General features: G+C 39.6%; 8 protein-coding genes across 9 annotated transcripts; 2 read left to right on the plus strand and 6 right to left on the minus strand.

Moving 5' to 3' along the window:
* Positions 1-6719: 6719 nt before the first annotated feature.
* ints15 (integrator complex subunit 15) lies at positions 6720-9338 on the minus strand. The gene is made up of 8 exons (XM_033981848.2): positions 9218-9338; positions 8594-8794; positions 8300-8521; positions 8061-8226; positions 7704-7981; positions 7380-7617; positions 7171-7210; positions 6720-7088 (listed from the first exon to the last, which is right to left on the minus strand). Exons 2-8 carry the CDS (start codon positions 8786-8788, stop codon positions 6863-6865), a joined length of 1365 nt encoding a protein of 454 aa, XP_033837739.1. The 5' UTR covers positions 8789-8794; positions 9218-9338; the 3' UTR covers positions 6720-6862.
* A 393-nt stretch (positions 9339-9731) lies between these two features.
* Positions 9732-15679, plus strand: rgs11 (regulator of G protein signaling 11). The gene is made up of 17 exons (XM_033982638.2): positions 9732-9796; positions 9947-10043; positions 10205-10255; positions 10707-10813; positions 10993-11044; positions 11196-11254; positions 11879-11955; positions 12030-12111; positions 12622-12690; positions 13220-13243; positions 13342-13403; positions 13811-13924; positions 13999-14114; positions 14775-14862; positions 14950-15088; positions 15179-15261; positions 15345-15679. The coding sequence occupies exons 1-17, from the start codon at positions 9734-9736 to the stop codon at positions 15454-15456; spliced, it is 1395 nt and encodes a 464-aa protein (XP_033838529.1). The 5' UTR covers positions 9732-9733; the 3' UTR covers positions 15457-15679.
* Positions 15680-16071: 392 nt separating this feature from the next.
* pgap6 (post-glycosylphosphatidylinositol attachment to proteins 6) lies at positions 16072-24227 on the minus strand. The gene is made up of 13 exons (XM_033982747.2): positions 24062-24227; positions 23516-23699; positions 23200-23407; positions 21090-21217; positions 20759-21021; positions 20340-20674; positions 20176-20272; positions 19941-20055; positions 19718-19860; positions 19146-19324; positions 18916-19062; positions 18730-18846; positions 16072-18020 (listed from the first exon to the last, which is right to left on the minus strand). Exons 1-13 carry the CDS (start codon positions 24123-24125, stop codon positions 17697-17699), a joined length of 2304 nt encoding a protein of 767 aa, XP_033838638.1. The 5' UTR covers positions 24126-24227; the 3' UTR covers positions 16072-17696.
* A 119-nt stretch (positions 24228-24346) lies between these two features.
* Positions 24347-26639, minus strand: LOC117384796 (uncharacterized). The gene is made up of 3 exons (XM_033981947.2): positions 26239-26639; positions 25564-25748; positions 24347-24994 (listed from the first exon to the last, which is right to left on the minus strand). Exons 1-3 carry the CDS (start codon positions 26443-26445, stop codon positions 24538-24540), a joined length of 849 nt encoding a protein of 282 aa, XP_033837838.1. The 5' UTR covers positions 26446-26639; the 3' UTR covers positions 24347-24537.
* A 9602-nt stretch (positions 26640-36241) lies between these two features.
* Positions 36242-49179, minus strand: LOC117385720 (phospholipid phosphatase 3-like). Of its 2 annotated transcripts, none has more exons than XM_033983036.2 (6): positions 48862-49179; positions 42441-42598; positions 38924-39204; positions 38781-38838; positions 38180-38356; positions 36242-37804 (listed from the first exon to the last, which is right to left on the minus strand). In XM_033983036.2, the coding sequence occupies exons 1-6, from the start codon at positions 48995-48997 to the stop codon at positions 37676-37678; spliced, it is 939 nt and encodes a 312-aa protein (XP_033838927.1). In that variant the 5' UTR covers positions 48998-49179; the 3' UTR covers positions 36242-37675. The 2 variants fall into 2 exon arrangements, with proteins under 2 accessions (XP_033838927.1, XP_033838928.1); XM_033983037.2 differs by lacking the exon at positions 42441-42598 and adding an exon at positions 43919-44073.
* A 1150-nt stretch (positions 49180-50329) lies between these two features.
* Positions 50330-57027, minus strand: si:ch211-188c16.1 (uncharacterized protein LOC562677 homolog). The gene is made up of 19 exons (XM_055228289.1): positions 56858-57027; positions 55577-56504; positions 55296-55484; positions 54290-54758; positions 53809-53921; positions 53702-53727; positions 53573-53613; positions 53445-53486; positions 53242-53374; positions 53011-53170; positions 52823-52940; positions 52695-52732; positions 52195-52258; positions 51978-52015; positions 51692-51755; positions 51259-51348; positions 51165-51178; positions 50906-50936; positions 50330-50632 (listed from the first exon to the last, which is right to left on the minus strand). The coding sequence occupies exons 1-19, from the start codon at positions 56885-56887 to the stop codon at positions 50563-50565; spliced, it is 2658 nt and encodes an 885-aa protein (XP_055084264.1). The 5' UTR covers positions 56888-57027; the 3' UTR covers positions 50330-50562.
* Positions 57028-57159: 132 nt separating this feature from the next.
* On the plus strand, positions 57160-60312 carry c8a (complement component 8, alpha polypeptide). The gene is made up of 11 exons (XM_033983033.2): positions 57160-57426; positions 57569-57674; positions 57762-57909; positions 58002-58149; positions 58311-58500; positions 58575-58757; positions 58932-59172; positions 59255-59386; positions 59468-59625; positions 59738-59963; positions 60096-60312. The coding sequence occupies exons 1-11, from the start codon at positions 57335-57337 to the stop codon at positions 60245-60247; spliced, it is 1776 nt and encodes a 591-aa protein (XP_033838924.1). The 5' UTR covers positions 57160-57334; the 3' UTR covers positions 60248-60312.
* Positions 60313-60464: 152 nt separating this feature from the next.
* On the minus strand, positions 60465-102907 carry LOC117385719 (complement component C8 beta chain). Its single transcript, XM_055228258.1, has 26 exons — positions 102887-102907; positions 85875-86474; positions 77940-78079; positions 75149-75247; positions 72288-72419; positions 72018-72137; positions 71754-71792; positions 70754-70819; positions 69507-69566; positions 68087-68134; positions 67854-67965; positions 67136-67765; positions 66700-66791; positions 66200-66265; positions 64051-64133; positions 63811-63943; positions 63152-63299; positions 62573-62714; positions 62351-62483; positions 61963-62160; positions 61652-61892; positions 61440-61568; positions 61202-61365; positions 60955-61108; positions 60748-60819; positions 60465-60659 (listed from the first exon to the last, which is right to left on the minus strand). Exons 2-26 carry the CDS (start codon positions 85942-85944, stop codon positions 60505-60507), a joined length of 3426 nt encoding a protein of 1141 aa, XP_055084233.1. The 5' UTR covers positions 85945-86474; positions 102887-102907; the 3' UTR covers positions 60465-60504.
* Positions 102908-142905: the final 39998 nt, after the last annotated feature.

The following is a 142905-nucleotide window of genomic DNA, read 5'->3' on the forward strand; positions in this document are numbered from 1 at the left end:
CTTTGCTGTCAGACAAGCCAAACAAAGCATAGCTACAATTCTAAAGAAATACAGGAAGGAAAGACAAGATTTATGTATATTTAAAAACTGTGATTCACAACCAGTGGAAGATGAGCAGTGGAGGTTCTGATCAGCAGGAGGGAGAGGACACATAGGACACCACCACTAGTCTCACTCACGAAGTTAATCAAGCCATAGTTGCATCCAAAAAAAGAGACTGTAATGTGTTCTTAACAAAGCTCCAAAAATAGGTCCAGGTAAGAATGAATGCAACATTTATGCCAATATGTAACCAGATTTAACACACCAAAAACATGAATGCAATGCTGTTACCAGAGTCTAGAGTTTCATTTAAAAATAGACTTAACGATCAAGGCATGTAGCCATCAAGAGAACACAGATCAGCTCACATTATCACAGGACAAAGGGGCAAAGCTGAACAAGTGTTTCGGGACAGGGTTTGAAGTTGGTTTCATATATATTTACCATTTTGATAATATTACCCTAAATAAAGCCAATCAAGTTAAAGAAAAATGTCAGATTTTTAGTCACATCAAGTCAAAAGTGAAGACAATATTCAAAATATTCAATGATGCCAGGCGGGACATCGCGTGTGGAGAGCCACCATGGGCATATGCCAAAGGGGACAGAAAAGCACAGTGAAGCATGCCCTAATTTGTACCTCTTGTAAGTCTGGCATCGCTTAGCTCTCTAAAATATCTCAAATGTAACCCAGAATCAAAGCCAAATTCTGTGCCCGTGTCTGTGGAATAAATGTGGTAAGAGAGCAGGCATATAACTCATGTCACCCAGAGGATGCTATTCCAACTTTATAAATAACAACTTAGGGTATCCAAGTTAGACCTTTGACTTTCACACTGCAGGAGAAATGAATGTTGCAATTGAGTTTAAAAATAGCACTTCATTGAGTCACAACCTTACAAAACTAATCATCAGAAATGGTGTCAATATTTTTGTATAACCAATTGGTCAATAAGGTGGGCAGAGCTCTAGCTATAATCTGACATGCCAGTCATACCAAGCATGGTAAAACTTAATACTTTAAACAGATTAGCTACTGTTAGAGAAGAAGTTTAATTCACCAATCAGTCAATTCAGGATCAAAATAAATAAAAAATCAATAACAGAACATAAAAATAATTACGTTCGGTCAGTGAGTTTAAAAAGGACAAAGACAGTGAACAGACTCCTCGGTCTGCTCCCTTTAGGGAGCGTTATGTTGTGTGGGTGTGTGTGTTGTAGAGATAGGCTAAACTTGAGCCACACCCTGGAGGTACAGACACAGTGTGGCAACCACACATCCACACATGTCACCACAGTCAGGTAGACTAAAAAGCAAAGTCTAATATTTACCCGTTTCAAGAAAAACCCATTTGATGTCAATAGGTCTGTAGTTTATGGATGCATGGATGTTACTACTCTACAATAACAAATGAGTCACCTTAGTGGTTTGTCTTCATACCACACCTGTAACACAGTGACCTAGATAAGAAGTAAAATGCTTCCACAGAACAAAATCAGTTAGTGAGAAAATGGGAAGGATGAGGAACAACGGAGAGGGGTGAGAAGGGTCAGGGGTGCAGAGGAGTCATTGTGCAGAGGCAGAATCATGTGAGAGTCACACTGGAGAAAAGCTTTCAGTAGTGCATGGGAAAAATGAGTTGAGCTGCGGCAGAACAGCAAGCCACAGAAATCCTCCCCTCCTTTTGTGCAACATTCAATTCAAACTTGAGATTACTGTAAACGGTAGGATCCAGTCAAAGTGGGGAGAGTAGCTAGCTTGATTGTACTGCTATGTACAACTGGTTAAGGCAAGATCCATCTTGCCATAAAAAGTAAAATGTACATTTAAAGAAGAAAAAAGAAAACTTAAGCTAACATCTTCACACTGCTTTGTATTTCACTATTTGGGAATGCACTGCTGAAAGGTAGGTAACCACAAGATGCAATGGATAATCTACTCAAATGTTGACTTGTCAAATTCACCTGCTGCAAAATAAACTTAACTGTTTTACATCAACCCATTAAACCACAGCTTTCAGACTCTAAGGAAACCCTTTGTTTTGGTGAAATTTCAACTTTGCCAGAACCATTCCCATAATAAGTCTAAGAGTAGTTATCATTGCAGCTGCTCTTCAGTCAAGGTCAGGAAACAGGGGCAATGTCTCCTGACACAGTAACCCAGAGCAGGGTCACTCTGTCACTGCAGAGAAACATTAGACAGCATGTAGGCTACCAGTGCCACACTGAAGACGGCTGAAATTACTACTAACACTGGGCTCAGGCTCGGGTCTAAAAAGAGCGCATTGAAACCTCGTTTTAAAATGCTTTTTTACAACTCATTTTATTGTTGGGTACACCTCTCAAAAGTATATGCTGTTCAAATTGAAGGAGCTCTAGGTACATAGCAGACCAACACTGCTCCATAATGAGTGTATCTTCTTATTCTAATTCTCTTATACAGAATTATAAGATAAAATACGCACCTGGCTCAGTGACACCTGCAAGACACCGTGGCACACGTGGTCTGCTTCTGCTCGACCGATATCAGTCTCTTCCACCCGGCGAGCGACCTTGGACAGTGAGAAATGAAGCACGCTTTTCTCTCTACGGTGGGTTCAGCAGCCAATGAACAGCCCGAGCGACTTTGACGCCATTTCCGCCATTTAAAGTATCGCGAGAAATTGTTTCAAGGATGGGTACATTTAAGGACACTCTTAAAAAGAACAGGTAATGTGTTATTACATGATAAATGACCTGCCACAGGATCAATTCAGTTATTAAATCAATTCAAATGTGGATTTTAATTGGATTTAAGGGTTCATGACCTCAGGCTACTATTTAATAAAATAATGAACAATATGTAAAACTATGGAGGATACAGGCCTATAGCATGTGATATGCCTAAACAAACCCTTACTTCACTTTCTGTTTTACCAGTTCCTGAAGGCGACAGGAGGAGAATTATGGAAGGTCAGCAGGTTTTGTGAAGGGTCATCCTGCTGCATAGATCCCTGTAGAGACTCAACCAAACAGTTGAGCAGTTTGTTGACTTTTCTGTTAATGACTGGTTATGAACATAGTGCTGTCATATAATTACACTTGTGGATAGGCCTACTCTTAGTTAATTATGTGTTGGTCCCTCACCTGTTGTATTAAGTGGGTGGTCTTTGGTCACTCCAATAATTTCCCCATGCCGTAGTCTAATTATTTTGAACATAACATGCCCAGCAAACATCAAACTAAACAAAATCATGATTTAGCTGTAAATTAAATATATATAGCCTATTTAAATTAAATAACAGCTTTTTTTTTTTAAATGTAATGACTTTAAAGTTCAGCTGTGTTTTTATTGCAAGTCGTTGTCCCAGTTTCAAGCACTAGCAGGATAAAAATGCAGGCTTCACAGAGGAGACTGAAAAAGTGTTTCATTTTCCTTTCTACAGAGTTGTGTCTTGGCGTTTAAAGGTTGTCTTAGTTTGTTGTGTGGTGTAGGTTGGAAAAGAAAAAGACCAGATTTTCAATTTTTCATGAGCTGCCTTGAGGTACTGCACTATGTGTTAAAACCACAGAGGGTATTTTCATATAAAAGTAAGTAAGTAAGTTTTCATATAAAGTAATTTTTGTATATTGTATAAATGAATCAAATATATGTTTTTATGTTTTATGACATTTAAATAGAGGTTAACAACAAGAACTAAATAACTAAAGACAGAGGAGTATCAAAGCTAGCATTAGGTATTTCCCACAATCACAGTGTTTTGAGGGGAAAGTCCATTATGAGATTAGACTTCAGATGTGAACCTAGTTTATTTTCTCTAATCTGACATAAATAATGTTTAACATTGTCAGGAAACAAACTTTGCTAAGTCACACCATAATCAAACTTAACCTCAGTGAGGGGTAAAGAGTAATGATGTGTTTATTATTGAACTTCCTCTGTTCCACTAAGTTAGCTTTGTTATTTATCTACTCAAAACACAGCTGCAAAGACTATAATTCTGAGATTCAGGGCAGACACAGTGACATTTAACAGAAACCTGAGGTGGGGCTTTGGTTGCCTGAAGATCACACATACTAAAGTTTGGCTATAAAAACAACACTTGATTCTTTTTGCTTTTACTTTTTTATATAAATTCTCTGTTGCTCTGTTCTCTTACTTGTTCCCATGTAGATGTTATTGCCTTGAATGTTCCACTGTATGGCATTAAATTTATCTATCTTGCTTTTTAAAGAAGATTATTGTAAAAAACAACAACAACAAAAAACAAAACTATGAGCTGTTGTTTCTTCACATCATATAATTTTGAGTTTAATGCAATACTTTGGAACATTCTTTGGAAAACCAATAACATCTCCATGGAGATAAGCAGAAACGTCCACCAGAAAGTTATTTGTAGTGCACCAAGGAGTCAAGGACATTCTTTGAGAAGACATTATTATTTTGTGTGACAGAGTAGAGATACATTTATAATTATTAGGAAACGTACTAAGAAGTTTGAATTACTGGCAGTAATATTCCTGTAGTTGAGACTTCCTCCATCCTCCTATTTAATAATTTGAAAGAACATATTTTATTTATTTATGGTAAAAATCTAATCTTAAAGACAGTTTGAATTTAGGAATGTTTTTATTTGACCTCTATAACTTGGCGCCTTTTTTTTTTTTTTTTTTTTTTTTACAAGTGTCACCACCCAGGAGCCCAGCAGCACCACAGAGATACTCTTATCTGTGTCGCACCCAAAGCTTTAAGAAGCCCTTTTAACCCACCTCTGTGTCCACTGACCTTCCTCACATCTTATTAACTAATTATTAGTAATAAGCAAATAACCATAATTATACTTTAATAAGATGACACAATTATGTCAGATCTTGGTCAGATCTTGTTACTACTACAAATACATACTCTTACTACTAATATTGTTACTTGTCTTTTACTTACAGCTGACATTACTACCATTCAACTGTTATAAAATGATAGTGTTTTCCATAAAATTCATCAAGCAATGTCACTTATCATTTATAAATGCTTGCACTGTATATAGGTTGTGTGCAGTCCTTATCAATTAGAGCAGGGGCGTCAAACTCATTTTCACCAAGGGCCACATCAGCAAAATGGCTGCCATCAAGGGCCAGATGTAACTGTGCAGCGGTGTAAACATCACTAAATGTAACCAAATGTCATGTAAAATAAATATAAGTACTTTTTAACTTGTTAAATAACGGTTTCTGTGATAAACTGACATTTTTAAAAGTGTGTATCTGGTTGGGACACACTTGCTCACAGACCTTTAGCACTGCTTCAAATATGGCCTTTTACAGCCTTTTAATTATTGGACAATTTGTTGTTTTTCTTGCAGACTAACTTTTGCATACTTAGCTCCATGTTTGGTGTCAAAATGTCAAAGTAGATTGTACCGACCCTGCCTCATAACACAAAAAACATACCGTTTTTTCTCCTCAAAGCACAAACTTGCATTCGCCTTCACCTTTCTTCCTCCAAACTTCCTTCCATGCCAACAATTTTCCCCTTCATGAACATTTTGTGATGATTATTTGCAAATATTTCTTATTTCCACTTGCTGGGAAAATCTCATTAGTTTATTGTCAGTGCAAACATTAAAGCAGTATAGACTTTTTGTAATATGACAGTCATGCCTTTTAATTTACCTTCTCGCGGGCCACATAAAATGACGTGGCGGGCCGCATTTGGCTCCCAGGCCTTGAGTTTGACACATGTGAATTAGAGTATCTAGTATACTACTTAAAGGTGCTCTATGTAACTTTTCAGGTGGAAAGTCCACTATCTGCTTGTCTCCATGGATATTTTATTGCTTTGCATGGATTGTTGTACTTGTTCCACAGTATGGTCTTTCCCTATTACATTTATTCAGTTACACTTTTTATTGCTAAAAAAACATTTAAAAACATGTCCCCTTGGTTGAGAAACACTGTTCTACAAAAAGCAATAACATCTCCAAGCCCTTGGCGGACCCTTCACCAGAAAAGTTACATAGTGCACCTTTAACTGTCATTAAATGAGACCCTTGAGCATTTGGCTAAAAATGCAACATATGATGCAATTCTTATTCCAAATGAAGTCTCAAGAAAGCATCTTTACGTGAGGGTCCTGCACATACGTGATATGATATCTATCTACAAACAGAGCAGAGCCTGTGCTCTGGGCTTGGCTCCTCCACACACTTTGATTACGTATCAACTTCTACTGGCCTGAGAAAAGTGAAACCTGCATAGTTAAAGAACATTAGCATTAATTAGGAGAATATTTTGGAACCTTTTCTTCAAAATCAGTAATGAGTATTTTAATTATATGTTGTAAATTTATATCACCCCTGTGCTGTATTTTGTACCCCTTTGGTAAATACCCTAAAACGCTCTGACCCAGAGTCTCAATTTGATGATATCCTCATTCATTCCTTATTAAATTCTTGAACTAATTCACTTTTTTAAATGTTTCAGTGCTTACTAGTTGTTTTGTTTTTTTCTCTGCTGTGTTCAAATCCATCCTAAGCTCTCATACCAACAAACATAATGTCCTCAGCATCCTTCTAACACTACAACAATCCTACCTAAAACCATTTGAATCTGGTCTCTACCTAACCTTCTGAGCTCAATTGTGAAAATGATCAAGTACAACACTGACAACATGTGGCTGTTTTAAAGAACAACATCAACAGTGAGGTAAAAATATTTAATAGACAAACAGACTCAACCTGTTCAAAATGCATGTAATACAACACAATCAACACAATCAACCAGCTCTCACACAAGTTCACAAATTCATCTCTACATATCTACATATTCACACATATAGTGTCCTTTAGTGACCAGGTCTGTATGGAAACGGCAGTCCAGTCATGAAAGGCTGAGCAGGGTACTGTGGGTGCGGAGATGGGTGCGGGGCCATAGGGGTGTGGGGAGCATGTCCTGGGAGAGTTGGGTGAGAGGCGATGGGGGAGTGTGCTGCGTGGGGACTGAAGGATAAAGGAGGAGTGTGGATGTTGTTATAGTACATGACTGGGCCAGACAAGATGAGCTGCAGCAAACTGAAGGAGGGAACAAAAGAATAGAAATGTTACATGGGACATCATTGATCGAGTAACAGCACAAAAACAGTGTGGTCCTTACTTGTTGTGTGGAAGGCGGGAACAAATTGCTCGTAGGTCCTCTGCATTAAAAAAAAAAAAAAGTAATAATCTGGTATGATCTGGCCATAATCTTATCGAATGTAGCAGAAGTGACAGAGTACCTGCTTTTGTATATGTATTACAGTAGATTTTTTAAGAAAACGGTCAGTACTTCTTTTTGTCTGTACTTAAGGATTCTGGATCCCTTACCTCTGGAGCAAAGAAGTGCTCGGTTGGCCATAGCCACCTGCAGAGCTTGTGCCAGACGATCCAGAGCCAGTTGAGATGCTGCATGTGATTCATCAGAGATTGTGTGAGTGTGTTTGTCTGCTTGATCCAATAATCGGGAGAGGTCTGAGATCAGTGCAGCCACAGACTCAATTTGCAATAATGCAAGACGACCAAATAGTCCTTTTTCAGTTAATATGTTTGGCAAGAGCATAAAGACCTACATTTGAAGAGAACAAACACAGAAATTACTGAATTTTAAGCAAAAATAACGACGGTGTAGCACAATGTGTGTTTAACACAAACCTGTAGAACACTTAAGTGAAGTGCAGAGAACAGAGGCCCTGCCTCTTGTTCATTTTCACCAGTCCCATTGACCATCACAGGTTTCTTGTCTTTCCTATATGCAAGAGGAGCTTTGACACACCACCGGACCAGGCCGCCTAACGGCGTAACATCAAGTGAACTGACAGGTTGGCTGTTAGAGAGAGGAGTGTTCAGAAAAGTGATCAGGACTAGCCGAGGATCCTCCTGGATCCAGGACACAATCATCTTAAGGAGTTCTAAAGGAGGTGTCAACTCTTCTGAAAACAGACACATAATCAAAGTTATACAAACTTCAAAGAAAGAGAAATGTTTTGTTCAGGTTAAACAGCATTACACCTGTGGACAGGTCATACAGTGTGGTCACAGCAGTGATGAACTGGCAGCAGAAGCGTGGACTGGCACTGTGTATGTTCTGCAGCGTGGGAACCGAGCCTGGCACAAGGCTGCAGTAGTCATCTACCAACACCTGAGCCAAGCGTATGCAGTAGACTCTGTGGGTTCTCTGTAACACAGTTACAGAGGGGTTTAACACAGTTCTTGTTTTTGTTTGCACTCAAAGAACTCATGTAGTATACCTGTAACCATGTAGCTGCACACTCTAAAATAGGGATCCTTCCCACTGCTACTGCCATAGACACTAGCTTCCCCAGCAGTGCCATGCGACTCTCATCAGCTTGGTTGCCCTGCAGACTGAAGAGTGCTGAGAACACAAGTTGTCGGACTGTGTCACGGCTCTGCTCCTGGAAACAGCTGCACATGATCTCCAGCAGGTGGAGCTCCTGGAGGGCACTCATCCTCTACAAACAAACCAATGCCCACATTTAGTACACTAGCATCATTTAAAAGGGGCTTTCAGCACTATGCCATACCCTGACTTGAGCATTCCGGTCTTTGGGCACATGTAAAATAAATTCCTCTACCAGGTCCAGGGTTTTAGTGTCCACCTGAGGGGCCTGTCTTCCTGACTGCACCATGTTACAAATGTAAATGTCCAGGTGGTATAGCAGCTCCTTAGCTGCACTCAGAACATCTCGAGGAAGCAAAGACTGGCGGATGTCTCCCATTTCCCACTTCCCGGAGAAAAAACAGAAAAACATATCAAGTAAATAAAGAGTTTTCTGTAGGAATAGGCGCTACAATGACTGGACAAACAGGGCAGAACTATAAGTCAAATACAAAGTACTGCCAAACATCTTGGTTTTACTATCATGTAATCAAAATATTATTTTATACAGGCTATGTATAGTAAATGCTACAGAAATTAAATAAGACGGTCGATATAATACTGTTAACTTTGCAATAGGTCTGAGAAAATTATTTTCTGTGCTTTCTGTAGTTACACATGGAACAGTGAAGCTAGTGTACAAGCTCATTGAAGCTCCTTCTCTATCAGGCTAAGCTAGGCAAGTTAGCTAAGCAAGCGACTTAAATAGGCCAAAAACAGATTTAAAGAGATAGATTTAGACAGATAGTAAAGATAAAGGCGCTCTTACCGTCGCATACAGATGTTTAGTGTGACTATTTATTCACTTGTAGAAAATACAGCCAACAATGAGGATTGTCCACAGACAGCGAAACCTCTTCCTAATACTTGTACGAATGCCCATGAGGGACAAAAGCGCAATTTGTTTTTGCAAATTATGGAAAAATAACGTTCAGTATATTCTACGTTAGTCTGTTCTGCCACTATCTTTTCCATTCATTATTATAATACAGACAAAAGAACTGAAAGTGTAAGAAAATATAGGTGTTGAAATACATGTTTGTTTACATTTAAGTGACTTTCACAAAGTAGCTAGGTCTATAGTAGACTAATTCCACGTCTTTAATTCCTATATTTTCGATTGTGTAATGTGCCAGTATAAAACACAGAAAAAACGTAATAATATTGTTATAACCTTACACGGGCACGCGCACGTATATGCGCCTCCTCTCGCGCGTGCTCCCGAGTGCAGTTTACTCTCGCACTTTTCATCCCGTAGAAACGTCCCGAGCATCCTCCAAGAAAGATGACCATCAACACTCTGGCTAAAGGAGGGTGGCATCGCGAACAAATGACATGCTTTCAAAAGGTATACATTTTTTCACTTTACGGCCACGCTTATTGTACTTATCAAACAGAACTTCAGTGGTTTAGGTATTTGAAATTTGCCTTGCACAGTTGAAGTAACTATGTAGCCCTAAGCCCTCATCATTTACGTCTCTTTGCGCGCCTGATCTAGATGGAGAAAGTGATAGTAGCCATGCAGGATCCTGACATGGGCATGAAGATGAGGAACCAAAGGCTTCTAATCACTGTTATACCACACGCCATGACAGGTGCGTGTTACTTTACGTTTTTTACTGTTTGCAAAGTGCAGTCCTGCTCACTGCAGCGCCATGGCTTGTCCCAGAGGCCATGAATAATGCAATACGAGAATTCTGTTTGTGCATAGAATGGTCTAAGTTTAAAATCCAATATTTTCTTTTTTTTTTTGCAGGCAGAGATATCATTGACTGGTTGATGCAGAAGTACACCATCAATGAAGAAGGTATCTACAACTCTACAACTATTTATTTATTTGTATTTGAGGTTAATACCTCCTAGTTCTTGCCTTGATTGTTTGTTGCTTGGATATGGTAAAGCTGATGTGGTTGTGATGTGCTCCTGTGCTTGCTGTTTCCAGTAAACAGGAATATGGTAAATTCCCTAAGGATTTGAGGTTTGATTAAGTCACCTAGTCTGGTTTTGATTATTATCTCCTTTGGGAGTCCACCTCGGGGGACAGAGTTTCCTAAAATAAATTAGAGGATTTTCAGTGTAATGTCCTTGTAGGACTAACAAACTGATTTGTGTGGCTTGCATAGAGAATAGAGGTAAACAAGTTCACACAAGTAGTTTAAAAGTATAAATATACTTTTGAAAAAAAAAGAAAAAAATACTATTATTATTTATTATTACTAATCAAAGAATAATGTGGTAATTATTATTATTTTTAATAGAATCTTTGCATCTCGGTGGCATGCTTGTCAAATATGGGTATATTTATCCTCTGAAGGAGCCCAGGTGTCTAGTGCTCAGGCCCGATGAGTCACCCTACCGCTTCCAGGTAAGGTTAGGCACCACAATGCCATCTGCTTTCTGCATTTCAGCTGCTGCAATGTCTTTGATTTTCATTTCAGAATACTCTCCTTTCTAATCCTGCATCCATCTGTCACCACTTTCACATGACTTAAATTGAGATTAGTCTCTGAGCTTTGTAAAAAGTGTCTCATCTTTGCCTTTTAGACACCCTATTTCTGGACGAGCACTCGGTGGCCAGCCTCAGAACTGGACTATGGTAGGGCCCTGCTTTAATATAGTGAAAAAATATAATCTACTCATTATTATTACATAACATGTCAAAGAGAGATCCAGGGACAGATTCCTGGGCATTAACAGACATGAAAGTATGTGTCACATACTATATTATCTGACTTTTTCTTCATCAGCTATATTTCTAGCCAAAAAGAACATACGAAAGCAAGGTGAACTTATGGAGTATGAGAAGGTATGTATATGTATATAGGTATGATATTTGCAGTTTATCACTAAGTAAAATGTTTATTTGGGTACTGGTTCCTCTTGAGTAGCATTTGTATACTGATAGAATTAAAGCTGGGATACCCAAATGTATTTCCTATAAAAGAGTGAAATTAAATTTTCTCCCATAATTTGCCATATTATAGTATATGTTTAATGCTGCAAGTCAAAATCAGACATTAGTCTGCAGCTAATTATCAAAGAAAGAGCCTGATATACCAACATTATGACATGTAAACTGGTTATTAACATGTTTTTAAACCTAGCTTGATCACTTAACATGATCACTCAAGTGATTATTTAATATTGTCAATATACCTGAGGCAAATGTCCACATTGTTTTAATGAATTAATGGGCTAAACAAGGTCCAGAGAGAGTCATGCATTGGCCACCACACCTCCCATACTTTGTCTATGACAGCATTTTTACTTCCTTACATGTCCTTAATCAAGATATCTCAAAGATGTGATTAGTGGTGGTCAGTAGGGTCTTAGGCACAGACTGACAGCCACACTTTAACCACACAGTTATTAGTCTGCAAGGAGCAGCAAACAGAGCAGTGAATTTATGCTAATATTATTTTCATTTTAGGAGAGATACAGCATATTGCACAAACGCATTAATCATACCTGGGACTTTGTTGTGATGCAAGCAAGAGAACAACTCAGGTACTAGTACTACACAATATGTTATATTTGTACATCCATGGTACATTAATATGAATATTTGATTTTCATTTCAGGGCTTCCAAACAGCGCCGCAAGGCCGATCGAATTGTTCTTGAATGTCAAGAGCAGGCTTACTGGCTCATTAACAGACCACCGGTATGTCCACTGACACCACAGCCTCAGTGTTTGAGAAAAATATAGACAATAGTTTTGTAAAAATGAGGCATCAAAGTGCTACTACTAAAACACCAGCAGTCGCACTAATGCTCAGCCACAGCCCTCTCCACACCGGCCATAAAATATTCAATTCATCCTGTAAATGCCTGCAGTAGAGAAGAGGACAGAGCAGAGCCAAACCAAATGAGAATGCAATATTTCTGAACACCATTAACCTTATGTATTAGAAAAAATGTGTAGCTTTATATTGTGATATAACCAAGGAGTTAAATATGTGTTATAAGAGAGGACAGGGCAATTCAAGGACATCATGTCATGCCTCTATGAATAAGGGACGAGGCCATGAGTAAAAAGAAAGACAAACTTGGGAATAAAAGTCAGAGGCAGTGAGGTGAAAAGCCCTGAGTAGGCTAAGTGCTCTGTCAAACACACACATATACACACACACAATATGTCAACAAATACATGGCAACATGTCTGTGTTTTCAGCCTGGAGCACCTTATGCACTGGACATGGGCCTGGAGAGACCAAGCAGCTTCAGCACAAGAGTTAAACTGGTTAGTCATGCAGATTCTTTGTGACTGAACAGTGTTTGAGATGTCTTTAACAACATTGTCATATGTTTTCTTGTTTGCTTCTCGGATTGTGAAAAAGTAAGTGTCTCTCACAGCTGTAGTTTTGTTGTTATTGTAGTTGTTGTTGTTTTTTTTTTTTTTAAGTATTTGGCGTTTGCCTTGTTTTTCCAGTATTTATGGTCAATTTACACCATATTTTATGTACATACTATATTGATCAGCCAAACTGACCACATATGACCCATGTGTTTTAAAAGAAAGAAAATATGTTACACACTTAAAATATGTGTATTCATGCTTCCCAAAAGGACAAGTTGACATAGCAATTTAAATCAAAATATTCTATAGCTTTTTAATAATGAAAGGTGGCAAAATTGTTTGACGAGGAAGGAATCATTTGCCTGAAACATGAATAGCGACGTCTTAATTCTTAAAATAAACCCCAAAAAAAAGAGTATTCCCTTCTGTTATTATATATTGAATGCCTCTGCTTTTCTCTTAACAGAACTAGAACAGTGACTACTACAAAAGAGAGGTAAGAATACTGAAAAACATTACATATGCATACTGTAAATGCTATATTACAGGCAGCATAAAGCCTACTAAACATATACATCTATGCTCTGTTTACAGATAGAAAACTGCAGAAGAGCCCTGGGCCGCAACCGTGTCAAGTCCTCCATCTGTCTCGAGGGGTCGGTTTGACACAGGTTTACATGTCTTACAGGGACATCACATTGACCAGGAGGCCAGTCCATAGTTACTACTACCATAATCTTAACTTAAACCCTGACTTTAACCCATTTTATCTTGATTTTTGTCTCCGTGAGGTCATCAAGGATTGATTGTGTATACAGATTTTTAGTCCCCACAATGTGATAAATGCCTGGTCACACACACACATACACACTTTGCTATCACTAATGCACAGGGCCCACTGTCTGTAACGTATACTCAAAAGCAAAGGCTTAGTGCTTCTGCTATAAGAGCCTCTAATGGATGCTTCCTGAGGCAAGTTGGAATTAGTGGCCATTAACTGCTGTGATCTGCTGTAGTAATACAATAATACTTTCTATGTGTGCATGCATGTGTGAAAGTGTAGGTTTGTGAAGTACAGTGAGCAGTACCAAAACCACGATCCCATTATGCAAGGCTGTCTGCCCAGTAACCCCTGGATCTCTGACGACACAGCTCTATGGACCATGAATGCAGAATCGTAAGAACACACATTTGGCATTTGTTGTGAGTGAGTAAAATGTGGTACAAATACATTGTCTTGGTTGTGCCCAGGGTCCCTGTCCCCACACGTCTTCGAGTGGAGCGGTGGAGCTTCAGTTTTATGGAGCTGCTCAATGATCCAATGGGACGGCGAGAGTTCATGACGTACCTGGAGAAGGAGTTTAGTGGTAAGAAAACAGTTGAACAACAGATATTACCCAAATTTGAGAAAAATATTAGGCCAATCAGATCTGGGTGGCTCAAGAAGTCTGGAGGGTTTCATAAAAATATCTGAGTGTAATGTGATCTTGAGAGATTATATGATACGACTAATTCAATTTTAATCAAGATCAAGATTCAGTCATGTCTACTTGGCAATGTTTTTTAATCGAGAGGTCCACAACCAGTCTGCTATCAAGTGAAAGCATGTGGTTTGGAGCAGAGTTCAGGCTTTGGAGGAATAAATGAGGCAATTTTTTGTGTTTATGTCCATGAAATCATAACTTAAAGTGATGGTTATTTTTAAGAAGAAAATGTGAATAATTTTTTGCCATATGGCCCATATAGTTTTAAATCAAATAAGTCAAAAAATTAAACTGGCTTATGACCCCATCTGGCTGCGTACTTTATTTGTGATGATTAATTCATGAACCTATTGGGATCATCAGAAAAACATCTTGTTATACTGATGAACATAAAACCCAGCGGTGACAGATGGAGAGAAACAGGTCAGTGGAAAAAGATTGCAGTCACTTGTTGTGACAAGAGAGAGCAAGTGAACTCATGAATGGAAGAAAGTTTATATGGGTAAACACATAGGCCATGTTTTTTTTTTTTTTTTTTTCCAGCTGAGAACCTGTGTTTCTGGCAAGCTTGTGAGGAAATTAGGCATGGTGAAACCTCCAGGATAGTTGAGAAGGTGGAAGAAGTCTATAAGTAAGTTTATACATATTATTCTTCCACTCTCTGAATAATGCCCCTGTATGCACATTATTAATTCTAATTCATTTATTTGTGCATTAGAAATTTCCTGGCACCTGGAGCATCTCGCTGGGTCAACATCGACAGTAAAACGATGGACAACACTTTAGAAGGAATCAAACACCCACACCGATTTGTCATGGACGACGCACAGATGCACATCTACTTTCTGATGAAGAAGGTTTGAGCTCTGGACAAAAAACATAAAACATGAACATTAATGACTTGTTTTTCAGTAAATGACTAATAGTACACATTTGTGTTACTCTAGGACTCATACCCAAGATATCTCAAATCTGACCTTTATAAAAACATGCTGGCTAAGGCTTTACTGCCTCAGGAGACAAAGAAAAGGTGAACATTTCTGAATGCAGTAAGTTTACACTATTCCCTCTTTGCTGACCTGATTTGATCCCTTGTTACGATTTTGTTTCCAGTGTGTTTCCATTCATGAGGCGTCAGCGACACTCTAGCCCTTCCCCGGCTCAGGCTGCCTCTCACTTTGCAGAAGACAGCCGCTCCAGAGGGGCTACGTCTGCAGGTAACTGAGCACGCAGACCTGGACCAAAAACTCACCACTTTCATCAAGTCGCCAAGCGCTCAGCATCAACTAGTAACATATCACCAAATACAGGGTTTAAGCACAGAACCATTGTAATACAACACATGCTACAGCTCACTTTTATTTATTCATACTCATCTGCATCTTCATCTATAAAGCTAATTTACAGCCATGTTACAAACCCCCAAAGAATTGTACAAATTGTATTTAGTCATGTGCATGCATACCATTGTTATTAAAATTTATATATTTTTTGGGTTGAAGGTATTGCATCTTTTCATTCCAATAAAAAACTCAAATGAGCATTGTTTGTCATCATCTTTTCTTTACATGGAGGTTAAATGCCACCAAGAATTCATCTCACGTCATCACTTTGCTACCCTCTGCTGGAAAAAGGTAGTAACAGTGTTGTTTTGATAGTTAAATTTGATTTACCCTAAACTAATGTTTAGCCAAATTATTTAGAGAATTATTTTTAAGATGTACAATTGATTGATTGATTGATTGATTAAATTGATTACAGGTGTGTTCAATACCATTACTGCCTTTAAAATAGCATTATGTATGTACAATAGTAATAACCTGCTTTGCTTCCCTGTTTATTTTCTTTTATTGTTGACATTTTCCAATGGATGGTACATGATGAGGGCAACATTACACATATTACACACTGTAACATTGTGTTTCATCTGTACAAACAGCACTTTCATATTTCTGGGGATTATCCTAATCCGCTTCCATCCATTTCCCATCCACTTTGAGCTCTATGAAAGAACAAAACAACCTGAGCTACACAAGAGCAGATGACTTTCAATACAGATTTATTTTTGATATCTTAAATGCAGGAATAAATATTGGTATAAATTTAACAGAAAAGTACTTACACATTTAAACTCGTACTACATTTGGATAACTGAGCAAAGACACAGTGGAAGAACAGTTTGAGAGATAAAATTACATCAAATCCACACAAGGATGCATTATGTAAACAAGGCAAAGGGGTGATTGCATTGACAGTGCAAAATCAGATAAATTACACATTCAGATACAGTGCAGGAAACGGCCAATAGAATAAGTATTTGGTCAACTTAACACAGGAGTAGTAGCAAATACACCAAAAGGAGGCACAGATCAAAAGTACAATCAAAAATTGTTATGTACTGCATATGTAAGTAGGGACCCTGTGTATTCTTTAATCAAAGTGCATCCCAAAAAGACATGAGGAAATAAAAATACAAATTGGCTTCAGAGTGTAGGAGTGGTGAATTTTTCACATCTCTGATTGGACACAACATTTAAGAAAATAATTTGACTGTTAAGATATAAATCTGTTATTATATTTTCCCCATATTTTCCCAAACAAATTATTAAAGTAAAGTGCATTTACAAATATTAATAACATTCCTGTTATGTATATCCAAAAGATATCTACACACAATCTGCAACCAGACCATGTCACATGAGGAGGTCTAGTATCAGATGATCCGTTTCAACCAATCATCGTAGAGGTTTCAGCAGGTTTACTTTGAATATTCTTTTGTGTGAGCAACATAAAGTCTGCCTAATTAAGATTACAAGTTATATGTAAAATGTAAAATATTAGTTCAGACATGGAACACAGAGACAAAGGACTTACACCGACTACACTAAATATTAAGACCACTAGCATCCACATTACACGGTTTGTTATGACTTAATAAAAAGTATGCAATGATGGCATTATCATTTTTGATAATGTGCTTGTAAATGACTTTGAAGTTTTTATCTAGTATCACACAAAAACTGATGTAAAAAAACCCCCAATAATTTTAAAGGCAAGGATGAAATGATTTTTAAGTTTTTTTTAGTTATTTTAATACTGAACAACAATTTTGATATACTGTATATTTTTATATACATTTCTCACCTGTGGAGGGATTATTTTGTATATTACGAAGTGCCAGACAAATTACAAAAACTTATATAAATGAGACTTCCTCAGCCAACTACGACCAGGAAAGTGTCTTATACCATTTATATGTCCAACATGTATATCGACTGAACAGATGTTTGGACGTCAGTATCAGATTAGTATTGGTGCCTATATTCGATACTAGTATGGAATCTGTGTATCTCTAATCTTGGATGTCGGTGGTCATAATATCATGCCTTCGTCGGTGCTCCAAGTACAATCCAGAACAATCGTATAAATAAACACACGCAGACATGTTCTCCACAACATGGCTGCTTATGTAACTGTGTACAGTTCGTCTTTGCCACTCTCACAAAGTGTGTACCCACAAACCCTGGGCCTCCAGTTCCAGGTCCAGCTGAAACCTTGAGTCCAGCCAGACGCCTCTCTGTGTTTCTCTTTAGGAGGCAGCAGGAAGACCACACAGCCCGCCACCAGGATGTGCCACAGTGAGTGCGTGTAGTAGTAGTTGTCCTCAGTCTGTGCAAAAACAAAAACACTCACCGCAATGAGGGCACAGAGGGCACCAGGGAGCAGGAAGAACACCCAGCGACGCCAGGAGGGTGGGTAGCAGTGATGGCGCTTCACTCCTCGATATACCTGAGAAGGAAATATATGATCAAAGGTTTATTCTGCATATTCTTGGTCAGCTTAAGACATGTCCATTGTATTGATTATTCAACTAACAATGCAATGTGCCATGGCAAAAGCTATAAAATTTAAAGTACAGTAGATTAAATTGCCCAGTTCCTTCCAAAACTCCAGCTAATGCCATGTTTTCTCCTTTCAACTGTTCAACACTCAATACAAGTTTCGGTAGGGATTTGGTAGAGATCAAGAATACACACTTAAATATTTTTAAAAGTCTGGTCACCGGTGAACTTCTCGGTTTACAGATGGCTGTAACCGACAGGGGAACATGCATCTGCCCGTATCAAAATATAGCTCCTTATGAGGAAAAAGATTTTTTTGGATTTCTATTGAATCAATGAGCTGTTAATCTGAAGTGAGACAAATATCATTATGTTTGTAAATGACCAATTAGGTCCTTCATTTCACATGCATCATTGGACAAATTTGATCTAATTGCAGAATCATGTTTGGTCCAACTCGAAATGCGATGGAGGGTGTGAGAACCAGACTGATATATCCATCTGTATAAAAATACAGAGATATTCTGGATTTAGCAGGAAAAAATTGGCTAGACTGTTTGGCAAAATGTAAGTATACAGAAAATAAAATTTCCGGACTTGTAATAATACAACTCATCTCCTCCACAGGTGTACAAGTCAGGTCTTACAGATCTCACCCAGGCAGCCACAAGGATCAGCAGGGCACAGATAACAGGGCCTAGCATATTCCAAAGGCCTTTGCGGTCCAGCTGCATTGATAAGGCTAACAGCAGTGCTCCAAGCATAAACAGAGCCTGAAAGAAAGAAAAATCAGATATTTGTTATTTGTATGACAGATATTCTTGATCATCTCAACATCTTACATATTTAAAAGTGTCTTTAATCCGAGCCATGCACAGAATAGTAACCCAGATGGAGCAGACTGAACCCAGGAAGTCACAGTACTGCAGAGCATCATAGTCCATTATACACATCACAGCAACACCGGGCTGGTCACAAGCATGGTAGAACTAAGCAGAGACACACAAGATTATTTTGTTCATAATGATAACAAATTGATGACAAACTATTCAAACTACTGAGGATGTGTTACCGTAGAGAAGAACATAGTGTAGAGGTAGACAGAGGCCTCAGTGATGTAGTGGCGTTTAACAGCTACAACAATGGCAGGTATAAAGAAGAGGTTACTGATCGTGAGCATTAGAGCTGCAATAACCTGCCGGCTGATGGACAGAGCTTTGGAGTCATCAGTGCATCCCCAGCCGCTCCAGCCTACACACAAACATGTAATTATTAAACGAGACATATTAGAATCAACTTTTAACTTTGCTATAACAATGTATTTTGTGTGATCCATGCATGTTGGAGTAATCTTGAATTGTACTCAGAAAATTGCAGTTTTCTCCTCTCTCCTATGTCTGCCCACAGCCCAAATTTTCAAAAATAAAAACAACATACACAAAAATACTTGATCAGTTTCACAGTTTAGAATAGAAAGTCAATTAACCAGTTTGTAATAGTAAGGCATTTTAAATCAATATGTGATTTGAAATGAACAAAATGTAAAAAAAGATCTATGTATGTGTAGTTTAGGCTAAATACCAGAAAATAACTAAATTAAATCCAAAAAGTACTTAAGTCATGGCTGTCATTATGTGCTCATACCAGCCTTGCAGCTACACGCAGCGTAGAGGTAGGTGAAGGATCTGATGAGTCGACATTCTCCATAGGTGCCGCAGTCTTCAACACAGGCGCTGACGAACACCTCTGGTACGACTGACACCACTGATGCATTACCACAGTCAGTGCTGGAAGGAAAACCTCACACAATCAATAATCAACTACACTTACACTTTGAACTGAATATATGTGTGAGTGTGAGAGTTACCCGTTACAGGTGAGCTGCAGAGTGAGGTACCAGGTTGCTGACTGAGGATAAGGCAGTCTGACCACAGCTTTGGGCACACTTGTATTCACATGGATGCTGTATCCTTTGAACAGAGCTGCAAATGCAAAGACACAAGGAATCAAGTGTTCAATTGTCTTGATGGTGATATTTTTGTATATACTGCATGTCGTTTGTTTTTTTTGCAAATGCTGAGGTACTGTGAATGTTTGTGTACCTGTGCGACACGACACTGAGTGATTGAGTTCAAGAACTGGTGTCCATGGAGATAGACAGGCCACCACACTGCTTCCATTTCCCAAGGTGGCATTAGTCTACACACAGCAGACCAGAAGTCACACAAAAGACACACACAGAATGTATTACAAAGTATGTACTCACAGAGTTCAGTGCGAGCTGGAAGTTGAGAGTGCCCCCGGTGGTGACTGTGTGCAAAGGGTACCTCAGCAGAGTGGGCTGTGCATTTGTGACACTGATGTTGGCTCCGCTGGTGGGAGTGTATCGGACAGACAGGACGTCCAGCTCCTCACTGAGCACTGGGATATTCCACACACACGCTGACCCCGGGGCAGGGGTCAAGGCGAAGGATGTGTTACTAAACAGGACAGGTTCTGAGCTGTTTTTAGGTGATGTTGAGTTTAAAGAGCTAATGTTGCCTCTGAGTTTTCTGTAATCATCACCAGCAGCAAGGCCTACACTTTTAGGCTTACACCTCACTACATCAAACAAACAAATGCATGATTAAAATAATATTATATATTTAATTGTAAAAAAAAAACAACAACACACGTTTACAATACCTGTGTAGTTTGAGACAATATTGAATGTCACAGTGCGGTTGCTGTTGCTGGTCTCCACGACAACCTGTAACCACATGTCCCATGGAGGATTGGGGAGGGTGGCAGAGCAATAAGTCCCTGAGCAGTTCACAGAAAGTGGCTCCTCCTGCAGAGCTCTGGAGCCCAGCCTAAGGACCACAGAACAGTTCTCACTGTGGGGGTCCTCTGAGGAACAGTTATTCAGCCAGACAGACACAGAGGATGAGAACTCGGGAATATACAACCTGAAAAGGGAAATGGTTTAGTTAAATTACACACTCAAACTTATACATTAAAAACAGGCACTACTTACTTAAGACGTGCAGACCGGTCTGGACCAGCGGTCTGCTGGAGGATGGTGCCCTGCTCTAAAACTGGAGTATCGACTGCTTTTCGGATAGACAGCTGAGGCTGGAAGAAATAGGAGCAGGATGGAAAGCCCTGCAAGAAAAAATATAATATGCAAAATTAACCACTTAGCGTTCCGACGGCCCGCCCGCGTTACACGTTACAACTTTACAGCAATGTACGTGTATTTCTGCGTCACCCACACATAAAAATCTACACATCAAATGAAAGCTACGGCATTCATCTTTCTGAATATGTAAACCATTTACACCTCTAATCACCACAGTGCTGACAGGAAAGCCGTTTTTACAGAGAAGTCAGAAATGTGGATTTGGACTTCACTTACCATTGAGTGCTCTGGTTCTGTCAAACATCAACATATTCACACAAAGTTGGTCTCATTCGTTCCGTAAAGGTCCAGAGAATATAATCCAAGAAATTATGTCCACAAAGGAAGTTAGAGCCTCCATTACCAATCTGCTGCAGGAAAGTGAAATCTGTTCCGTCACTTCTCTGCATTTCTTTTGTCAGTTTCAGGCATAATAAACTTCTGACAGCACCAACTTTGTTCCTCAGCGCAAAACAAACTTGTTAGCTTGTGATTGACACCAAAGTTGGCCAATAAGGTGGGGGCTGTGGTTTACTGGAGCCTCGGACAGTGAATGAGTGCTACAGATGACTGAAAGAGTACGCCCCACTCTCCCCCTTGTAGAATCAAGCTGTTACATTACACACGTTTAGTGATGTTTTCCTCTTAAAGCCCATGGACAGCGGAACACACTGATGTATGACATGCAGTAGTTTACTGTAAACAGACGGAGTTTGCTGCGCGCGTAAAAAGGCGAGACTGGGTATAAAGATCCGCGCGTAAAATTATGCGTGCGTGTTGCGTAACTTTACGCAGCAGTTTTGCGTTTTAAACATGACGAAACTGACAAAACAAAGGAAGTACGCGACCGAGGACACTGTGGATGTTTGTACAAGTTAAACTAGAGGCATCTCGGACCCGGAGCGGTTCGTGGAACCGAGTGAAAATCTCATGGTGGACTCAGGAGCAGAGGACCTTATGTGCTGATGGACTGGATGCTGTTATTGATCGGTAAGCGTGGTTTATTCTGCTATTGACTTAATTGTGGGTCAAATATGTATCATGTGTAATCATTAGCATTAGCTAATGCCAATCTGCACCCCCCGACCACCACCAATCATCACGCACACACCACTTGGGTGAAGTGTCTTGCCTAAGGACACAATGACAGAACTAAGGACACAATGACAGAAATTGGTCCGAGTGGGACTCGATCCTCCAACCTTCGGGTTGCGGGACCGTGTGTTCTTAGTTTCCAGTGTGTGTGTGTTTGTTGATTGTTTGCAGTGTGTGGTTTGTAAATATATATTTATTTTGACCCATAGCACTTGTTTTGACTGTATTTTATATACAAATATACATTTTATATTGTGTTTTGATATGATATATAAATGTACAGTAATAGAGCAGCTGGGTGTGCAGATACAGATTCCTCTGTGTGAGTTTTCAGTAGAGCCCTCGTTGATGTCTGTGGGTTGAAACATTCAAAAGTTATTGCACTTTTTCCAAACGTTCTCCAAATGTCTTCATTCGGATAGGTTTCGAGAGGCCTGGACTAACTCATGATAAAATGATTGTAAAACTCTCATTTTTATAGGTATTGACCTCAAATTTGAAATGTAAGTGGTCAACAATCTTGTCAGTTGAGATATAGTGTATTTTTTGTCCCCAGCTACCTACACCTTCATTTTAACAATTTTCTTTTGGCGAGGATGAGAATTTTTTTTTTTTAATGTGTGTTCCAAAGTGTATAAATGCTCAGCAGACAAACTTACAGTGATTCTGACGCCTGTGGGTAAAACTATAGGGTGTTACCTTTATAAAGACCCCAAACTTGTGCATTTACTACTGAGGGTTCAATAATGATGTTTATTTTAATTTGGAGAGGTCAGAACAAAGGCAATTTCACCAAAATCACCCGGAATGCTAGTGGTTGATTACAAAAATAATTCTGTAATGATCATAAATACCAGAACCTAACACAGACCTTTTGCTCTATACGACCATCATCTTCAGGCAAGTGAGCAGCAATGTACCAGTCACCAGCTGCTGGGGAGGTCAGGTTAAAGGTTGTGGAGCTTTGTAATGTCACTGGCACTGGTAATCTCAAAGAATGAGGATGGCTCCACACAGTGTCTTTGGGAAACACTGTCCCAACTGGGTTTATGACAGGAGGGGCCCCCCATCGTAAATATCTAGTAAAAAATAACAACAAATAAACATATACATATATATCAATAAAGAACATTATCCAATTACACTATTATATGTATATCTTATTTTCACTACAAAAAGCATCTTACATGGAGACGTTATACTGTCGACAGTTAAAGTTGTGGTTCTTGGTCACTGTGAACACCCAGCGGGCGACAGCAGTCTCCTCTGGGACATGGAACCTGTGGAGCCTCACGTTTCCGTACCAGCCATATTTGGACAGTTTTTGGGCAGGTTTGGACGAGAGTTCGGACACAAACGTCACCTGTCCATCTGCAATTAAAACACAACGTTTCATTTTGATTTACGACAGGTAATAATAGGTATAAACAGTTTACACATAAAACAGACACAAAAGACACTGCCTTGATATGGACACTGCTGGTTACAACAAGGTAAATACAATGCAATCATTTATGTATTAAAATTAATTTCAGTTATGATCCGCATAATTTTATTTGCAGGATCAGAACTTTACAAATGAATAGTTTATTTGAAGCAACTAACGGTAGAGAATAAAACTCAAATGTACGGGTGGAAGTGCCAGATTACACACGAGTATTATGACATTCTCTTCCTCACTTTCCGAAGTAGCGTTAAACATATCCCACTTGATTCGTTTCTAGATAGCTTACCGTCTGCTAGGGCTGTGGCTGCAAACAAAAACAAAAGGGAGCAACGCAGGATAGATACTTCCATGTTTTCACATCCAATATTTCAGTCATTACATCGTCTTTGCGAGGCTCAAGTGCTAAAGACATCGAAGAAAAACAACTGCAGGTGTGGGACACTTCCGGGTTTTAATGCAGTTTCGTGACGTCACAAATAAAATCTAGTGGCGCTTTTACGAATGTCGGAAATTTTAGTACTTTTAACATAACGTAAAGTACAACAAAAATAAAATGAAATATGTATCATTCCATTACAGTTGTTTTATTCAATATGATTCAACTGTTCATACATTTGAATGCAGTAAATAAATACAATATTTTAATCTAATGCATATATCAAAACCGAAAAATACCACTTAAGCACACAGACTCATTCAAAGTATTTGGTCACCACTAGGGTGTATTTCATAAATTAATTACCACATTTTCTTTATCAAGATCTATAAAAATGTCACATCATCTTGTGATTCTACCCAGCACCACTGAGCATCATAGCCCAGCAGCATTTTGCTCTCATCCTGTCCAGTCATGCCTTTATTTGTTCTTTTATTCTCAAAGTCTTGAAATTCTATTTCTGCCTGTGGGTCCACATTTTCATCTTTGGACAAATTGTAGCTGTTTTTTTCTTCTCGTCTTGAAATCCTGCTGGATCTGAGCAAAGCACTTCTTACAGGGTTATGATCACCTCTGTCTGAGTGCAGCTGAGAATCTTGTCCAAAATTAGAGAAGGAGTTGACTTCAAACTTATGAGCTGAGAAAACAGAAGAATGTCTTTCTGGGATGTAGTCTTGACTCAGGTAGTTCCTGTTTCCGGAGAAGCCAGTCGTGTGTAGTGGCTCATGATTCAATTCCTCTTCTGTATCTTCTGCCAAATCTTGTGGGCTGGTTAGACTGTCCCTGTTTGAAGATATGCAAAAAAGATTTTTCATTATTTATCCATAGTCTGGTAAAGTAAGCCAATTCCAGGGAAATCAAAATGGCCTATTGGTTGAGGCATGCCAACCAGTTCAAAGATAATTCCACAATACTAAGTAATATTTTTCTTAATTGTGAATTCAATCTGAAATGACTAACTAAAAAGGCATGCTTATATATTTCTGAAATTTTATAATTCTATGTGAGATACAAGAGGTTTTCTGATTCGCTGGATGCTATTTATTTTCCAAAATTTGATTTTAAATAAGATTGCCACAATATTATCATGAATAAATATGGCAAGCTCCTGTCTCTATTATTTTTTCTGTTTCAAATGAAAAAAATCAATCATGAACTATTATTTCATTAATTTCTTCAGCGTCTGTATGGAGCTGTATGGAAATATTTTTAGTCTATATTTTAGTTATATTAGAAAATGTTTTTATGAAGACATCCAAAATTATTTCAGTAAAATCCTTGATTTTAACATCAATTTAATACTGTCCTATTGAATATAATTATGCATAGTACTAAATGAAATCACACATGACCTGTATCGGGCACGGGACAGTCCTGGCTCGTCCACAGTGATGAGGCTACTCAGACTTCCTGTGAGGCTGCTGCTCTGACTGACCGAAGCCCCCCGCTCCTCTGCCAGCCACCGCAGGGCCTCTATCCCCTCATGCACTGCCAGGAGCTGACGCAGTATATGCACATCTGTGGACCGGAGCCATCTCTGGAATCACAAAAATATGTTGGTATGAATGAAACTGATGATACACAGTGCCTTTGGGTTCATGCTTGCACTCATTAACTCCCAACTTCTGCAAAACCAATTTCCCTCTATGGGACAACAATAACTTTGGTAATTTATGTGAAGAACGATTTAATAACAGACCTACACTACAGCTTACCATGTGTTGCCAAACAGGTTATGAGAGCCAGGGGTTACAGGAAGAGTGAATACAAGAATTCAGAGAGTGTAAATTAAAAGGCAGAGGAGAGGAGTGGTTGTAAAGATGTGACAATGTCTGTCATTACACAATCATCATGAGAACCTGTCCATGGGTACAACATTTCATCTTTCCCCTTGCATAACTAAAGAGTGATTGCCAGAAACAAGTTGTACAAGTTATTGAATACCATGTACATGCAAACTGACAGAACAGAGGGTAATATGTTGTAATAATATCCACAATAAAGCAGTTCGTAAACTTAGAAGTTACCATGTCTTGTTTTAAGTTGCCAATTTTCGTTGCCATGTCATCACTGAAGAAGTGGTTGTTGTTATCGACGTCACCACTCCACGTTTGTTTACAGTCTGCAGCATCTTCCTTCATCCACATCAGAAGGCTCTCCGGGGCTTTCCTCCCAACTTTATTCTCCAACTCTTTTAGATCTGGCAGGGAATTGTTTGGAAATTCTTCAGCCATCTTACGAAGTGCTGACACGTTTGTTACCTCAAAAATATATCAAAAAGCTCGTGCGTAATATCCAAATGAATCCATCCGATCTGTGCGCATTGTTGCAGCTCTTGTGCCACTGTCCTCTCTGGGACGATCCCGAAGCGCAGAGCACGTCGTGAAAACGCTGGAAGTGTGAGCGCTTCATGTGCCCTCCTGGCTTCATTCATAGACTACAGGTGAGGTATGACAGGTATGTGGCTCTGAACGTGACGAGGGAAAACAAAGGCGCGCGTTTGTGTAAACCTTTAAAAACAATGCGACAGAACAGAGAACAGAGAGGCACCTGTTCGTGGAAGCCTAGTCTATGGCAATTACGTGCTTTAAAAGGCCTTCGCTTGTCTCTGGATGTTGACAGGACATGCACACAGACTTACAACCCACCAAAATATTATACAGAACAACATATACAGCAGTAAATTGTAAAGTATTCTCCACATTCCTACCACGTTTCTGTCATCTCAGTCAGCCGCAGTGCACGCACCGGGAACTGGTCTACTCTGTGCTTTTTTATGTATTATGTATCTTTTGTGAACACTAGAGGGAGACAAACTCCTCTGTTACGATCTGAAATGGTCACAGTAGAGCCGAGACTTTCACCAAGTAGTCACCAAATACAGAAAACCATTTATAAAGGAGTTTGCAGGTATTTTTATATATATATATATATATATATATATATATATATATATATATATATATATATATATATATATATATATATATATATATATATATATATATATATATATATATATATATATATATATATATATATATATATATATATATATATATATATATATATATATATATATATATATATATATATATATTTATATTTATATTTTTTTTTTTTTTTTTTTTTATGTATATTATTACAGAGTTTTACAGAGATCTTCCAATGCTGTACCCCTGCGGAGCTGGGGTATAGTATTGGATGAACTTCTTTCATATAAATCTAATCAGACAACCAACCATTTTTCAATAAAGAATCAATATTTAACATACATTTTTGTAATATCAAACTACACTTTATTTTTTATGCTTTTTATGTATTATCCGATATCAACGCTAGAGGGAGACAAACTCATGTGTTAGAATCTGAAATAGTCACAGTAAAGGAGACACTTTCACCAATTAGTGACCAAATACAGAAAACTAATTATACCATTTACCGACGATTCAGATGGGTGTTTGCAGTTTTTATATAATTTCTGTTGAGTCTGTTTACATAAACCTCCCAATACCCATTGGAGCCTTGCCTGTTCTATGATGGACTAGCAGCTTCATTCATAATGATTGAATCAATCGACCAACCACTCTCGAATAAAGCATCCACATTTAACATAAATTATAATACTTTAAAATTGTAACAACAATAATAACAATAGTTTATTTTTGAATGCTACACCCCCACACAGCAGAGACCGCAGTACTGTAGATTTCGCCCAAAAAATGGCCAGTAGATGGCAGCATTTACAGGACTAACCATGACTATAATAGTACTTTACAGGACTAACTATGACTATAATGCTGCTTCCATGTGGATAACCATTGGGCTAACGCACGTCTGTTTTCCTTCCAGAATTACCAGTGGGATTCAGGCATTACAGCTACTTTCCTAAATGTATAATGTTTACCCAATGAAACTCTCATTTACACTTGCCATGAAAGTTGAACTTAAGTCAACACTGTGAGGTCATCCCATCTACCTAAGAGTTGTGAAAGATATATGTTTTGGTAAATTTATGTAGGGGACCCCCAAACATTAATTGTCCATAAATTAGCTGGGGGCCTGAGAACATTCTATACAATTACATCAGTGGAAATTGCACAAGTACGCCATGATTTACAAACTTGGAGAAATGAGTAATGCGGAAATGGTGGGGTGATAAACTGAACCCCACATTGTTGATGTGACCATGTTGAACCATGTGTATATGAGTGTAAATGCACATTATTATGAAACAGTGGCCATACACAGCTGGAGGTTTCATGCACCAGGGACTCTCACTTCCAGTTTTGGGGAAATCATAAACTTAAACAAACATAAAAAGGTAAGAATGTGGAAGTCAGTGTCTCCTTAATGAGCAGACAAGACTTCACTGCATCTGAGTAAAAGCAGTAAAACCTGATACACTGAGAACTGGCATCTAATGTGGCCTGTATTATAGCCAACATTTCTAAACATACAAAAGCGACTATGGGCAAAACCTGTACTCTCCAAGTAACGCAAAGACCTTTAGTTGTGTTTTGTGTCTTATGTCAAGGGTCAGGAAAAACAGCATCATAAATGAGGCCATGGGGTCAGGAAATCCTTCAGGTTCACATCGAGTGAGTGGCCTTCACGTGCACTAAACTCCTGAGAACTCTCCCAACTGCCCAAGTTAAGGTCAGAAAAAGTGATTTAAGTTGTTGGGGTTCCTGAAGAAAAATTGTGTTGCTGTTTTCAACAATAGTAGGTACAGTATTTGTAGGTGAGTCAGTTTTAAAAGGTCACTTGTGACGTCTTTCCCCCTTTTGTTCATTTAAAAGGTCTCAGAGGTCCACAAGATTAATGCTGACCACTAGACACTTTTCCTCTTTAAAATTGGAATCTTGAAATCTGTTAAACTTCACCAAGGAGATAATAAAATTCCCCTATAGCTAACGTTTGTCTTTATCCATTTTCATCCAAGTAAAATGGGACAGCTTGAATAAAGAGAGTATTTTGGCAAGAGTTTACATACACAAAAGAAATCTGATCATCAAAAACACATGGTGACATATTTGAATTAATGAGTGGATTTTAGAGTAACTGTTGCATTTGGAAGATAAAAGTGAAACTCAAAATAACGCTTTAACATATTATCTTTCTTTTTGTCCACATTAGTTTGACCTTTGTATAATTCTCAGTAATGTTTGTGTGAATGGGTGAGTGGTTCCTTGATGCAAAATGCTTTGAGCTATATAAAAATGTGACCGTAACCATAATCTGCTGTGTTAGTGTATGAAACAACAACAGAACGAAAGATAAATTGTCTAAATGATGTTTGTCAGTGTATGTTACCCTGCATAACTATCTTCAGTTTATAGAAACATAAAATACAAAATGAATGCCACCTTCCTCTTGTGCGAATCTCCCTTACTTACACGTCATGGCCCATATCTTTTAATAACTGGATAAAACATACTTGGATCGTAATACAAGGCCGTAATATATGTTTTATGGTAGTCATTTGATTAGTGGCCTTACTTCTACCACTGCCATGTGTTTCCAGTTATGGACCTACAGCGAAATGAAGCGACTGTAAAAACGAATAGATCTGGTATGTATGCAGAGGCCCATTTACATCCTGTAATTGTGTTTATTCAGAGCATGACGGAGAACGCACAGAGCATGAGAAGCATTCGAAAAAGCACATGAGTTTATGATGGAATGGCTATAAAGATTTAATATATCATCTACCTGTACAAACAGTGGTTCTGTGCAAAGAAATACATTTATTCAGGCTTGACTCCATGGATTTAGCTATGTGGAAGGCTTTATATTACATAGAGAAGGTTAGCAGGTAGAAGGGCCCATTTTAGCAACATGGGGGCCTATATGCAAAGTTCTGTTTAGGAGGCTCTTTTTGCTTAACTACTTTTAGTCATACTCAAAAACAACATAAAATAGAAGAAGTTCAAATGAGTACGTAGCTTCAATGATCCAAAGGACTCTGAAAAGATAAATAACTGATACACAGCTGTGAGCAAACATGTGCATAAATAAATAAATCTCATAATTATTAAGCTTTGGGGCTCATTGTGGCTATGGGTCCCTCTGTCTATCACTGTGCATAGTGTGTTTACAGCTAGAAAGGCAGCAATAGCAAGCCCAAAAGAGAGGAGACAAAATCAGACAAGTTGTTGTGTAATCAGACGAGTGGCACCGGGCGGCCTCTGATTTCACGTTTGATAGGAACCCCCCTAGGAGCGCATTCACCAGGGTCTGTACACACAAGCACATTAACATCCCAGGATAAACAGCCCCAGGGAGCGGGATTGTGGACATGAAACAGGATTTTCCTCTGAGACCCTGAGTGCATCCAGGCTTGGTTGTGGTATCTTCATCCGTAGCCACAGGTAAAGAAAAGGTTGCCAAAAGTGTCCAGAAACCGTCACACGTCCCTGTATTCCTGAGGGAGAATATAAATCCCTGGAATTTCAAGGGTTGCTGTAATCCCAAGTAGTTCACAATGTAGTGTCTTTAGCAGCGCTTCTCTTAAACTTCTGGGTTTAAGTATGGCAAATTGAAATCTTTTTTTTTTTTTTTTTTATCTTTTAAACCCCTCTAAAACATCTCAAACCAACTAATACTGTTAAATGTGTTCCAGCTAATGCCCAAAGCTAATGAAATAGCACTACTCTCAAGTACTCTATTTTGTTACTCAAGTAAAAGTACAGATACAGAGGTAAAAAGTTATTCAAGTAAAAGTATCACATCAACTTTTTTATCAGTATTTAAGTTCCTGTTTAAAAATGTACCTTAGAACAAGTGCTGCTAATTTGTTAAAGTGTTAAATGTACTGATATTGATTAAAAATTATACACATTTTTGTCAGGATGTTACGACAAAAATGGTAAAAATAACCCCGCAAATCATGTGAAAAGTACTTTTTACTTTGTAGTAGAAAGTAGAGATACCTGCTCTCAAATATAGTAAAGTAAAAATAAAAAGTAACCACTGTAAAATTGACTTAGGTAAAGTACAGATACGTAAAAATTCTACTTAAGTCTGGTACTTAACGACTTGTACTTTGTTATCTTCAACCACTTCAACCAATAAATGAGACAAATTCATATTTTTAAAAATCCAGATGCCACATTAAGGTGTAGGATTTAGTTGGCCACGCATTTACCTCAGAACTAACTACTAATCTGCAAAATGGGCTCTAGTAGTCCTGACCAAGGCTGGCTCAAGGGGGTCAGTCCCTGGACACAACTGTTCCTGAAAAATTGCGTTAAATCATTAGACGATGAGTAAAATGTAGAGGACAATAAACAAACCTAAACTTTGAATGAATAAACTGTAGTACAGGAAAGATAATAAAGAAGACACAGGAAAGTTTTTAAAATACACTACTGGCTGTAACACTTGGCATTTATCAAGGTGTTAGATATGAGCTTAGCCAGTGCTTGAGGAATGCTCGTTCACGTCCCCCCTGCAGTTGAAGTATTTCTACATTTGTCCAGTTTGAAGCACTTTGGAGGAGGCCGGCTTCACTGACCTCTTCCCCTCCTCTGTCTACAGCTGCTCTGGCCTCACACATTCCTCATGCTGCAGGTCAGACACACTGATGAAGGAGTGAAAAATGCCTGGCTGTGATTGGGCTGCATTTCTCTCCGTGCTCCCATGATGCCTTGCTGTAAGCGAGTGTTCTCCTGAGACTTGTATTCACTGGTTTAAATGTCATGAGCCAGGGCCCACAGGCGGACTGGACAAAGGAAAGGTCAAGTGCTGTAGGTTGGAGATGACATTTGATACTGTAACCAAGTGTAACCTGGGCTCACGTGGAGGTAGTCTGGCTTCAGGTTCACCACCTTATTATAGGCTACTTTTTTATACTGGGTCTTGTCAAAGGTTAGATTTACTTTGGTTTTAGCCTGATGAAATAGCCCTAAGTCGATGTGTATAATATGAATGTGATGCCATATGATAGAGATTTTGACTGACGTGAGGATCCTGCATCCTTAAAGGCCTTAAATAGTGAACATAATGTAGTCTTTGTATCTTTTTCTTCTTAAATGCTTGTATGAAAATGTCCTTTTTAATATGCAAGTATATATCCTCCATGTTGTAGAATTTTTACTATTCTGTTTTGCATCTTATTTTCAAGGAACCAAGTAGCTTTTTATGTTCATTTTCAGAAAACGGTGCAAGTTACTTGTCATTTGCACAGTCAGCTGAAGTAAAAAGGCGATTTTCCCTTTTCATCAGTAAAAAAAGTGGAATTGAAAAAACTGCAAACAAGATAAGTTCTAGTCAAGTAGAAGTAGTCAAATGGTACAGTACATTTACCCCTTTACATCCTGCTAAACTAACAACAGAGCCTCGATCTAAGTAGTGGGTGTATTTAGTATAAGACTTTTCCTACTTGGTCCATGTGGTGCCTGCTGTTGCCCGTGAGCCTCGAGTCCACATCTGAGTGTGTGTTTGATGAAGTCAGTGCTGTACCTGTCAGCAGTATATTCTTCTTGGCCTTGTTCCCGAGGGGCCCCTCACTCACATGTGGAAGTCATTTGTAGGAATTCTGTGGAGAGAGAGGGAAGAGGCTAGAGATTTGGGGTTTAGGGGCTGGAATCGTTTTGAGAGGCAGTTTGGGACTCAGGGTGGTGGTAAACATCACAGGGGAGCTGTGAAATATGGAGCAGCACAGGTGGATGGTGGACATTATTTATACCTGTAAAACGTGCAATAAAAATATACGTAATACAGAGTTTTCACTGCTAGCATATGTCTGGTTTTAGTTGAAAATAGTTTCTAATGGACTGTATGTACTTCACTGTCTAGTAAAAGATAGAACTCAGTTATGTTTGTCTGATCGGTGCAAGATCAGGTCAAAGAGACGAGCTCATTTCAGTTTTTATTGCTCGTTGTTACAGTGGCTTCTTTAGCTCTGAGCGTTCAGGCTGCATAGAGAATCCTCTAGAAAGAACATTTTTAGTTTTGCAACTCGTCAAAGTTGAAAATGAGTTTATGGGTCATAGCCTTTAATATCAACATTGAAGCGTCTGAGGCACACTCCTATATCTTACATTCCTTAGAAAAGTCCTCCCTAAATTAAACACGAAAAGACAAAGCAGTTTAGAATTTCCAGAATTTTCCAATATGTTGTCATAGCAGTAGAGTGACTGGGAAAACAACATCTTCAGAGCACATTACTTCTGTGAAAATTGGTTTTGACAATGGCAATGACAATCACTGACAATGGTTATAAATATTTTCTGACTCTTGTATTTGGACTTACTCTTCTTGCACCTCTGGCCCACAGTCCCAGTAAAATTGTGCCAAACACTTGTTGTGTGCCATGAGCCAAAGAGAAGAAAATACCCACTGAGTCCACATAGTTGGCATGAGTCTGGATGTTGATCTCCTGAAGGGCAGCCATGATGATGGAGTAGAAGAAAAACACAGTGTAATGAGGTCACACTTATCAACATTTGGAGGTTAAAGTTTCACTTCCACTTGGCTCCATCCATCTGTCAACATGCGCGCGCACACACACACACACACACACACACACACACACACACACACACACACACACACACCCCCCCACACACACACACACACACACACACACACACATCCACACACACACCCCACACACACACACCCACCCCCACACCCCACACGCACACACACACGCACGCATACATGACTCCAGCCAAAACACTCTGATGTGATGTGGAGTCAAAACACACCCAAAAGGATGTTTGGTTACACTTTTTCTGATTTATGGTGCACAGTTTATTTTGAATAGTTGATTTTCGTTGTTTGTAACCTTTGAACTATAGCCTCCTGTTGTAAGCAGCTTTTTAGAAAACAAGGGTCTTAACTTTCCTCTGGTCGCGTGTTTACCCCCTGTTTTTCTCCATAGAGATGTTATTATGCATAGAATGTTCCACAGTTTGGCATTAAGTATGTGCCAGCAACAGGCTTAACTGTTAAAGGTCAGATCTATATAGAGAGACAATTCCGCTAAAAGTAGGAATGTATTTTTTCCCAGGGCTGACAGAGGTTCAGTGTCAGTAATCCCCCAACCCGAAGGTTGGAGGATCGATTCCTGCTCAGACCAAGTTCTGCCATTGTGTCCTTAAGCAAGACACTTCACCCTCAAGGCCTAGTGTGAAAGTGGTGTGTGTGTGAATGATTTGTGGTTGTTGGAGGGGCTGATTGGCAGTTTCGCTTCCATCAGTCTGTCCCAGGGCAGCTGTGGCTACAGTAACAGTTTACCATCACTGAGTGTGCAGTGAATGAATAATGAATACAGTGTAGGGCTTTGAGAGGCTTTGACAAACCTGTAAAGCTCCTTACAAGTGTGAGGCATTATTATTATAAGGTTTTTTTGATCAGTAAAAACAAGTGTAACTGAAAAAAATGCAAGCAAGATACATTCTATACCTTATGGTGGAAGGAAAAGAAATAACATCTCCATAGAGACAAGCACATAGTCGACCCTCTACAAACAAACAGCTGGAAGGAGTATTGTTCCTGCAAGTAGTCAAATGATAGCACGAAGAAGCAGTGTTCAAGAGATCGTGTGAAGTATTTAAACTCACACTCAGTCCAATTACTTGATGAATGCGTGTGTTAAAATGCGGTGGGAAACACAAGTGTTTTCTATGATGCAAACCACATGAAAAGGATTCCATTATTTGAATGTCAAGTCTCGCTCATCAACAAAGACTCTTTGGAAAATGGGTCCACCTCAAAACATGAACAAGTAACTACTGAGTACAATTTCTCATGAAAACTGAAATGTTGGTTTCACCACATGAAACCAAATGATTTTTAATTAACAAGTCATTTATTTGGACACATCATAATATTTAACACAACTGAGCTGTATAATTTCTCATCTGTAATAGGTCATGAAGTAGCTGTCAAATAGTAGGCTTAGTTACTGAGTTTTCAAGCAACATCTCATAGAAAAATGTTCCAGTTACAAAAATTCACATTTTTATTTGTATTTTTCTTTGTAAAGTGTTATGGGAGTATATCCATGAGTTTCAAAATGATGAAAAGTTGAGACATTTGCCAATATATTGTAGCTTTTTAATGACCAACTGTCCTCAAAATGGCACCATATAACAGCAAGCTGAAACCAACGAATAGGGAAAAATGTCTTTTGCAAAGTTTCAAAGATATACCTCTCCTCAAGCCCAAAGCAGTAAAAGCAGCAGGTAGAAGATATGTGAATGTTCTTCAGACGTGCAGTTATACTTATGTCTTGAGCTGGGGCAAAGGAGAACTGTACTATTTTAGGAGAAAAAATAAACATAGTTTAATGCTCTGTCAAAGGAAATAGGTGTGTACAAAACTAACAGGCCAAACTAAGGTCTGTGTTGCAGGTTCACACGTGTTCTCCATTTATGTTGGTGACTAGACACAAACATATACATGTCTTTCAGTTCATTTTTACTTGAATCCGAAAGCAATTTTATCTTACACAAAATGTACACACTGATTTTTTTTAATTTTTTTATGCATCTTATAAGATACACATAGTTTTGTGCTGAACTTTTCTATTTATGACTTAATGAACTTAAATTAACATTGTAAAGAAAAACTGACTGAATGTGGTTTGCTCTTTTCAAGGACAGGAAATTACAACCTCCCTCAGCCAAACAGTATGTCTTTAGTTACTGCACATTCATACCTTTAAAAATACTATTGTCATTTCAGCACAGCCTTGTCTCCAAATGAAATGATTCCTGTGCACTAACTACAGAACCATTTAAAAGTCTGGGAGCCAACAAAGCAGAGAAATATGTAAGGATAAGAAGTACCACTTTTAGTCCAGTTAAAGTGTTCTCATATGTGAATGGGCTCTACCAGTGTGCTGTGGTCTGTATTATTTCAGAGGGCCGTCAGGGAGAAGGGCTGAAGCCAGGAATGTTCACCATTTCCCCCCAGGAAGCCACGCATGGAAGTACCCCATCGTCCCACGCCCAAATCTCTCCATCACGAGCACTAAATCACAGCCAAAATAACACTTTACTCTCACGGCATCGTTTTTGATACTCATTTATTAAGAACTTCAAACATCATACACCTTTTGTACATTTGACAGTTACAAAAATACAATTTAAAACAATAATGTACCAAAACTGTGTGGCGTTTTATTTCAAAGTATCAATGCCCATTTGAATATCAATAAAGCAGCACGAGGACAAATACACAGGTCTAATCAACATGTATTTACACACAAATATAAAGCACAACAAAACGGTTTGTAGCATCCAGAATGTACATTACTGTTGCTGGTTGGAGCATTGGATATGGGAGATATTAAAAACTGCCTTCAGATGTGACTGTCAATTCAACCTTGGAACTGCTATATTAATAAAAACCCCAAACAAATCCAGTTACGCAAAGTATATAATATGCTTGTCTGTCTAATTTTGGATGGGGGTCAACAATCTGTACCTACTGAATCATTTCCAAAAATGTCATAATCTGATTATCTAAAGTGGGATTATCAGTTTCTATTGTTTTGTTTTTTAATAGATTTATGTGCTTTAGAAATACATAAAAAAAAACAATGTACGAGAAAAAATGATGGGAAGTGGTGTTGCCAACATCCATTTAGCTGCAGGCCACAGCTTCAAAAGTCGACTGAAGTGGGACTAAATCTGGAACTAAATGAGGAACTAAACTAGATCAGGAATAAAGCAGGACTAAAATACTAAAACCAAGACAAGTGACTGTAGCCATGTTTGTGTAGACTATAGGTGAAACAGCGCCTTGATTTATACCAGTAACTGTAGTCCGGCTGGTCAGACTATACACATTGAAATACACAGACATGACATTAACGCACTGGATTCACACAAATATTGTACATCCTTACTGTGGTTTCACACTGGGAATCTGCCTGTAACTTAAAACAGACTGGCATTTCATTAAATGGCTCAGCGGGGGCTCGTCCTAACCAGCAGAAGAGGTCTACCCCAAATGCTCGCTCTCATATCCACTGTAACTTACGCATAATACTGTAAAGTACATGAGACTACATAAACAAGACAAAATAGAACTCAAACTATTATAAAGCTTATCAAAAGCTTCACTTCTGGTCATTCAAGTGGTGACATTATACTGAGGTTTGCTAAAATACATTTGGAAAAGTTTTAAATCCTTCCAGAAATAAAGGAAGTTGTTGTTCATGATTTTGTTGCACAGTAAAAAAAAAAAGTGGCAGAAAATTGTATGCATGTACCAAAACACGCATAGCTTTGTTCACAGCTGCTTTTTCCATGGCCTGACCTCACCAGAGATTCTCCAAAACAGAACCATAGGATGAGTTCACCACCAAGGGCTTGGGTTGTGTAATTATTTGTATAAAAATGTGTCTCTGAGATGTTTCAAGGTTCACGAGTGGGAGCTTTTGTCCACATGGTTTAGTAGTGATTATAAATGGCACACGTCAGGTTGCCTAGAGGGTTCTTTTCATGCCATTATAAGAGGGTTACTTCTTTCTCTGATGTCGGGAGGAGGAACTATATCTTTCTTCACTGGCAAAGGTGACACAGTAGACCGTCTGCCTTTTGGTTTAAACAGGTCTGAAACGTGAAACGCCTACAAGACAGAAGAAAACAGTATTACAAATAACAAATTAGATTAGGGCTGGAGGATATTGTTATAAAAAAAAGTGGAACGTAATCTCATTCCTGTGGCAATATGCTATTATGATACAAAACACCATATCGTGATTTATATGTTTTCCCCTGAATGCAGTTCTATGCTTAAATATAGCATAGAACATACCTGCACCTCTTATCGATCAGCCTCAGCAATGCCCTGAGTGACAGGTGGATCTAATCAATTGCAAGTGTGAAATTTTGCTGTATTGTTATAACTTAAAAATCAAAATCATATCTGGATCGCAGAACACATATATTGCCACTAACTTACTGCCTAACACATATACATTTCCCATGGATCAGTACGTACAATGCAGTATGCCACCAGGGCTCCTTGTATGAATCCAGCCAGGACATCTGTGGGGTGGTGCTTATGGTCAGACACTCGGGACAGGCCTGTGTAGAAGGACATCATGATGAGGGTGAACTGGGTCAGGGGGCGCAGGAGGCGGGCTCCGTGCCAGGTGAAACGGGACTGCAGGTAAAACTGTAAACACATGCAGCTGGGTTATTAACATTAAGATATTTTTCAGACATAGTATATGAAAGGTCTGTGGTGACTAACAACTGCTTACAACCTGTTATCACATTATTTTATATTTCTCAGCATAAGAAATGTATTTTAAAATTTAGAGGATCCTTGACAAACTAGGGAGAAATTTTATCCAGGATTTTCAGTGTGACGAAAAAGTCAGTTTAAAACAACATATTTTATCTCTTGAATGGTCAAAAGTGCTTAAAATGTTGGTAGAAGATTGGGATCTGACACCCATGAACTAACCTAACCCTAACCCATGAAAAGAGCGAGGATTGGGTTCAGCCATGGCCACTAAATCTTCATTGTATATTTATTTTAAAAATCACTGAAATAATTTCATGTGTTTAAACTTATATCCTATGTCAAAACTTACCACCAGATACAGCATGGTATACATAGAGAATGATGCATGTCCAGAAAAGAAAGACTTCCTGCAGACAGAAAACACACTCAGATCTGCCCCTCAGACAGCGGTAGGTAAAAGGCATTATGAAAGTATAGTTTTGCCTTCTGTACCTGGCCTCTTGTACTTTACTCTCCGGGCCCTGGCACTGGTACTGCGTGATGTATCCCAGGGAGCAGTTGATGGTGCTGAAATCTGGTTTGCACACGTCCAGGAAGTGCGGCCTCATGCGCCCCACAGAGACTTTGGCGATGTCGGTGAAGGACTGGCTGATGGCGCAGCCGAAGATGAACACACCCACCTGTTTGTACAACGCTGAGATATACGGGTTTGCCACAAAAGACTTGGAGCCTTCGTGCAGGAAGTAGATCCTGTAGCTCTCCCCAATGATAATCTGTGTGATACAACATACATGTCAGTGACATTTGGGTTGGACAAAACTTTATAAACTGCAACTAATTATTATTCTAGTACTCAATTAACCTGCAATTTTTAGCTAAATAAAATATTGAAATTACTTCTAGACAAATAATATTTATAAAATTCTGAAAATGTATTCTGAAATGTATTCTTTTTTATAACAAAGACAGCTGCATTATTAAATCAAAATGCCTAAAAAGATCTTTTGAGTGTGTGTGTTTTAGGATCTGTGTAGTCCAAATAACTATAACAACTACCAAAATACCTTACTATTATTTTAACAGTGACTTGTCATGATTATTCCAACAATTATCACAACCCTATAATAAACCTTAGTGCAAAGGGAACTAAAGGCTGACGTGTTTTGTAAACTGTTGACCCGTTTTTCTTTATTCAGTTGATCATGGATAATTTGTTTTCCATGTAAAAACAAAATAGAGGTCATTTAACTTTTAGACATTTAAATATATAATACAAAAAACACAAAGTAAGAATAATCATAGTTTTTTCTTGTGAAGTGGGTTCCTTGATGTCTATATTTTCCACATCTTTGTATGAGAGAAAACAGTGAAGCGACGTGGGAGGGAACCCAAACTGTCCAGTCTGTATAGTTGAGTGCAACAGTGTAAATAAACCTCAGACTAAACTCAGCGATTGACATGGTCTACACTCTTCAGAGGGGGAGGTGTCGAGCTATAACTCATAACAGCTGTTCAGGCTCCAAAATGCCCAAACCCAACCCTCAGGCCTCTTGTTGTCCGCACTCACAAATGGCAGTGTGCAAAACAGAGATGGAAAACACTGAAGGAATGTGCAATCCATGTATTTAGTTGTTTATAGCTCAATGTCATGGTTCCCAGTTTAGAGGAGAGAACTGTCATTTGAAAATTGAAGTTGTTTTGACGGTATAATTTAACTTGTATTTGCATTACTAGTGTTTTATGGTCCTTGTAATAACTTTTCTCTTCAATGCTCCTTACACTCACGTATATTTCATTTTTCTGTTTCCAATCTTTTGTCTCCCCCTGTCCCAACTTTGTTTGAGATGTGTTGTGACACTCCATTATTTTTTCATAAAACTCAAACTCAAACACTTTGCAGTAGCACAGTTACACACAGCAGAGCACCAGCTGCGTATAGTGCAGTGGTATCGACATTATTTGCATGGTAAATGTTAGAACAGATGCCTTTCCAGATGCAAGACTTGTCAAGAATTATGAGGTATAAAGGAATGCACTGACACGATTTTATGAAATATTCAAATTATCTCTCTCAAGACTGTAACTGTAATTGAAATAATAAAGAGCATTACAAAATCTGACATGCAAAACGACAGCGGTAGAAGAGTGTAGCTAAACTAAAGGGAGTATGAATTTCTGGTTCTAATCATTAAAAACGCTGAGCTGGTCTCATTCTTGGGGCCAGACTGCAGCAGGCGCACATCAGGGGCACACTGTTTTTCGTGTCTCTTTAACTGCTCCGATTTCACAAGGGATGTCTGGCTGTTTTCAACTCTATCTCGGTTTCATCGGACATTCTTGTGAGGGGCGCAGAAATGATTCTCGGAAACACTTTGCAGAGCGAGGGATAACCCCAGAGGAGGTCGAGTACGCCGATAGTTTTCCACCATCCTGGCCTTGAGAGCCGGCTCGGTGCAGCCGGCTGATTTCATGGGAGAATGAGACATCTGGTTCTCTTTGTGTGTTAAACATTTTAACAGCACACGTTTAATGATAGTGGGTGTAGCATACGGCTGCGCATTAGAAATCTGACAGTGCATGGTTAATATTAATTCAAATAGAGAGGATGATGACATTATCTATGAGTGTATAGGATAAGTAGTCTATAAATATATTGACAGAAGCCTTGCACTTTCTCTGAACATTATTGTAAAACTGTACAAATTACTCTACAGTGAAGATTTCTGCTGAACAGAACCAAATCTATTGATAAGGTTTCCATGTTCACAGATTATAAAGTCATCCAGGATTATAGGGCTGTTGAGTCATGGTTTTAACAGTCAAAGTGACATGTCTGGCAAAGTCCTCTTGTTTGGCACTTTACCACAGCTCCACTCCTATTTGACCAAAGAGCCGTTGCGTCAACCATAATTACATACAAGGACGGGGAGCCCTCTCACTATGACAGCCAATGTGACCATAAAGTTCAGGAGGCTGTCATGTATTGGAGAACAGTACTCAACTAATGTAGTTAACTGGCTAGCAACAGATTTGAAATGATGACTTGTGACTATTGTAGGGTGACCTGACATCCCTACTTGCCTGGGACAGTCCCAGTTGTGAGACCCGCATCAGCAGATTTATGCAAACCATTGATTTGTCCTAGTTTTATTCCAGAAATGTGTCTATTTTGACACCGACTGTCTGTCAGATTACACTGTATGCTGATCTACAAGTGAGTTGAGAAGGGGCAATGTTACACACTCTTTTTGCCATATTATTTATAACAACCAATCTAACCCATGCGTGCTCCTAGTTTTCAATTTTGAAAATCTCAATAATGGCAACACATCTCAAAAAAATTGGGTAAAAGGGGAAAATATATACAAATTTACAATGTTTTGATGTTATGACAAGAGAAAGAGAATAGTTGGATGTATCATATGTCAATGCTAATGCTAATATTGTTTTAATTTGTGCACAATTTCTCCCATTAGACTCATTAACAAAGCCTGATTATGAAAGCCACTTGTGTAAAATAACAAATAGTTTATTAAGAATGGTTCAAGCGTAGTAACTACTTAATCAAGGAGTTGGGTGGTTCCAGTATTAATTAAGTAGTTAGAGGTTGGCCGATAAGGGTTTTTTTCATGCCCGACACCAATTGTTTAGAAAATGGAGAAACTGATGGCCAATAAGCTCTGCCGATATTTTTGGGCTGATATGTAGGGTCGATTTTGATGATTTTCACCAAATTATGTATGACAAACTCACATACCTTTTACCACAAACTTTCAACGGAGCAGTGCAGTGACATTTTGAATAGTTATCTTTTTGTATTTACGTGTTCAAATAAAGCTTTGTGTGTACTCTTTAGGCAGCATATTTTGCACATATAAAAATACTTACATAACAGGTTACAGAGAATGAGTAATTTGATTGTGGGTAAACAGAGAGTGGCGAGTAGATGCGAGAGATGAAGGTGAAGGCTGTGACAATGGCATTAGCGTGAGGAGGGGGGGTGACTTACAGACAGTATGGTGATCAGAATACCAGCAGCACTGAGCACACCGTCACTTATGGTGTCTCCCTTTTTGGCGGGGTATTTGATGGACTCGTCATCGCAGTAAAACCCTCTACGGTAAGGCTGCACCGCGCTGGTTTCAATGACCAAGAAAGGCAGGCCAGCTACAGAGTGGTGAAGCATGAGACGCAAAGAGGAGAGAGGGGTAGAGAGCAGGGGTGATGGGGGAGAGGTGGTGATGGAAAAACAGGGAGGGAGGGGGGTGATGGGGAGAGAGATGGAGGTGCTGGGTTAATGACACACAATTTACTGAGGTCACAGGGACACGCAGGACGACAAGGGAACATCTGGGAGCGGCTCCATAGATTTACGGCTCTTATCTGGGACTTATCTAGAGTCCACTTTTGGCTATCAGTGTGATGTGGAACGTGTTTAAAGTTATTGACCACAAAGCATTGCCATTTTGAGTGAGAAATATCAATGTAGTAAGCAGGCACCTTGAAACTAGGGCTGGGCAATATGCCAATAACATCCTTTAATGATATGTTATTTTAGTTATATTCTCATAATTTGATTGTTAAAGAAATCCAATTTCTGTGCTGTACTGAGTGCTCACTGCCCAGTTCTCTCCTTGTTATCATGGCCTACATAATCAAAGGTATAATACTCCCTACAACAGAAGTATAGCTAGACTGGACTATAGATTGGAATGAACAGCACTGTCACAATGTCTTAAGTGATGCTGGGTCCTGTAATAATGGTAAATAACCTTCTCCTGTGATAGAACTCCAGCCTTACGCTTCTTCTTTTCAACTCTGGAGCTACTACAATTTATTCTACAACAGTGGACAGTGACCTCTCGTTTCTTCAGCCTCCACCAAGCTCTGAGTGTGACAGGAGGATTTAACCAATCAGAGAAGTATGAACTTTAAGAAACAGCAGAAAGCTTTAGTTAGCCCTTAAAAGGAGGATAAAAGATCCAGTAAATACATGAATTGTGGTCAAATTTAAATTGTGGCCTTAGCTCTCAAAATCATGAAGATTTTTTTCTTTCTTTCTTTGTTTTGCCATTTTACCCAGCCCTACATCGATAAACACATTTTAAATTTTTGCTTTATTAAATAGGCATACAAATGTATTAATATCATTTTGTATGGAGATTTAATACTTTCACAAATGGGTTTAATTCAAATATATCATTAAAGACAAATTAAGCATCAAATATATTGACTGGTGTGAGGAAAATAATTTAGTGTCATCTATGAAAGTCACATGGTGGAATTGACTTATGCGTTGGCAGTGGTCATGATTTACAGTTAATGAGGCTCATCGGAGCAGAGCAGCGCCTGAGAGAGAGGGGGCAGTGTACCCCGTCAGGTCTTTTGAAGTGTCACCAGTGGAGCGTGTGATGTATGGGAGAATGTGATGTATGGAGCATTGGACTGGTTCCCTGGTCGTCCTGCAGGGTCCTGGGCACAACTTACTGAGACCACAGGCACAGACACGCCCACGGCCGCCAGCACTTTGGTGGACACAGTGCTGCTCTTATAGGGCAGGCTGATGCTGCCGTCACCACAGAAGAATCCTCGTTGGTAAGGTGGGAAGGGCCATTTGTGCAAAAACACAGCTACAAGCAGCACTGTGTGGTACAAAGATACAGAACAGCTTCAGCGCCAAAGGAGAACCAAGACACATTACCAAACTCCATGTTACCTACATTCAGAAAAAGGATCAAATGAGTGCTAGATGAAAAAAAAACATACTCACACATTCAGGAAAGAACTATTTGAAGCACTGTCAAGTTTAAAAAATCTGTAAATCCTTCTGTTGAGCTCCTTAATCTAGTGTAAATGTAATTTTGAGACTTTCGGAAATGACAACCCCTCCAAAACTGTGTCAGTTCTATGCAGCGTTTCCTCGCAAACTAAAAATACTAAACTTATATGTCTGAACTCTTTATCTTTACCACTGTAAGATGGGCTTTTTGTGTACTCACAAAACACAAAAATGCAAGTCAGCCACTGTAATCCCAGCATTTCAATAGGTAAGCCCACAAAGTATTCCATAGTGATGATAAGGAGCACTATCACAATTCCTTTGCCACTTCCATTATACTTTAAGCATACTTCAAACAGCCACTTTGGGATGCCCAGGGGATATGTGCGTCTGATCAATTTAGCTTTTTCAGGACTTAAAGTGGCAGGCAGATCTTTTTCATCTCTTTGACAAAAACATGAGAGGGAGTCTGTGTTGAGACATCAGCCAAAATGGACAACATTATTTCCTCTTATTTACCAAAGCCTCCAATTGGGGAGTTTGAAATGTGATCTCGGTATCCCCAGGAGAGCATTCAAATCACTGGCAGAATTTGCAAAACACACCAGGAATGTCACTTCAAAAGCAGCATTTAATGTCTGTGCTTTCAAGTTTCTCTTTGAGTGATTTTGGCATTCCAGATACACAGAAAAACAAAGTGGACCACAGTTTCTTGCACTTTAGATATAAAAAGTCCCTGGTGTTGAGGTCAGTGGTGAGATTAACTGAAGGTGAACCAGAATGTCAACAGCGTTATTGAGCACTTTCACAACACACGCAGCTGACTTGGCTTTGAATGCCCAGCTGGGGTTGAGATCGGGTTGCTGTCTTAATCCCCACTGCCTTATGGGAACCTTGGCTTTTCCCTCAATTCAGCATAATAACATTTTCATTCTTTCTGTTCAAACAAATGTCTGTCTAGGTTATAGTCTGCCAGTGGGAGACAGTAGAGATTTGAACTCCTAGACAACAAAAATACACTGAAGTTAGGCTGATGTTAGCTTAACCGGGCCTCACAGACAACATCAAACACGATGTCTCATATGTGATCTCCTGAATATTGACGTTGGACTAGAACAGTGGTAGGATATAAGAAAAAGCCTGAGTGTGCAAAATACTATATCCAGGGTTCAATAAAGCACAAGGCTCGGAGACCTCTGAAAATTCATCGCTTCAGTCTCAACATGGAAAATAACTCCCTTTTTTGGTTCCAGTTTGCATTAGTTCCAGATATGGTATATGGTATAGTACAGTGGTTTTGTTTTCATATTGGTGTCTTTCAGATGAAAATGTACAAACTTAACAGCACACAGTCAGCTCCTGTTTTCCAGTAGATCTGTCAAATCACTTTCCGCTCTCGACCCGCCTGACCTCATCCTCATCTGAACGGTGCAGCCTCAGTACTGGGGATGTTGTCCTGGGACTTTCCCTCCTGTTCCTGCTTTCTTCTCTGCTTTGAAAGAGTCGGTGAAACAACACAGTGGGACTTTTGGTCAGGCCAACATGATCAGCGGGAGTGGGGTCGTGTTTTGTCATTAGCTCCAGGACCACAGAGTAATACCAAAACATCTACAACATGAGTCTAGAAGTAATTAGAGAGCCCTATCTCACAGTGATCAAGTCTTACAGTAGTTAACCTTTCCATTTTTTCCAGGTACCAGTACTTGAACAATACCTGTTTTTGGTACTTTTTGGTACCTAATTTATGGTCACACCAGTAGTACCTTTTCTCCTATACAGTATCCTACCCAGAGTACAGCCCCCACAAGGTTCAGCTGTACATAACTGCTTATTTAGTTCAATTGTCCACTCTTCTTACAAACAGGTGGAATAGCAAGAAATGTAATAATTTGCTTGTCCTTGCAAAGAATCAGAACATGTAAAAATCCCTGTGTGTTTTTCCAACTATATTTTGGGAGCAGACTTATGACCTGTGATATGAACATAGAACTGGTGAAAGTTTCCTAAGATTAAAGTGTTTATGCATTGCCAGTTCCATTGCTTCGTTGTGTATGGACACTAACAAGTATAACTCACTCACGTTGTATTAAAAAATTGGGATAGCATTAGCCAAAGCATTAGCAAAAGTATGACTGCAGCTAAAATAAACAGGCACATTTTCCACTTGCAGGATCTCACTGTCTGCCAGTGTAATATGGTGTATACACAGATGCCAATGTTTTTACTCGAAGCACTGGACCCCCTAGACCTGCAGCTGTCACACTGCCCAGGTCGCAAAGACAGCTAAAAAGGAGTTTGTAGGTCTATTGCAAGAAAAATATTATTCTCTTGGACTTGGGAGCATTTTTTTCTATGCCATTTGAGTGGTTTGCCATCAGACGCTAGCATTATGTTTTTATTTGCTAACAGGTTATTAGTGCAAGTCTGATTTTAAAGAAATGACCAGCAAAGTCTAGTAATGATACCAGGAAATAAACTATAAAGTGTGTGTAAATCAACAAAAAATATCGCGAAAGGATCAGAAACTTATAAAATGAGTTCAGCTGTGAGTGATACATTTTTAAACATTGTGAAAAAATAAGGACATTTCTGTGCTATAAAGCAATTAATCCTGAAATAAAAGTAGTGCCCCAATTGTTAACAATGTTATTAATACAAGTAAAGGCTAAATATGAAGTTTTATAGGTGTCAGCCAATAGGACTCCTGCACCCACATGACTAAATTTGATAAAGACGCCATATTGACAGTGGCGCATTAGTGGCAATGGCACAGTCCACTTTTGGAGTTTTTTTTTTTTTGTCTATGTGTTGCCGATTAGTATTATAGTCTAACAATTTTTTATCGTTATGAGAGCCAAAACCAAAATAAGCCAAAACCATAAAACCAAATAAAGAAAAAAATACTTTGTAGCTTAATTAATGTACGGCTTGATTAGCTGCTAGCCCATTTAGCTGCAGAAATCCACTCCTACCGTTAATCTAGAGCTTTGTAAATCCGGTAAAAGGCTTTCTTCTATCCTTGATAATGTGTACATGCTGGTGCGCAGCAATAATACACAATATCTGAAACTATCTCTAAAGTTAGTTAATTACGGCTGACACAGTTGGGAATGGGGTTTGGAGGTGTGTGTCGGGAGTGACAGCTGTATGAGCTTTATAGTTGAATCTGGAATATATTAAACTATTTGATTCTATTTTGCATGTTTCAAGAAAATGGCCAATGATCTTCTGAGTTTACAGGGAGTGGGTGGGACATATGGATTCCCAGGAGATTAGAAGGGCAATCAGAGTGTGAGAAACGCAGAGTGCTGATGATTACTCGTCCCCCGTTTCCTCTTGTGGTCAGTGCTGTAAACCACACGACCACGGTTTGTTGACAAGCGTCTCTGTGTAAAGGTTGTGCACATGCAGTCTTTCCGTGCATCTTTTAGCTAGTGGAAGAGAAATAGAAGCTCAAAAGAGAAGCAGAAGTGGAGAGTATAACTTTTCTCATTCATTTCCATGGAGACAAGCAGGTAATGTCGTTCAGACAAAACACAGGTCTGATTTGTGGTGAGAAGAGCCCACACACAGCAAGAATAAAAAAAAAAAAAAAAGCTATGCAGTGGAACATACAGTGGTACATTATAGGCAAAGCAATGCATCTCCATGGATCACCCCCACAAGTTAATTCCTGCCATGGTAACAGTCATGCTTCACTGAAATGAACAAACCTCAACTCTGGACTATAGATGCTGAATGTGATGGAGAGAACATCCAGTACAAGTCTGACCTTTTCACCACTGCTCTTAATTACAACTCCATACAAACATATTCTGCCAGATGTGGAGATCAAGAGAATTCCTGCTGGAAAGGAATGCAGCACTCTGGAAAATAGAATGAGCTGAAATCGAGGAACAGGACAGGTGTGGCTGGACAGCAAAGAGTAATATTCCCTCTGGAGCCATTTACCTGCCATTTCCCTCTTTCTATGGATCAAAGTTAAATACCTATATCAATTGCATTACTGTTGATTTAGTTTTGCATTGGCTGGTATTCCAAATACTATTAAATTGTGATTTGTTTGTGAACTGCACAAATACAACTCATACTACAACTTCGTACTACTCTTTCTAACAATACTAATACAATTAATATTACTATTCCTACATTGGAATCTAAATAAATTACTTAAGTCTGTTTCTAAAAACATCTTAGATACCCTATATCTATATTAAAATTATTTAAAATTTGATTAGTAACTATGGGCAGTTTTAGGATGGTACAAATGCAATTTACTTTGCAGCAAATAACAGGTTATGTATGTACACCAAATGTAAATGCACAAATATTTCTATTAGTGACAAAAACCAAGATCTTGCTGTATTAAAATAAAAGTCTGCATTTTAAGAAAATACATTTTAGTTGACTCCACCCGGATTAGATATTATTGTGAATATTGTGGTGGCATCTGAAACCCAGCAATAATAAATACAGACTTGTTTAAATAAAGAATCAGACCATCATCTGGTAGGTTTAATAGTTCAAATAAGGTTTATGGCCCAATTTAGACTATGATGCGAAAGAAAGGATAATAGTATGATGATACTATTGCTTAAATTAAAGACTTCTTTGCGTGTAGTGAGAGCGTGAGTTGTCATCTGATTCTTACCTAAAAACAGACAGAAGAGGTCCACACCGACCAGTAACTTTCTGCGGCTGTGGTCTTTACAATTGTTGTTGTTGAGTGAACTCCCGCCGGTCTTAGTCTCGGCCATCGTCTTCTCATAAATCAGGCAGCGTTGCATTTAAAACCCGTTGTTTGGATCGAAGCAGAACAGAATCAATACGAGCTAAACTACAACTGGCTTTATTTACTAAAGTTACAAGTTCATTACAACTCCAGATGAGGAGCGGTCAGCGGTCTGTTAGTGAAGTCCAAAGACTTTCTAACTCTACAGACTATCCCTGCTCAGTTTGTCCAGACTCTGACCACTCTGCAGCCGCGCGCGTACTTGAGTCCAAGCCACGCCCCCAGCTCCGCCCATTTCAATTAACATGCCACTACTCCAAGGACAATTGTCTCGTGCTACATCACTCACTGTGCTGCTTATCCTGCAGCTTTCGATACAAAAGTGTGGGGTGGTGTATACTTCAAAATGGGGACTTAAAAGTTTGGCAGCGAATTGCTTCCATTTGGAGCAGAAAAGCACTGATTTATTATTCAAAACCCGTCTATTCAGAGTAAATGCTTTTTAAGCTGCAGTTAAGCTTTTTGACAATTGGTCTACTGTTTTCATACAGCTTCAACCACTCAATTTAGGGCACATTATTTTTCTTTTTACAGTACACATCAACATTGGAAAATTACTTTTACACTTTACTTATCTCTAGGTCAGGCAACACATATGAAGTTATACAAATCTGAGCAACTGTTAGGTGATAATGATATCTGACTGTACTAGGAAAAACAAACAAACAAAAAAACAAAACAAAAAACAAATAAACAGGCCAGCAGGTCAGTTGTGACTGCCCTTCTGCGCCTGGGTACACTTACGCTTGGAGGGTGATAGATTAAATGGATGGCCCAAGAACAAAAAAGCAATACGTTTTGTTTTTTCTTTTAGTCTGTGCTCTATTGTTATGGTTTGTGTTACTGTTCAATCAATCAAGAGCACTTTATTTGCCCCCAAGGGGCAATTTAAGCACATTGAGCAGTAAAATCCAACAATGGAAAACTCAAAGGTAGGGTCATCAGGTCCACTGTCAGGGCAGTTTCAGGGGAGTAACAACCCTCGGGACAAAAGTGTCCCTCCTCTGCATCATATGTGTCCTGCAGCCTTCAGGGGGAAGTCAGGACACACAACAGGAAAGCCTCTTCTGAGCCTCTCACTCTGTACTCTGGAGTGTTTCCTTTGAAATTTTTTTGCCAAATTTGGTGTAGAACGCCTACTGCATTTGTGTCAAATGTCTAACATTTCACAGCTAGCTGGCTAGCATAGCCATCTCAAAGTTTGGCGTTTGATTTGAACACCCTAACAATTAAAATGCATGTAGAAATGTGTCGATGTTCAACAACCAATATATACAAGTAAAATGTCCCAAATAATATTTAATCATATTTATTGGAGAAACACTTTAACTAAATATAACCCGTAAATAACAATACATTAACACTTGGTGAATACGCTTTATGCCAATTCCCTTTGCACATAATGCATAGTTCATGTATGTGTACAATAAGTCCCAATCAGTGATGGAGATGTGATCCAACAGAACAAAAAAACAAAGTGATATTCTAGTACCTGTTACATAATTTAACACACAAACAACTGTCAAAATGTTATTTTTGAGAAACATACAGATGAATAAATCAGAAGATGTCTGCATACAGCGGCGGTGGAGGGAGAAGCTCCAATTCTGTGAAGTCAATCTCTTGCTCACTGCAAAAGAATTTTATCAAAAATCAGCTCAATGTCAAGAAAGATTATATACCAACAGGTTTAAGTAAGGTGAACAGGCTTTTAATGCTTACCTTATTAAACTTCTATATCAAATTATTTTTACTTTACAAAATGACAATTAAGTCCTCCTATTGATTCTTGTACACTGGTGCCTTCTTTGGTCATAGCTGTGAGTTGTCCATACTTACAACTTTGCTCCCTCACATCAAAGTCAGAAGTTTCCCTCTCTGATAATGATAAGGACACACTTACGGCAATGGAGGCTCCTCGACATCACACAAGTCTGGAAAAAACAAAAAAGATAAGATAAAATTAGATAAGTTTAAATATCTTTCATCCTCTCAGTTGTGTGTCCACTGACATGTCACCACCAACAAGTAACTTTCCATCACAAACAAACCCTAAACCGTGAGTGCTGGACTCGAGTGGCTTTGGAGTGGTGGGCTTTCATCTTACATTTACATTAACAGTGAGAGTGACACAGGGGAGAGTTAAAAAAGGCTAAACTTACTAGGCATCTCCAAGCTTAAGAGGAAACAGGATTAGAAAAATGTTAGTAGTTTTATTGTGTTTTATTTTCATGTACCAACATATAGAAAATGCACCTTGTAGCACCTTCACCATTGTTTTCATTGAGTTCTTCTTTGTTGTGCTGAAAGAAAATGGCCAATTTCTGCAGCGCCTCATGTCTTGTCCTGAAACATAAACTTAATCATTTATTCAAATATGCACAATGAAATATTTAATTATATTTTACCAATCATGAATTTTATGCTTCATGTTAATTATAAGCAATAATACCAGAAGCAAAAATGGCAATATTGTATATTATCTAGTCAAGTCGTAAAAATGTACATTCATCTTTTTTGTTGAGATCTAATGCCTCTCTCGATCAAATATCATAAAGTAGAGTAAATTACTGTGATAATAATGTTATGGCAGGTCTACATCAGTCACCACCATCTCAACTGTGAACCAAAATTGTCTGTACACAGCTGCCATTTGACACTGTGTTTTTGATACCAGTGGGATACTCACTGGGTGTGCAGGTCCTCCAAGCTGACATCACTCAGGGTGTGCTGTTTACCATCATGGCTGCACGCTGTCACCAAAACCAGCATGAAAATGTAGGTGGGTCAGTGGCAGAGTTATGTAAAACCAAAAAGAAGATGGAGGAAGTAAGCAAACTGCACTGTAAAACTATAAACTGGCAGGATCAAAGCCCCTTGTTAGTCTGCCATGTCGACCAGAACATAAAACAACCACAGGCACAAACCCAAAAGGCTCCTCACTTCAAAAAGAAGCGGATGTTGAATTTACTTACACATCTCAGGGACTTGGGCAGACTGTTGTGGAAAACTCCTACGTAAAAAAAAAAAAAAAAAAAAATGTAAACAGACATGTACATTTAAGAGCATCTTTCATGTGGGCGATCTGATGAAAAAGAAGTGGGAAACACTCTTTAAACATTGTAAAAGCATGACAACATTGATCTGAGAGCTCCTTAACCTCTGAATGCAGTACAAAGCTGTCAGACTTACAGGCTCTCATTGGAGGGAGACAGAGTTCCACCTTCACAGGCCCACTCGTCACTATCGTCTGTAACTGAGTAAAAACACATGAGCCTCACTGAGCCCAGAGCACACAGCGATGAGAGATAGGAGGCAGGCCAACCAGCTCCACTTACACAGAAACTTTTCTTTACAGATGAGGAAATTGACATTATACTTTGTATTAGTTCAGCAATCCATATTTAAACTACATCCATATCCATCCTAACCCTAACCGTAGGGCTGTAACTAAAAATTATTTTTAGTAGTTGACAAATCAGTGTTTATTTTTTCAATTAGTTGACTAGTTAAACAATTATTTCCACAGTACAATGAGATTGATGAAAAGGTTTAGATCCACTATTGCTGTTACTGGCACATTGCCAGATAACGATAATTATCAAAATACAATCACTCATGATTATACAGATATGTGTAAATATTATATATATTTGGTGTCTGATTCATAAACCAAATAATTCATGTCTTACACTCACAGCTGCTTGTCAGTATAGGGTGGGTTGAGGAGCTGTAAAAGTAAAGGAATATTAAGAGTATATTTAAATATATGAGATAAAACAAGACAATATGAATTGTACTCTGATACTCTCATACTGACCCAATACTGATGGTGTCGCCCTCCACGTTGCATCCTCGTCCTGCTGCCTGCGCCTTCTTCCCAAGCTCTAGCATCTCTTTAATATTCAGCTCTACATTCATGACGGATATATAGCCATCTAAAAAGACAAGACATGTAACAAAACTTTTATTTGACTAGGTTTGGTGTAATTATAATTTCTTGCTCACACTTGTGGTTAGCATCACGGGCCAGCCATTTCCCTTTGGGGCAGTTGGTGGTGCGGATGATGCTGACAGTGTCCCCACTTTTTACAGGGAGATCATTTTTGCGGACTTTACTTGCTACTGTTACTTTGGCGTGGTACATGGGCTCCTCTGCACCAGTCACCTAATATAGATCGCAGCAGTTAAAAAGATTTACCATAAATAATTCATAACAAAAAAGAAATAAAAACTCACTTTAAATTTCTTTTTCATTTCATTTTCTTTCTTTTCACGTTCCTTTTGTTCTTTCTTCTCTCTCTCAAGACGTTGCTTTTCGCGTTTTTTTTGTTCTTTGAAGTCAGCAGTGTTTGGGCTTTGGCATTCCTTACTACAAGAAATATTAACAAGCTAAGCTATCTGTCTTAAAAAAAAAAAAATATATTGTTCAAGTCCATTACCTGTTGATCTGACTGTGAGATAAATAACCAGGCTCCCCGTTCCTACAGAAAGAAAAAAAATGACTGAGTTCAATTTGACCAAAAAGATGTGCTGAAATGTACAGAGCTGACACTTTGGAAGAACAAACCGTGGATTCCTCTGAAATATGTTGTGCCCCGACTCTTCCTTCTTCATACAAAAAAATGCTTTGTTAATTTTACTAAATGTTTCTAAATGATTCTAAATCATGATTGTGTAATTCAAAAGTAACATTTACCCTATGGCTGCTCTCGGCATAGGGATCTACATAAATAAATAAAAAAAATAGAAAGATTAGTCTGATAGTTTCCAAATTTTAAAACAATTGTGGAAAAAAAAACTTACTCTTGAGTCCTCTCCTTTTGCGAGAGTCTTGATTCAATGAGAATTTGCTGATGTTTTCCACATCTTCATACACATTGTCACATGTGGTGTGATACATTTCTTGTTGATAAATGCTGAATAAAACCATTAAATCAGACTTTAGGTCAGTGTATTTGATTGTTGACACTTATTCATTAGCTCAAAAACATCAAATATATATTATATGACTAAACCAGATCAAACCACATCAGGAGCCATAATTAAAAGTGTCATATTCAACTTCTCTGGTGAAGGGCCTGCCAAATGTTCATGGTGATGCATGCTGATGTTATTGTCTTGCCTGGAATATTCCACAGTATGGAAGACGAGGAGACAAGCTGGTTGGTGATATTACCAGGTTAAGTTATAGATCATATCTGTGCAGAGGTGGCTTCACTCACATGGAACACATGCTTTTCAAAAGGTCTTTTTTTTTCTTTTTTTAAATTGAAACATAACTCACCCAAATTCAAAGTTGTTGCCATGCTCCCCCTGGTCCTCTGGTATGGAGTGAGAGTCTGCTGCTTCTTCAGTGCAGGATGGAGGGTCTATAGTGGGGTCCTCGCTCTGGCTCCATTGTCCCAGTGGTTCTGAGAACTCACTGAGGTTTATTGGTTCAGTAAAGCTGGGTGGATTTGGGGATCTTACATTTAGATTACCAAGATCTAGTTCCTTGTGTTCAGAGCTCTGTGTAAGATCTGACCAGTCAGGGTGGGTCTCTCCAAAGTAAATAGAGCCAGGGGCATCAGGAGCAGGTGGGTCCAGCACCTCCAGGTCTAATGCAGCCATGTGTACAGCTTCCTTCTCTCCTGCAGTTTCAATCTCAGAGGTGTCAAAGTCAGGGAGCACTACAGCATCTAGAACAGGGACTGCAGTGATATTGTTTGATGGCTGTTCATGTGCCGCTGTGTGGTCCAGCTTCAGTGACCCATCTAAGGAAGAAACAACTGGAGTACATCTTGTGCATAATGACTGCAATAATGTGACATATCATTTTGTATTAAACCAAAGGTGATTGTACTGGTGCATTACTGATGATAGAAATGTTCATTTATGTTTGGTAATACTTTATCTCAAAAGCACGATCGAGTCAAACTCAATCCTGTCAGTAAAAGTGATTTCAGACTTTTGAGAAAGAAATTCAACAGTTTTTAATTTTTTTTAATTTTAATTAAGTCTGTTAATTTTGTCTTATTTTTTATTTTTTTGTTAATTTTCTTTTCAAATCAACATCAAATAAAACAGGTTTTGATATTAGGGAAAAACATTTTATTTGTTTTTAGCACACATGAGGAAAATGATTTAGCAAGATTTCCTTTCCATTGTGTTCATATTTGCATTAGAAAAAATGGGTTAGATAATGTAGTTCCAAAAAAGCAATGCTACATTGATAAATGCTATAATCAATTATGTCGAAATTTGGTCTTGTTTTGTGGAAATTGGATGGATATAAACACATATTCACTCACCTTGACATTTGTGTGGCATGTAACTACTGAGGTCGACTACTGGAGGTCTGGAGGGCTTTGTTGGCATTGGCCCCAGAACCCACGGTTCAGGTAAAGGTTTCTTTAGAGGAGATGGAGGACGGGGATCACCAATTCTGGCAAAAGGGCGATTAGCTTTGTCCTTACCAAAGTGCATCTCTAATGGAGACTCTAGGTATATAAAGCAATATTCAGCACAATATTCAGATCAGCATGACTATTATAAAAATAAGGAAACGGATGCTGAGATGGGTGAAACTTACTGAATGTTGTGGTGCCTTTACTGAACGGCCTGGCTGAGATGTAGATTAAGTTGGGGAGGTTCAGTAGGGGAGGTATAGGTGGGGGTGCGAGTAAGTCTTGCATGGCGCTGTGGGAGCTCTTTGTGGGTGAGGCCTTGTTTTTGGAGCCCCTCTCTGGTGAACTACTCTTTGGTATAATGGATGACTTCACGGGTCGACAGGAGAACCTCTTCTTGGCCTTTTCCAGCGTGCTGAAAACTCTGCTGTCTGAGTCATGTGCCTCTGCAGAGGGAGGGCTGAGGGTGATGTCAGGGCTGGACACAGTGCACTCACTGGTCTTCTCACTGGTCTTCTCACTACCTTGGGGCGACGCCCTGTCATCTGTGTGCTGCTCTACAGAAGGCAGCTCTCCTGGAGCACTAGCCGGTCGGCTAGTTAAATCTGCATATGTGGGCTCCTCCCCGTGTTCGGAGTTTGCCTTTGCAGTTTTAGACTTGAAAGGCAGGAGCAACCCTTTTTTTCTGGTTTTAGTTTGTAGCAAACCATCTTCTTCCAGTTTATGTTCTTTTTTAGAAGGCTGATTTGCTTTACTCTCATTATGTAAGATGGGGAGTACTAGTGGCATGTGCCTGTCTTTGAGAGATTGTCTTGATGGAGCGTCACCATTTGCATTAGTGTGAGATGTGGGTGAGCGCTGCAGAGGGGGGTATGAAATGGGCCTCTTTCCTCCTGAAGTTCTCAGTCCATCTCTAAAGAAGACCCTGGGGACCACCGGAGCCTTGTTGTCCACAGCCATGTGGATACTGCTCACCACAGAGCTGCAGTGGCCTCCTGGAAGAGGCAGGTGCTTGGGCTTTCCAGCTACAGCTGGACGGCTGGCTCTGGACTCTGCCATCCGAGCCTCCTCCTGAAACTTGGCTCTCAATGCTTTGAAGCTTATTGACGTCTCCTACAAAGAAAAATAATGTGAGTAAACAGCATATGTTTTTAAGGGCTAAAGCCTTCACAGATTCATACTAAATAAAATTGTCCTATTATGAAGAAACAGGAGAGGGAGACAAAGCACATGGCTAGTCTACAAAAAGATTGTTTATTAGTTGCTCTGGCCAGTTAAAACTTAAACTGACAATGTAACCAGTCAGTAGTCCTACAGTAAACTGGAGCCAAACACAGCCACAGAGTTCAAAATGTGTGTCTGCTCATGACAAAGGCCGTAAAGGAGCGTGGATTTAAATCAGATTAGCAGGCACAATGGCCTGTTTATTAGTTTAGGACTAACACTAGAGAACACTTTGAGTTTACCTCCATTGTAACTCGTTCATCACTGTTCATTTCTGCCGTTGGAAAAAGTCACGCGTTTGAACTGACGACATAAACTGAACAATAACAATCATCAAATGTTTGTCCTTGTGAAACTGGACTTGGTAAAACCGAAATGCTTTGAACCGCCGCCATCAGCCGCGGGGGCGTGCACGTGAGCGGGGGCGTGCACGTTCATATGTTAGTGTGGAGCGCGAGGAGGTGTGGGACAGTGGATGACAGGACAGGTCACAGCCGACACTGTGACAGGAGCTCTTTATAGGTGAGTAAAGCTTAAACTTTATTTCCAACTTTAGGAAATGGCTTGGCTCACAATCAGTACTGAATTCCTGTAAGCACGTGTTTACTCTTTATCAATCATTCACTGTATTGATCCTGATTGCGTTAGCCTTCTGTCCTGGACACACAGATATTTTCATATGCCCATTTTCATAGGCTTTTCAGTCAGAAGTTATTTGCATGATGCGATTATGTATTTGTTTCAACCGGAGTGTATGGATCCTTTTATGTTTTCTCTATGTTTTCAACACTGAATGGACCCCGGATACCAGGTGATCTTACAGGATTTATACTTATACTCTTCTCTTCTGTTCTTCTCTCAACATCCACCTTTGTAGCATATTTAGGCTATATGTCTATAATATAAGTCTACATAACCTAAACAAAAATGAACTGTGTTTTTGGCTTTAATAGGGGTTCATTTAGAAGAGCCAGAGATGCAAGCATACCTGTGTCTGTCAACTGCAAGCTGGGCAGATGGTCATCTTGGAGCCCTTGTAATGCTTGTACTGACAAAACTGTAAGGAGTCACATTATAACATTGTGTGACAATGAATTCATGATAGTAAGTAATGATTATTTTCTAATTTACTGATCCTGGTCTTAGTTTCGTGCTAGACGCATGGAGAAGCCCTCACAGTTTGGGGGCACTAAATGCCATGAGACTCTGTGGGAAAAACAAAGATGTCCTGATGCATATGAGGCATGTATGGTGATAGATTACTGTGGAGACAAATTTACATGCAACAGCACAGGTAGGAGGTCTGAGGAATGACAAGAAAGAAACAGCCCCTAATGTTCACATGTTAATTTTGTATTTAACATTTTTTTTGGTCTTCACATACAGGCCGTTGTATCAGTCAGTCTCTGCGCTGTAATGATGAGAAGGACTGTGGCGATGATTCTGATGAACATCATTGTACGGAAACCCATCCAAGAGAGGATTATTGCTCTTCTCTGCTGTCTATCCCTGGAGCAAAGCATGGCATTCAAGGGTAAAACACTGCAGCCCCTGAGCTGGCATAAGCATGTCTTATTGATGACACATGCGTACATGTTTTACTTTAAAAAAAATAACATATATCAAAATACAAGCTGAACTTTAAGTGAATTCTGTTGGTCACATTTTTCTTTAACAATTAAATCTTTTTTTTAGCTATAACATCTTAACAGGACAATTTGTAGACCCTGTACTTGAACCACACTATTTTGGTGAATCATGTGAATATGTCTACAATGGAGAATGGAACAAATTCACATATGATGCCTTATGTGAGAAGCTGAGCTACAATTCAGCAGAGAAAAACTTCAGGAAACCTTACAACTATCACACTTACCAATTTGTGGTATGAACATTCTTTTAGTTGTTACATTTTACAATCCAGTCTATGTATATATATGTTTTGCTAACTTGTGCCAGGCGGAGGCTACGTCTGAAGGAACTGATGAGTACTACGAGGATGTGGCGAGTTTACTGAGAGCAAGAAAAACAGAAAATTCTGCACATTTTGGTGTCTCTGTGGGCGTCATGTATGTGGAAGTGGGTCTGTCTGCTAGTGTGGAGACTCAGTTTGTCAAGAACATTTCACAGTATAAACAACAGGTAAAAGAATGTGTAGGCATTTATGCAATTTATTTCAAAAATATTATATCTTTTGAATTTTTAAACCCTCTCAAAAAGGCACCCAATAGGAAAAAATCTTATTTAGTAATTGATATATTGTCCATGCTGATAATGTAAAAACATCCATCCCTCTAACACTGTATACATTAACAGGAGCTTGGATTTGTTCGTCTTTTCTCCAAAATACAAACCGCTCTCTTCAAAATGAGGAGCAGCAACTTGATGCTTCACGAGGACATGTTACTGGACCTGATGGCTCTGCCCGAGGTGTATGATTATGGGAGGTACTCTCAGTTCATTAATACTTACGGAACCCACTTCGTCACCGAGGGAACTATGGGAGGAACACTTGAGAGTGTCGTGGTCATCAACAAAACCAACACTGAAAAATCAAGTACAGTGGGCTTTTTTAAGACTTATAAAGTTATTTATCCTAAACGTTGCCGTCTCTATGTTATTGTTTACTCACTTAACAGTCCTAAACAGCCATTTGCTCGGAGGTTGTCTTGGTGCTTCCATTGGTCTAGCTGCTCCCTTAAAAGGAGCTGGAGAACTAGGCCTCAAAGTGGAAGGTCAAGAATGTCGTAAAAGGGGAGGAGGTGAAAGAAGTGAGTGATTTTTTATTTATTTATTTTTTTGAAGATTGTGATGTCTTGAAGATCTATTTTGAAGAAATTTTTTTGTTTCAGGAACCGAGGCATATTCAGTAGACATTAAGGACACACTTTCTCTTGTGAATGGGGGTGTCACGGTGTCGGCTGGTGGTGTTATGGTCATTAAGGATTCTGACACATACAGAAAGTGGGGGGCAACACTCAAATACCATCCAGTTCTTATAGACTATGAGGTAATCAATTCTTTTTAAAGGGACTTTTAGAGTTAGTTACTGCAGAACTACACTGACTATTTTAACCAAAACCATTCAAAATGCAATACTTATTTTCTCTTCCCTTTCTCAGGTCATGCCCATTTTTGAGCTGGTGCGTCGCAGTACCTCGGTTGACCATGTGGGGCAACGGTTGGCCAACCTTGAGAGGGGGTTTGATGAGTACCTGCAGGAGTTTAACCCCTGTCGCTGTGCCCCGTGCCTACACAGAGGGTTCCCCATCCTGTATGGAACATCCTGCACATGTGAATGTAGAGCGGGCTACGAAGGAGAGGCCTGCGAAAAAACGAATCGACCAGGTAACACACCGATTCACTATAAAAAAAAACTAAAAAAACAATTATTACTAGTTATATTGTTATTGACATGCTTAAATGTGTATTAGAAATGTGTTTTTAAAATACTGAATTTGAGTTGTTTGTTGTGCACAGACAGAAGAACTGATGGGGCTTGGTCCTGCTGGGGTCCATGGACAGCTTGTACATTGAGCCGAAAAACACGGTCCAGAACCTGCAACAACCCTCCCCCAAGTCAAGGCGGAGCCACTTGTCTGGGCTCCTCTTCTCAGAGTCGAATGTGTTAAAGAACACTGTGAGCTGTTAAGTTTACTTGAATAAAGTTAGTATGCCTTCTGCTGCTCTACAGATATTTATGTTTTCACACTGACCTTTGAAGCTGCTTCCTCAATACCCCAAACCGTACAGAATAATTTTGATTTGAATCAATTCATGACTCAATTGGTTAAATTGAAGCCATATCAGAGAGTAAAAATTATGCAACGACCAAAGCAGTCCAGACAGTGAAGTGTTCTAATCACTTTATTAAAGAAAAATACTGATTTTAAAAACACTCTGTAGACTCGTGTGGCAGTCCTAGGCAGGCCATGCCTCCGTTGCTAGGCACTGGATTGTTACACTCTCGGGTCCTGCTCATCCTTCCTCCGCTACAGGATGACCATGCACCCCAACAGCTCCAACTCCCGTCGATGCCTAGATCTAATACAATGAATGAAAGTTAGATTTGCAAAAGCATTCAAACAAAAGTTATTAATGATAAAAAATAAATTTGTTTTGTGATATTAACTTGTTGGACGCTGGGTGATCTCACAGGCTCTTCCACTGTATCCATTTGGGCAAATACAGTCACATCTGGTCCCTAGTCACATCACAGTTAAATTGCATTTGGGATGATATGATATATGAGCACTTAGCACAAGTTGGCAAAATATTTCAAAACATAAAATCCCCATAATAATGAGAAGCTTCATTTTTGAAGTTCTCTACTTTGTACCTTTGAGCACAGCAACTCCATTGTTGCGACAGGGGCCACATCTACACGAGCTAACCTCAGCGAGGTACTCGGACAGCCCCCTCTTCAGGTGTCCCTTCAAAATGTCACTTTGAATGAAGTCTCTGGATGTTATCAGCTCATACAGTGGTCTGGTCTGTTAAATGAAACATCATTGATTCAGGGTTTTTTTTTCTTTTACCAGTTTTTCACCTTATGAGAACATCTTATCTTAGATTTAATAACTTACTGTTCTTTGGATGAAGTCAGGATTAAAACGTACTCCTTGACCCCACAGTCTCATCAGTTTTGGATCAGGCAATTTCTTAGAGACAAGTGCAGTTACAGATTCACTGCTGCCACCTTTCACTACAGCCACAAAATCCTCTGCCATGCGCCCATTAACTGTGTCCTCTAACAGGGACAAGTTTATTAATTTATTGAATGCTTCATTTAGACCATAACAATTGTTAAATTTGTGTACATACCTCCCATCTCATTTAGTAGTCCGTCACAGCCTCCCCCTTCCAGACCACCGGTCACATACACACCTTTAATGTTGGCACCCACTCTGAGGCCAACACTCATGCAGTTTTTGTAGGCATCCAAAGTGTAATCTATCCAAACAATTAATGCAGCATTTTCAAATCCAAGACAGGTATTTGTTTAGTATTTGTTAGCCACCCCTGATGGCACTCACCAGTTTTCTCCAGTTTTTCTTTGTCTAATATGATGGTGTGTTCGTAGGTTCCTCCCAGCTTAGCCTCAGTGACGTAGTGGGTGCCGTAGTCTCTATAAATCAACCTATACTCTCCATAGACATAAGACTGTGGTAGGGACCGAAGTCGCTGCAGGAACTCGGGGTGGAGCATCAGTTCATCATATTTAAGAATGTACTGGGCCAGCTCCAGCTCTGCTTTGGCCTTGATAAAGCTGCTAGTCTGAAAGAAGAGGTCAAAAACATATGATAATGTGTAGCCTATAGAAGAAAGGTAGAACTCAAGGTCTTACTTTAGCACTTGCTCTGCGAAACTTCTTTATAGATTTGGAGTATTTGCTGTCATTGTAGTTAAATCCAAACTCTGCAATACCAGGGATAGCAAAGCCGATGGAGACAGAGGTTTTGGATGAGTGTTCCTTTATGGTGTGCTCCATAAACATGGAGTATGTGTCAAAATGCTGCAAGGTGAAGTCATAGGAACCTCTTGTCTACAGAAAAAAAGTCAACACATTATAATCACATGGGTCCTACAGGGGTCCATTCTAGGGCCTTTTGAAATGTTACTATATTGTTGAGGGCCACATTTTGTAGTCCAAGTTTTTTCTTATGTGAAATCTAATTTTATAACAATAATTCCAGTGCAGTTGTGTTTGCTTTACTTTTTTTCTACAGATTTACCTGAAGAGTGTACTGCTGTAAGTTGTAGGGCTTCCTGAATCTATAGTCTTGAATGTAGTGTGGAAGGCAGCTGCCAGCATAGTATCTGTTATCCAGCACCACTCCCTCCAACTTACTGTTCAAGATGTTGATCCTGCAGGCACAAGAACACAGACGTGTGGAAATCTGATCAGTGGAAGACATATTTTTTCCATATTTAAATAATATGTGAGATGGACCAACCCCTTAGCCAGGTTTTCAATGCCCCAGTACTCCTCAGCATACTCCCTGCAGGGGTGAATGTCCCGCCTACAGCCTGCTTCATCTGAGTTATCCCCACAGTCATCCTCCCCATTACACTGTAAGGTTCGAGGAATACATCGACCTGAAGGAATTTATTTAGCAACAATAAAATTAATATTTAGTCTGTTATTGGCCTTAAAGTTCCAACATCGGTGGACATTTCTTGCGCAGGCCTTTAAATGTCCAATAGGGCAGTGTACTATTTAAAAGTTGTAGTAGTTAAAATCTACCCTTCATATTGGCACAATATCAACACAATTTAGCACCCGCTGATTAAAATATATATATATATATATATATATATATATATATATATATATATATATATATATATATATATATATATATATATTAGTGTGTACAATTTATGTTAATCTGTCATATTTTATGCAATTCCCCACAGCTTTTTTTTTTTTTTTTTGTCATTTTTGACTAAATTGTCCTTTAGATCCTAAGTTTGTTCATCTGTTCATTCATTTCATTTATTCATAAGTCCTGAAACAACAGACAGAGACAAACCTGTGTGGGTGCACAGGAAGCCCTGACACACTGGGATGTTGGTGCATTTGTAGCGTGCTGGGACAGTGCAGGCCTCCTCTTCTCTGTCATGAAAATGGCATGGCTCTCCCCCAAACTGTGAGGGCTGTGTGAGCTTGGTGAAGCGATACTGGAGAGGAGACAGGGACGAACATAAACGGCAACAATAAACAGCCGCTATAGCCAATAAAGGAGGCTGAGGAGCTGTGAGGGCGCTCTGGGGGACTGTAACAGCTACAATCAGATTAGCCTCCTGTTTTCACTTTGTCATGTCAAGGTTATTAATCTGGCTCAGTGCAAAGTGGATGAGATGGAGTGCACGGGTGCAGCAGAAGAGACAGAGGAGAGAGTGCACATATAAAACAGTTAGAGTAGACAGTGGCCCTTGGTCATGCAGGCTGCACTGTTAAAGAGTGTTATTTATGGGACTATAAGATTGTGATAACAATTATCACTACTAATAATGGGCTCACTCAGTTTCTAGTTCACCTTATGAAAATAAGCAAATACAGTAAATTGTATAAATCATAGATAAATTATGGAAAAAAACTGAAACAAACTAGCAATCTATTACTTTTTGTAACTAATTTAAAGTACCATTTTACTATACTAAAGGAATATCATATCTTAATAATACTCACCCTCTTTTTCTGACAAACGTCACATCTTGACCACTGGCTCCACTCAGACACAACACAGTCCACTGGATAAACTACATTACCAGAGGGAGCTTGGCGGACAGATACATGCCCTGATTTTGTGGCTTGCAAGGTACTATAAATACATTAATTACATTAGTAGATTTATCATTTTAAATAAGGGAACACATTGAACCAAATTCTGCTCAGGTTTAGAAAAAGAGGCTAATCTCAATTTCTTACCTCAGAATGCAGAAGCCCAGAGTTACATATAGTAAACAGGAATGCAGTCTTGTCGGGTCTATGACTTGGGGAAGCATGACTGTGTATCAGGACTGACAGAGGAGAGATAACCAACACAGCTCTGCTCTGTGTCAACAAAAGCTGATCGATAATGGCCCAGATATTAACTCCATGTGATGATTGGAAGTAGACTTCAAACACTTGCAGATTGTGATATTATACCTGTGTTCAATAGGGTCAAGATTTACTGGGAAAACAGACTGCTTTGCTAAAAGGTGCTATATTCTGAGATGTTTTGAGTGGCAGATCTGATATGAAAAATAAATAAAAGCCATGATGAAACAGATTCCCGTAAATGCACCCACCGTACAGTCTGTACTCATGACCTGCAAACATTTGAGTTATTTCTGCCAACTGCAAATATAACATGTCAGAGACTGGCATTCTTTTGTGTATGATGTTAAATTAGTTAAGCTAACAATACATATATAATTACATTTATTTATTGTGAATTTAATTGTTACATTGATTTTAAATATAAAATAATTAGTTGTCAAATGCATTGCTTCCAAATTTTATTTGATCATGTTATGCCAGAGCAGTTTCTATTAGGCTTTAGATTTCAAAAGTGTGGATATATAACAATGAAAGTACACCACTGTATGATAATCACGTTATTTTATTGTGATGAACAGTTGCATGGGAACAGTGAAGGGGGAGGTCATAGACGTACAAAAGTCTTTCATCTTTTCATGTCAGCTCTCAGTTTTATAAATAAAATGTACAAAACATTTGGGCTTTACCTTATTTTCTTACAGGCGGGGCTTGCATTTACCAGCAACTGTGAGTTTGCTATTTTTGATTGATTTTTCCCCTATAATAACAGTGAGCTGCTAACTGTACATAGTGACAGCCAACAAAAATTAACATAAGGCAAAGACACACTCTTTCTCTGAGCTCATGTTTAAATGTCACATCTTCAGATAGGACTCACACACAACTGAGGAGTAAAATATGTGTAAACAATACAAAGGTAGAAAACAATAATATGGAAGAAGTCCTGTAATTTATTATAAATTACTTACTCTGGCAAAATCCACTTTTTTGATCTCTCAACTTCTCAACAAGTGAGACATGTTTTATTCCAAATGGCCATGTAACACAGATTCACAGTTAATAAGTAAACAGAAGAAGAAAACTTAGAAATGGCAGCGAAAGCTAACGAACATCCAGACGTCTATGGAAGTGCTGGTGGGACACACAGAGGATGGCAGAGGCAGAGAGCATTGTATGGCACAGAGGCTGAGGGATGGGGCACTGGGACGATTCTTATTTACAAAATAAATGTTTGGCAAATCTGATTTAAAGATTGATGTTCAAAGTCATCTGATAACTTGAATGACTCTGCGTCATCAATATTACTTCACAGCTTAGAAAATACTGAGTACAAGCTCATCTTGATTTGTTGAAATCCTTAAAGTAGCCACTCACACTGGAGTCCATGGACCTGTTGGTACATGCAAATGAATGAATCATGAGCCACTGGATGAGAGCTTTTGGCAAATCCATCTGCTGGTCCAGTCTTCTCTGGTGACAGCTCTCAGTTTATAAAGATATGGTCTCCTCAGTCACCCTCCACAGGAGCAGTCTTGTATAGAGCCAGGAGTACCAACCAAAGTTCAAAAGTCACTTCCTGACAGTCTGGTACATTTGTGGATGAGTACAGTATATGGCCTCTTGCAGAAAGCAGATGCAAAGATTCAAGTCCTTTTAAAGGTTGATAAACAGCACGTAAGTCTGTAGAGATGGCTGCTCCAGTTGTAGCAGATCACAGTCATGCCCTCTCTCTTCTTCTTTCATTTGTAAAACACCATTTTCAGAGTTCTTCATCTGAAGCACAAGAGACAGAACTCATATGAAGTGCAACTATACAGTTCACCACCAGGGGGCAACATTCAGCCTTCATTAAAGCAGCACTTTCTTTGCATACACAATGAGACATTAAGACTCTGACCCAATTGCGTAGAAAATAATAGGAAGGACAAGGAAGGACAAGGAAGGACAGATGAAGGTATTGTTTATTAAGAATACTGGGAGTAGTTTATTTACCTGAGTGTATCGTACTCTAGCTGTCTTCCTTTGGACACACCTGATCCTGTGCTGTGTCCAGATCGCCACAAGACTCAGGAGACACTGACCTCACTACAGCAGAGCCCTGTGATGGAAATTATATTAATATTAATTATTTATTTATAATATACAGTATGTATTCCTCCTGATTTCAATGAATGTCACTAATTATTAGAGTCACCAAATTAATCTTTTGTGGTAGAGGATTGAATGGAGTGCCAAAAATGTTGTTTCTAATGTAGAACAGCTTTTTCAGGGGAAGAGCATTAATTCAAGTATAATTACATCTGATCTAATCACAACTCATAAATTCTGTTTGACCTTTAACTCATAATTGACTTGACATTTTTTCTGGGCTAAAATCAATCCACATGGTGTTCTGCAGGGTGCATGATGTAAACTCCAGCTGAAAACTCATGAGGCCTATGACACTAATAGATTACAGCATTATGCCAGTCACTGGGTAAATCCAATCCATAAATCCTATTGACTGTGAAGTGACCCAGAGGGAGTGTGTACCGTGTGCTCCTCCTTGGTGCTCTCAGGGTCCACAGGGGGCTCCAAGGGGTCACTGGCCTGGGACGAGCTCTGGTGAGGGGCTGGAGTCGAGGCTACAGACAGGATATACAGTAGGTCACATGATTTTTTGTGAATGTATTCCAAACTGTGTACTTGTTTTCCTAATGTGTTATCCTCATATTACTTTATCATTGTTTCTATGTGTTGTAACTATGTGTTCCAGGACTCCCTTGAAAAAGAGGTTTTTAACCTCAAGGTTAAATAAAAAAGAGCTCAATGACTCTTAGTGCATGCCATTTGGTGCTTCTGTTCAATAGAGACATTTTTAATCAAAAAAGTGTTTTTAAAATGCTGTACAGATAAAGCCAGAGGTTCTTTTGACAGATTCGACAGAGACTAAACTGCTAACAGAACATAATAAGGGTATTAGACATACGTGATTCAGTAGATGGGGACGTGGATGTCCCTGGGCTCAAGGTCATGCGAGACAGGTCAAGGTCACTGCAGCAGCCATCCTCCTCCTGTGCAGTGCTGCTCAGTGGAGAGGATGCAGAGAGCAGCTGACTGCACACCAGAGTGTCCGGAGCACTCATGGGGCCCGGGGTCCCACACCTGCTGACTGTCGCCGAGGTAACCCCCACACTGGTCAGCACTAAGGATGAGGGCCCCTCCCCTGCATCAGAGTCATCTCGCAGACTCATGTGCCGCTGTATAAGGGCAGGGTCGGCGCTGTGCTGAGGGCTGGTGATGGTAGAGGAGGGCGCAGACAGCTCACAGGCCTGAGGACACATGGCTGTGATGGGCACCAGACCCTGCAGCATGGCGGCGGGGATGGCATGGCCTCCAACCCCCACAGTCTGTGCTGGCATGTAGGCGGCCATAGCCGCCCACTGCTGCTGTGTGGCGGGGAAAATGTTGGCCTGACTCCAGATGAGTGGCTGACCGCTGGGCAAGACCTGTGCAACCTGGAGAGGCCCCTGAACAGGAAAGGCAAGAGTCTGGGTCTGTCCGGCAAAGCCCTGCTGTGCCCACTGTGCAGCCTGCACCGGGCCCATGGTCATGTAGCCTGGTGGACAAATTCACATGTCACTTTAATGTGATCTTACTCTAATAATAAGACACCTCTCATTACAAAAGTATATATGTGTAGTTACCTGATGGCACAGAAGTGGGGCTGAATGGAGCGTACATCTCAGCGGCAGCAGCGTGTTGCTGATGACGGCTGCTGCGACTCGGGTCCAGAGTGTTGGCAGGAGACGGAGGCATCTGCAAACAGCACACATATGAATACAGATGTCACCTCACCAACAGCTCATCACTACAGGTACAAGTATAGATGCTTTTCGAATACTTGTAATATAATGTCCTGCATTACATAGATACTCACCGAGGGAGGAGTAGACATGTCTCCGAACAGATCAAAGTGGTTGATATTCTGAGAATGTGAAAAAGAGACAAGAGAGTGGTGATATATCAGAACAATGAGCCATGAAACCCAGATCCTATAGGGCTTGCATGGTTGGGTGGGCAGGTGGTGTGTGAAATCTATTCACATTGGCAGTGGAGCTGTGGGTACCAAGAAACAACTGTCTTCTCATTTCATTATCAGAAAATAGATCTAAAATTAGAGTTTCAAGGCTCTCTATTATTGAGTGGGTAAAAGCTATTCACTTATAAAGCCTTTGATTAGATATTCTTATTTCTGCCAATCAGAAAAGCCCCATGAGAGAGGGGCCACTTCATTATGCTGTTTCTAGTCTGCATCAAGATATACACACAAAGGAGGGTATTCATTTCATAAAGTACTGGCTCCTTGAAACCACCCAACCAAAACAAAGACGCCACCTCGCCCCTACGCCCCCGTCCTCCACTTTAAAAGGAGTGGGGTCACGGCTCTGAAGACACTATGAGATGGCTAAGTTGCATGAAATGTCACTGGGGCCATGCAAAGCAGACAATGAATCACATGCAATAAATAAGAACACAGATAGACAAGGACAAAAAGACAGCAAGAATCACCAATAATAGTGATTCTAACAAGATATTATGTCCTTTTCAGAGTTTGGGACATAAAAATAGACTTTTTTGCAACAATTGAAGGAACTGCTCACAATTGTGAAAGTAAATAAAAAGGTTGTACATAGAAGGGGTCTCCCTGCAGGCACACATCATGGGAGCTCTCCAAGGTCCTTAAATAAAGCTCCAACTGAATGAACAGACAAGCAGTAACACTCAAGAGATATGGAAGCGCTGCCACTTGTATGGGCATGGGCTGTTTGGCTGAGATAGTGAGAGGCCGGGACACTTTATCTAGGTTGATATTCCAAGCAACAAGCACACAACAGCAAGACTGAAAAGTGCTATTTTCAAAAGTTGATGCTTAATTCAGAATAGTTGTTAAATAAGAATTTGCAAGACTTCTACTAAGGTGGAATCAAATTGAAAAAAGAGTGATCTACATATTTGTGGCTACACTGCATGCACCCACTTACAAACCTCTTCATCCTGTGAAGGAAACAGCTTTTTAGACATGGTGTAGCAGCTGAACAACATGTGTCCAATTTAGGATGTTGGATCTGAAGCCTAACGCTCTAATGTTGTGTGAAATTGTTAACATGTCTCACTTTGGCTGCCTAATCAATTCGTTGTATCTGTTGAAGAAGGCGGCGCAGAGCCAATGAGTGCTTCATTGCCGTTTCATGCGTACGCTAAAATATGATGCTAGGTAAAGATATGTCACTTCCTTCAGTGTGAGAGGTTTGCATGTGGAAGAGTTAACCAAACAAATAATGAAATCAAACACCTACAGTGAAGAAATGGCGTTTTGGGACATCATAGATCCCTTCCTTCTGCTGACTGGTTGGGACCTGCGTTGAGTTGGAGGTCAATTCAAAGAAAGATTAGGAAACAAAACAACATCTTTTTAAACTTTGAGCTAAAAGAGACCCTATAAAAGCTGAAAAACAACTCAAAGTACAAAAAGCTTACTCTGTTCTGTTCAATTTAGCCTCATTTTAGAGATGTAATGTTATTTTTTGGAGCCATGGGATTATGCAGATTTCACAGTTGGGCTACAGAATCAATTCTACTTAAATCAATATTGATTTCAAACAACGCTCCTCGTGTGAGTATTAAGAAGAGCCATTGTTATGCTGCAACGGTGTGCCTCAACTAACTGACAATAAGAGAAAAACCTCTTCCACTGCTTATTTCATTCATTTTAACTCTCTGTGGCGCTCTCATCTGGTTAACTTTCCCCAAGTCTATTGATCTTGTTTGGTCCTCAGATCAAATGGCATGGCGAGTGATTAATCTCCATCTTTCATCTTCAGAGGATGGCACATACGAAAAGGCAGAGGAGCGTGGAGGAGGGGGAGGAGGGAGGGGGATTCAAACAGTCGACAGGTCCCTAGTGTCCTTCTACGCTTCCTTCAACATCTAACTGTAAAAGGTGAATGGACAAAATATCTGAGAGGAGCCTGGTCTAACACTGCTACAAATGACCTTCACTTTGCTGCAACTTTCACTTTCAACTTGCGCTGTGTGTAATTTTTTCTAAAGTTGGTAGGCCCTGTCATGATAATTACTAGATCATAATTTCTGTGGCTTAATATTTATTGCTGTACCTTCTCTTTGGAATATCTTGATTCATTGTTATTGTGTCAGTGGCTATTACTACTACAACTATTAAAAGCACCACTCTTACTACTACCACAACTACTAGTGCCACCAGTGCTACTGTAATAAAAGGCAAGGCGAGTATATATCATTTGGTTCCACTGTATGAGGGTAATCTGCAGCTACAGCTAAACATCTATCAAGCTATATTTGTCATAGTATTTTGGATTCAAAAGTGAACGTTTGATGTAGTGTTAGTGGTCTCATTTGCATACATTCAGCTTCATACTGTAACTATGTTTTAAAAGTATGTGATTTACTTTTGAATTGGTCAGGTACCATATACCATATACTGTAAACCTATTTCTTTATAAAGCCACACTTTGTAAAAGAAAGATAGGAAGAGTGAAGGGGAGGTTTAAGTCTTGTCTTGTACCTGATACACGCTCTCCTCTGACTGAGGGACTCGCAGCGGCTCATGTCCAGCCTCAAACACTATGTACTACAAAACACAAGTGATGCAACAATGAGAAGGGCAGAGGGGGGAGAAATCATGTTAAAAGATTAAACAAATAAAACAATGAAAGGGGATAAAACACAAAAGAGATGGGAAATGTAGTTGGAGTGGGGTTGAGATGGGAGAGAGGAAAGAGCACAATAATAGGTCAGGCAGTAGTTCAAGGCAATGAGATTCAAGCTTGAGGTCTACCTTAAACATCAGCGATGTGATGCTCCACCTCTTTGAAAATAAAAATAAAAAATAAAAATAGACCCAGTGATCAGAATATTTATTTCAGATCTGCTGGATTAAATAAATAGTATGGATCTGAAAGAAATATCCTGGCCACAGTCTGGAGTTTTGTCAACCAACATCAACAGAACTGAAAACTGCAAATGAATGACTTAATGTAGATAGAGTTACAAAGTGGCAGTAGCCACAGAACATAGCATAGCAGTAAGAGTTAGTGTTGTCTGTATTCAGTGAGAGCAAACACATAGGAACAAAACACATGTTCATCGGGAAAGAGCAGGGGCACATCACTGGAGGAAACACTGACATAGATCAACTCAAAAACATGGTTTTACAACACTGCACTGGCAAATGGCAGTTGGATGGTTGAACAAAACTGTTCACTACGATGGCAGAGAATTATTGGTAGGGTGAAAATCATGAATCATTAATTTAAGCAAGTCAGGTGACCTCACATATTGTGTTTTAAACATACTGTGTGGAACATTTTCTTTCAGACATCCAGACATTTGAATAGTGGAGGATTGTGATAAAGTTATACCGCATAAATTGTAAAAATCCATTGAGCTCTGAATGTTCCGCATAGCATCTTTAAACGGCAAAACAGCCTTTTCCCAGACTGGATATCAGATCTACAGAAGGCATTACATTAGAGATGATCTGGTCTGTGTGCCCACAGGCCTACCTGGTAGACGGGGTCGTCCACTTCATCCTCCAGAATGGTCTGTACATTTGAGGAATACAAGGTTTTCTTTGTCAGACAAAGACTCAATTATTGAGACATTTATGTATTAGTTTGAATTAATAATGATTATGCTCTACAATTACATACAGAGGATATTATGTCTAGAGCATTATCGTGGTAGCAGTAGCCTTATAGGACATAATTTGAATGCTGAATATATATAGAATACATACAGGTTTAAATATGCATGATTAGCGTTCCTACCTGATACACTGCCTGCTCACATTGTTTGTCCTTCTGTGCCTTCTTCTCCAGCTCCTCTCGCTGTTTAATGTCATAGATGAGAGTGAAGAGGTCACGCAAGTCAATGATGAGCGGCTCGGCCTATGCAGAAAAGAGGAAAATATCATCAAGAGAATCATAGGCAGGCTGCGTCACGTGCGCTACTAACGCCATGCAAAACGCTTACTAGTGCTGGTCTAATATTATATTAAGGTTAAATTCTAAAATATGAAATGACAGATGAGCACTCACAGATTGTGCAGTTTTGATGGCCACAAAGCGATGGTGGCCCTCCTTCCCACACACATAACCAAAGGCACGGTGGTCCCTTGTGTCCTTGGCGATGTAGCTGATCTCGTGGACAGAGTGGTGATGCAGGAGAACCTACAAAATCCAGAATTAAAAGCCATTAATGGGAAATGAGGAAAGAAAACTCTGGGGGACTATTGTTGGGGATGGACAATCAGAGAAAGTAGCAACATTAGCACATAGCATTTCCCCCTGCAGAGTAATAACAATATTTTCTTAGTAAGTAAGTAGGCCAGGTAACTAGCATTTACATCTTTTCCAAAATCGTTTAACAGTGAAAGCTAACTTCCAATCTCTGTTTTGTTTGTTTTCAGATTTGGTTTGAGAGTAAAGTAATGCTGCAAGAACTTTCATTTCCTTTCTCTCCTGTGAATGAGGCATTGACTACATCTCACAGAGATCTCTATTCCACACACTAATTGCAAATGTAAGGAGGTTTCATAGCCTTGAACAAATCTGTAAAACAGCAACAAAACTACACAATAACAAAACTAAACTCATCTGAAAATGCACTTATATGAAATAACTATGAGCAACTATGAACAACCAAGCACTCATTATGCACTAATGAATATTCTGTCAACTTTATGATTATTTTATCCTCTGTATTTCTTGATTGACACATGAGACACTGTAGGGAACAAAGTGGGGAATCTTACACCATCTCCACACACAGAGTCATTTTGCTGTCATTCTGGTACCCCCTCCTGCGGCTACGCTATTAGAACAGATAAGCTAAAGCACTGGGGAGGCGCTTTCACTTGTGTATATTGGCTGATATATGAATTATTGTGTGATTCAGGGTGAATATGACTGGTGTAGTTATTACATGTCAGCTTAACATTAAGTGTATCCTTCACTCTGCTCTGCTGGAGAAATCCAACCAACCAACCTGGGACATTAGGCGTGACAGGGTATTTACTGTACTTAAGCTAATCAGTAAATAAAATAGAGGTCACCAGGAGGGCGCCAGGGTAACAAATTGGGCTGTCAAATCTGGCTGCTGGTGGAGAGGATGCCGAGTTCCATGGATTTGAGGATTTTTTTTCAAAATGATAAAAAAATAGGACTGTTGCCAAAGCAATTATCAATGTAAGTACGGTAAGTATGTATCTTTTGAATGGTGAAAAGTCCTCAAAATGTCAGATGCTTTCAGTGGCTGTGGATTTAATGGCTGGCTACTGGTGAGGTAAAATAAAATGTCACTTTACAGAGAAAAGGCTAGAACTGGGAAAACCATTGGAAAATTCAGTGCATGTAGTTAATATTGTGTAACATACAAGTAAATATTATTGCAAGAAATTGAATTCACTGACTTTTACCATTAAGAGCTGAATGAATATGCTAAGTATGACTCAGCCACAGTGCGCAATTAGTGTAGCTCAATAGACCTGGCCTACAAACAGAAACTGAAAACAATAGCTGTTTTCAGTTTCAGTGTAGTTCGCTTCTCTCTTCAGATAGATATAACGCAGTGTCCACCAGTAATTTGACCAGAACTGAAGAAACGGCTTGGATGAGCAGCAAAACATCTTCACTCCTACAACTTTTTGTCCAGTTGACAGATTTTACTTTTGGCTTTTACTATGGACCGTTACAATACTTTTAAGTGGCTTGGTCTGTGTTTAAGGGAACCCAAAACACTTTTCAACTGGGCAAGAGGTGTTCTTTTAACCTATCCAAAAATGTATAGCATTGAGGAGACATTTAAATTTGTTATAAAAAAATACATTTGGATGAATGCCTGCTGGGGGTAAGGCGGAGATCAGAAGCCAGGGGACAAATGTTATTGCGTGATGACTTGAGCACTGAGAGCGTCCGAGGAGGAGCCAGTACATAATTATCATTAGCACAAATGATCATTAAGGGGTGGAACTGACTGCTAATTATCGACTGTAGCTGATGAGCAGAGCCAACACTCCGCTGCGGGACGAGGAAGACAGATCCCCTCCATCATGCCGTAATGGGGCAGAGGGGGGATGAAGGACGCCCAGATACAAGAGGAAATAGACAGGCTCATAACATCATACAGTAAGTAGGTCCTGCAGCACAGCCTGGTATACTGGGCTCCATACTCTGGGTCAAATATGAAATTTAAGCCTCACAATTTAATGCGTCAAGTTCAATTTTTATGAGCTAAAGGGCAAACATTCTCTGGAGAGGATGCCAGTGTGCCCATATATTTGAGGCCCTAGATGTCTTTGGGCAGATAAATTCAGGAAGTCAAGTTTTCCGTTTTGGATTTTATGATTACATTAAACATAAAACTATGACAGAATTCCCGTAGTTAAGTCATCAAAATTATAGCCCTGTACTGAGTATAAAAGAGAGAGAATGCCAATGAATATGATCTCCACAAGCACAGCTGAATACCAATGTACACCAAGATGTTTTATCATGCAAGGAAAGGAAAAAGATGGAGGTACACTATTTATAACATAAAGGGATATGTTATTCGGAAATCAGTTGTCTTTAGAGGGATTTGTGCATTTCAAAGTAATATTTATTCTTCAGCATTCAAGGCATCATTTCCATTTTGTGCCTGTCCCAATACACGGACACTATTCTAAAAAAGTTAAGAGATGACTGAATGAACTGCGTTTACCGATGCTGCATCTTCTGATATGTCAACCATGTTCTATGTCAGTGAAGCTTATAAGATGGCGGCGATGAACTGACCCATGAAAGTGTGTGCCCTCTGAATGTCCTGTAGCACACATGGCACAGAACAGCAGCCGGCGGGGGCCTCACGGTGCAGCTCCACTGAGGGGCCCACCTCTCTCTGCAGACAAAATACCACTCACCCCTGATCTTTCACAGTACATCTTGATTCCCCCAAAGGAAATCGTCAAGAAGACTCTTTGCTTGTGCTCCCCCTTGGAACGTGCCGACGATGCCATTCCCTGCCAAGAGATAAGAGGAACAAGGTGAGATGAAAGGATATGAAGCCAGAATCAAATGCATTTCCTATTCAAGTGAGTATGACAGTTGTTACATAAGCTGTGTTAGGAGAAAGTGTACTGTTATATATGACTTTCTGAAGCTTCAGTAGACTCACCTCATTGTTACCACACTTTAATGCTACATTTACTACACCTAATTAGCCTTGATAACACAAGAAGAAAGATTTAATTCATAATGTATTAAGAATGATTCTGGTTTAGTAAATAATTAATACCATAACCCAAACACCGTAGTTAAGTTGTTAAGCCTGAATCTTTATAAACTATTAATAAACTATTGGTATAAAGAGTAACCACCTCTAGCTTATTCCATGTCAAGTGCATGCTAACAATTATGAGCTGGTATTTGCTGATAGAACGGATCTCGCTGCTGACCGACCGAGGAGCAGCTCCAACGACTCAACATAGTGCTGACTGAACACCCCACCCAGCCTTTGAAGTAGGTTTTTCCCATGAATCTCGGCAGCTTCCTTTCTTTGACGTTCTTAGATAATTAACATTTGAACGGGCGCCTCATCTGAGGGTTACCTGTGCACTTGACATGTCTTTCATAGAACAAAGCCCAAGGGGAGGAGCAGACAGAGACGTTTGGCGAGCGGAATGCCTCTGATGAATTTGCAAAGCAGCATTTGTTGACTGTGTCAGACTCACACAAGTTCTTGTAAGTCTCAGCAGATGTTTATAAATGTGGTTAGTTTGAAATTTTGTATCCCTTTTAAATTAACAGTCCTTTCACTTTTTGTGCAAACTCAATTAGGTCATTTATTGTCACATTTATGATGGATTTGTAAAATATCTATATTATTGTTCCAGTTGCATGGGATCATACCTCCAAAAATCCAGATCTTTATTTTCGTCAATATCACCCACCTCCAGTTGCAAATTGTGATGAGAGATGGTTTTGGATTCAAGAGTCCAGGTTTCAGTACAAAGCTATAGTAAAGTAGTAGTGGTTGGTTGATTAGATACAGATTATTAACAGTTGTTTATGTATAATTACTCTCATTACAAGTGCTACTGTTGTTGATTAACTGCAGTTGTGTATTTGTTATTTAAGAAGCTAAAGAAGCTACAAATGCCCTACCATCTTTCCTTGAGGTTAAAAGTGTCACTGCTGCCATTACACCGATAATCCCCAAAGTGTTAACATATGGAACACCTGTAAGCTCTGTCACATGTGTGAGTGGAATTAAAGGTACAAAGCACTGGACATAAAGAGACCATATAGTATTTGAGATGAGAAAGAGATAAAATGAGTGAAAGGAGGTGGTGGGCGGGGCGGTCGATGGATGCTGTCAGTCAAGAATCGGCTTCTCCATTTGGTGGATTAGTCCTCAAGGCTGTAAGAAGCAGCTCAATAAAGATCCCGTCCCCTCTCTATCCCCGCTCCAGATAATAGCAGGTTCGTATTGACTGCCCCATTGACTGTAACTGGCTGCCGGCCGCTCAAGACTGCAGTCATGGCGAGGGCAGTGCAGAAATGCTACATCAAGGTGCAGGAAAAAGGTGTTTTAATGGATATATTGCAAAAGGGATATAAATGAGGTGGTGTTCCTTTTCTGAGCTTTCATGTACTTAAGAAAGTCAACCATTTTGTAGTGGAGCAAAGTGTACTGAGAGAGCGTTCACACTGCTTTGGTCCTGATTTGAGACCTGTTTAATCCTGACGTAGAGTAGGTTTGGTCCTGTTCTAGTCTTAATTTAGCCCTGGCCTTGTCCATGTTTAGTTCCTGGTTTAGTCCTGTTGTTTTCCCAATTTTAATGTGTTTTTTGTGCCTACCCTAACAGTATAAGAGACTGCGTCACTTTATAATGTTATATGACCTGTGTTCACTCCAATCAAGTGTCATTGGTCACAAGTTATTATTATTTTATTCCCCCCAAACCTTCATAAATACAGGACCAAATAATGCTTAAGCTGAAGAAACACCAGGTACTGTTTAGTTTTTGAAATTTGTCTAGTACTAATGTTTTCATATACAATTTTCCAGCTTTAAGAATCACTTCTCAGGTTTCCTTGGGGAACATGTTTTTATCAGTCTAAACTTCTGTGTCAGTCAGAACCAAAATAACTCACCTAGTTATTTAGGGTTTGCTCAGTTCTGGGGCATCTCTGGTTTTCAGAGCATGTGATGGAGCGATAAGAGAAGCACCAAAAAGTAATGTTTTTTCCCCAAAATCAGATTTTTGAAATTGAAATAGTATATAGTATATGAATATAAATATATATTTAAATACATAAATAGTTTTGTGCCTCTGTAACACCAATCATAAGAGTCAGTCAAGAAAAAAGTGATTAGTATTTGTAGATTCTTTACCAAAAAACAACTATGAGGGTTTTTTTTTCTATAGCTAGCAAGATTATATTAATATTTTCACTATACCCTGTACACAAGCATATATAGTACCTAAATCATCCTTATGTTATGTTACCATCCTGTTTACCTCTGAACTGAACGTGGCTACATCCTTCCTGTTGCTTCGAACACAGTAATACGACTGGACTGTATTTGTTCCGAGTGGTCAGATGTTTGCTGTGCCTGCGTGAGCCACAGTGGACAGCTCCTCTGACTCATGTACCGAGCCAAACCTATTCTCAGATGTGAAGGACCTGCAGTGAAGAGGCACACACCTTCAGCTTCATCATGGAGTCCTGGCACAGTTTGTCTCCCCGCGCTGCCGTCACCTCATCAATCCCAATCAGCTTGGCCTTGTAGCGCACACCATCTCCACGGAAACGCTTAATAAGCCCCGCCTCTGTCCGATCTTGACCTGAAGCAGGGAACAAAAAGATTGAAAAGGATGAGAAAAAGAATAACAAGGCTTCAGATTTTATAATTTGGATTGACAATATATTGCAAAAAAATAATACAAGCTGAGGAAATGTTAAGAGGATTTGTTCACTATTAAAGAAGATTCTCCTTTGTCCGTGTTTTTATGCAGCTTTGCTCCCAACTAACTGGCGATTGTTCAGCTCCTACCTTGCCCCGACCTGTAAGCTAAAGTTCTACATCCTACAAAAAGCAAAGTGGAATGTTTTGAGAAATGTTTCACAAGTAACGAAAGGTATTAAAAGTTAGCTTTAACTTCATTCAGATGTAAAAGACCTTTATTGGTTTTATATTGCATTTCTTTGTTTTATATCACATCTTTTCCCAATATTGTGCAGCTCAATATAAAACAGAGAGTATGAGGTGAGCAAAAAGTGTGAGCTCAATCGACTCCAACAAATTGCTGGACGGAGCTCTTGGTGAGAGTTGGCCGGCCTGATATAAATATTTATGGAATAGGAAATGAAGGATGAATAGTAAATTAGTGGCAGTGGGCAAAGCCTGGAATCAAATTGAAGTTGGAGATTGAAAATGAAGTCGAATAAAGCCAGCAATTTATTAAAACAAATGGTACATGGACAAGCTCTATTGGAGCGCATTCAGACTGAAAACAGAGGTGGGAGGTTGCACCCAGGGGTCCACCCACACCCTGGTTCCCATGGGTGCGACCGATCGGTGGCAAAGCAGCTTGAATGGGGCCTATTGAGCTGAATCATCTCGCTCCACTGCTTGTCCACAATCCTCCCCTCGGCCCTCCCAGGAGTGATGGATGTTGGGTGGTGTTGGGGAGCAAACTGGTGTGAGACAACGCGCATGTATCTACGTGTACATGGCCTCCGGCTTTGCACCCACAACCCCTCTCCTCTGCTGAGTATTCTGCCTGCCAATCTCTTACACTTGCCACCACTTCACCTTGACACCTTCTTCATTTTGTAGCTTTTTGATTATGTGCGTTGAAGCTGTAAGCGTTGTCTGGTACATCCCCAGAACTACAAACCAAAACCTGTGTAGTCTGTAACTGTCAGGGTTTCCAACGAGCAAAGATAGCTGCAAATCAAGGTCACCAGCACCTTGGAGAATTTAGCAGTTTCCTGGCACAAAGCTCACTCCCATTCTAGGTCATGTAGGCTGTATATTTAGCACACGTGTTACATTTGAGCGTGTAAGACTGCTACCAAAAGCTATTACCCTGTTGAAAATGGGATTATTTTACAGCGAGCATGAATCGATTCCTTTTACGGCATTTGGAACAGTTCCCGGCAATAAACCTTCCTTGAAGTAGAGGACAGAAATCAAACAGAAAAATGGCAAATTAAATAAAAAGATCTAAATGAAATGGCTCGTGTAAAATGAAAAAATGCAGCCGTGATTCGAGTGCCTGTGATGACTATGTGCACACGCTCTCACTAATTCATGAGGGCACAATTCTCCAAAGGGGGAAGGGCCTGATGATGCTTAAGTCATTAAAGTCTCTAAGCAAGTCAATGTCAAATCTGGGCCTAATTCAGACTGGTTTGGCTGCCAGGGGATAATGGCTCTTATACACAGAGCCAGAGTACAAGTGAACATTAAACCAGAAGCAGCTGCTGTGGAGGAAAAATAAATGACTACATTGATGACAAGCTCATGAATGTGATAAAGTGCGTGCGATTCAAGGAGCTGTAGGTACAAGAAGGCTGCGTAGCTCTTAAAATTCTTAAAACGGTATAGAAGATGGATGGAAGGCTGCGTGGTTCATGATTGAGATGGAAATGCAGAAGTACTTCAGCTGATGGCAATGCTACTACAGCTAATATTATCGCTACTACTTACTACTACTTAATAATCATGCCTAGTACTGACTAATCTCTAACTAAGCAAATTCAGAATAAAATTTACTTTTGAAATTGAACCTACCTGAGTGACTGAGGGGTTCCACAGGCAACTTATTCACTACTAGATTACTACTACTACTGCTAAACAGTATTTTTACTACTTCTACTACAACTTAGACAGTGGGGATTTGCAAGCCATGACTTGAGCTCGAGTCAGACTTTGATTACTTAAGACTTGACTTGCTAAAATGGACTAAGACTTGGGACTCAACTTGGACTTGAAGATCAGTGACTTGGGACTTGACTTGGATTTGAGTCCTGTGATTTCAGATGACCTGATGCTTCTCCTTAAAGGGGTTACTAGAGATTTAGAGTAACTGAAATACTGTGATATCATATCATCAAATGTCTTACAACGATCTTGGAAACTGTCACATTAAATTGGATTACAAGCTCCCTTCCTCAAATACATTGTTTTGAGTTAAATCTTTATTCTTTGGATTATATGTAGATATAAATAATTTTGTTGCCTCTCCAGAGGTATTTTACTGTGATTTGCATATGGTCACATCATCTATTTTTTGCATGACTTTTTAAGTAGTACAATTTAATTTGAAAAGTATATAAATAACAAAAATGCAAGCTGTGTTTGGTTCTTCAGTTTAAGGACTTGAAATTAGTTTAAAACAGAGGGCTTGGACTTGTGGGCAACCTGGACCTCCCTCCCTTGACTTGGGACTTGAAGTCAAAGACTTGAAAGTTACTTGACACTTTTAAAACAATGACTTGGTTGCACTGTTACTACAGTACCTACTAGTATAGTACTCAAAATATAAAAAAGCATCAATGACACACTGCAGATCTCCCCACACTGACATCACCCCTCCACTAAAAACCTTGGCGATATAAATGCCCTTTTTGTACTGTCTCTAGTTTCATTTTACCCATAATGCATTCCGCCCTGGTTTTCCTGACTCATACACTCTGTAATGTAATGCAAAATGTATGCTGCTCTAGTTGCATTTTAAACACCATCAGTTCAATTGGGTGCAGCCCTCTCTGATATGAGCTGTAACCAGATGCTGGGTGCCATTTATTCCTTTACATACTGCATGCCATCCCCCTAATAACACTTCAGGAGAGATTTAGAGCTTCATGGACTGATAAATTCTCCAAAAAATAAGGCCTTGCATGTCCAATGAACCTGACGCTGTGGAATAACTTAAGTACGTGTTCCGAGTTCAAATGGAGACAGAGCGCTGCAGGGCATGTGTTTTATGTTGTTACACGGGATAAGGAGGAAGACGAGGCGAGAGAGGGGGAAGGTGCGACACAGATTTTCTCTAAAGGTTTGTCTTATTCCTGGTAATATTTCAAGCTGATATGTCTGATGCCCATAATTTGTCTGACATAGAGTAGCCTTAAGTGGTGTCTACATTAGGATCCGTCCAACCTGATCACATGACTTGCACAACAGTTTGCCCCTGGGAGTTCCTGGTGGTTAGAAAGGCATGCGTTTTGACGTGCTCCTCCTCATCAGGTGCATTTTGTGATTTGATGTTCTCTATATATTGCATAACCTTCTACACCTGGGGCGGGAATTACAATTGATCTCGAAAGTCGTGTTTTGTACTGATAGCCCCAAATGCATTTGGCTCATTTATGGACCACTCATATCATATTTTGGACAGCCTTCATTTTTCTCTGTAGTTTAACTAAAAGGCTGTAATTGTGGGCCTTGGCAGTGCGTTGAAAAGTGAAGTTGTTAGTATTGAGCTAAATACAATGTTTTGTAGTGTCAATATGGCTGAACTGTGCAGAAGACGTTTGGTGAAGGCGAGCAGGCTTTAAAAATACAGACAAGCTTCATGGAGTACAGCATGCTGGCATAGGCAAGTGTTGTACGCTCTGGGAAGGACAATTAAATATGCAGGAAACAAGCATGAATGAAATGTAACCTAACTCCTGTTATGTTTACGATAAAACATTATGATATGAATAACAACTTGAACTAAGTCAGTTTTTCATTACATAATCATTTGTATTTCATGTCAATATAATATTAATATCACAACTTTTAAAAACTATTTAATATCCATAGATCTACCAATTATTTGCTAAAAGTGAGAAATTAGCAAAAATAAACTAAAAACTATTTTATAATTGTTTAAATTACAGATTTTTTCATTCAAAGCAATAAAAATGCAAAAAGAGCAAAAATCTCATGTAGTTCCTGATGAACACAGATTCAACATATCCAGGTGGGCTTTTTGTATGGGACACTGCATGAGTCTCCTGAGCCTCCTGACACATTGCCTGTCCACCGCAGGGGCCACTGAGAGGACAATTGTAGGCGCGCTCGTCCCTGTTTCCAGGCGGATCACAGCCCTGTATGGCTCAAGAGAATGGGGACAGGGCGCACAGATGGCAACAGATGGAGAGTCAGAAGTACCCCTTCAGTTATATGCACTTGGCAATGATGAACTTTTTGTTGGGGATCCAGGCATTGGGGCAGCTTAACCTTTGAACCCTGTGAGTGTGTGGATCAGTATTGGCCTGTCTTCTCCTGTCAGTGTTGTCCAGTGCCAGCAGGCCACGTGTACAGCGTTCATTTAGCTTTGATGAAATGATATGGCACTACTCATGTGCCATATTTCAACCTAGATACATACATTATTATGTTTGGCCTTTTGCCACTATATAATGTGAACAATATGTTCATTTTACTTGGAGCAGTAGTACAATTGACTGTGGATGTAGCCAATCAGTTCCTTTTTATAGCTTTCTCAGTATTTTTCAAATGTCTTAGACTTACGCAGATGTAGCCAGGACACACTGGATACATTTGCACACTACAAATGACATCTTTCAAATGATTTACTATAAAAGTATTTTTGGCTGTACTGAAACAAAATAAGTCTCTGCTTATAAGAAGCTTCTAGTTTTTGCCCCAAAAGGTCTTGTCTTTCCAGTAACACAGTATAAAGAAAATTAACAGGAAAAATATATGAAATATTGTTATATCACATCTAAAAATGACCTCATGAAATAATTTGCTGCATCTGAAATGGCACACAATCAGGGTAGACCAGGATATCTACACGAGGGAGATGTTTGCTGAAGCTTTTGATAAGCAAGATGGTTCTGCCTGGTTGTTATAACCCGTGCTGAAATTGTGTGATGAAATACTTTGATATGAGCTGTGCAATTTGAAAACCTCATACAGTGGTTTGTATTTGCATCAAGGTGAACATTCGCTCTCCTCCCATCTCTCTGCAGATTGTCTTTGCTTTTGAAAATACTCATATTTTTTTGTGCAGTGAGAGAGCAACAGTTGCTATGGAGATGGAGTTGAGTCGCCCATGTAAAGCATTTCTGTCAATGGGAATGAGAGACTGTTGGATTAGCGATGGCAGCTACACTACATTGCAAGAAAGTGTTTTTATCCTAATGGCTGGAAGAAATACGATAATGTAGAGTTAAGTACTAAGTGTGGAAAATAGTACATATTTGTCACTGAAAAATGGATGAGGTGCTGGTTCATTACATGTTTGTCTATTAGAACAGGACATCACACGAAAGAATAACATATGGTGTATTTTCATTGTACCAGCATATATTGGTATTGTTTTATTGTTCTTTCCTTATATATCGTATTAACTGTATATTTGTTTGTTGGAGACTTTTTTGTGAAGCACATTGGGCTGCTGAAGTTGTATTTAGGTCAAAATAAATACTATATCGACTTATAGTTCAATATATGTTAGCTGGAACACTTTCGGGGTCAAGATTTTATGAGTACTTTTTCTTTGTACTACTGGGAAATATTTGGTTATTTTTCTCTTTTAGAATGAGATTTTGAGCTGTACAAGGTTGAATTATGAACTATCACTTATTATATAAGTCATATCATATTTTTCAGATTTAGGGGGATAATTTTGCTTTATGGTTCGGTTTCAGATATTATTGTTATATTATCTATTATATTTACTTAATGACTTCGTGACAGGCCTAGTTGTGTTAGTTGTATATGTGCTATATAAATAAAACTGAATTGAATCACTGTGCATTTTTGGCCAAATTGAGTATTGAAAGAAAGAAAGTCATCTCACAGACATAGTTTATTTTTGTATTTTCTTGAAACGTTGAAAAATGCAACTTATGCGACCATGCTATAAGTATTCACTGATGTCTTAGCGTAATTATGTCTTATGTGGTACCTGTGTTTTTGAAATGATTTACATTTACCTATAGCTTTTTACTCTAAACCATCCAATAAAGATTTGCAACGAGATTAGTCCAGTAACCCATGATTGACATTCACTTGACAGCACTGTCCTTCACCTGCCCCAGACTCCACTCTCACTATACCAGTCTTTCTCTATCACTGTCTCCCTCCATTAAAGTGGCCCATTTCCATTTATATAGATCTAAATGGCATCTGTGCTGATTGTGACAATGGGCCCGGGCGTGTGCGATTAACATGGTGGACTTCAGACCGATAGCTGAAGCTGATAGCCCTCTCAGAGCAGCGTGCCACGTGTGTAACAGCCCCATTCACTTAACTCAAATCGATGGGTCCTCCTCCAGCTCTGCCATTTGTCTACCCCAGCCCACACTGCCACAAAGGAGCAGTCCATTGGCCCCTGGGAACTACATTTACCAGTCTGTAACAGCAGCAGTTTTATTCATAGACACAGGCAGGCGTGAGTTATACCAGATATAAAGAAACAACCATCTCCCTATTTCTTGCTCTATTTCCTGGTTCCTTCTGCCTCGGACCAATCCATTACCGTCTAGAGCTGGAGTTAGGAGAATGCCTCATCGTATTACATCACTCTAGCTGTTCATCAAAGCGACAGGGTGTAAATGACTCCATCCATGAGGCCTAAATCAGACAGCACACAGCCCACAGCTACACAGGAAGGCTGTCACTGCATCTGGAGCTCAGGGCTGTGGGGCTCTCGGTACAACGCGGCAGAACAGAGCGCTCAATGAAACCTGTTACAATCATCAGTCGCCAAAGCGGAGTATTTAGCGCTTCCTCCCACTGTCTGTGTGTGTGTCAGGAGAATATGGGACTATAGTGAAAACATGTGAGGTGGATGGTATAATATTACATAATTATTTTATATGGGCCACTGTTCAGTACTTCAAGGAATAAAGTTAGTCTCAGATTGATACTAGAGATTTTATGTATCTTTATTTATACGAGGAAAGCCCAGTGAGAGTGCTCAGGCTATCCTTTTCATAGGCGCCTTGTTTAAAATACAGTAAAATCTAAACAAATACAAGCGCGTAAAGTGAAAGTGAATCCAAAGGTTTCAAAGTATAGGCTGAAGTCTACGTGTATATTATATCTCCCTAATCCAATGTCAGAATTCATTGGTTCATCAATAGTTGTGATTATTCAGGTCACAATATAATCATAAGAACTAAAAATTGTAACTGTGACCATTTAAGAAGCAAAAATAAGTCATTTCAATTCAAAACATACTCAAATATAAATGTGCTTTTGATTTGGCTGTTTGCCACATTAACTGAAGTTTATCATTCAGACAATTGGATTTGATAAACTGATAACACACCAGATAAACTGACAATTTATTATATCACTTTTGTTTGGCCAATAATTTTGATGTTTCTTCTCTCAATTATTGTAGCACTAAAATGAGATTTTGTGACATCCTGAATTAATACACAAACACATCTAATGAAATCCAATCCGTTAAATCATGTCTTCGATCTTCTCCCATTCTTTCTCCTTCACGATACTCTGGATACCTTACTGTCTGATATGAATATAAGATAAAGTGCAGTGTGACTCACTCCTTAGACTGGATATTGTCACTCTGTAGATGTATCAAACAAAGTAGACATTTTGAATGCAGCCTTTTGTCTTATTTCAAACCGGTCACGTACCCTTGATCCTGCGGGACTCCTTGCGCTGGCTGGTTTTTACACCCGGCTGTAGCTCGGCCTCTGCTGACATCCTCCTCCGCTCGGTCCCTGGCTGTGCTCACTGCAGATCCAGCATGGGGTTGTCAGCTCAGCAGCTTTATCAGCCCAACTTTCCAAGTCCAATCCCACCACTGCAATCTCTCTCACACCACTTGTACTCTGAATGGGATCTCAGTCAAATCCATGGCTTTACGGCACTGGTACTCCTCAACACATGAAGATCCAGCCCTGGACTAAACCCCCTCCTTCACGGCTCGCCCATGGTGGCTGGAGTATCGCCGAATAACACATGAAAAGAAAATGGATTGCAAGATAGGGACTTCAGAGCGGCTTTGACATCTTCTGGAGTGCACATGAGGTAGCGCCGCAGAAGGTCAAGTGTCACATGGTCCACCACTTGCTCTTTACAAAATCCTAGCGGCAAAGTCTGTAATTCTTGTGACAATAATTGGTTCAAATATTGTTCTTCCAAGCAGGTGAAGAGAGCAGAGTGGAGATCTTTGGTGGTGGAGTGGAGGGCGAAGTGGTCCAAACGTCCATCACAGTCACTCGTTCAGTCGTCTGCAAAGCAAGAGGACAGGAATGACAGTGTTAAAACTGGATTTATTAGAAAGATAAACCTACAGCAAATAGTCATACAAGTTTATCCAGAATTAGGACATACATTTTTCTAGGTAGAGGGTCATGTTATTGCTTTGCTTGGAATGTTCCACAGTATGGCATAAAACATATCATCATGAGACAAGCAGGTGACAACACAAAATTCTGATTTGTGGAGAGACGTCCCTGCCTCTCATCTTTTTTTCAGGTATTTTGGGGAAGTAAAACAAATAGATACGTTTAATGCCATACTGTGGAACATTCCACATAGTGCACATTTGAAAAAGTAAGTAAGTAAGTAAGATCTCGCTGCTGTAAGAAATAGAGTATTTATTCTACATTACATCTAAAAACATGCCACCACTATTTACAGCAATCATCATTTTACAAGAAGTAATTTATCAAACCAGCAAGAATCATTTTATTTTTTACATTATTTATAATTCATACAACAACAGAAAGCCCTTATGTTTGGACCCCTTGAAGAAACTTGTTGTGATGCTTTCTGTCTTTGAACATCTAGCATTATAGCATGCACATAGCATGAATCAGTTTAGCATCTAAAGCCACAAATGTATGTCACCAATGTATGAGAGGAGGACACGCCCCCAGAGCTGCACAGGTTAGAATCATGGCCACATTGAGGTTTAATGTCCTTGACTGGACCAGGGTGAGTGGTGGGGCCAGAGCTGAGCTGGCACAGGGTTCGTTGGCATGGCGATGAGGTGCTGTCAGAGGAGCTTGCCCTGGCCTGAATACAGACAAGTTCAGAGGAACAATGTTTTGGATCACCTTGGACCACAATGAGAGTGCGGGTATAAGTCATAGTGTGTTAGAACAGTTTAATGTATTTTTTTTTTAATGTTCACATTGTTATGCTTTTATATTTAGTAAATATACACTGTATGTCTTTCATTTTCATTTTATCAAGACTTGAGACCATGAAGTGGCAAGCTTGTGACTACTTTATGTAGTATTATGTTAACTTTCAAAATTGTGAGCATTCATATTTTAAAAATGACATATTTTAGAATGTTTTGGAGGATTGTGGTCAGCAATCAAATCAATTGTATCAAATTAAGGTTATATTATTAAGAAACTGCTGATAAAACAGATTGTTTTCATAGCATACAAATTAGGGGGTACTCAAAGGTAAAAAAGCTTAGGCGTAGTGTGTACTTGAGACAAAAGGTCAGAAACCTCTGAATTAAATAATACATGGCGAATTGAATAACTTTTCAATTATAGATGTCCTTATTAGTTTATTCAATTGAAATATAATATTTTGAGACATAAGTGGATATCAACAATATATCCACATATGCAAACTCATATTTTTGGAAGGAATGGTTCATCTCTTTGCTTTTCCACCTGTTGTTCTGCTCCATCAAACACCGGTAAGGGCATCACAGCTCAGTTCACTGTGTCCCTGGTGCCAATCCTTCACAAATTGCACTTATAAATCAAACAATCCCACAAGAAGAACCCGCCGCACATCCCTGAACTGAACCATATTTTACCATATTTTACACGTCACAAAGGGTCTTATCTCAATGTAATTTTCACCACAAAAACCACAGAGATGTGCCTCATTGTGTTAGGCAGACGAGCAATGTGATTCATGTGATGTACGGCTGCTTTTCAAAACTATCTAGGTCACACGAGCTCCCAATCTGCTCCGTGTTTTAACAGCTCACGCCGTCTCTTATGATTTGGGTCAGAGTTAACAAGCATCTTGCATTTCTTCTGCTCCTCTCCCGACTGTTCTGGGATGTCAGAAAGCTCTTGACAAAAGCTAACCTTTATTTATTAATTGGCTGATTTTAGTCGTTGCTGTGCTCAAGTGCAGGGCGAACTTGTCTCTGGAAAATCAGTTTAGGTCGGTCTGCGTTTTATCTTTTGTGAGCTCCTTTTATCTCCTCGTCTTACTGAATACATCCATCTCCATAGTGCATATATTTGGTTTGTCTGCTCAATTTTACCCCAGTAAATAAGTTCATATGCCACCTACTCTACTCGCCAAAGATGTTATGTTTTCTGGCATTGTTTACAATCACTTTATAGAGATGGCTCCTAACCATAAATATAATTCCTTAATCCTAACTAAATCAGCCCATATCTGAACCATGTCAATCTAATTTTGAAGTATGCATCCTCAGTGGTGTTTTTCTGGGTCCTATTTGTTTTCAAAATGTGTCTTATTTGTCAAAAGAATGACTATTAAATTAATATTGGTTATGATTAACAGCAAGTACTGCTACAAGTACTGGTACAATACAAATCAAAGTTAAAACAAAAAAATAAATAAATGAAATTCTGATCTTGACAAGTCCCAGCCTTTTTCAGTGTTGGGGCTTTAGAATCTGAATGACGTTTACAGATTTCTGTCCACACAACGTGATGAATACACACAGACACACTCACACACACGCACACTAATACACTACAGAAAGGTTTATATTGATGCAATAGCCCAGGTGGTAGGTTACAGTAATAACTTGGGTAAATATTCAGATAATATGCATCAGTCTTACAAACAAATTATTATTTTTACTCATACTTTAATTGAATTCAACCAAGATGGAAAGCGATAAAACCTAAAAGGAAACTATCTGATGTTTCTTGTTACACATCACCTCAGTATGAAGGGTAGAAAAAGCCAGACGTTAAGCAGACACTTCAGTTCTCAGACTCCCTCTAACTATGTTTCACAGTCGCTCTGAAGACAAAAACATGTCGCTATTGTGATCAGTTTGACAGCCGTGTTTACATCTCAATCAAAGACCTGCTGATTGTCAAATGTATTCCTCGCCTGGTATCTTAAGCCTTCCCTGTCACCAATGCTTCCTCCTGGGTCTGCTGCTTAATAGACACACAATCAACCTCACATTGAGCCAGAGCCCTTCTGTTTCTGCTTTGTGAGACCTCATTGTCATCTATCACTGGATATGCCCAATTACACACACCTCCACTGCCACTGTCCCCTGGTGGAAAGACTGGACGCTCATATTTCCCAGACGCACATATGTGTCTGCTGACCGCGGGGCTGGAGATCTCTTTGTCTCATGGAGCAAACTTGGCAACTCACACTTTGCATCCCAGTTACAAAATGACCAATGGATTTTGAACTGATTGGACTGTCTCAATTAGTTCATTTGAATCATTCAGTTGGGATTTTATTGCTAAAAAACAAAAACAAAGAAACAACAAAACAAATTAGTATATAGTTTTTTCTGGCTCTATTTAAAAATAATGTAATTTTACCATACAAAAGTTTTATCTAAGGTTACATAACACAATAAACACATGTTGTATAATAGGTCATCCCACTCATTACCTGTGTTTTATCAAGTAAACCAACAGAACAATACATATATTTACAAATCACCATATAAAAAATCCTAATATTTGAAGCAGACAAACTTTACAGCCTGAGCACTAGTCCTTTTTTTAAATTTTTCACATTATTGCATGAGTGTAAAGGGAAGACAGATCATTTGATTTTAGTTCACCTCACTGTGTGCAGCTTTAAGGACAGTCTCACGTGGCCCTCACAGACTGATAAGGCTCACTCTTAGATAAGGTCCATTAGCTGTTGTTAGACTAATTAGAGTCCTGATTAGCTAGTGCTTGACATATAACTTATATTACTTTACTTCAGTGTGCACATGCAGGATGGACTCATTAGAAACAGGCAATTAGCAGGGGATTGTCTGTATTACTAATTACAGTGTGAGCAGATATGAATCTACAGTCAATGTTATATGGACCGTATGAATGTGAACTCAAAATAAAAATATGAACATGTGTACTTTTAGTGCTAATCCCCGGCCAACGCTGATCATATTACGTGGTTATTGGGTGGTTCTCTCCTGGTAGAGCACATACTACAGCACACAGGGCCCAGCTGTTAGTTTTCACTGGTGGACTGATACCATCTCTAACCAGTGTCATTGTGTCATTAGGCAAGACATCCACCTTACCAATATATATGAGTGGAGTGGGAATGAATGATGGCAGGTCGGAGTTTTGAGGCCATTTTTCCACCAGCCCAAGGACAACTGAAGAGGACAGAGCATGGAGTTAATCAACGTTGACCTACTGTACCACACATTGTTATTTTTATCTAGACAATGCATGGGACTGCTGCAAACTGGGTTCAATTCACTACGCTGTAATGATCTGATGTTTTGCGTTTAGTTCAGAGTTGACACCTTTTGTTGTTCTTGTAACTGTTTATATGTTGTTAATGTAACTGCTTTTGTATGTGACACTATGTGGACGAGTTGAAGTGAAGGCTCAGTTAGTTAGTGGTCTGTTTTGGCTGGCTGTAGTGAGTTGAGACTGTTGTTTTGCTTTTGTTTGGGCGTGGGTTATGGCCTACAGTACCCCTTATGTTCAGAAAATAAACAACCAGAAGAAATTTGACGTGTTTCCTTACACCCGCAACGCTACAATACACCTAAATATGGCAACATACAAAAATATGTCCATTATATTTATGGTCATTAGGTGTCTACTGTAAGTTTAAATGGGAATGTTCAGTAGGCTCATTGTTTAGATGAGTTTACATCATGTTACATTATGTAGCGTTGAAAGCTACACACAGAGATGGTGACCTAAAATATGTACAAAGCCTGAACACAAGACCGCAGAGAATGTCTTAATGAGGGCAAAGCATTAACATAAAAGAAAGCAAGCAAAACTGGGGCAGCTGCCTAAATAAATTCTGTTTGAGTAGAACATACTATAAGGAAAAAGATGTGACGGAGAGGAGGAAGAGAAGAGGGGTCCTGTGCTGTGTCCCATACCAGTCTACCAGGGGGAACTGATAGCCTCTGAGCTCAGGCTGTTCAGACACGGGCCATTACTCCCCCTCATTGTGACAAGATGGAGGGCCGCCTCAATGGAACAGTCAAGTGTGCACAAGGAGGAGAAGATAGAGATAGAAAAATTCACTTTCAAGCATTTTCATTTTGTGTGAGGAGGTGAGAGGGTTCATTTCTTTAGGTTCAACAAACACAGCTGCTAAACTAAATAAGCATGGACACAGTTTCTGGGCTGTGAAGATTTATGTTTAACGGCCCTATATTACACAAAACTGACTCTTGTGATCTTTAAGTCATGTTATAATGCTCAAACACAGACCTGGAGTTGTTGTTTTTTTTTTTCCCATTCACACATATTTGAATAATACTTTATTGTTAGTCTGTCTACTTCTACAAAGCTCAAAATGCTCTGTTCCACCTTGTTATGTCATGAAGTGGTAGTTTTCAAGTTAACAGCTCCTTTTACCTTTTGTTCAGTAGAGATTGGCATTTCCAGGGCTGGAATTATCCAAATAATTCTAGTGAAGGTGTATGGAGTTTGAAAACAAAGAAGAGCATTTCCTGTATAACTGCATGACACTAAAGGTGGAACAGAGTGTTTTCAGTTTGTGAGAAGAACTCAGCCTAAATATGAGGGGTTTTTTGAGGAAACAACATTATTAAATAGATCAGAAAATAGTGTAATTTTAAACAGCCAGCATCCTGATAAGCGGGCTGTATTCAAAACGCAGGTGAAATAAATGGGGAAATTGCCATCAAGTGAAAGCAATAGGCTTATTTACCATATCATAACATGGTTAAAGTACAGCATACAGCCAAAGGGTCTAGGCTTTCAACCAAGACATCCAGAAAACTATGTCAAATTAATATGAAAACCACATTACACAGAGGTAGCAGAAATATGCACAGTTCCATTAGCTTTTCAATTGTGTCCAAGGTACATGGGACATTTGAAATATTTGCACCTATAATTTTATACCTCATGGTAAACTGTCCAAGTCAACATTATATTTTGTGCAGTTTGGCTTGGATATATACCCTTCTTGTGCTAACATGATGGCTAGACCAGCATATATACAGTACAATGACTTTCAATCAGTGGTGGAAGAAGCATTCAAGGTTGTTACGTAAGTAAAAGTACAGATACCAGAGCAAAAAAAATACTCAAGTAAAAGTAAAAGTATCACATGAAAAAAATCTACTTAAGTTTAATACTTAAGTATTAAAGCACTGGTTTAAAAACGTACTTAAAGAGTAAAAACTAAAAGTATTTTGCAAAGATTTTGAGATCTAATAAAGCTTCAGAGTGATTTGGATAAAGATTTGCGCTGATTTTTGTTTAACAGAAACAATTTAATGTTTTTTTCTTACCAGTTTTTATTTGTGTATGTTCATAAGTGTAGTGGAGTAGAAAATACACATACCTTTTCTCAAATGTAGTGAAGTAAAGGTACAGTAAAAAATTATAGTTCCATAAGAGAAAGAGTCTATTCATTGTATAACTTTGGAACAACATGGTTTACCCAGACAGAAGGATCCTTACGACTCTAAAGCCCACCATATCATCCTTTTACCGGCTGAGCTGCAGCTAGGCCCAATTTATTCGCTCCGAGAAAAACTGGAGGACGTGACGGAAAAGTTGACATAAACGAATGAATAATGGTCTGAAGATGCAAATATATTCCTGCTTAATTTTGAAATAGTGCATTTTTCCATCCACATGCATCCCTGTAACAGACATAATGGGGCTAACAAAGTCTCACAAGCTCTCTGTGGTGACAGCAACAATCGTATGGAAATAGGTAAGCTAAATCCTGTATACATTATTCCTATTTGTAAGTCGGTATTGTTTTCTCTGCAATTTGAATATTCTTGATCTGGCTCTACAAAACGAGCAGTGTGCACCAGGAGACTCCCCTAGAAAGACCAATGCTCCCCAAAAGATTTTGTCCCCACTTTCTCAACAAAAAATGTTCAGATGGTTCAAAATGAGACTACAATAAAAAAAAATTACTACAGAGTGCAGACTACATTTAAAGAGGGTGGCTGGTGCACGCCGTTGTTAAAAGGCTCTAAATTAACATGTTATGTGAGCACCCACATTGAAGACCTTAGCACCCTCTTAGCTCCAACCAAAAACGTCTGGCACCACCCCTGAGTGTGTCAATAGAGCTTTGAATTTACTCTAGATTGGGTTTGTTTGGTGATAAGCGTAACACAGTTTATAATTTAATACACTGTAGAGTGAAAACCAGATCTGGGTTATTTCCAGAAACACTGGACAAACAACAACCAGTGTTCTCTGTTTTTGATTTGCGGCGTTGTTTTATCGCATTTAATCTCTCCCAACAACAGCCCTCATGCTCTACTTTTAATTTGTTTTGATGCTCCTCGCCACCAAGTGAAATAAGGTTAACACAGCCTCTCTAAAACAAAAGGCTCTTGCACGGTTTGGCTGTTACTTCATGTGGAAAGTAATTAATGAGTCAGTTTGTTTTTTTCTAACGTCTGTGTTTCTTTGAACCGAACAAACAGCCAAAAGGTGTCCCTCTAATTGTGAATGGGTCAGAAGTATAATTACGATTCTCGAAGACATCCAGGGACCATGATGTCTTCATTAACAAGAGACCTTTTATTATTGACTAAAAGCTGTGAAATTTCAAGGCATCTAACTGAAAAATCTGTCTAAAAACGTAACCTCAAAACAAGGACAAATCACAGAGGACCATAGATCACGCACTACAAGTATTTTCATATTAACAAATGATTCTACTAGTGTATTTTAGTAATCTGCCATCAAAAACTGTGAAACAATGAATCCACTGTATAAGAGTCCAGTTTGTTTCTTAATAGTGCAATGTTTGCTACTTGTCTCGATAATTATGTGTTGTTGTTTTCTTAGAATGTCCCGCAGTACGCATTAAACTTAACTATCTTGCGTTATTTTAATTACAGGTATTTATTGCTAGCGTATACCCTGAAAGCATACAGTCTTACCATGTGTACTAAGTGTCAACTCACATATCTAACCTACAATTTGGTGGTCACCTGCTTGTCTACATGGAGATACAAGTTTAATGCCATAATGTGGAGCAGTCCAGGTGGAGCAATGACATCTTTCACCCACAGACTGTAGGAAGAAGAGGACTGAGGGAGTGTGACATCACCCATAGTGTAGCAGTTATTGCGGCGAATTTGGAGTTGAGTCCCATATTAGGAATTCCAACCATGAGTATCATAGCAACCAAAGAGCCAATCTAGAGCGAGGCTGTCAAAGGTAACGCCCCTTCACGCCCACACTGCTGGTTTGGCAGGGGGTAGACACTTAGCAACGCTGTCAATCAAACCTGTTGCTAACGCTAGCGGGAGCAACCTTGGGGAAAGAAGGCAGCTGATTTGTTTCTTATTAATGTTCATATCTTGAGTTACGGACAGAATAGTGAAATAATAATAGCAAGATCGTGTAGAGTTGGTTAATACAAACATTTTAAGACCAAAATGACGAGCCTGACAATAGCAGTTATGGAGTGAGGGGTGAGAGTTTTCTAATGTAAAGTGAATTGGAGCAAGAAGGGCACCGTCCGTTTATAAATACATGCTTCTTTTATATATGCTGTTACTATTTATATATACAGTCTGTGCTTTCAACCAGCAAATTTACATAGTGTACCTTTAACTACAGTTGGATAATTCAAGCAATAACCAAAATGACACTTTATTTTTGATGAGAGATTTCTATCACATGCAGGTAAATTGTGCACCAATTCTCCTTTAGTGCAATTATTTTTAAATTTTGTTCCAGTTGCTCTGTCTTAGTATTTCCCCGCAGCAGTTTGTCAGAATGGAGGTGTAATTAGTGCATGTCCCAGCACTCCCTGATGTTGTTCATTAATCTCACTTGAGTGATTAGGCGGTGCAGACGTATGGAACCACTGGAGGTGTGAAACTGTTGTTGTCCCACTCAGGAAATGTGCCACAGCCCATTGGCAGCTAATCATGCTGGTAATGGTAAGTGAAATATCCCACTGCCACTTGTTACAATGACATTACAAGGTCAGGATTTCAGATGACTATTGTATTGTATGTGAGGTATTTTTCAACTTTTGTTTTGATTTGTTTGTAATAACATTTTAAACTCCATTATAACGCTATTTTGTGATTTTTGTTAAAGAGGCTAATGATAAAGGGTTACTCAAACATGTGTAAATGAAACAAACACAACTCCAGGTATGTTTTTGATGAGGTAACAACATTATAACATAAAACCTAAACCTTTCAAGAGTCCATTTTGCGTAATATATGACCTTTAATATGATCAAGTGGTGTTATACTAGTTACATTAAGTCCATTCTATATACAGAAAATGTGTCCTATATGTAATTTTTTCAGTGTTGATATTTGCTCAAGTGAGTATCTAGTCTTACTAATTATCTGAGTACATATTTCTTTGACACCCCCAGTAAGCATGGACCTAAGTGAGCATGAGTATTCTTGATTACAGGCAGACATGTGTCCTGTATCCCGGTGTGATGAGCTGATGAGGTGATTGTGGGTCTGTGGTGCCAGATGCTTGTCGTACAGTGACACTCCCCATCCAAACTACACAATCTGTTCCCCAGGGCAGGCAAACAACGGGAACCTTTGTTAAATTAAAGATGAAGCAAAGACGCTGTTTAGCAAATCCACTGTTAGCCAGTGTGGAGCTGTCACGTTTTTTTTTTACAATAAGAGACAATAGTTTAATTTGAAGACACATGACATCTGCCCTTGTAAAACCAAAAAAACACCACAAAGTTTAACATATTCTCATTAATATAAATGGACAAAAGGAATAGAATATTTTACCATCAAGGCAAAAAGTAAAGAAAAAGAAAGGCATTATTTAATTCCAAAGACACTGCAGAAGTCAAATGAAACAATGTTTAAGCAATTTGGCAATACGCAAACAAAATTATAAGGCCAAATATTTGGATTTAGTTAGTTTCACTTTCAAAAAACAGTGAATCAACCATTGAGTTGTATTTGCCATACTGTCCTGACTGTATGTGTTGATACTCCTACTGGTATTTTAACAATATACCATCAACAACAAACAATATCTTCTATACAGTCATGGATGAAGTACTCATTTTTGTTACTTAAGTAAAAGTAAGAATATCACAATAAAAGTATTTAAGCACCCATTTAAAAATGTACTTTTCAGAGTAAAAAACATTGTGTATTTCACACAAATGTTGTAAGTTTGTTGTTAAATGTAGTGATATTGCTTAAAAAAATTAGACATATTTTGATCACCAGTAACATTATAAATCAATTTCTCATTTTTTTCTTGAATTTGTGTACTTATTTTTGTTTGCTCAAAGCCAAAGCTTGAACTTGAAAACTTTAGTCAGGATGTTAGCACAAACATTGTCAAAATAACTCCTCAAAAATCTTATGAAAAGTACTTTTTACTTTTCAATCCAGGTCAAAAATATAATGGAGTAGAACGCACAGATACTTACTCTCATATGTAGTGAAGTAAAAATAAAAAAATAAAGAAAAGCACAGATACCTAAAACTTCTAAGTGAAGTACTTTACTAATTGTACTTTGCTACCTTCCACCACTGCTTTTGTATCTCCAGTATCTTATCAAATTGTGTCTACATATACACTACTTGTAAACAGAGCCCAAAGTCTGATGTTTTGCTCTTCATTAATTTTCTGTAATTATGGTTGCCTAGGTTGAAAACCATAGATTTTTCACACAATATTCAAAAACTTGAAATCACATTGCTTTGCTCCAGTCAAACAGTTAACCAGGAAACAATTCTTACCTGAAATGGCACCATGTAAAATGTTGCTCTCTGTGCACTTACATGTTGTTTCCAATTTGCATTTGACCTATTTTCATCATGCCATATAAGTTGCCAGTCGTGTGCTAGAGAATACGCAACTTGTTTAATTGGATGTTTGATCTTGGCATAAAAACATGTAGCGCTGACTAAAATCACATGAGATCAGCTCTGAATCTTCCTCTGGGCTGCAGTCAACATCACAGCACCTTTTAAAGTTGAATACAGTGCTGAGATAATACACCGTGTGAGTTTTACTGTATGTATGATTGCATATTTAATAGAACATGAACACATTTTACTAGCTTTCTATTCTTATCCTGAGTCACATATGGAGTTGTGTCTCGCCGTGGGGAATAGGCTGGGATGTTGGACCAGGCCCGGCTGCTGTGAGGTGATGGATGCCCCGCTGCGTATGGGGGCTCCTGTAGTGCATGTGTGTGAGCAGATGAATGGGAGGAGAGGCCCGTAAATGGGTCATATGCGGAGCAGAGGTTTGTGGGTAATGCGGTGAAATGCAAGGGGAGTGCCGTTGGCTGAGTGCACGTGCCTACAGCGATAGCAGAGAAGTTTACTAGAACGACTTTTGTTTAGTAAATTTGAGTTAATGGGTCGTTATCTACTTTGTACTCAGACCTTGACCATCACAAGTCATTGTGCTTTCTCTTTCTGTGCCATTACTAACAATCATTGCAGAAAGGCCAAGGAATAAAACCATAGACTGGATATATAAATGGACATTGCTAAACTGCTAGCCACCACGTTCCAAATAGGAAGTGATCATGGGTGAGCTTCTGGCCTCATCGACTCCAATTCACTTTCTATTGAAAAACTGTCACCTATTTCTCCATAGGTACTGCTGTCAGGCTCGTCAGTTTGGTCTTAAAATGTTTGTATTAACCCGCTCTACATGCTTCTGGTATTTTTCTTTCCGCTATTGTGTCCATAAATCAAGATGTGAACATTAATAACAGACACATCAGGCGCCTTCTTTCCCTCGCTCCCGCTAGCATTAACAATAGGTTTGATTGAGAGTGTTGCTAAGCGCCCGTGTTGATGAGAAGGGGTTTTCAACAGCCTCGCTCCAGATTGGCTCTTTGGTTGCTATGATACTCGTGGTCCAAATTGATTGCTTTAACCGCTAGCCTTGATGCCTTTATACGGTCTAGAATAAAAACACATACAGAGTTCTTGATCAAATAATGCAGATATTCCTTTGCTTGTTTATCGTTTTGTTTTGAGGAACCAATGAGATAATCCTCTAATCCTGTGTTGTGTGTGACATGACACAGAAGCATTCAAACAGCTCGTAACTGTAATTACTCGATATTGCACTGTGTCATTGCTTTGTTAAGATGTAGTTTATTGCTGGCACTGTTTGTCATATTATTTCATTGGTCACACATCTCAGTCTAATTTCATTAAGCATGCTGAAGGAAGCCTTGATGTAGTGGGGTTCAGATGATGGAGTGAAGGAGTTTTTTTCCTTGGCACAGATAAGAAAACCAGATCATGGGCTAGATAGATCTTGTCGGCAGCGCGCGCCGCTTCTTGGCAAGCGCTGCAAGGTCGATATTGAGTCGGGCCTTTCTTACCTCTAAGATTTACAGTAGAGCTCTGCAGCCTCATACTCCGAGATAGATGAGTATTTCATATGGTGCCAACTGGCGCTACACGAGTGGAGCTGAAGGTCATTGTGTCTCATTTCCAGCCCAGAAAATGTGCGACTGGAGAGAAGACCTCAGCAGACTTGTTTTAAAGCAGCAAAAAAGATATGTTTGATAGCAGCAGACAGTACAGACGGTGTGGAGCTGAAACTACAGTAGTGGGGAGTGCTGCAGACTGCCACAGACCTCAGGCATATGGCAGGGCGCCCCATGCCTACAGCTAATTGAGTCCTAATGAATCATTGGTTTGGCGTGCGACATGTCCCCGGTGATGGCGGGTGGCGTTGATGCATTGAAAAAGGCCGGTGCAGTGAAAGAGTAAGAGAGTCCGCTTGAGCCCACCACAAGGGCCCCACTGACACTGAGCACTCCACACACTCACCAGATGTTTCAGGCCGAGGATTACTACCATCCCGCTCTGCACAATGGAAATAAGTGTGTAATGCCTTACAATTCACTGCTCCATTTAAGTTCAGTTAACCACACAGAGCTGAGGTCACCCCGCTGTCATCGAATCACTGAGGTCAAACCAGTTCTGAGTGTAGGCGAACAGCGTGTGCGCTAAATAACTCAGGGCAAAAGTCTATTGCATTCATTTTCAAACCAATCATTTTCCAATTACTGCAACACGACTGACACTAGTGTCCTTCAGATGAGTAGGTGTCTTTTTTACTTGCATGGTTGCTCTGAGCTATTTTGTGAATTCATGTTGGATTCACTCCAAACATAATTAACTTTGTAGAACAAGTAAAAGGTTTAGAACAAATCTGATGTACATTGTGGCTTAAACAACACATTCAGAATTCCAATGTACAAGAAAAAAAAAAAAAAAAAACAAACATACAATTTTCAATATTTTTCAACTCTTATAACTGTGTAACAAAATAGTTAATTTGCAAAAACAGATATGTAAAAAGTCATCAAAGGCTTGCAGTTTACTCTTTGTATAATAATGTTTTCAAAAGCCAGATGTATTTGCTGCAATCAACTCTTTTGCTATTGTTCCATCCCTCTTTGATTATTTCCACTAGATTATTTTAAATTGATAATATCTGTAAAAGACTTTAACAAAAAGAAAAATACTTTCTGACAATTCTCCAAAAGAAAGATATCTTTTTTTGCAATTGAACTCTTCTGATTAGCAACTAGACATTTCCTTTTGTCTTCACTATCTCCACATGCTCTACAAAGGTTGCACTGGTACATTTGATTTGGTGAGCTTGTCGATCTATGTCGGGTTTATGGTTTTTCAAATTCATGCCACACGCCTGCTGATGCCCTCTCAACTTGAGATGCACCTGTCATGTTGATTACACCCCCAATGGAGCATGTGCACCATTCTGCCTCCCACAATGCACTGCTATCTGAACAATCTCAGCTTTTGTTCCAGCCGTGAAACAGGGCTCACCTCTGACCTGCCTCGCCTGCCCAAGACTGTATATTCATTCAGGATAAGGCGAGCTGCAAAATTAACGCAGACAATCTAGTGAGCTCGTTAAGCCGCTTTTATAACAGATTTACGCCACTCAACCAATTTGCTGTGTGTAATGTGGAACAACTACATTCATGTCACAGTTACTGCAGCCTATTACATGCATTATCTCAAAGCACTTGGGAAACTGATCACGTTCTGCAGCAATATGAGAATCACTAAATGTGAAATTCAGCAATGAAGAGGGCACAGTGTCAACAACTTTACACTAAATCTTTGTAATAACTTTTTGCACATTCAGCAAAAATGAGCATGGGAGAATTATTGGAAAAAGGGGCATTGGAAGTCTAAATTGTATCAAATAAATTTCCTCAAAATAACCCACATGACAGACCATACCACTACGGACAATATTATAACTATCACTGATACACAAGGAGTGTTCTGTAATCTTTCTCTGACACACTATTCCCTTTCCTGGGCATCTCTTGATAAATACTGACCACTATCTGCAGACTGGAGCACCTAGGGCTGAGTAATATGACACCCAACATCAACGTCAAATTTCTTCCTGCAAAATTTGAACTCTGCTGAACCAGCTGATCAGAAATGATTTGAAATAAAGATTTGATTAAACATAAAATAAGTGACCCGCCAGCTGTTGGTGAGGTGATTTAAATAATTTTGCAATGTCACTGTTTGCCTGGTAAGCCAGTCCCTCCTACATTCTGTTTGAATGCAGGAGGATCGTGATCCAGGCCATAGAGCACATCTGACAACCATCCTTTTTTGGAATGTTCCAATCACAGTTGCTCATTTGTAGCACATGTCTCTCAGAAAACATCTCCTCTGAAATATCCTGAGAACAGAATCGATCATTTCTTTCTTTTTTTACTTGTAACCTACCATGTTTGTTTTGACACAAACATGCCATGTATTTCTCTGATTGGTTAATCCGTCTGTCATTTATGTCTTTGTGAAGTACTGTAAAAGCCCATGGTCTTGGCAAGGCAAATGTCACTCATGCCCAGCTCATTTTCACACATTTTAGACTAAAAGGTCTGACAAATAACAAAGAAAAAGTCAGTGGTTTTAATTTTGTTTGTCTGTTTTTTGTCGAGTAATTTGCTTTTGTTTGTCATATGGTCGATTTTGAGCTGCTATTCAACAGCCATTGACTGTGTGTGTTCGTGTGTGTTTGTGTGTGTGTGTGTCTGTGGGGGTGTATCTGTGTGTGCGGTTCTGCCTCTGCCACAGCTTAGGACGTGTTGCACTACATCCTCCATAAGAAGATTACTGCAGGCGACGAGGGAAGTTGTCAATGAACTTCACTGATGACCAAGTGTCAACATTGACATTTGATCTGGTCAAAAGCCACAGCACAAACACTAATGTGTTCTTTTAAAGCTGCAATGTGAGTCCTTTTGTGAGCAGTATTGTACATTCATGGTGAATTCTCAGTTGAGCAGAAGATGTGACTCCTAACACTTTTGATTGGATGTGTTTTATTCACTAACGTCTCAATAGTCTGTAGCTGGTTTAGTTTATAATTTAAGACACATGCCCTTCAGTTGATTTATCAAGGCACAGGGAGCAGACTGTCCAGTGGTCATTCTTTTCCATTCATGAACAGCTGCCTTTCAATAGCATAGTTTTTTTGGGAGTTAAGTTTAATGTAATTACTTGTCACTTACCGAAGGAAAAACAAACATATTAGCATAGGCTACTTATTTGCATTGACAACACACCCACTCAGCCAGTTAAAGTAAAAGACTACATTTGAACAGTATGTGTATGCCCCATCTTGATCTACATATTGCGTAAGAACCCCATATCTTCTCTGAGCACACAGTGACGCAGAGTGACCTCCCTGTCCCCTTCAACACTTACAGGATTGGTTGGTTTATAGATGCCCAAATACAAACGTGACCAAAGCGTCCCTTCTCGCCAGCCTGTGCAGTTTTACGCACTGCTCTATCCATGCATGACATCGCTGCTTGCGCGCCTCTCCGTGCGCTCTATCCAGTTTCCATCTACAGGTTCTTGACATCCCTTGCACACGAACACAGCTCACCAAGATATTTTACATCCAAACACATATGGCACCTCCTCAGTCCATAAATCATGACTATGCATTCCCATAAATTAAACGGTGCTGCAGGACATGTCATTAAAGTACACGACAAGGAAGGTTTAAGGTTACACAATTTGAATGAGAGGTACAATCATTTCACCCTTTACGTGCTTAATTTGTGGGTTTATGGTCATTTGAACACAGTGTGTCCGTTTCCAGTTCGTGCGCAGTCGTGTGAGGGGCAGAGGCAGATTTGACAGGCGACCGGCGTTTGCGCGTTATGGAAGCACACGTTCAAATTTGCCACAGCGTCACACACAACTACACTCATCGATACACTGCAGACCGTTTTGGCTTGTATCAGCCTCCAATATGACCAATCCAACACATGCAGACATAAGCTGTAACTCCGCAGCCAAATGCCATCCAGCCAACGACATCCTATCAATAAATCTCTCACATCTCACATAGCAACATCACATCCAAGCATCACTTTTGTTCATAGTTTTGCGCACAGAATTAAAACCGTAACTTACCTTGTATCAGTGTGAGCTTTTCGTTTGCTGTTCCATTCAAGCGTTTTGGGTTGTTTTTTTTTTCCAAATCCACATTCCTCATTCAAGGCAAAATGAGATGACAGTGGATCCATGGGTTAATTCCATTTGCCGGACTCGCAAGATGAATGACATTGCCTCGGTTTTTACATGTTCAAATTCTTCCTTAAGATCCCGTGAAGCCGCGCGAAGGGTTTTTCCCATCCTCCTCCAGCTCTGAAGTTGCCTGGTTACCCCTGCTTCTCATTCAGGGCGGCTGGAGCCCTGCATGCAGCGGCCAATCATAGCGGCAGCCGAGGGAGATTAACTATTTCTTGGCTACACTATTCTAGTTTGAGGCTAAAATGAGGCGAGTGGGCGGGGAAAGTGGGCCCCCGGTGACAGAGGAAAAAATTAAAATGCACAGAGAATAATGTAGCAAGAGGTGGTGGGGAGGGGGGTTGGACTGGAGAGGGGAGGGAACAGGCGGATTAAACATTTTCAAAAAGAGAAAGGAGAGGAGGTGGGACCGCTTCTCACAATCTATGAATAATATTCCATCTTAAGTGGGTTATGCAAACTGCAAACTGCGCACTGGACACCCCCTTCCCCTCTCCCCTCTCCCTGTCTGTATCAGGAGAGAGGATCATTGCTAAACTCTCCCCAAAAGCAATCTGTCTCCGTAATTGATCACCCCCTTTTAACCCGCCATCCGTCAAACCAAATAGCCCCCCCCCTGCCCCCCCTCCCTGCTCGCACCGCCCCGCTACGTCCCTGTCCCGCGCCCGCTGCCTCATCATAGACTCTATTGATTTTAATTTCCCCTGCAGCCAAGGTGAAAAGTATAAGGGGGGAGAGCCAGCTCAAGCCGCAGGTACGTGGCGCACGGGTGTTATGTGTCCAGAGGAGGAGGAAACACGCAGGTCAAGACCTTATTAGCTTTGTCCACTAACATGTCATTTTGGCCTCAGTGAGAGATGCCTTTCATAACTTTGCAGAGGCAGTTAAAAGGCTTCACACAGGAGGATAATGTACCAGTCGGAATGGGCCACTTACCAACCATTTTCAATCACTGAAATAGCCTACAGCTGAACTCCAGCTTCAAGAAGATGGATACAGTTAAAAAAAAAGTGCAACAGGAGTTATGTAATCAAACCTGATCACCTGGAACCCATTGTCTGCTTAATGAGACTATAGCTCTTGAGCAGTTTAGAGTTCATATAATGTCAGAATGTCTTTGAGTAGAGCAGGTGTGCTGTAAATTACTGGTTATGCGTGAGCACTCAGGGATTTGAACGACAAGCTCTTAGAAACAAACAGCAGGAGTTCACTGAGGAGCGGAGTGACACCATAATCTGGAGATGTATTTGGAAACATTTTTATCACATGGAATAATATTGCATCTGTATTTGGTAAAGCAACTTACCTTATAGATTGCAATATTTTGGCTGATACTTTTGCTTGAATTGTTAAAGGTCCTATATTACACGAAATTAACTCTGGTTATCTTTAAACCATGTTATAATGCTGTTACTTCTTCAAAAACACACCTGGAGTTGTGTTTTGTTTCATTCACACACACATATTTGAGCATTTATTATCAGGCTGTCTACATCTCCAAAGCTCAAAATGCTCTGTTCCACCTTGTGATGTCATGAAGTGGTAGTTCTCAAGTTACTGCTCTACTAAACTAAAGATAAAAGGTAGCGGTTACCCTTTAGCTTCGGTTCAGTAGAGATTTGCAATTCTAGGGCTCAAATCACCCAAATGATTCTAGTGAAGGTGTGTTCAGTTTTTGAGAGAGAATTTAATGATGTTATAATTTCAAATGGAGGGCAGGGAGCTATGTAACGCTAACTGAGATTCCCGGTATTAACAAGTTTGAGACATCAGACAGGCCTTTAAAGTGTTATTTTGAAAAATCACAAATCAAAGTTTTCCTCTCAGTTTTGGTGGTTCCCGTTTGAAGCTGTTGGATGACTGATGTTTTGCGGGTCCCAGTCCGATCCTCCATAGCAGATTATAAATGAAAACAACCGTGTGGGGTCCTCCTCCTTCTCCCTCCCCCACCCCACCCGCCTGTGTTTGTGTGTCACTTACTGTAGCTGGCTATAGTGGCCCTGCTCACACATGGGTTTGATTGACGTGTGGCTCTTGGCTCGGGCGCAGCATAATCCCGCTGCTTCCACAGATGGACCACTCTTTATGTCTGGTGTCACCGCCAGTTCAAGTTCTTCAGTCAAAAACAGACTATTTATGTGTAGTTTTGCATAGAGGTGAGCGAGGACACGAATGCTTAAAATCCAGTATAACTCGCTAGGCCTTTTTAACAGGCACTAGCATCTCCTGTTTGGTCATTAAAAAACAAAGGAGGTCAGTGTCAGCGGTGAAAGCAGGCAGCTGGGCTATGTGAGGCGACGGTTAATCCCTATTTTTCCAAAGCAGCAGACAAAAGATGCCTGGCAGTCTGTGAGATGTTTGACAAAGAACATACTGTAGCTACTTTGTGTAATTATGCATGCAAATACACATTCTACACATTCACAACACGCTTTACCGCTTCATTTATTTTGGTACTTTTAGAGTTTTTTGTTTGTTTGTTTTTTTCATTCATGTTTTGGAGTCATGGTTGGAGTGTGTAGAAGTAGCTATTGGCTTTAAACACTGGACATCAGACCGTGACAGCCATGTAAGAGACACACACGGCACTGTATTACTTTTATTGTCTATTTACATTGGCACAAGTGGTAGAGTGGGTGTCTTGAATTGGTTGGCAACTCCGATCAGTGTACACTACTATATCTTTGGGCAAAACACTTAAATCTGTATACCTGTAAATCCATTCTTACTAGATCAACAACATGATTTTAAGTTCAGATATGTGTTGGGTTTCGGTTATGGGTGACAAGTATTGACTATGGTTATGGTATGAACTCCAGGAAATGAATATAAGACAATGTAATGTCCCCAACACATGTGAGTGACTGGTGGTTAATGGTGCAGATTGATAATCAGGTCAGCTGTGGATACAAGAGTTATGTGGAAAGTGAATGAATAATGCAATAATGTGTCCAAACAGATGAATGAATTAAAATAATAATTTACCCACAGTGATACAACTAGTGTGCCGAATAAAAAGAGGAATTAACTAAACTGCGTATTTATTAGCTTTTGGAGCACTGTTATTATTAGAAAAGATTAAAGCGGGAAGGGGGGGGGGGGGGGGGGGGGGTGTTCTTTAATTGTATTCCCCAAAAGCCTTGATTTCCATGTAGATGTAGCCGTGCTGATAACACCACAGCGCTGCCCCGGAGACATGAAGCAGGCAGATAAAGGATAAGGCTCAAGCAGATCCCCAACCAAACAAAACACAAAGACCGGAATCACCAGCGCACATGAAGCTTAATCAGCGCTCAGACCCAGGATTAACATGGTCTAAATACTCTATGAATGATTAGTCATCTCCCAGAGGAGCCATGCTTCACTTGGGCCCCCCGGACCACTGAATGTTGATCGATAAGTCTAGCTTTGGGCATCAAATGGACAAGTGAATAGTTTTAATACTCTACAAACAAACAGGAAACCGACAGCTGTTTTAGGCAGGCAGTGATGAGGTAAGCCTTTTGAGATCATCATAAGCTGCCAAAAGGGGTCACAGGCCAGACCCAAGCTGGTACAGGATGCAATGGAAAAGGTTAGAGCTTAAGGCTAGCTATTACATTTAAAATAGCATAACACACTCAACTAGGAAAAATATGTACTCTGACCCATCAAGAGTGTAAGTTTAAGAAATGAATGGGAAACCGGGAATCTGTTGTGTATTTTACACTAAACAATGGACGGGAATGTTGTAATCTGCAGAATATCTTAAATCTGTGGAGTTTTTCATGTTTCTCCCCGTGTCTGGATGGGTTTCCTCCGGGTACTCCGGTTTCCCCCATCAACCAAAACATGAACGCCCTTCGAGACAACTGTTGTTGTGATTTTGGGCGTTACAAAAATAAAATTAATTTAATTTAATTGAAATCCATGCTAACAACATATTCAAATGAAGTTTAAACTGCATTGCTGATGTTAGCATGTGGGTGATTAGCATTCAGTAGAGTGTGGCGGCCTGTCGATAAATGACATATGACCTTTGACCTGGACGAGAGACAACAGGGAAAATTTCCTCCTTTTATCTGGCTTATCCAAAGCCATGGCTTTTATGTACCTCGGCTTTACTCTGTTTAGAGCTAACAATGTTTTTATTTGCTACAATACTCCCCTGAACTTTAGACTCAACTTGTGTTGATGCATTGGCAGACCTACAGTACATCTGGTCACAACCTCAGCTCATTAGTGTCTGGTTGTTCGACCAGCTGTTTTATCAAGGTCACAAAGAAGATGATGAACACAGACACAGGCTCTAAGCTTGGGATTTGGCAGGAAACATGGTTATCTACAGTAATTGTGTTTTAATGAAACTCTAATAAGCTTGACCACGTGACAGAGTCTGATGTATTTTACCATCAAATGGAGCAAATGGAGCGCGATATAAACAAACATGAGGAAGCACATGATACTTGAATGACACATATGCCCTTGTGTCCTTGGGCAAGAAAGTTTTATTTTAGTTACATTTTTAAAATCCATCCATGTCAATAATGTGCCACAAATGTCTTCGCCAACCACCACAAAAGTGATCTGACTTAATTGTGAAGCAAATGTTGAAATAAAAATCACTTCGTTTGAATGCTTGCTGAATGTTGCTTATTCAGCATCCCAAAGCCCGCTGCACTATCCTTTAAAGGTGCCATGGAAACACACAGACCTCATTCATGTCTGGTCTGAATGCAGCTCTATTCTCTAAGTAAATGAGTATGCATTCTTACAGCACAGAGCAGACATGAAGTACTGTTGCATGTTGTATGGCGTACGTCCACCCACACATGCTCCCATTGACAAAGCGTGTCAGACAAAGTGTGTCTGAAAGTGAGTTCTTCAGTGAGAGAGTGTCAGGCTAACAGGCTAATTGTGGGGTAAGTGCAGAGGAACAAAGTTTTCAGGCCTCGTCATAACTTTGTCTTTCATCTCGACGCTATGATAAGTTTATTCGCGGGTGGTTGACGCTGCCAATTCAAGGACGCACACGTATAATTATCCCATAAATTTAGGAAGCAATTAATTCTAAATTCTCACTGTTTAATTAAAATATGCAAATAGAAAGACATTGCTGTGTGATGTTACACACTTGAGGGAGTTACAAAGTGTCACGGAAGTTTACTATTTGAGAACAAGTGATGCAGCTTTCAAAGACAAACTAAAGAAGACAAACTGCCAAATTGTCGGTGGTTCTGGTTGGTCAGGTAAACATATACCTCCATCCTCACATCTCAATCATAACCCAGTTCATAAGGTGCGCTGCAAAAATGTCATCTTTGGATGCGGCCTCTAACACAGACATATCTCTCCATCTCCACTACATCTGTGTGTGTCTGTACTATACATTTGTGCATCACTGATTCACTGAGCAGATTCAGGTCCAACAGCGTTGATTTAACGGGCAGGCCTTCAAAGCAGAGGAAGACGAGCGCAGCCATTACTGTTATAATTGGATTTTATTTCAAGCATGTGAGAGCAAAAAGGACTTGTCACCAGCCTGGAGAAAATTGTGCCAAAATACATGTATTGTGTTTACTGCACCTCACTGCAGATATATGCTGCAAGACCATAAAACAGGAAAGATAGGACATTTTGCTTTTTTCTTTTACATGCATTGCAGAGGATGAGCCATTTGCCACTATACCCAAGTCTGTGTCAAATCTGATGTCTCTGTATGAGGAAAATACTGAAGGTACATATAGAAAAAGGTAACATGGCTACAGTTACAGGAAAGGATAGATTTTATACTGATATGGTCTACAATTATTACCAGTACGACAACAAAGCAACATTAAATACATAAATAAATTAATAATCCCACATTTGAGAAGTGCACTATTTTATCTGCATAAAACTGTTAAGAAATTGGCTTTTGACTGTGTTAGGCAGATGATGAGGCGAAACGTGTTTATTTTACAACCCCCGACACCCAGATGGAGCTTTTAGGAGCACATGAAAAGTGGAGCACCGCTGTAGGAGGGGTGAAGTCGACGACAAGCGTTTGATTTCCCCATCAAGAGCATCAAGAGCTTCCAAGAGCCTTCAGAAACACTGGTGGTGTGCAGAGCTGACGTGTGCACACCTCAACCCACATCTCCCATCATTACGGCCCCGTGCACAAGCAGTCACAGAAGGGGGCAGCTGGGATATATATTTAACCACCCACACATACAATACATGCAAACTGGAGAAGCAAAACGGAAGGTGGATGATGTTGGGGTTGCCCTGTCAGATCCTCCAGAGATTTGGGTTTAGTCTAACTGATACAGGGCCCAGATTGAAGAAGCTTTGATCACTGAAGTCGCTGCACACCAAGATGTTCACTATATGGCTTATTCAAGAGCTGGCGGCAGAGGCACACAGACATCTGGAGTCTGCTCTACCCATCTCCTCCTTTCTACCGTGTGCTTTCAGCTTCATGCTAAATATGCCAAGCTATTGTTTAGAGAATTTCATCTGGTTGGAAAAAACAACGCTTGACAATACACATATGATAATGAGGCCCCTCTTCTCATATTGGGAAGCTCTGACCCAGTTTAAATTTGTTCCACGGGGGGTGTACTGTTCATAACTCCAAAACACAGTAATTCCGACTAAAGATGTTGCCAATAACTTGGATGCGAGGATGTGTGTCAGGCATGCACTACACCACAACTACGCAAGAGATAAGAGAATCAGCCTTATTTTGTTTGTTTGATGGTTTGATTGGAAGCGTAAACCCAAATGCAATGTGTCAAGTTACAAATGAACCAGACCATGCTTTTCATGTGCCAGTGAAGTTTATTCCTGTATGCTTAAAGATGCGTACAGCAATTTCTCTCCTTTCTATGTGGCAAAAAAAGTCATTTAAAGATGTTTTCTGTGCACTGTAATGACAAAGATCGTCCAGTTCCTGCAACTGAAAAGTAAGAGAAGGATGAAAGACAAGAATATTACAATCAAAGAGAATGCAGAGGTAGAGCCGTGCCAAAATCAACAGTTCATTAGCTCAAAAGCAGCACACACTTTGAGGTAAAATGAATTTACGCTCACCACTGGGAAGAAGACTCAGAGAGCACCAGCACAGCAGGTCTCACATCACGCTAAAAACGTAACTCATTACCCAACTCTTGCACCAACAAAAACAACGTAAAAATGAATCTACCAGCTACAACAACACAAGCAACTGTTACATAAGACTGTCTGCTTATTATTTTATATAGATTAATTTAGCTTCTGCTATACATTTAATATGGCTTAATGTATTGGCCAAAACATGAATGAACATAAGGCAATCATGATTTCGAATTAGTAATAGCTGGACCAATAGGACAAGTGGGAAGGAAAGTGTCAGTGTTATAGAGTTGCTTTTAAACTGAGAAGCATTGGATCACAATGAAAATAAATAGCAGATCACCGAGTTTGTGTAGATGCATGCCACATGCACGCTCACACTAAGGACACTTTTCCAGTGCATTAAAAAAACATTTAGTCTATTTTTACAGCTAAAAAGTTGCACTGTGGAGCTTTAATGTTATTGTTCACTGCCTACACCCCTTAGACTCACAGTTGCTGGAGTGACAAAGTAAAAGTAGAATGAAATATTTATCTTTTGCAATCAGAAGCGTAATATATTTAGGACAATGTAAGTGCATGTTCCAATACTACAGTTTGTCATGGTCTTTCTTTAGACGTGGAGCTCCTCTGGGGACGAGTGTCATCAGAAATAAAGGGCAGGCCTGTGCACCAAAGCAGCGTGAAATTTGCCCTGTATCTGCAGTGACTCAGCCGGTGAATCCAAGGTAAAAGTGGAATATGTTTGTCCATTCCTCTCTCTCTCTCGTATCTGTCGGTCTGTCTCTCGTTCACTCTGGTCGACAGCAGAGCATGGGGAGGAGGAGGGGGAGTTAGCATATTATCAAAGCGTGCATGCGTCAGTCAGGTCTTGTGTGCATGTGATTTCAGTCATTATTCACAAACAGACCTATGGATTCATATACAGCTGATCAAACTCTACTGCAAACATGTAGGCATTTCCTCCTCCCTGCATTCATTTGGCTAATCTGTTCATTCTATTTTCCCTGGCAGTGACAAACAACAAGGCGTTTCAATGCTAAACCTTCATCTCATGACAATGGTGATGGTTTATTGTTGAATGGTTTTATAATGTGACCGTGTAAACTACAGCCTCAACATGTAACTGTCCTAGATATTCAAACACTGAATAAAACTATTCACAACAAACTATTTAACAGATATAATGGGACCAAGGCTGTATGCAGTAGCGTAAACAAAAAAACAAAAAATACTGGCTTGCTGGTTATACAAATGTCCTTGTCCATTGGAGTGCATGACTCATGAAAAGCCTTTATAACAGAAAGAAAAATTAAATTGTGCTGATCAAGTTAATAATACATTCTGCATATGTACAAAAATACAAGGGTGAAGGTTAGAGTTGAGATGATTAAAATAGTTTGGACATCTCCTGCTACTGTGGAGACAACGACTTATCATTTATGTTTGATCAATTCCAATTACAGTTCAAAGTTCCAGGTCAAATCTGTGGAGTGGCATCTTTTGCTCAGACATGTTTTAATGACTTTGTAGCAGGAAAAAAAAACATCTGCAACTGACTAAATGCAACATTGATATTAATGGAGTTCAATAGTGACCACCCGCTCCGGTTTGGGAAATACATTTTCCATTTATTTTTACCATAAATTTAAAAAAAAAAATTCAAATATTAAGTTCAAAGGCATCATGGAGGCTAACCAGCTATGTGGTAACTAATATCCATAACGCATTTGTTTTAAGTCCAAAAAGCACATTTAAAATGCAAGATACAGTCAGATGTTTTAATAACTTTATGGTTTATAAAGTTTCAGAGACAAAGTTTAAATAAAATGATAGGTCTTGTGCTTACCACACAGCTGATTATGCATGAGCAAGCTTTCAAACTTTATTTTTTATTTTTTTCCCCGGAATGTCTATGAGAAAATTGAATGAAAAATGTATTTCCAGAGCAGGGAAGTCATTGTTGAGCTCCATTGCCATACTGTTGTTAAGAGTGATGTCCATCAGCCGACTGAAAACAATGAACATGTTTACAATGTCCTCTTTTTTAGCAACACATCTCATGTTAAAAAGAGATTGCAGTCGTTTAAAGCTCAGGGTTATAAGCATGGATCTATGGTTTTAACTGACAGAAACTGTACAGGGAGGTTGGGGTAAGAAGCTAGTTGGTGAGATATACACACTGTTAATCCTGTGTCATGCTAGATTATTTACATATTTGATACAATTTGGAATTTAACATATGCTTTTGAAAGGTAAATGTCTCTTGTTTGATGAATAAAGATCAAAAAGCAAAGTGAGACATGAGCTGCGAAGTTTCTGGTTGGACCTCATCATCACTTAACAACTCTATACAGTTGAACTTTCCAGGCGAAGGAATAACATCTCCATGGTGAGAAGCAAACGTTTGACTTCCCATCAGAAAAATTGCATAATGCAGTTTTAAATGCTCATAGATAGGCAGATTTCAGAGTTTATCTTGGAGCAGAGCGGTAGGCACAGCTCTACTCACCCGTGACAGACCTTGCTGCAGATGTGCTTTTGAGCTTGTTAACCTTGGCCAATAGGAGACCGCCATGTGAAGCTGTGGAGTGAGAGAGCTGACCTGCCTCACCAGATGGGGGCGCTGTTGGGGCACTAGGAGTCAATGCACCCTCCCAGAACAACAATTCAGCTACACATACAACAACCTGAACTGGCTTATAGCATTTCATCCAGTCACCCTGTCAAGTGCTGCAAATAAAAAGGTAATTTATTGAATGGACCAGTTGTCCTCGCTACATTCAATTACACACAACTCAGGCCTTGTACACTTTTATATCTATTCCTGTAAAAAGCGAACAGGCGAGTGCAACCACCACTACCATCGCCCGATGTACAGTAACCATGGCAACTGCTCCAAAGATTTCAAAAGGGGAGATGGGGTCAAGGGTTGAGTAGTGTTCAGTGGAGAAATCAAATCTGCTCTTTGCCTAGACAGCAGCTCTGAAGATGCATGTCCAGCGGGGGGAGGAAGCATCTGGGGTGAGTACAGCTTTGTTGGTCCGAGCGGCTTTGACCCGGGTTAAAACCTACTTCACGCCCCCCTATCAGACATGCAGTGTCTAGCTGATTCATCCAGAGATAGGAGAAACTATGGGGAGCCCAAGCTTGGATTTCAGTTCTTTTATGAATTTCTAGCACATCAGAGCTTGTCTCATCTCCCGTCTTGGCGTTAGTCCAGGCTACTCTCGGTCAATCAGTTTGCAGTCTGGTGATTTGTCTTTCTCCTTTCTTGCCTTTTACATCTGAGGCAGACCCACAGGTGGTCGCTTACTTTACTGTAGCCATGGCAACTGCCCACAGAAAGCAAAAGAGTATTTGCTGAAAAAACATCCGCACTTACCTTCACAGGGGCAGCTCCTTGGATGAGCGTGGGCAGTGGGTTTCTTTAATGAATGATAATGACGGAACTATGAGTCATTAGAAATAAAGCAGGACTCACAAATGGATTTTCCACGAAAATACCAACCACCAGATATGAATCATAGATCGAAATCGTGCCCTTTCTCTTTTGTGTAAATAAACTTTTTCTTCATTTCTTTTACAGTTGAATTATTTTAAAGTATGCTATGAAAATTCACTGTATGTAGGGCCTAAACTGACTCATCCTGATTCTCGAAGTTTTATTAGCTTCATACAAACTACTTCACTGTTCGATGCGTGATCAGAGACAGTCCTAGTCCCCTCTGCTGACTTGTTTTTAAGATACAGATTTTAGTCTACGAAATGCATACAATAGGACATTTAATTTATGTATTGTGTTGTTTTCTTGCAACACAACATAAACAAATAAATAAACTAATAAACACTGCACAATGTATGGAATATGGCTGGTATGAATAGCCAGGATGTCCAGTCAGCTCCAGGTGGGTGCACAGTTACCCCTCGAGGCAGTCCACAGATGGGATGAGTTGGCCTGTGGGATCATGAATACTATAGTGTGTGTGTATAGTGTGTGTGGTACTGGAGCCCTGGCACAGACACTCTGGGCCATCTGCCTGTCAACCCTGCTCCATCTCAGCTGTCCCCTCCACAGATGGACTCCAGCCTCATCTACAGCTCATTCAAAACAGCACAGGTAACATCTTGGACTCTATTCTTATATAAACTTATCCGAGAATAAAAAAAAGATCAATAAATGGAATATACTTTACTGTCACAAAGGCAAATTTGTCTTGGGTAAAGTGGTGAGCAACTGCAGAACATACAATACACAAAGAAACAAAACAAAGACATGGGTGGCACATGAAACAAATCAAAAATACAAAATTACCTGACTCCACCAAAACTGCCAAAAATTTCACTAGTAAAAAATATTTTCAGTTGACTAAAAAAGAAACAGCTTGCTTCTTATCACCACTACACTGCTCCAGCTATACTGCAAATACTAAAACATGTAAGCTATAACTGAAACTGCGAAGAAATACAACTTACATCATAGTAAGTACTTGTGTAAAAGTATCAAGCTATTTGTAAACAATCGTAAAATGTCTTGTGTCACCCAAATAAAATGTAGTCCAACTAACTCTTAAAAGAATAAAGATAAAGTGAGGCTGGATAAATACATATTTGGATGTTTTTGACAGTGTTCAGAGCAGGTAGATGCACAGTAGAGACATGTCTGTGATATTTGAAACATTACATGACGCCCACACAGCTCTCCTCTGCCTTTGTCACTGCTGTTCTGCTCTTACAGACCTGCTTCAATGTCATTCTCATCTGTGCTGCCAAACTACACAAGCAAATGGAGCCCAGTCTGTCTATTTTTATGTATTTCTCCAGAAATTCAATACCTACTATCCCAATGATGGCCAATGATTATTCAGGATGATTTCTTGCTTTTTCAATACACAAAGCAGTCCTCGTCCACTATTACCATTCCAAATGACAATACCCACTTTAGTTACCCACGAAGTCGTTAGAATAGAAATGCTCTAGTTTCTAAAGTCGTTTAAAGTTGTTGTCAGTAAGTGATCCTTCAAAAACTGCAGGCCTAGCATAATAGTGTACCTACCCACTGCTCACAGCTCAGTGAAAAAGGCCATCAGCATCATTGGGATTTTGATTTTTATGCTTGTGGTTTCTGCCAGTTAGATATTGAGACTTGACAGTGCAATGTACGTGTATTACCCAAGGACACAATAGTTTATAGAAGGACAGAAGACAACTCACCACCAGCACTTATAGAGATATGTTGGTACCACTTTATAACAGCTACACTGCTTTAGTGTTAATGAATCACGAACAAAGACTTAATTCATAAAGAACAAATAGGTTTTATTATGAATGATGCAGGTTTAGTTACTACTTAATTAAGAGGGTTGGGTTTGGAGTTAGGATATTCATTAAGAAGTTATTAAGCCGGAATATTATTAATAAAGTACATTATTTGTTCATTCTCGTGCTTTATTAAGGCTAATTAATTATTATTATCAGCACCTTCACTGACTGTTTAGATGCACTTGCCTGGTTCTTGTTGCACACCACTCATTCTTAATATCTCTCGGCCCCATTTGGTGGTATCCCCGTCACTAATCCGGTGGGATGCAGTGTTCCATCTCTACCGGGGGTGTGTGCGAGTGGATTTGTAACCGAAACACCAGTAAGCCTGCCTCTGCCCCTGTCTTAATAGAAGATTAGAGTGGTGGCTCTGGCATTAAATTGACAAACATGTAGCAGTGGTGGTGGATGGTGGCTGGCGGGCAGGTACAGCAGAGAGGTGGAGGTACTCGCTCAGGGTGACACTCCTCATGTGTGAGAGAAAAGTACAGAGGTAAAACATGGGGGTTGGGGCGTTGTATAAGCTGCTTAAGGTAATGTAATGTAATTCAATTTTTCCCGACAGCAGCAGCAAGTGAAGTAATTCACATTTATAGGAGTAAAACTGGAAACAATGTGCAGTTATTTCTGATATGTTATTTTGTTACACGAATAGTTCTTGAGGTTACACTTCATAATACTGGCGCATGACCATTCTGGGTAATACAATTTATAATTTACTTTTAATACCATGTTAGGGTCAAAGTTCCTCCCAATGTCAGCGTCAGTTCTTTCCAGCAATTTTACAAGAAGATATGAAAAACGCATGTGGCTGGACCACCTTGTCAGTGTCTGAGCTTGTCTGAGCTCATAAGCTACAGTATAAGCAAGTTTGGACCTGGCTAGTAGTTGGATGGGAGACTGCTAGAAATATCAGGTGCCTCAATGGGGCAGCAGTGGTGAGTTGTGCATACTGTTGTTGTGTCCATTGGCAATACACTACCCACATCTTGCCTAATAAGAATGCAGTTTGTGTGTGAGTGATTGGAGCTTGGAGGAGCTGGATGGCATCACCCAAGGCACCTGAGGTTGCAGTAGTAGCTTACCATGACACGGTATCGGAGGAATGAATAATGCACAAAACTGTGAAGTGAGTCTGGAAAACTGCTATATAAAACGACTGCACTATGATTTTTAAATATAATAAATTAATCTATGTCACACATCTCAAACAAGAATTCCATGTTATATCCAAGACAAAAGTATAGTGTGCACTGTCAAGCAAATTAGGGCTCCTCACAAGGCAAAGAATTAACTTGTAATCCTACTTTGTTGTGCCTATAGTGATAAAAATATTATTATACCATATTACGAATTAAATGTGTTGACATTTTTTAAACAATAACAATGCTCGGCTGTGCAGATAAGCTGCCAAATTAATAAGAGCTGAGAGATGCATTGTGGGAATTCCAGCTCATTAGTGCCTCCCACGAAAGCTCTTCCAGACTAAACATAAACAAAAAAACTCTTCTGTGCTAAATAAAGAAGCAGAACTATTACTTCAACATTAACTGTCAAATGAAACATAATGCAGACACTATATTGTTAAAATACAGTCTAAGACACGTTTATTCCACACTTAAGCTCTTGGGTTTCTGCTTTATGCTATTGGAGACATTTTGAGGACTTGCCCACATTTATATCTTGTTTTGCTATGGCAACAATTCTAATTTTGCATCATTCCAAAACCCAGGTATAGGAGGTCTGCTCTGGCCACAGAATGACACCATCACTAGGGCTAATGTGATGCTGAGTGCCAGGTGAAGTGAGGTGGACACAGGGCTGATGACCAGGTCAGAGCCACTGTCTCTCACACAGATGACCTACATTCCACAGCCGAGATCAGCTGGACCACACCTTCAGGGAGACTTGTGATGAATGCACTGGCAATTATTTCTCATATAAAACGTATAATAATATTTGGTTAATATTAATTAATTAATAGCTAAGAATCTCAGAGTACTAAAAGAAAAGAAATGAATAAATCAATGAGCTAAAAGAACTGTAAAAGTTAAAACCACATTAAATAGAACAAAATCAGCAAAAGAAAAATAATAAAACAAAAAAGAAAATCATTTTTAAAAAAGTCTCTGGATTTCTCTCTGAAGGTGATAAAAATGATAGGGCTAAAGACTGACCCTTGTGGAACACGACAAATTACACACAAAAATATGATTACTTACTATCCCTTACTTCTTGTAGGGATAGTAAGTAATTCTTGTAGAAATTTTACATTACATCGATACCATTAGTGTTTTTTCTCTCTCAAAGTAAATGGCTAAACATTTTTGGTTCTGCATCAAGTCGATGCAGGATGTGGCTCAGTGCCCTTTAGCTATAGTGGTAAATATATATGGTAATACTGTGGAATTCATTGATTGGTTGTTCATTGCTTTGCTTGTTGAGAGATAGTTACAATTTCACATACAAGCTTGCAGGTTTAGAACTTCCTCCTTATGACTCCACTTGACATGATGTATTAACTTAATGCTTTTTCATCTCAGACTGAGAAAAGGAGTCAGTCCATTACAACTATCATACTAGAATGTATTTTTTTTCTTTCATCAGCCAATAAACACATGGCCTTTGGTCTGTTCCATGTTCCATGTTCCATGTCTGTCATGATGATGGGGTATACTCAAACCATAGGAAGACATCCAGAAAATCACAGCGAGCTGGAAATATTATAGTAATATTATTCATGTTGGCAGGCACAGATATTAACATATGACATTTGCTGCGTTTTGCATGTTTTTGTTTGTGAACACCAGACTACTACAGTCACATTACACAAGTGAATACTCTTTTTTCTGGTTTTATTCAACATACATGTGATATATCCTCCTGGTTCATTGAGAGTTTGCCTCATCTGTGACCCGTGTCAGACACAGCACACGCCAGAGATATATGCGGAGCACACATTTGCATGGTACATATGGGCAGCTTATTAATGCAGCAAGAGCACATGTTCACCTTTCAGAGGATTTACACAATATCTTTGACATCTCCAACAATATTCCTTCTCTAGCCTTTTTTGTCATACCCAAGCTACATAATAGACATGTATTTGTGTGTGTGTGTGTGTGTGTGTATATGTATATATATATGTATGTATGTATGTATACATACACACACACACACACACACACACACACACACACACACAATTAATTAAACTCCATGGCTGTGAGTAACAAGGCCTGTGTATGCTTGAATAAAAGGTCCAAAATGAACAAAGATAGCAGTTTGAAAGCATTAGTAAGGTCCCTGGAAAATCCTTATTTCTCTTCACACTTTGATCTCTGCTGTCCCCCCAGCAGCTAACACTGTTGCTTTATTAAGGCCCATATACTCCTCTCTGCCCTGCTTTCAGCTCTGTCAACAGTTTTTTTTATTTTTTTTTTTATTTTGTAGCTCAAATTAGCAATTCAAATGGAGGCTATTTGGATACGCTCGCCCGGCTTCCTCCCTTTGGCTTTCCAGGCAGTTTGACAATATTTTTGTTAAGCCCCATTTAGCTCTAACTGTAGCACTGGGGGAGAGAGAGGGAGGTCCGGGTGAAGCCTGTGTTGGACTCGAGGTCAAAGAGGAGACATGGTGGCCTCAGACATGTGGTGGGTTGGCACTGGTGTAGACTAATTCAACAAGAGATTATGATTATTGGACTAATATGGTTCATTGAGGGATAAAATGAAAAGGCCACAGTGTGACTACTGATAAGACTGTAATAGTTGCCAATCAGTGCTGCTATTTGGCTGAAAGTACATGATTAAAAACTGCATGAATTACAATCAATGAAACTTTATATTATAGTCAATCGTTATATATATATTTTTTTTAGCTTTCTACCATGTTAGAATGTTGTTCCCTAATCAAAAACATGCCGAAGAGGTTTTGGATGTCATTCATGCATGTTTCAGTAATTTTGCAATCTCTCCCAGGCACTATTCGAACCCTCCAAACGGTTAGCTGTAAGATTCTGTTCAATGCTCAGCCCACAAGCCTACGTCATCCATCCTCCCACATGACAATGCTCCATAAATAGCCAAAAACATGATACAAATCTGTACACTGCAACTTCACAAACCTAATGTGAAGTTTCATTAGCGGCATGCATGCTGATTGTGCTGTGATAGCGCTCTGAAGGGGAAGCGCAAATTGAGGGTAGACTAACAGTGTCAAAAGGTAATTGAAACTTATAAAACATGTTAATGCATTGTTTTCAGCAAATATAGCATTTTCAAACCAATAAAAGGTAGTATGGTGAAATATGTTATGTGTCAGCAGCTAATACTCCATAGAAGTAAAATCCCCCCTCTTTAAGGAACTGAAGTTTTAAAATGGTGTTCTTCTGTGATTCTGGAAAATATAACCATCATTATATTTATTACAATACATACGTATATGTGGAAAATAACTTGTGAACTGTCCTCTCAAAAGCACAAACGCACATATGTCACTGTTTTCACCTCAGCTTTGTAGATTTGTTTCTCAGCAAATACCAGAGGTGTCCAATCTTTTCTCATTAAGGGCCACATATAAAAACACAGATAAAGCTGAGAGCCGATTGAGGGCCATAGACCGGTCACCAATACAGTGAATACCTCAAATATGTGTTTTTATTACAAGTTTTATTACAAGTCTTGTGGTCTTGTTACCACAAGACCTTTATTCATGCTTACATCCTCAGTGGGACACATTAAATATTTGATATGGGACTGTTAAAGTAAATTTTCAGAAATGTACAGTAAAAAGTAGTGTTTAAGTACTGTTTAAGGTAATATGGACCTGGAACCCCATATCATGCTAAAGATGCCCTATCTAATAAGTCTTGGGGACATAAAATAAAAAATAAAAAAATGCAAAAATATAAAGCAAACATAAAGACAAAACGTTAAACTAGAAACATAGAAATGACGTTGCAAATCTTTTTAATACATTGCAATAAAGTCAGTTGCAATCGTGCTGTAATCATTCAACTATTTTCCTTTGAGCAAATTTGAAATGCCTTGGTCTACATGTGTCTCAGTGTGGTGCAAAAGATTCATGTTAAGAGAAAGAAAAGTTGAACAGCAGCATGAGGACAATGATAAATATCACCTTTATGTGCGTGTTCACTAACACCAAAAATACAACTCACGGTTTCCACATCACTCAATGCAATATTCATCTGATTGCATATTTGTTATCCATTATCCGGAACAAATGCAGACACGCTGGGGACGGCTAATTCAGTGTCAATGCTCATTCAATATGTCCTGTCAGTCAGACCCACCTGATTAGCGTGCCTTGTTGTTCATGTAAATGTATTGCATCACCTTTTTGCCAAACTCTAATGTAGTCTTTTCATGCATGTTACTTTGCAGTGCTAAGTCAGCGCTCTGGTTAATAAGTCCTTTTCATTGAACAAGTGAGCATTAAACATTCATTCATTCACTCCCCTCATTTGCATATTCTCATCATAAAAGCATTCATGAAACATTTATTTATTCACTTGTTCTCATTTGCATAGTTTCGTGCGCAAGCTGAAAGTGAGAGCGGAGTTATTATTACTCTATTTGGACAATGTATGTTGTAAATGAAGCTGAAATTAGATTATGCTTCCTCCTATCATTATGTGGAGGCACTCGGTATGCAAATGACCTGTTGTAAAATAAAGCATTTTTGTCAATTCAGGCAGTAATAGGCTATTCATTTTGGAAACTTAGTAAATATTCAAGAAACAATACACTGAATATCGCTGCAAAATGGGTCTTCAGTAATGGTTAATGGCCCATTTCATTAGAAGAAATTGCTTTGATCAAAATGACAAGCCCAAGCTAAATAAGAGTCAATGCTTTCGTTAGAGTTGAGATTGAACCAACAACCTTTTTGTGATGATGAGGAGTAGAGCATACTATACATACTTTGACATTATTTCATGCCAGATTTAGGAATTACAGTTAAAAGCTGCACACATATACTTCAGTGCATGCAATAACAATAAAGACCATTTGTGGTGACACTTTACAATCTATTCTCTGTACACACAAGCATCACCATTTACATATAAATGGCATCCCGACTTTGCAGTATATGTCATAACATGCATATTTTTATTTTCATCCTATTTGATGTATAATGTATGAACGCTTCCCTATGCTGCACATGAAGAGGCTACACATCAAAGTCATAACTGGCAAATCCACTGTGAAATAAAGCAGCTACGCCATGGCTGAGGGTGCAACTCCCGCTGGGCTTCTATGACTTGTGTATATGTACAAATGCCAATGCAATGAACAGAGAACAGATGATGTGGCAGAAGATCATGCTCATCGTTGCACAGGCCTGGGAGTTCTGTGCTGCAGTATCCTCGGCCCCTCTCACATCTCTCCCTTTCTTTTAAGTGGTGCCGTGGGGTGGGGGTGGATGTGTGTGTGTCTATGTGAGGGGGTGACTGACGGCCTGTGTGATCGGCTCGCGGGCCTGCAGGGAGAAGGAGGCCTGTCAGCATGAATATCCTTCCCGTGATTCAGAGCGGACACGCAGCAGCCCCGGCCACCATGAATCTTCATCAATGAGCAAAACACACACCTATGAGCAGGCCAGACAACCTGACCGGCAGTCACCCAGTGGTCACTTTACAAGAGCTGGAGCAGCCAACTGGATTTTTGCAAGATAAGGACCCACAAACTCACTGGTTATAAATTTGGCAAAAACTTCACTTACCAATGTGTAGTGATGCCAAAATACTGTCTTACATGTAGCTTCTTGTCTCCCTCCTGAGCCTATGAGATCAACTGTCTGAGCAGAGATGCACACACTTCCTTCACACAAGCACTTCCTCCAGCTCTTCCAGGGGAATCCCACCATGACAAACTGTGTCCTTGAGGAGGAGCAGCGGCTCTCTGCTGAGCTCATCTCAGGTAAGGAGTCTCTTACACTGGTCACCAGCTGATGCTCCATGCGTTAACCTAAAAGACTAGACCTAGAGTAGTCAAACCTGTGTGTGGAGCAAATCAAACCATATTGTGTTTTTCCTGGCAGGGTTACATGAGGACTGTGCTTAATATTTTTTAACATTATGGCAAGAGTTGGCTTGAGCACCTGGACTTTATTGTTCCTGTATGGAACTCTCCTCATTTGACCCTTCCTTTAATGATGCTGCAACTTTTCAAGAGCAGTGAGCTGTTGCTGTACAGAGCCTGGGGACCCATCCTCAGATAGCTGGGCTCATTCAGGAACGTAGCTGGAGATTTTACCTATTGTGCATTGGCTTAATGGGGTAAATCAGAGTGCCCCAATGAAACTTATCCAGACTCAACTATATGATAAATTTATTTTATAAATCTGTAAATTATTATTTTGTAGATTATTCTGGCTGTCACTCCACATGAAAAACAACATGCAAACATGTTATCAATGTACACCATCCATAAGACTGTAAACTACTGCAGAGCATGAGGCCCGTGAATACCAATGTGTGTATAGAACATGCTGAGCACACGCCTGAGCATTGGCATTGGCACGTTGGTGGTGTTTCTTGTACGAGTAACATACTCTGTGAAAGATGTCGTTCTTGTGTGAGGAAGTCGGAGGGTGTGTACCTATCTCCCAGTCTGAGGCAGGCAGTTATCAGTGGGCTATCATCGAGTGAGCGCAGTCCGGACACCTGCTCGGCACAGGCACACACTGAGAGGAAGAGCCCACCTGAATACAAAACAGCACAGAGCCTTCGACAGTGGGGGGAGAGGGTGAGTGACACCCGCACACACACGGACATGAGGAGAGAGAGAGAGCTTGTTAGGGGAATGGAAACAGTTAATTAGTCCCAGCCTCATAATGCTATCTTCACAACACATGCCCTTCACTGCAAACTGCTTTCTCTCTGACTGCAGCAGCTGGGGAAGAAACTGTAACTAATGTGTCGTAGAACTGTGACACAACTAGACGTCTATGTGTGGTTTTGATAAAGGAAACTGATAGATATATCAAAGCAAATTAATTATTATTCTTATCCTTTTTTTTAAGATGTGGTGCTTTATCATAAAAGAAGTAAGTGGAATAATAACCACAGAAAAAAACCCCACAAAAACTAATTTAAAGTCCACTATGAAACTTTTCTGGTGGTTGGCCCTTTTCTATGGACCTGGTCGTTTCTATGGACATGTTTTTGCTTTGCGTGGAATGTGAGACCAATTTATGAGTCAGATTTGAGGAGAGGTGATCTCGCTCACATTGAGAACACCTATTACACTAGTTAATGCTATACTGTGGAGTATTCTAAGCAAAACAGCACCAGAAAAATGACATAGTTAATTCATTTTTACTTATTTTCAGGAGTGCAAGGTAGCAGAGGCCAACCATGGAAATTTGGGGATCAATAAAAAGTTTAACACATTTTTACACACAAAAGTAAGAAATATCAGGTTTGGCTGTTCAGTTCAAAATTCTAAATGATTTTGTGACTGGAGCTGGTGCCATTATTGTAGTGTCTGCACAGTTACCACTGAAACAGTCTGCATACCCCAGCTAGTGTTTTGCAAGCACTCACAGCAAGGAGTTAGCCATCCTAAGTCCTGACCAAGCACAAGACCTGGAGATAGGCCCCTGGGTGCTGCACTAGTGCCCAGTGCTCCTGACAGGTTGCCCCAGCAGCACTGAAGGATGGGTCAAATGCACAGAAGACAAATTAACTTTAAACTTCATTGAATATGGTAGCACTGGTTTTAACTATTTTGGAGTAAATATGTCACTTACTGCTGATTAAAGATTAACTGCAGTTACTTCTACATATTTATGACAACAGGACATAGGACCAGTTTTACATTAACACCATTTTATTGTTCAGATTGTTTTAAACCATCAGGCAAAAATAAGAGTATGGGTGCCACCGTAGTCTTTGCATCTTGTCCATCTTTGAAAATCAGGAGCTGTGCAGAAGTCAAGCGATTATAAGAGCGATTTTTATAACAATCCTTTTTCTTAGATGAAAGATACAAGTATTCCACATCTCTCTGATGTAGTAGCACACTAACTGGAGCAGCCTCATAAATATGACTTGTGAGCATTAGCACACATCCATGCAGTCTGCGGCCGCTCCACTGGGAACCATAATGACACAGCTGACTTATAAACACTACAAACTCCAATTAATATTTAGCCCAGCACTGCAGCAAGGTCAGGACTGCAGCCTCCTATTCTCTGATCACACAGGAGAAAATATAGAGAAATACAGTCTAAACAGAACCTTGTTATCTAATGAGAAGGACTGATTTGAGCCGACGATGCTATTATAGATGCAACCTATTTTTTACCCTTTGTAGCCCTGTAACAGGGTGGAAACATCATTTATATGTATGACTAATGAAATGTTGAAAAGTTTGAAATTCTGCTGAGAAAGGCTGGTTAGCCTATAAAATATTCAATACATAAAGTTCACTGTGAAATAAATTAGCATGAATTGTTCTCTAAAACCACCAGAGAACTAATAAGTTGTGATTTTTCCATTCACTTTAAATAAGACATATTATGCTTTTCCTGGTATCTAATATAATGTACTTCTGTCCATTGTAACACCAGTATTGATCTTAAATGGCTTAAGAACAGAAATGGGTTGATTGTGTCACACTGTACAATGACCCTAAGGGACTAGTCAGCAGGTAAGTTTGTAGCAAGTCTATTACAAGAAGGTGAGTATCTGATATCTTGCAGGTGGAGCAGATTTATGGCAGTGATCGGGTAAGAAGAAAGGCAGGCAGGTAGATCATTTCAATTAATATAATATATATATATTTTTTAAAGGGGGCATCATTCTGTTAATCCAATGTGACCATAGACACAGTCATAGGTTATTGGGTAAACATATTCAAGATCATCCACTGCAAAGCACCCATTTTTTCAATTTACAAAAAACAGAGAAAACATCATTTGCTTTGAAAAAGGTGCCAATCCGTTTTAAAAGGCAAATTGTGTTGTGTGGGTGATAACCTAACAACCTGCTCTCTTTTATAATTCCTTATTATTATTTTGGAGCTGAGAGGATGTTGATTTCAAACACCCAGGGAACAAGTAAACAAACCATTCTGCATATAATCTTAAAAAAACATGTCACTTTCTGTTTTGTCATTGATCTGGGTTCAGAGCAGGATTATGCAAATATTAGCTCATTTAACAACATAACAAGTACATAATGCAGACTCTTACATATATCCCCCTCTTTTGTAGCAATAGTAGCTGTTACAGACACAGCATGAAGACCCAACATTCATCTCAACCAATTTTCCTGAACAAACACAGTGTCACCTCCCACGTATGCAGATCTACCTGTATCATAGTGATCAAAAATATTCATTAAACCCTCCTGGCCTCCTCCTGCCTGCCTCTGTAATGGTGTGTCATATGAATAATGCATGAGTCCAATATATGAAAATGATCGATTTGGTAATGTGACTCCATCTGTGTTACCAAACAGGGAGGGCCACAGTAAATAGTAGCTGTGCACTTCAAAGCGTTTACAGTGCTGTGCAGTTATCAGGATCGTCAAAAGGCAGCACGCCTCAGTGACACAGCCCCGGCCCCATGAGGAAACCTGGGCTTCCCTCTTCATCATTTGAGCTCGGGCGCTGATTTGATGTGAACCTGCGCCATCTGTCCCATGTTAATTACACATGTGCTGCGATGTTACCCCAATGGTTCGCTGTGCTATGAAAGGATTTAAAAGACAGTGTTTTATCATGCTTTGTGTTCAAATTAGTTGATAAGTATTTTGTTTAAAAGGTACATGTAACATTTCACCTAGTTGTCTCCATGGACATATTTATGCTTTGCCTGTGATGCTCTACAGAATGGCATTAAACTTATGTATCTCCATGAAGACTCCAGGCCATGTTTAGAACCTATGACAACCAGTGTGAGGGAGGGTGCACTTAAGTCTGACTGTGTGCATGGACGTCCCACGAGAGGCTGTGAGTTTTTGTGTTTTGAAATTGTGTGTGTGTGTTTAGGTTATGTTGTATATCTCTGTGTTGTGGTCCCCTGTGACTTACTCAGTTGAACAATAGAAGAACTGACCAACTACAAAGTTACATAGTGTACCATTAAAAACGTTACAAGCCAAACAAAGAAATCAGGTTCAAACGAGTTCTGTTAGACTGACAAGCACTCAAGTTCTGTAAAAAATAACAACAAATCAAGTATAATCAGGTGTTCTGGTTAAGAACAGGAACATGATTTTAAAAACAGGAAATAAACAGTCCTGCAGCAATAATTGAGCAGCTCCAAAACGTGCAGCTGGAGGTCACACTAAGGAGCCCAGTTTTTTGTTTGTTGATAGTCCACATCTCTCACATTTCACATGCAGTTTCAGAGCAGAGCTGGAGCAGGCTTTGGACTTTGTGAATAATAATGAGTGGCTGAAGGGGAGATTTAGTCAAAGTGCATTCATCTGGCTGGCTTGGCTGTCCCCTCTCCTCTCTCTCCTCTACACAGTGAACAAGCTCTCATTGAAAACAACTGGGCATGTGTCTGTTGACTTAAATATTAGATGGTCGAGGAGAGGGGCACACGGGCAGAGCAGAGGAGACGACATTTTGATGTGGATGATTAGTGGCCATCCCAGACCTCTTGTATCTGAAAGGAGGGAGGTGAAGAGAAGGTAGAGAAAGACAAGAAAGAAACAGTTATTTAAGGCACAGAAACCCCATGGTCTTATATAGCTCAAGTGCACAAAAAGAACAAAGTCTGTCTTCACAGGGGTCATGAAATGTACAACAGAGCAAGATGTTAGCATTGAAACATAACAGCGGTTAACAGACATTGTTGCTATAATTTGTTGATAATTGAATGTTGAAATTATGTTACTGAATTATATTTACCAATTTCTAAGTTTAGCAAACGTGTCCAAACTCAGGCATTGGCATCATTTTCAGCAACAGGCCCACACAGTGAAGGACATGCACTGTTTCTTATGGTTCTCTTCATGAACCCATAATGTAAACAAAGTAGCTGAGCAAAATGATGCAAACCATGAGGAAAGCACAGACAGCAAAATCGAAATGTGTATTAGCCAGTGGCCTTGCAGAATAGGGCTTATGTAACTGCAGCCAAAGTTCAGTTGGCTGGTTAGAAAAACATTAACGAACATTATTGATACTTTGCAGCTGGTGTCATCAACTTTTCCTGGGGGTGTGAAGCTAACTGTAGGCTCTGCTCTGTCTGAAGCTAATGAAGTTAGACTTAACCTGAGCTTTATTTTATTTATTATATTTATTGTATTTTTTCTTGAGTTTTCAGAATATCTTATCTGTCTGTGTTTGCTAAGGTCATTGTGTCACCATGGTAACTCCTGAACATTCCGCTAATAGGGATACATGTAGAACACCCACAGCTTGATGTCACTGCAAAATATCAATTGTATGTTGGCATTTAGCATATCCAATTAGCAATCTGAAGGGAAATTCTCAGTACTAGGCTGAGTTTGTTGTATATAAGACCTAGTTCCCCAATAGTCAAATACAACAGATTCTTTCAAAACATACACTGTAGTAATCAATTCTTGTATAATCTAACAGCAAAGAAGATGTGACATATTTTGGTAACAAAAATATATGGCATTGGTTTTGGTTCATGTTTAGTAATAACATACGCTTAATTACAGTTACAGGATGGATTTCTATGCTGAATAAAATTAAAAAGCTAATGGGTAATGTTATATATGTCAAACAGTGACTGCAGATACAACCTTTTTATTGTATTTATTGACAGCAACAAAACAATAGAAAACAACACAAGCACTAATGAAAAGCGAGGTTGCCTTATTGAGACCTTGAGCCATAGGTACTTGGTATTGTCTTGTGCGTATAGAGAAGAGCTCTTGCAATATGTACTGTGCATTTGCTACCAAAAGGGATGACGGACACACGCTTTCATAATGCATCACTTTTTGTTTTACCTCGGTGTGGAGCAGAGTTGAGGCTGCCATGGCTACACTGTTATTGATCCCTTATGCAATAGTGCTGTGAATTACGTAATATGTTTGGCTCTTGGGGTCGCCTGCTCCTCACAGCTGCTGCCCCTCATTTTGTGTCTCCTCTCAGGCTCCAGGATAACCTCGTTTGGACCGCTGGGTTAATTAAAGGCTCCACCAAACTGCACTGAGAGGGAGCCATATGCTTGTGCAAACATCTCCTCCACGTATCACACAGACTGGGCATGACTGAAGAACTCTGTGGTCTACAAACATAAAACTGCAGGAGTCCTTGGTAACTACACAATCAGATTAGCAGGTCTTTGTCTCCAGTTCACAGCATCACACTGAGCAACAAAATACAGGAAAGGTTAAAAGGAAAACATACTAGAATGATCCACAGTTGTCAAGATTAATATTTGTGCCAGTTACAAGTCCAAATTGGTTGAATATGCACCTTCTGGCCACTTGGAGGTGGGACACAAAATTATGAAGTTAACTTAAGTCACATTAACTGTAGAATCAGAATGAAAAAAGTCATTTATTAAGAGTCTGTTTTTTTCCTCAATCAACTAACAACTTACAAGAATGGTCACATTTTTATATACCGGTAATGCTTTTTCAGCTTCAAGACACTCAAAGCGCTTTACAACAATGAACCACTCAGCCATTCACACACATACATTCATAACCCAGTGTATACAGACACTAGGGGGCGAGGTGAGGTAAGTGTCTTGCCCAAGGACATAATGACAGCATTCATCTGTGGGGGCTGGAATTGCACCTCCACCGTTACCAACTAACTGAGCTACTGTCACGAAGATGTTCCAAAGAGTTAAAGGTGCATTATGTAACTTTTTTGGTGGAGGGTAGGCCCTATACACTACCTGCTTGTCTCCATAGAAATGTCTTTACTTTGCCTGGAATGTTGCAGAGTATGTTAACCACCACCATCTCCTGAAAAGTTGCATTGTTCACCTTTAAGGAGCGTTAACTTTGATCTTTAGCTTCAATGAAAGAATGGATCTGTGCATTAATGAGTGAGAAACTGAGTCACTTCAAAAGCAGTTCAATGAATAGAACAGGCCAGCGCTTTTATCAAGAAAATATAAAATTGTAACACATTTTCTTTTTTTTAAAATTATTATTATTTATGCATTTATTATTTATGCTTTAAATACTGTTTCTGGAACATAAAGTACCTCAGTGAATATGCTATAGATATATATTCTGCTGTGCCAACTGACCAGTCCTCTGATTCAAACAACATGATGGCTCCTCATTCCCTGCAGCGCCTCAATTCCAGTGGGTCACTACTGTACATGATGAACTAAACAGTAATTAATTAAACAAATGGTTAATCTTATACAACCTCCAGACCTCTTTACAATCTATTTAACAGGCTGTCAGCACTGGAAAGCAGCATGTCACTTCACAGCAGGGGTGTTATCGTGAACGCTGGCCAGAAATAAATAGAGAGAATGAAGGGCAAATAGCTACTACACAGAGGTTTTCCCTTATATGTAATGAGGGTCAAAGTGCCTGAGGCCAATCCACTGTACAGACAGGCAGAGTAATTTAATTCATGCAGTAACAGAGGGGAGGAGCAGCAACTTTACACATCAAAGATTATTCAGCTGAAAATGCACAAATGTACAAATTCACAAATTCCATATTCTCTTTTTAATTCAAATTTGCCGCTTGTGATGTGACTCTGGTATATGATAGAAAGGATTGCATTTACTTGAATTTAAGGGTGTAATGAGAAATATATAATTATACTGTGTGGATTGGCAGCGGCAGAGAGGCGTGCTAAAGAGGTAAAGAATCAGCCCTGATCCCTGGTCTCTGTGGTCTACTACTGCTCCTGTGATTAGAGTCAGTAAGTACTTATATTCGATAGGTTGAATGAGGTTGTGGTCAAGTCCTAGAATTTGAGATGGAAGGGCAGGAGCATATGAAAAATTAATTTGCAAAAACAGAGTGCCATTTGAAAACGTCATCGGAGGCTTGTAGTTTACTCGTATTAGCATAGTCATGTTTTCAAAAGCCAAGTCTCTTTTATTGTTTTCTGAACATTATTCCACCCCCTTCTTGATAAAATCCTATCTACTTTATTGTCATTGATAATATGTTTAGAAGATGACAACAAAAAGGAAAATAATTCTGGCAATTTTTCAAAAACGGAGATATCTGGGGGGTTTTTTGCAATTGAACTCTTCATACATAACTCTATAGGAAATGTACTGTTTTTGAGAGGAAAATCCACAAATGCTGCCCCTTATTATTTGCTAGAGATTGAGTCCACAAAGTTGCGTTGTTAATACGGCTAAAGTCCTTTTATCAGGCAAGAATCTGATACATATGTGGGCTAGAATGGCACCATATTCTGAAGATATTGTAAAAACATAATATGACTTGTGTTTACGATGCTGACAGAAGCTATAACAAATTTTGTACCAGTTTTCTGTTAAATGTGGATGATTAAAGAGACTAAACATAAACCAGATAAGCATTGTAGAATATCGTGATGTCACAAGAACCAGCCTATTGAATATGCAGTTTTTTAGAAAGTCCAATTTCATTATTCTCTTTTTAATCAAATTCTTCACTCGTACTCTGGCTCTTCAGATGTGTCAAGATGTCTCCAAAGAGTACTTGAGGTTAGTGGATTTTGCTTTTACAGGGATGACAGCTCAAAGAGTTAAAACATCTTTAGACATTATAACATTTAAAACTGCAAGATAAGGCCCCAAAACCAATTCAAAAGAAGATCAAGAGTTCAGGTTTTGGTCAGTGTGCTGCAGTAGGTTTAGCGTAGCAGCTCTCAGTCCTTCACGATCACATCACACACATTAAGAAGCTAATTGTCCCCTTTGGGCCGGACTCTTAATTATCTGAGCCAGTGCACAAGGCAGTGGAGCAAGGGAGGAAATGAAGGGCCATACTGACATATACAAACATGGTCTGTGGAGTACAAATGGGAATCAGCATACTGCAGACTGGAAAAGGTGTATACACTGATTAAATGTGACTATATGTGTTTACAGAGTGATTAGTATTTCAGCCTCATAGGAAAAAAACTTCTGTTGGTATCTGAAGTGGGGTACCATTACTTTAACATACTATCACTCAAGTAGAACAAAGTAGTGGTCCAAGAAATTACTTAGGTAAGAGTAAAAAGGTAACTACTTAAAGTTGCACAAAGTTACTTTCCATTAAGATGTTATTGCTTTGCCTGTAATATTGTAGTATAGCATTAAACTTCTTCATAGAGACTAGAAGAAGGTATTGTCACCATGAAGCTGCAGGTCAGGTCTGTGGAAAAGTGACCTCGCTCACAGTAACAATGGGTCAAATCGAGACAGAAGTGATGAAGTGTATCTTGACCTAAACATATTTTTGGATAGTAAAAGAGTAAAAAGCAATAAAGAGTTTAAAGTCTACACAAGGCAACGTAGAAAAAAGGTTTTAACTACATTTTTGTGTTAAGGGACACTTATCTATCCCTTAAAGCCCCTTCACTTATGACCTTACAATAAGTGTAAGGCTATCTTCAACCTGCCGGCAAAGAATATTCAAATCTGCTGTCTCTTGAGTAATAAATTGTGCAAAAGGTACAGGCTGCATTAAGCTCTTTCACCCCGAGGAAAGATCAAGTTTGTGCAGTGCCTTGCTCACATTATGCCTACACATATTATTCTGTACAGTACAGTGATTTTTATAAGACAAAATAACACAATATAGCCCCTCTTTTATATTCAGAGGAGATGAAATAGCGCGATGCATTGGCAACAACAGTCTGCCTCTTTTCTAACTGGTCTCTTAGTATCTGCGGTGTGCCATTATTTCCTTACACAATTGAGTTATGATGGGATTAGCCATTGTGTGTACAGCTGCAGTCACAGGATTAGGGAGGACTAGGATGATGGCAGAGAAAACACTATTCACCAGCACAATGCCAGGTGCACCTGCTGCAAAGAAGGACCTATAGATGCTAGCTCGAGAATTAGCAATGCTGTAGAGGAGATTACATTGGTGTTGCTTATGGAAAAGCGCGTAGGCTCTGCACCAGTGAATAGTACTGCTATTGTTTTATGTACAAGTGCTTTGTTCTTGCTGAATAAAAAAGACTGCAGTAAATGGTTTTATTATAGGCTATATGACCACAAATATACAATTGGGCCAGTTATACAGAGTATATGTGAGCCTTAAGGGGGCAACAAAGAAAACACAGTTATTACAGGTGCACAGGTGTTTAGCATAATACAGTGGGCCTGGACACCTAATTCAAACAGAAGGCTTCCTTGAGGTCGTTTTCACAATGTCGCTAGTTTGGTCATCATAAAAGAGCATTCCCCCAGAAAGCGGTGCCTGGGCCTGTATGAACAGACAGTCACTCTGGACCGCAGTAAACGGCCGGTCCAGAGCGCGTCAAAAAGAACAGTGTCGGAGCGGCTCCAGAGCCACACGCGCTCCAGAGCCACACGCGCTCCAGAGCCACACGCGCTCCAGAGCCACACGCGCTCCAGAGCCACACGCGCTCCAGAGCCACACGCGCTCCAGAGCCACACGCGCTCCAGAGCGGGGCGAGTGCGCTGTGAACGTGGCCGGCAGCCTGCAAACATACGCAGTCCGCTGTTACAGTAAAAGGAACTGGGCAAAAGGGCTCAGATTGCGTGTATTTGTGTGAATGGGCGCTGCAGAGCTGCTGTTTGATGAGGCCATTTGGGTCAACTTAACTGCGCAGGTGAGCATTAGTCTGTCTGAATCATTCAAAAAGCTTTTTCTCCTCTGCCACTACAGTCCTCGCAGTGTATTAAGCCACAGGTGAAAGAAAACACCACCGTGTACAGTGGAAGTGAACGTGTGGGCGCGTATTCACGGGGCTCTGTCCGCTTGAAGCGCGGTGTCCATCAGCTGATGGACTTTCACGTGGCGGGTGAATGATGCGCGGTGTGTGTGAACAAGACCGACCCAAAAGTGAAGTAAACAGAACCAAATGGTGCAGGCCCACAGCGCGGGCCAACATGTGTGAAAACGTCCCGAGCAACAACGTCCCGAGCAACAACGACCTAAGGTACAACTGCCAGATCTGATCTGTGTTGATCAGCGTTGGTTGATCAGTCTCAACACTTCAAACTCCACCCCAGCACTCAGGTGTTTCTACTGGTCTTTAATGAGGGCGGAGTAGTGTGATGTCACAGGCCTTTAAAATGTAGTGGCCATTGAAAGCAGCAGTCACTTTTTGACAGCTTTAGACCACATCTGCAATTTAATCCGCTCAAAAAAAGATGTTTTTGTGAAATTTAGGGTGCGATATAGATAACGCACCTTTGAAGTGATCTTTTCTTTTCCTTTTAATACACTTTCTGTAGACCAATGGAAATGGATATAAAAGGTCAAGAGTGTCCTGTGTATGTTTTAACATTATGTTGTTCCCCTAATGTTCAAAGCTGTTATGTTGCCGTTTGGGACGTTCTGTATGTGTGAATGAAACAGCCTTTCATGTGAAGATGTCAGACGATCTCTCCTGTAGTTACTCATATGTGTAGGTGATGTATGTGTCTCTCTGGGGGCAGCGCCTCCTGCTGACGAGCTGCTGCGACTGTCACTGTGACACATGATGAGTGGCATCACAACACACGCCGCTATCTCTAATGATGAAAGGGTTTGCAGAAGGTGGGAGAACAAGTCATAATCTGCACATAAAAGTACTGTTACTGCTGGCAAATGAGTAGAGTCAAACCTACTTCTGGTGGTGGTGGTGCTGGTGGGTGAGGAGCAGTTTTTGTTACTTCCTCATTACAACTTCTTTGGATTGAGACTATTTCTTTTTCTGATATTACTTTTACTGTATTATTCCAAATGTTGTGGCCATTACTGGCTTTCCTATGGCTGTAATAACATCAGTAATTACCTAAAACATGCACAGTAGGTAAAATCCTCCAGCAAAGACCAAGCTCAAGATCATGGAGATACTGTAGAGCTGCACTGGTTGAAGGATGGGTCAAATGCAGAGGGATCAGTAAAAGTATTCATCCTAATGCAAGAACTTGTGACAGGTTGAAGACATTTAAATATGGCAACAGTTAAAGTTTTAGAGAAGTTTTAAAAAGTTACAATAAAGTGTAAGAGGCACCATCTGCAGATTATTTGTTTCCACTGCAGAATACAGTATATGTATCCATTACTGAGCCATTACATTGAAGTCAGTGGTAAATTTTCTAGTTTATTTTAATGAGTAGTTAAACATCTATAAAGTTACAGATGTTTAGAGTTACAGATGTTAAAAGTAATCGCAACTATAATCAGTCCAAATGCAAAAGAGTTTGAACGGTCATTTTCAAAGGAACGACAAGAAACAGGATTGAGGATGAATCGCTGTGAGTTTGGCTGAGAGTTGAGCTGCAGTATAAGCCGTCATGTGCCAATCTGCAACCTCCAACGTATCACCTACAGACAGTCAAGGAAGAAGGAGGGCAAAAGGACACAACAATACACAACAAAATGCACTAGGAGGACTTCAACAGCTTTGTATCATATGTCATATTTAGCATGTTTCTGTAGTACAGCCAGACACAGCTGTTTAGATGAACGCTGAATTCATAGAAGAAAAGAGAAGTCACTGGTGCCATGGGAACAGTGTCCATCAAAGCTGCTATTACACCTCACGACAAACTGGTAATTTAGTGTGATTCTAGTCAGTGTCACAACAACAGCTGACATGCCATTTAGAGCTGTCATCTCTTTTCTGTGGTGTATTTTTGGAGACGAGAAGGGGGAGTTCTAGTCTGCGGCTGCCATTACGACTACCCCGCCAACCCGGCCCCCCGTCGATCAAGTCACGCTGAGAGGCAAACACAAATCAGACAGAGGCAGAGATCAGCGGGACAGGGCGCAGCCGTCCCGTGCCACTTCTGCGCTCCTGTGATGCCAACGGGGAGGAGGGGAGGAGGAGGAGGGGAGGAGGAGGGGAGGATAATAGGGGAGGAAGGGAGGAGGGAAGGAGGATGAGAGGGGGGAGGGGAGGAGGGGAAGAGTGGAGGAGAAGAGGAGGAGAGGAGGGGAAGAGGGGAGGAGAGGAGCATAGGAGGGGAAAAGAAGGGGAGGAGGGGATGAGGGGATGAGGGGAGGAGGAGAGGAGTAGAGTAGGGGAGGAGGAGAGGAGGGGAGGAGGAGAGGATGGGAGAAGGGGAGGAGGAGAGGAGGGCGGAGGGGAGGAGTGGAGGAGGAGAGGAGGGGAGGAGGAGAGGAGGAGAGTAGGGGAGGAGGGGAGGAGGGCAGAGGGGAGGAGTGGAGGAGAGGAGAGAAGGAGAGTAAGGGAGGAGGGGAGGAGGGGAGGAGGGGAGGAGGGGAGGAGGGGAAGAGGGGAGGATGGGAGAAGGGGAGGATGGGAGAAGGGGAGGAGGAGGATGGGAGGATGGGACAGGGGGAGGATAGGAGAAGGGGAGGAGGAGGGGAAGAGAGGAGGGGGGGGTCATCATTATGAGACACAGGGCCACTTATGGGACACACTGACTTATATGTTTTTAGATCCTACCGTAGAGAACATAAACTGGATTAAAACATCTTGTACTGTAACAACCAGCAGTAATTTGTGCTTTATATATGGTCCAAGATGAGATTTATGACTCTGTAGCTGATTTTTTAAAACACAGCTCAGGTTTTGACTATGCCATAAGTTTTAGCTTCCTATTTGGAGGAGGACTTTTAAACCATTCAAAAGATAAAATATTTAGTTTCAGTTAATTGCTATGGCAACATTTCAACATTTTCAACATTTCCAAACCCACGGACAGGCCTTTGACACACAAATGCATTCACTGTGCATTGTAGAGTCATTCGTTGTAGCATGTGCATGTCTTGGGATCACTGGAGGAAATTGGAGAACACAGATACCCCACAGCCACGGTAACATAGAAAGAACACGCTGTCCCATTGTCACTACTCTGCCAAGAAACCTCTCTGTATCATTGGATTTTGCTTTGCAATTTGTGCACTTCAGGCATTTGCAACCTGATTAGTAGAAGTAGTAGTGGAGCCTGTGTTAGTGCTAGGTAATAGTAACTGCAGATGTAAACCAAGGTTTGGTGTAATATTTATTGCCATTTTCAAAAAATAATAATATAGGCTAAACTTTAAAAATCCAGATATTTACATTGGATTCACTTTAATTGTAATTGTAAACCAGATCCTTTGATGCCATAAGCCATGTGCATACCATTCACTGTGGATAATCCATATTTATTTACCACAAAACATACACATGCAAGCACCCACACACATGCACACACATATAAACACACACAAACACGCGTGCCCATGTTTGGATTTCATGTTCTTGGGGACATGAGATTTACATTCATTTCCAAGCGTCTGGTCCAATAACTATAGTTACAACGTGCCTTACCTGAACTTAAAGCTTTAACCCATATCTAAACCATGTCATAGATCTAAAATAATAAAGGATTTACACCATGGGGACCTGATTTTTGTCCCCATAAGAGAGGCAGGTCTCCACAAATTGAGCGTGTATACAGATTTTAGTCCCCAAAATCTAGTAAATACTAATACTAATAATCCGCCCACACACCCATACATGTACATGCATGGTACAAGAACAGAGTATCCTCTGCACAGGAGTGATTCAGAGCCGTTTATCCATTATGGGCATCGAGCACTTATCTAGACCTGACCAGCCATCCTCACACATTGACAAAGTGCTTAAAAGCTTGAGCAAATTATCACGTTCCTTTCTTTTCTCTGACAGGGCCCAGTGTGCAGCAGCAGCAATTTGGTTTTCACAAACTATACCCTGGAACGAAATTGTGATTTTTCTGCATATTTTAAATGGGTCACATTGTTACCTACCCAAGCGTGAAGAGTTGCAGAATGCTGTAAGGTGCTGAAATGAACATAATTATTCTCTCCAACATCTAACCTGACTGCATTTTCAAAGTGTTGTTTTGACGCTTCAATAAAGACATAAAAAAAAATAAAAAAAATTTAAAACGTTTGCGTGCAATTACGGAATTAGTCAATTAATTTCAAACCAGTGAGCTGACACAGAAAGGCACTGAACTGCTAATCTGGGAGCGCACAGGCTAAAAATCTTGTGCAATTTAAAGTTTAATGGATTAATGATGTAAGGGCTCTCAAGTGAATAGAGCTGTAACACAAAGTAACTCCAGAGGAATTACAATGGACAGCCTATGGGAAGTGTGTGTGATGGAAATACAGGAAATTATCTTTTTTTCTGTCTGGATTGCTGTATATTTTGTTGTTTTTATTATGTGGTGGATACTTATTTTTTTACACAGACATAACACACTGGTCTTTTGAATGTTGAGGCAATGAGTAAAACTATGTATGAATGTAATGTAATGTAAGGTCTACACAGAGCTATCAGTATCATAATACCAATACCATACTAACCATATATTAAAGGTGCATTATGTCACTTTTCGGGTAGGGGCTTGCCTCCATGGAGATGTTATTTATTACAGTATGACATTAAGCTTATTAAAGAGAAAGTACTGCACATCTACATATTCTATTTAGGTCACCTTGTGTTACCTTTTTATTGTTTTGAAAATGCTATTCGCCAAAAACAAAGTAATTAACATTTTTAACAAGTTTCATTTTTGTTTTTGACATTTTGAGTCACTCCCCTTTTCGAGCACTATCGCAGCACAATTCGTGTGTATTTTGCTAATGAAACTATAGTACGCATCGCATCAGGTTTGTGAAGTTGTAGTTTATAGTTTTGTATCATGCTTTTGTACATTTATGGCAAGCGGGGTGAAATGTGAATTGGGCAAGCAATATCAGAGAGAATATTTTTTGTCAGAACTGAAAAAGCATGGCAGAAACTCATTATCTGAATATGACAGATATAATTCAGCCTTCTTTTGTTATAGACTCTCCCTGGACAACAGCGGGACACCTACAAAGATGAGAATAAGTAGATATAGTTGTCCATCTCATTTTCTTGAAGCTCTGGCCGCTCCTCCGTCTTCCACATGCACAAAAGATGTAATATGTTTAAAAAGTTCAGTTGTGCTGCATATGAGCATAAATCAGCCCGTGCAGAGCCATAATGGTGATGAGCCATAGCACTAGTCCTCACTGATGGCTGATGGGAGACTGCCAAACCCCGAGATGGAGCGAGCTTTACTCTTTCAAGGTGACTTTGCCTGGTTTAAGTGACACCATGATCTGTAGCTCTGCACCGCTAAAAGCCAGAATAAAACCCCACAACAGCAGTGGTTTTACAGGGTGGAAACAGGCCAAAAGGGTGGAAACTGTTCCTGGTAATTTAGTGTTGAGTTAATGGAGGTTGTAAGGGATTTCAGACTAGAGTGGGAGATCGTCGTAATGCGTTACTTAGCATGTAGTAGACATCGGATTGTATTATGGAGCTGGCCAATAGAACAATATGAATAAAACTGATTGAATACCCTCTGTATCAGTTGGTTGTGCACTTTCGGTGATAATAATGTTGTTAGTGTTTCTCTGTTTAATGCGGCTCTATGGTCAAGCTGACATTTTTCCACACCTACCTATGCATTAGTCATTCTCATCATGCTCCTTGTGAGTGACAGGTGGAGTTAAGCAATTACAGTGAAGTGGAAACTCTCAAAAACATCAGTTCAGTTACTTCAATGTAAGAGTTGTATTTTCACAGCAGCAGATGATCAGTTCTGTCATTTTAGATGGTAAAAGCATGATTTATATATGTGATCGTGGCATAATATTTATTTGTTTTTATATTATAGTCAAAGGTTACCCAGAACATGTTGGCCATTCTTTTGTAGATGTACTGAGCAAAGGAAAGCAGAGGAAAAAATTGTAATAGAATAAAAAAAAAAAAACACCATAAAAAATTGGTTGTGCTTTGCAAGGATTAGATCCTGTCCCTGAAGTTGTGCATTGAAAATAACCTTGCAGAGGTTTTGAACACAGAGGTCAGACACAACCCACGCGGCGCTCACGTCCCGGGGGCAGCTGTGGTCCTCCTGATTCGGTGTCTCTCTCCCTCTCTCTGTCTCTCTCTGTCTTTCTCTCTCTCTCACCTGGACAGAGCTCCGCGGGGAAGGGCACATGTGGGCTGATGTGATGTGGAGATGTGAAAACACAGAATCCCCGGGGCCAAACTGTGACAAGCTACACTGCCACCATCGCTATAGCGTCATCCGGACCCCCGCATAAGTAACCATAGCAACAATCAAAGCAGGTTATATGCATCTGTCCAGGGTTAGTGCTTCGGCCTTCAAGTACAGTTTTGAACATGAAAGCAATACATGGACAGGTAGCCTCTTGGCAAATGGGCCTGTGGTACACTTTACTGAACTTTTGAAGGTCAGGCAGGCCTAGTGTTGGACAACTTTGGAAAATCAAGTTCAGATTTTTCTTACAAGCATTCAGGTTAGATTTGTAATTTATGTTTTAGTAGATTCTGTTCAGGTTGCGCATTTTAAACACAACCAGGAGCATTTGAAGAGACAAAATATCACAAGAGACAAATATCACAAGAATAATTTGCCGTGTGTACAATGATTACTGCAGCTAGCACAGGGTTGTTGTCATTGTCTTGTCATTGAAAAAGATAATTATTTAGAATGAGAAATAATAATATAAAATTTACTCAAAACTGCAAAACTGTGTGCAAAAGCCTTGATGGACTCTTTCAAGACGGTCTTTGTTTTGTTTTTATCGAGCTGCATTACATAATGACTCAATATTTATGCAATCCCCCAAAAAACATGAATCACAATTAAAAAGACAGTTGCACAAGAGAGCCATATGATTTAAATACTAATTAGCTCATTAGAGAACCACATGGGGCAGAGCTACACTGGAAGAGCATCCATTTACTTAACTACAATACAAAAACAATCAGTAAAACAGTTATTTTTGTATTTACATCCACAACAGTCTATTTATAATTGTATGTTTTCATTTTCAAATTTCATTCTCATATGCACAGTGATTAGGCCCTTATGTAACGGGATATGCAAATGAGTAGCCCCCTGTGGAATGCAGTGTCCTACTTGAAAACCGCAAAATAATGCAAAAATATGTTATTAAAGCTGTATTATGTAACTTTCCCAGTGTAGATAGATAGGTTAAATGCGAAACTGTGGAAAATTCTAGGCAAAACAATCTCAGTGGGGACAAGTAAGTGACCCTCCACCAGAAAGGTTACACAATGCACTTTAAATCTGTCAGTAGTTGGCCCATATTAGACAAACTTTTAAATTAGGAACATAAATATCTACCTTGATTATTATTATTTTGGCCTGTTTCGTTTTGTTTGGGTTTTTTTGTGTTTACTCTGCTGTTATGGCTTTGATAGCACTATGTTATCGTCACTTGGGGCCGATTGTGTGCGTCGAGTCTGTGTGTATTTGGTCAATATGTCATGTCTCCTCTGGGACTGTCTCAGCTCTGATTCTTCCACATGGGCTGGGAGAGCAGGGGATCCAACAAACACAATCCAAAACACAGCATAGTACTATCTGGGTATTATTATTTTGCCGTTACTGCTCCTCAGTCCTCGAGATTGTGACAGACAACAAGTGATTAGATGCAGAGCTAGTGTCAGAGGCCATATAATCAAACAGGTACAGGAAATGAAGAGGGTAATGTAATATGCGTTTCAACCAACATTAAAAACCCAAACAATGCTTTTTTGATCCACTATTATCAGTGTTTCTCAAACTGTGATTCGTAGATAACTGAGCAGGGTGTGTCCTGTTGGCCGTCTGCATAACGAACACACACTGTAGAGTAGTTTTGCACCTGATGTTGTTCCTTATTAATCTGAAATAGTCCTGTTATTCGGCCCGGTGAGTTTACAAGCAGAAAATACAGGCACATTTAAGTTGGGCACAATTGAGTCAGCTTGATTATAAACAAATCGGATTGGCAATTTAACTGGAAAAGAGCTTCTCCAAATTAGCAGATTTTATGGGGTGTGCCCGATCTGCAGTGGCCAGAATCTGTCAAGTTCTTCAGTGTATTCACTTACATGGTGAATGAAGTACTCAAATTCCTTAGTTAAGTAAAAGAATAGATATAAAGGTAAAAAGTTACTCAAGTAAAAGTAAAGGTATCACATGAAAACCTCAACCTGAGTAAAAGTATTTAACTACCCGTAAAAAATAGTAAAAAGTATTTTACACAAGCTTTATTAATTTGTTAAATTTGTTAAAGTGTAAATGTAGTGATATAGATTAAAAATGATACATATTCTAGTCAACAGTAACAATACGAATCAATTTCTTAATTTTTCTTATGAATTTTGTGTATCAAGCCGAAGCTTGAACTTGAAAACTTACCACAAACATGGTAAAAATAACCTCAGATCATATGAAAAGTACTTTTTACTTTTTAGCCCAGTTAAAAAAAGGTAATGGAGTAGAAAGTTCAGAGAGCTGCTCTCAAATGCAGTGAAGTAAAAGTAAAAAGTATCCACTATAAAATGTACTTATGTAAAGTACAGATACCTAAAGATTCTACTAAAGTACAATACTTTACTACTTGTACTTTGTTACCTTCCACCACTGTTCCAGTGAGGCAACATGCTGAGATTTTGTTTATAATATTTTTTAGACATGGTTTGGTTCTATACTTTTGACTTAGTTGTGTGTGTATGTGTGTGTGTGTGTGTGTATACATATATATATATATACATATCTATATATACATATAGATATAGATATATACATAGTCAAATGCCTTGCAGTAGCAGAAGTTTTAGTAGTACCCAGAGGTTTTAAACATCCGTATAACTCCTCACTATAGGAGCTTTGCACTAGTCTTATTGAGTTCTGCTGATTGATCTGAAGTGGCTGCCAGCATCTTATTGGCCCCTTGCTAAGCACCTCTGTCAGAACACTTTTGTCTTCCAGCCATCAAGAGAATGCTGCAAAACAGGGGTGGGCGATTTGCCAAAGAACTTTTCCCTATATTATTGATTTTCTCTCAATTCTTGCAATTGGTATCCTTCATCGTTTTATCTGCCGTTTCATCCATGCTTCACTCAGAACATGACAGAGGTTGACCAATGGGGGGAAGTGTTTATGTTCGACCATAAATCACAATAGCAAAAAAATAGCAGAATTTGATGTTTATATTAGGCCCGCCTCACTGCAAACTCACCGTTTCAGTGTATTTATTTTGATGACCAGAACAGTGGCAGTGCTAGAAACTGGGGGTTTAAGATAATAAAAAGAGCTGTTTAGGAGAAAGAAATTACCAGTTGAAGAGCTCAAACAAAGGGTGGGAAAATCTGACAGAAATGGTAAATCCGTGGTTAATGCGGTGATCTCAAATGGTATCCACAGAACATCAAAGACCCCAACACCCAGTGCTCCATCTATATAGCAGAAAATCAGAGAAAGCAAAAGACTCAAAGGGATTATTCTGCCCCATTCATAAACCCAGGACTCTTCTACTCAAATTAGTTTAAATTTTTAGGATTGTGACAACACTAGGAAAGACATTAGCA

This window comes from Periophthalmus magnuspinnatus, chromosome 17 (assembly GCF_009829125.3).
Source record: "Periophthalmus magnuspinnatus isolate fPerMag1 chromosome 17, fPerMag1.2.pri, whole genome shotgun sequence".
Taxonomy (NCBI): Eukaryota; Metazoa; Chordata; class Actinopteri; order Gobiiformes; family Gobiidae; genus Periophthalmus; species Periophthalmus magnuspinnatus.

Bases quoted from the DNA above. Each gene is read 5' to 3' on its own strand.
- LOC117385719 (XM_055228258.1), bottom strand. From the start codon at position 85,944: ATGTCAGCAGAGGCCGAGCTACAGCCGGGTGTAAAAACCAGCCAGCGC. The intron at 72,138-72,287 runs GTGAGTGCTCAT...TTTTCTGCATAG, and splicing joins CCATCAAAACTGCACAATCT to GCCGAGCCGCTCATCATTGA. The intron at 69,567-70,753 runs GTACAAGACAAG...AACTCAACGCAG, and splicing joins CAGAGGAGAGCGTGTATCAG to GTCCCAACCAGTCAGCAGAA.
- rgs11 (XM_033982638.2), top strand. From the start codon at position 9,734: ATGACCATCAACACTCTGGCTAAAGGAGGGTGGCATCGCGAACAAATG. The intron at 13,925-13,998 runs GTAAGAACACAC...GGTTGTGCCCAG, and splicing joins TGGACCATGAATGCAGAATC to GGTCCCTGTCCCCACACGTC. The intron at 14,863-14,949 runs GTAAGTTTATAC...TTTGTGCATTAG, and splicing joins AAGGTGGAAGAAGTCTATAA to AAATTTCCTGGCACCTGGAG.
- LOC117384796 (XM_033981947.2), bottom strand. From the start codon at position 26,445: ATGGCTGAAGAATTTCCAAACAATTCCCTGCCAGATCTAAAAGAGTTG. The intron at 25,749-26,238 runs GTAACTTCTAAG...TTGTGATTCCAG, and splicing joins GCAACTTAAAACAAGACATG to AGATGGCTCCGGTCCACAGA. The intron at 24,995-25,563 runs GTCATGTGTGAT...ATCTTCAAACAG, and splicing joins CTGTCCCGTGCCCGATACAG to GGACAGTCTAACCAGCCCAC.
- LOC117385720 (XM_033983036.2), bottom strand. From the start codon at position 48,997: ATGCAACGCTGCCTGATTTATGAGAAGACGATGGCCGAGACTAAGACC. The intron at 38,839-38,923 runs GTACAGAAGGCA...TTCTGTCTGCAG, and splicing joins AGTAAAGTACAAGAGGCCAG to GAAGTCTTTCTTTTCTGGAC. The intron at 38,357-38,780 runs GTAAGTTTTGAC...ATGTGTTTACAG, and splicing joins ATACCATGCTGTATCTGGTG to TTTTACCTGCAGTCCCGTTT.
- si:ch211-188c16.1 (XM_055228289.1), bottom strand. From the start codon at position 56,887: ATGAACAGTGATGAACGAGTTACAATGGAG. The intron at 56,505-56,857 runs GTAAACTCAAAG...TTTTCTTTGTAG, and splicing joins ATGAACGAGTTACAATGGAG to GAGACGTCAATAAGCTTCAA. The intron at 53,922-54,289 runs GTGAGTTATGTT...GGTTTTATTCAG, and splicing joins GGCAACAACTTTGAATTTGG to CATTTATCAACAAGAAATGT.
- ints15 (XM_033981848.2), bottom strand. From the start codon at position 8,788: ATGGGAGACATCCGCCAGTCTTTGCTTCCTCGAGATGTTCTGAGTGCA. The intron at 8,227-8,299 runs GTATACTACATG...ACTGTGTTACAG, and splicing joins GTGCAGCTACATGGTTACAG to AGAACCCACAGAGTCTACTG. The intron at 7,211-7,379 runs GTAAGGGATCCA...TTTTTAATGCAG, and splicing joins AGCACTTCTTTGCTCCAGAG to AGGACCTACGAGCAATTTGT.
- pgap6 (XM_033982747.2), bottom strand. From the start codon at position 24,125: ATGGAAGTATCTATCCTGCGTTGCTCCCTTTTGTTTTTGTTTGCAGCC. The intron at 18,847-18,915 runs GTAAGATGTTGA...TCTTTCTTTCAG, and splicing joins TTAAAGACACTTTTAAATAT to GCTCTGTTTATGCTTGGAGC. The intron at 18,021-18,729 runs GTGAGATCTGTA...TTTCCTTCTCAG, and splicing joins TGATCCTTGTGGCTGCCTGG to GTATATCGAGGAGTGAAGCG.
- c8a (XM_033983033.2), top strand. From the start codon at position 57,335: ATGATGCGATTATGTATTTGTTTCAACCGGAGTGTATGGATCCTTTTA. The intron at 58,150-58,310 runs GTAAAACACTGC...TCTTTTTTTTAG, and splicing joins GCAAAGCATGGCATTCAAGG to CTATAACATCTTAACAGGAC. The intron at 58,501-58,574 runs GTATGAACATTC...AACTTGTGCCAG, and splicing joins ATCACACTTACCAATTTGTG to GCGGAGGCTACGTCTGAAGG.